The 144,179-nt window shown below is 40.5% G+C and overlaps 3 protein-coding genes across 9 annotated transcripts; 1 reads left to right on the top strand and 2 right to left on the bottom strand.

The window, feature by feature from the left end:
* Positions 1–12,992: 12,992 nt before the first annotated feature.
* Positions 12,993–17,008, bottom strand: gpr85 (G protein-coupled receptor 85). The gene is made up of 2 exons (XM_056747633.1): positions 16,876–17,008; positions 12,993–15,773 (listed from the first exon to the last, which is right to left on the bottom strand). Exon 2 carries the CDS (start codon positions 15,614–15,616, stop codon positions 14,483–14,485), a length of 1,134 nt encoding a protein of 377 aa, XP_056603611.1. The 5' UTR covers positions 15,617–15,773; positions 16,876–17,008; the 3' UTR covers positions 12,993–14,482.
* Positions 17,009–40,766: 23,758 nt separating this feature from the next.
* Positions 40,767–45,402, bottom strand: ppp1r3aa (protein phosphatase 1, regulatory subunit 3Aa). The gene is made up of 4 exons (XM_056747631.1): positions 44,684–45,402; positions 43,917–43,969; positions 43,735–43,835; positions 40,767–42,644 (listed from the first exon to the last, which is right to left on the bottom strand). The coding sequence occupies exons 1-4, from the start codon at positions 45,400–45,402 to the stop codon at positions 41,382–41,384; spliced, it is 2,136 nt and encodes a 711-aa protein (XP_056603609.1). The 3' UTR covers positions 40,767–41,381.
* A 2,808-nt stretch (positions 45,403–48,210) lies between these two features.
* On the top strand, positions 48,211–138,405 carry foxp2 (forkhead box P2). Of its 7 annotated transcripts, none has more exons than XM_056748613.1 (19): positions 48,211–48,680; positions 56,326–56,392; positions 56,795–56,859; positions 86,434–86,611; positions 103,095–103,184; positions 110,947–111,084; positions 112,254–112,343; positions 114,098–114,281; positions 115,000–115,213; positions 116,548–116,652; positions 120,458–120,545; positions 122,884–122,967; positions 125,961–126,171; positions 126,623–126,699; positions 126,792–126,893; positions 129,395–129,516; positions 129,597–129,666; positions 130,268–130,482; positions 134,987–138,405. In XM_056748613.1, exons 4-19 carry the CDS (start codon positions 86,444–86,446, stop codon positions 135,129–135,131), a joined length of 2,103 nt encoding a protein of 700 aa, XP_056604591.1. In that variant the 5' UTR covers positions 48,211–48,680; positions 56,326–56,392; positions 56,795–56,859; positions 86,434–86,443; the 3' UTR covers positions 135,132–138,405. The 7 variants fall into 7 exon arrangements, with proteins under 7 accessions (XP_056604591.1, XP_056604587.1, XP_056604584.1 ...); XM_056748609.1 differs by having other exon boundaries at positions 115,000–115,225; XM_056748610.1 differs by lacking the exons at positions 48,211–48,680; positions 56,326–56,392; positions 56,795–56,859 and adding an exon at positions 79,351–79,440 and having other exon boundaries at positions 115,000–115,225.
* The last annotated feature ends 5,774 nt before the right edge of the window (positions 138,406–144,179 follow it).

Here is a 144,179-nt window from a genome sequence, read left to right as displayed (position 1 = left end):
GGTCTTAACTGATCCAATTATTTAATAATACACATTAGTAAATAAAATGTTTGTTTTCATAAATTCTCATCAAAATATAAAAAAATGAACCCACGTCTGAAACTAAACTTCCATGGAACACTTCGCAATATGTGAACACTGGTTCAGAAGCACTACCATTTTTTTATATTATTATCTTTTTATCTTGCAAATATAATAAAATAATCAAGATATTTATTTGACATTTCTAGTTAGTTATAAATGATATGTTGGTTGTATTTTGTGTATGTTTGTGTACAGTTCAGAAACTGAAACAGGAATTTATTCTTCCAAAATTTACAGTAAATGATAATATAATAAAATGATAAAATCACCAATAATCTGCTTCACAGAGCACACTTTTTATTATCAAATTAAACCAGTCATGTAAAATATTTTGAAATGTCACGTTTCAGAAGCTAAATGCATAGCAAAATAACATTTAGATTGAACTTTGCTCTCCTCACATACTTTTTTATAAAGTTCCACACCACCTGGCTAGAATCTCACAACTTAGAATGAGTTATAGTGCATAGCTCTGTGATCTAACAGCGTGTTGGGCAGCACAGTGTCAATGTTAGAGATGAACCTGAAGAGGATTAGTTTGGCTCAGCTAGTGCTCTGTACATTAACAGATAGGCTACTGAAAGACGCTTTCCTGACGGCTTGGCCTTGTCTACATGATCTAATTCACTAAGATGTGTATTGATTAAGGTTGAGTGGCATCCCCCTGATGCAAACATTCTGTATCCAGATTGTGTTACATTAAAACAGCTCAAACAGACAAAGTAACGGTGAAGCTCCACCCACAGTTACACCTCATTGGTCCAAAATCGTGCACCCCACTTGTTTTTATTTAGAATATTTATGGATACCCTTGGATTTGTGCATCAAAGCTAACTAAAATTAACATTGGAAATGAGAAAAGTCACAGGCTGTTTTTTATACATTTAAACAAACAATTTCATTAGACAAACATCGGCAACACTTTACATTAAGGTAGCCTTTATAAAACATTCATTAATGATTAATAAGTCATTTACAAATGCATTATGAAGCAGTTACAACTGCGTTAATAAAAAGGGATTATAAAAAATACCTGCAAAATAGTGAGCCATTGTTAACTCACATGTTATAAATGCTTAATAAATGCGAATACTTCACAGGCATCCACTTTTCTTTAAAGTGCACTTTCATGGGATGTCAATAGTTCTAAATGTATGATTCATATCTGATATGTAGCCTTTCTGTTTCTACAATAAATAATAAATCAATATTTTCTGGTTACGATTAAATATTTAAAGTAAAGCGTCGTAAACAAACAAGCTCACAACAACCATTTGTGCATTTAGTGTTAAAAAGTGATCTAACGTTTGATGAATTTATTTTGGTAAGCAAGAAAAACTGCGTTGGATAAGCATCATGATCTGAAGGCATTCTGGAGGGCACCGTAAGACATTCAGAATCGGATCAGGTAAGAAACATGGTGTGAAAAGTGACATAATATATGAACTATACAATAAGAAGAAAAACCAACAAAACACCCTACAGTCTCCCGTCGGTTAGCCTGTTTTGCAACAACATTGAGCTAATGATGAATCTGCTTTCTAGTCAAATAAACAATGAATGAATGCATTTATTAAGAATTTATAACATGTGCGTTAAAAATGGCTCTCTATTTGGCAAGAATTTTGAATCTTTTATTTATGAAGTGAACTGCTTCACAATGCATTTGTAAACAATTTATTAATCATTAATGTACACATTTATAAATGCTTTGAGAACCTTACTGTAAAGTGTTAGCCAAACACCCTGTGCAAGATGATTCATCCACAACTTTATTCAGTTTTTCTTGATTCTGTATATCTGCTAAAAGAAATGGTAAACTTTTAAGAGTACACCAGCACAACCTTTAAGCTAAAATAGACTTTCCAACATCTTGAAAATTTGGTTACATCCTTGAATCAGAAGTGTTGGATTCAAACACGCAGCCAAACCGCAATGAGGTTTTGGTCTCCATTAGTTCTTCCCGTTCCCTATTATCCAAACACCCTGCCGGACCTGTGGACACAACCCTATTATCTGAAAGCAAGGGGCTGTCAGCAAGAGGATTCTACATTCAACTTTATCTTGAGCGGGCGCCTGGCAGAAACATTATCTAAGAGCATTTGCCCCACAAGATAGGAGAGACAGAGATGCATGTAGGGTCAGGGGGCTCCAACAGCTGTTTGGACCTGGACCAGGTTTTTCAAATGGACTCGAGTCACCCTTGAATTATGAACTAAAATCTGTGCAAATACAAGCATTCCATACATTAAGGTCATCAAATAGATATGAGCTTGCTGCATCTGTGTTTACCGCTTCTAAGCTCTCTTGAGAATTATGCAGGCTAAAAGCAGAAAAGCACTGACAGCTGTTGAGTGGCCAGAGCAGAACAGTTCAAGTCAAACCAGGCTCTCACGCTACATACTGACACGTTTCACCGTTAGTACATAAGAATGTGTATAAATGTACCTAAAGAGATAGTCCAACCAAAAATATTTTGTTATCAGTTCTTTATCCATGTCCTTGACTTTCTTCTGTGGAACAGAATTGAAGATATTTTGAGAAATGTATATAATCGAAGGTGCCCAATGTTGTTTGGTTCCCGAGGTTCTTCAAAAGAAATTCATAAGGTTTGAAATGACATGAGGACGAGTACAGAATGAATTGTTGCCCCAACTTTCTTTTATACAAAAAATAACACATTAAAACACAGTAGAGAAATCTGCAAACCATTTTACTGCAGTTTTAAACGAACCAACTTCTTGGCTATGAAAACACTTTAATTGCCAAATAAATTTACAAAGCTGCATACATTTTGGCACTGCTGGGAAACGCTGTGCACATGAGAGAAATAAAACCGCAATCAATCACATAAAAAGCCAACAACAGCAGCTCATTTCTTTCGAAAGATGCTTACTTGTGCTTCAATCCTATTTTCTTCTTCCTCTTTGCAAATGCATTCAAAATAAGTATTTTTTATACTTTTATATAAGTCCTCTTCTGCCTCTCACATTCTCTTCTTGACAGCTGAAGATGATGCTGAGGAGACATAACCTAACCTGACATTTCTCTCTACAAATCCCAAAACACAGAGGATGAAGCTAATGATCAGCAAGTTCTTTCAGGGCAACAGAATGAGGCAATGATTTCTACAGACGTCTGGCTTATGGAAAAGTATCATCTGAGTCTCTGCACTGACTTTCTAAAATGTCAGGGAGGTTGAGATTGCTGGAGAAATATCAAGAGCAGATGGCTAGACAGACTATTAGAAATCTGAACTCTGAAGATTCATCTCAGCATCTGACTGATCACTGCAGTATAAACTATTAAAAAAGCAACACCTATCAACCAACAACATTATAAATATATTATTGTAATGAAAATACCTCATGAGTCATGCAGAGCGGCGATAGAAATATCCCCATAGGCATTTCCTGGAACTACATGCGTTATGGTACTTCCTCCGTGGCGAGTTTCACCAAATCGTTTTGCTTTTTTCATGCAGTGACGTAGTGATGACGCTCGGCTTCAACAGTAACACATGTTGTGTTCATTTGTAAAGATGATCTTGATAGACAAAACATGTAAACATCATAAACCTTTGTTGATCACACACAGCCTATTTTTTGTTATCTTCCTAAGTCTATGAGAAATAAGCGAGGTGCTTACTTCCGGGTTAGCCTTCAGAAATACATCATCGCTGAGCCTCTCCGTTGTCATACTATATTATTACCAATTTTAAAATCAAAACTTCAATCATATTCTATTTGTTCTTGAAACTTGTTTTTTTTACATTTCAATATTTTCTTATAAAAACAAATTTGTTAAAGAACTGACAACATACAGTTGTTTAAATTTGATATTTAATTGAATACGAATAATTGACAAATAATCCGCACTTGTCCTAGGTGTGACAGCAAAAATGTCCTTACATCTGCATGGATCAGAACATTTCTGATTTTAATCGGATTTATACTATATGAATATTGATAGTTGTGCATTGCAACGGTACATTTGGCACAACATATGAAATACATCACACGTTTCCTGGTTGCTTGCAAACACTGCATCAACTACATTATGGGCTACACGGTAAACTCCTGATCAATACAGCATCTGACACTGCGGTTTGTCAAAGCAGCAAAAGTCCACCGTTATCATTGATTTCCACGAGGCTACACTCTATAGCAGACCAAGCCATTTCAGGTGAACCAAAACATACCTCCACATCTGTCAACAAACAAATCACACCTTATTCTTCTCCTAACACCATCACAGGGTTTCATTTAAATCTGTGTAAAAGTAAACACGTGAATGAACAGACCATTCTTGCAGACTTTCCTATCAATATATCACTGCTGTAATTATGGAAAGTCCCACTGGTCAACTAATTGGACCACAGAGCGCTCTTGACCCTACGATCCGATGGGGCTCATTTGGTATAAGCGATGTGTCACTTACATGCGTGAAACCAGCAGGCTCACCAAGGTTTTCATGGAGGGTAATTTCCGGACCCTATAGACTAATAGATCTTACCGGGCGATTAGAAGGGCAGCACATTCATACAACACCTACACACATGCTTTTTTATTCTCATTCACATTCTATACATTTTGTGCTCAAGACCATGCTGAAGGACAAGATTTTTTTATTTTCCTCATGTAGTTTTACTACCCTCTTGGCAGTGTGTTGACACTGATTATGCAAACCGCCCCCACTGTAACAGACATTGGTTATTTAAGTACAGAACCTTAGGTACCCTATGTTCACTAAGGTTTCCTGTAATCTCAACGTCTATAATCTGGAAATACAAGAGCCGATGGGAGCATCCCAGCAAAATCCCATCTGAGATTCCTTTTTCACAATCTGCATGATTGAGCGCATTTGTGTGAAAGAAATAGTAAAAGGCATAAATAATACAGCAGCAGTTTCGCTCAAAATCCTCAGCCATGGCCCAAAATAATCATCAATGCAATGCTTGTAAAAATAATCCTTTTTGGACCTCATGAGCATGGACTCAAGCAGTGGCCCACTCAACCAACGTAACGTGTCAGTCCAATGTAACTACTTCTGTGGATCATAAAATAAAAAAATTGGTCCTTGCACATGTTTCAAAAGTGTGTCCATCTACAAAAACTATAAAAATATTGTTTAGTCTAAACTATCCCATAACGGCGCATGGAGATGAACAACACAACAAAGATCAAAAAGCCAACTAAGGAATCGGCTACTTCTTACCCAATGCATACTTGGTCTAAAAGTATAAAAGTGGACACCTAAAGCTAAAACCAGTTTTGCTTTCTGTTGCCTGCTGCTTGTATGATAACACTGTATGAAGTAATAAAATTGCAACATTAGCAACTGTTTCTCAGGTGTGTTACTATACAGTATATAGAGATATTACTGTTAAAAACAGATTCTGTTTTTGGTTGATGAAAAGTAGAAATATTAAAGACATCTGAATGCTAAAGATCATTTTTAACATTGTGGCAATTCTTTACAGTAGAGCAGACATGGCAAATACACTCTAAAAGGAGTAAAATTATCATGTAAGCTGTTATTATTATACAAAGAGACAACAGTGTTTTAAGAGCCTGAAGACCAGCAGATTTTCTGAAGGTAGAATAAACAATGAATAATTCATATAGACTAGGGAAATATGTTGTGCGGCCTGTTTTTATTCGGCTAGCATCTTAACACATAACCAACGAGCCCAACCGGTTTGAGAAAAGTTTCTGGTCTGTTCAGATTTGTGACTTTAATATTCCTCTTTATTTTAACAGAGAATCAACCCTTACGGTTGGACCCAAAACAGTGGTTCATATCGGTCTGTAGTGACAGGTGGGAAAACAATGCTAAATGCAAAAATGCAACTACTCATATCAATGTGCACAGGGCCAAACAAATGGGCGAGTAAGTATTTAAAAGAAGAGAGAAAATGCTTGCAAAATATTTTAAGTTAAGGCTGTCAATGATATTTTGGTGCAAATTCACTTGGCAGAAGCTGGCCAAATAAACCAGATGCCAACATGGACAGGTGGTGTGACATCTTCCTTCTCAGAAACTGTGAACAAAAGGATCTAAAAAGTGTAAGACAACAAGACTCAAAAAACAGATATTCACCACAGGTTCACACGCAATAAACACAAACATAAACATGGTTTGTTCCAATCACAATATGTCTTGTGAGAAATAACTGGCTGCTAGAAGCAAAAAATCATACATTCAGTTTTACATGATAAACTACTTTAGTGTCTAGTACTGTCACTTCATGTTAAATGTAGGTCTGAATCCATCTTTACAATGTTCTTAAGATACGAAAGAGAACATTTTGTTTACTGAAGAACATTTGACATAACTTAGTGAAATACAGTGCATCTGCTCTGTGGACAGCTGACTCATTTGTCTTTAAACACATGCACAACGTGCTGCATGCACAGACGCAGACGCTCATGTGCATTCGTTTCACGACTAGTCACCCTAAAGGGGTTTTGAGGGCATGTTTCAGTAGATGCAATTCAGAGACAAACATTTCGATTTTAATCCGTTTCCTCTGCGATAAAAGGAAACATCTTTGATCTACGGCAGTCAGTCGCTGTTTATGCAGCGCCGACATGAAGGGCAACGACACAGAATGAACGAATAATGTCCCCGGCCAACGTGACGTCTGGAAAATAAGCAGCCGGGCTCTGCGCTATTCATTTCCCAGTGTGGCACGAGCAATCTGACAATGTCAGGGATGGTAATGTGAGCTGGGGGGTTGGCATGGGGAAATGGGGTTGCTGGGTGGGGAGTGTCATTTACCAACATTTCAATTCTTCATTCAGAGAACATTTTCTCTTTAAAGAAACAATCCATTATTTTCTTAATAGCTTGTCATTTTGATATTTTTCTGTGGAATATGAAAGTGATGCAGCTCTTATCCAGGTGTTGTCAAGCTTCAAAATCACCATAAAGGTATAACAAAATGAATCCACTTGATTTGTCCATTGTACCATGTAACAATGAAATATGTCTAGTTTACAATCGTGAGATGCAAGAACTACTGCTATGACTATTGATGCAAGCAAGATGACGGAACTGTTGTCGTGTGGCACAAATTTATGTTGTATTTCATGAACAATCAAAGAAATGTATGGCGAACCGTATCTTTAGATAAGCTACTCTGTAGGAAAACTTTTGATACTTCCGCTATTAATATCCTGATAATTAATCACGTAATGCTTAAAGCTGGAATATTCTTTTTAAAGACAGCAGCAGGTATAAGTTGACAAAAAGCATTCAGACATTTTGTGACAAGAAAGGCTTATTTCCAAGCACAAATACTTCTGATCCTGTCTACCTGATCATTTGTATTCAATAGGCTCAGTGGGCTGCATCAGGAATAAGAATGGCGATAAATACAACACAGCAGGTCCCAAGGGAACAACCATCATCATCTTGTTTTTTTATTGGCCTTTCATTCAAGCACCTCCATCTTGCACTCTGCTGTGCGTTTTTTCTCCTACATGAAGGGCATTCAAAACCCATCCAGACATCTTTGCCAGCTTGTCAACAACAATTTTAACACAGCTGTTTTTGGCCACCGCAACATCTTATGTCTGATAAAGCTTATGGAACATCCTTACCTTCTACTGGTCAAAAACAAATCTTCCTCCTGCAAATCACACCTTTGTTTGAGCTACTATGGCCTTGTCAAATTAATTTGGATATGAATCTTGAGTAGAAAATAGTCATATTAACATTTAAAAACGAAAAAACTTCATCTTTTAAGCCCCTCTGAATTGCCTTTTAGCTCGCACCATTATTGCATGTGTTGACATAATTTGAAGTGAAAAATACGGAGAGCTTGAGACATATGAGTGACACATCAAATCGACCCCACCCACTTTTAAAACAACTAATAGGATTTCGTTTACGGCACACGATCATCCTGACAAAGCTGCATTTAAAGTCCCAGTGAAATTAAAAATGACAATGCTTATTTTTTCATGAAATATTGCAGTGTTTGTAAATAGTTTATCAATGTGGGTCATTCTCTTTTTAAAATTCACGTGACCTCATAATCCGTCTTAAATGACGTACGTTAGACGGCTTGGGCGGAGCACCCGTTAACTCCTCCCCTTTCACTGTCAGTCTGCTGCCAGTTCCATTTCAAAATGCAACAGCTGATTTTATACATCCAATGAAATCGGCGAGAAAGATGAAAGCCGCGCCCACTATTTTTCTCATTAGCAATTCAATTTCAATCAGGAATGCGTCAAAATACGGAAAAAAGAACGATCGCAACTTCCGTTTCACAGGGATTTTAACAGAGCGATATCCACAGTGGTGTAAAAGTATACTGCCGTTTGTCTTCTCCTTTACTCATCAAGGCTGTAATGTCTGATCTCTTCCATAGAGTTTTAACATTCAATATTCTGTGTAGACGTGAAATGAGTCTGCGGATTTGCGCGTTAGATCGACAGATATGATCAGGTCTGGATCATCTATCTCTCATCTAGTGCAATATGCGTTATTCACTATGTAGGATATAATAAATGTGAGAAAAAGTGTCTGATATGAGGAGCTTTCATAGTGAAGGGGGCGGGACTCTTCTGATTCTAAACCCGATTTGATTTGACGAGAACTTTGACGAGAGGCTGAAGTGTAGCGTTATGTCATGGAATTTCTTGATTTGTTCGAGCGCACGTGCCAGACTGTCGGTTTTGAACTGTTATATCTTCTTAATGGGAATTTTGTCAGAGTGTAGGAGCATATCAGTTTATTGACGTCCCCAAGAGTAACTTATATTTAATAAAAGGAAAAAGACTTTCATTTTGATCCGGCTGGGGCTTTAACGCTAAACTGAAATGCGAATAGGTCAGCTTTGATACCGCAGAATCTGGATTGATTGAAAATGCCAAACCATTTTGCTGAAGGTAGCATCGAGTCAATTTTGTTTGTAGGGCACCAATTTAACAATAGTATACAATGACTTTTGCATTATCGTTCACTTTAGGTATTGATCTGGAAACATTAGCGCTTTTCTGTGTCCCCTGGAAAGCTCAAACAAACCCCTGCTGTTCTCTAGCTCTGCCTCGATAGCGCCGGTCCTCTCCTGAAACATTGATAACTGTTAGCCGCTTTCTTTGATATTTCACCAGGGATGCTGAGAGAAGCGGGGACCTTGTGGCCCCAATCGTGCTTTACAGCTCAAGCAAACAGTGCAGTAATGAAGTCCCACCGCCAACCGATCCCCACCCACTCCGCTCCTCCTGCCTTGTGCACACTGGGTAATGCACAGACAGAACACAAATGCATAAAACCAGCACATGCTACAGGAGGGACCCCTGCCCTCTCCATATATTAAAACCACTGGTCAGCCATGTTATGAACTGCTTCCACTCACAGAAGTCTCCTTGAGGTTTACTTGAAGCTGAAGTAAACAAGACAAAAAGCGTAACCTTATTCCATCAGTATAGTATATATAGTATTGTCTCATGGACAATAATTGGCACTTATTTTGCTCTGGTCACATTGTACCAGGAATGTAAAATACCCTCCAGTGTAACTGTATGTCCAGAAGACATCATATCCATGACAACTCATTACATGCAGGCAGAACATTCAGAACATGTAATCTGTGTTCTTAGTGTTTATTCTCATCTACGTCTCATCCTTGAGTAATATAGCGTGAGTAATATAGTCAACATGCTCGCAAACCAGTTGCTGTAGTGCTGCAGTGTGATGATGAGAGTGAAACAGGTTATCCATGAAAAATTATTTTATTAATCACAAATAATTACATTTCTGTGTATGAAAATGCACCTGGAGGAACCGTTCCAAACATTTATCTCTATTCCAAAAGACAAAATTTAATTTATACGAATGACCGTTCAAAAAACCTTAAATGAATCTCTTAAGCCTGTCTAAGCATCAATGTTCTTTTAGATGTGTAAGCAACTTTGAGATCTTTACACTCAATGATGTTTAGTTCAAATGGAGGACTCATACGTCACTATAAGGATGCATCTGTTATTGAAGCTTGGCATGACATTGAGAACCAGGATATGAAGGACCAGTATAGTTTTATGAACTTAAATATAATATTATAAAATACTTAAAATACTTCCTTGCTGACAAAAATATGAAATTCTAATGGTTTCCATTGCAAAACATTACTGTATGAACCATCGGCAAACCATTAAAACCATTAGAAAATACCCTTATCTATTGTGTTTTGGGCCTTATTCCAGTAGATTTTATTGGTGTCTTATTGCTTTCCATCTGTTAGATGAAACACCCCCATAGAACCCAACACATGACCAGAAGACTCACGGATACCATTATAGTTTCCATTAAAACCAATACAATACTTATTATTAACATTAAAGGCAGGATGTCCGATTTCTCTAAGCCATTAAAAACAACTTTATTTTCTAAGTACATATGAGAAACAGTTCCATTATGCTCCCTGGTTTTTTGCGGTGCATGGTGTGATTTATCATGGAACGAACGTCTTAGTGCACTGGAAGGATTTTGCAAATGAGATAGCCCTTAAAATGGCTCACTCCCTGGCCAGTGCCCTGACTACTGAACAAGGGAGCTGATTGAGACACAGCCTATGTGAGTGTCATAACTGTGTATTCCAACGGATCTGATTCGACCAATTGTGTCGTACAGTAAGGCGGGATCTACAAAGAAGCTTAAAAGGATGCATCCGTTCACACTTCGCACATGAGGTTCAGTACATTTTTGTCATTTTTCTGTTCGAAATAAATTAATAACAAAAGGACAAAGAAGAAAGTGTTTACCCACGACTAAAATTATTAAACTTTTAACAAATTTGTAAAATTTGTTCATAACCCTTATGTAAAATAACTTTTTTGTATAGTACAAGTTTTTCATGAATAAAACATTTGGCAAATTTCGTGTCAAAATGATGCCTGGTGTATTCACAAAAAACACTACGTGTGAAAGTCATTTGTAACTGCAGTTGCGCCATTACGCCATGAGGGAGGCGCTGTTTCTTTATCAGCACAGTGAAGAGTTGCTGTGAGTAGGAGCTGTACTTGCTGTATTTCGCGGCAGTTCAGGTGAATACTGTTTGTTTTCAATTTCGTAAAAGTTTTCTTAAATTAACGTGGCAGGCATCATTGTAATGTTTTAGGGATGATTCACATTTTGCGTTTTGTTTCACATCGAGATGAAAATAGCTCACTGCGGGTAATTTGACTAGAAAAAGCGGCTAACGTTTTCCACACAGTTTTAGACGTGAAATGTGAACCCTCCCTTAATCCCTCATTCATACACGACAAAGCGACATGATCCCATTCATTTCAATGGAGAGCTGGTGACTTCCGGCAACACGAGCATTCACAACACTTGCTGACCGGATGGGCGTGTCTAGCGACGCGACAAAATTGAGAAATCTTCAACTTTATGCATATGAAGTGCGACTTTCAGAAGCGTCGGCCAATAGGAAAATGGTAGAGCTAACGTGATCAGTAGATGTTGTTTATTTAGCATGCGATGCGACAAGAGAACATAGAACTCATGAGAAACCATTATATTTTTTTAGCGAGTATAAAAGATCATTGAATCACAAGAGAACGCAGGATGTTAAATAGCTCTGCTCATTTAGTAAGCCTGGTTCATTTAGTTGCCTATTGTGGGCTGAAACGTTAAAAAGCTTTATTTGATTTAAAAACATTTCTGAGTAATGTTTTATATAACTTAATAATTGTAATTTTCATCAAATTTTTATGATTTTTAATACATATGTAAAGGGTTTGGTTAAGCCGCGTAAAGATACGGAAGACCGTGTGTACAAGATCAGGTTGGCTCATCTTGAGGAAGGAAAAACCCATTGTTTTCCTACAGATATCATGAATAACCTAAGTTACTTTAGAAAAAGCATGGTTCATTTGCAGGATGAGATGAAGACTCAATGTAACTACTCAAGTAATGCTTTGTTTTCCGTGGTTTCTCCTTATAATGGGTGGTAACATGGTAAGGACACATGACTTCACCTCTGTAACCAGTTGCAACATGAGGTGGAAGATGTTGTTCAATTTTGCAGATTCAACTAGCACTAAAGCACTAAATACATAGACTGGGGCTTATGCAGAATCCCACACCGGTCCAAAGTTCTACGTATTTTAATTTTGGGGGAAAATAAATATGATACTGGATTTAAATTCAGGCTGTTGAAATATTTGGCAAGATCTAGTCTAAGCAGTGTCCTATTACTTAAGGGCTAATGGACTCAAATTAAATCATCCCGGGTCGCCTACAAAATGTAAATGAATAAAGACGAAGGGTTCAGTTAAATGAAGAACGTCTAGGCAATATTAATGACACTTCTCGCATTATAACAGTGGGTGTGTTTGCCGCAAATGCATGCCCACTCCAAGCTTTTTTTCAGGTCAGCTAGAAATATGCATTGAAGACGTAACATTTAACAGAGAAAAAGACAGTTGTATTGGACTGCAGAATGCGGGGATAATTCATCACTTTGAGCACAGCGTTCCAAAGAGAAAACTGGCATCAAAACAAACGCCACTTCATGACAAAATTACCCTAAACTAAAGCAGAAAGATAAAGAGGTAAAATGACAGAGCAAAAAGCACATAATGGCTAAAGCGAGCCTTGTTTCACTGGGAGATGTCATTGAGGACATTTCTACAGCAACACAAACAGGCCAAAGAAATATATACAGTAAAGCAAATTATAACCATGTTGATACAGAACGATATTTTATAGCAAAGACAGCCGTGTTAAGCTTCCTCTGCCAATGTTTCATTTCAATAATTGAGCTTTTTTGTTTTGTGGCTTCTGCACAACCAGTGAATTTGTGGCACTAGTGCTGTTTAGAGTAAATAGAAAGAACAGATTTTGCAAAATGTAAAATTTTATTTTCAAAAATGTAAGCAACAGATTACACAGTTAACTTTCAGCATTTGCAGTCCTAACTTAAACAGTACTCACATTCGGGACTTCAAAATGAAAGACTCACAAACTTACACACTATCTACCTATAATATACAAAAAGAATACAGAATAAATATTAAAATGGCCACAAGAGAAAAAAGTAAGTTAATCAAAACAATTAGTAGAGAGCAAATGTTGGGAAAGTAGAAACAAGACTGTGTGCCTTAAATACAACGTTTTTTCGTTTTTCTTATTACATTTTTTACAAATTGTGCAAGATTTCAGACTAAGGCTCTGGTCTTGACATGACAGCTCTTTGCCTAAAACACACGCGCACACATTCGGACATCCACGCTCACATGCTCCCCGTGCTCTGCGCACTTAGTGGGATGTAGCAAACGTTACAGGAAAAGAAATGGTCCGTCGTTGAACGGTTAGTCATGATGTGAACGTGAATATTCTTTTTCAAATGAACACGCACTTCTCACCCTGATGTGAAACCCTCCCTGTATGCCTATACGACATTTGAGAGAGAGTAGATAAGAAAACAACCCTCACCTTGCAAATGATAAAATGAACAACACCAGAACTATTAAGGCAAGACCAGTTGGAGTGGTATCAGCAAATTGTAATAAAACGTGAGCGTCGGGTACATGGATATGACACACTGAACTTTAGTGGTTCTCCACTTTCGATTTAAGTACAAGGTTCTCAAGAGCAACTTTTAAAATTCAAACATTTGTTTTTAGACTTAGAAAAATGAGATAGGAAAAAAACATCGGCAGACAACAGACACATACCATATGGATCATAAAACTACAGGAAATAATTGAAGTTGCAATTTCCGGAAACCACACAACAGTACCCCCGTTGAGACCCGCCCCGCCCCACCCAAAACCACCCTAAAAGGAAAAAAGATCTCACTTACATTTAAACCAAATTATCCTCTCGTGAAGGTGTATTCCAACAGAGTTAGTCACCTCACAAGTTTTGTTTACTTACAGTGATAGAGAAGTCTGTTGCAAGTTAAAGCATTCGTATTTCAGTTCGGAAATAAAAACAAGACATCCTTGCAATGCAACTCGGCGAGAAAAAAATCTTCATGTCTTCACTTTAGTGCAACTTTTAAACACGAAACGATTCCATTGGTTCCTTTAAGGTACCTGTTTATTCAACACCCCTCAGTCTTCAAAATATCCAAAGCAAAGGTCAGTCCCTTGTGTATTTATCCATTTTTTTCTTTTCTTTCATTTTTGAATTTTTTTTCTTTTTTTTGCTTATTGGGTTTCAAATGGCCTTTCGCTTTAATGGTTTACTAGAACATAAACGCAGGACCTGTCCTCTGTCCTTGCTTATTCCATTCGAGCTCCGCGGTTCGAGCTGACCGTTCGACTACAGGCCTCGGAAAGGGAGGAGGAGAAAAGGGAGATAGCTGTACAACAGAACACATCCCTGATCGGTCAGGGCATCCAAAAAGAGACCACATCAACGCAACACGGAGCCTTCATATAACACAGTAGGGTTCCCTAGGTAACCTGGATTTTCGGCAATAGAGGAGCGTGGTGCTGAAGCAACGTCTGAGCTCCCGGTTGGAGAAGATGCAGATGAAGGGGTTGACTCCCGCCTGAGCGAAGCTCATCCACACGGCTGCCGTCAGGTAGCCTCCCGGTATCACCGGACCCCTGGCGAACACCCTCCAGTAACAGGCCACCAGGTAGGGTCCCCATAGACTCAGGAAGAAGAAGGTGATGATGTAGAACATCCTGCTTATCCTCTTTTCAGTCTTAAACTCGTCAAGCACCAAGAGACGCCTGCGGCCCGCCGCATTGCTGTTCTGCCGGATTCCCAGCAGGGTGGGAGGCGTGGGTCCCCGGCCAAACCCGGCCAGCCAGTTGGCGGCGGCCTGACCGCTCGCCCCCGGGCCGTGGAAGGTCCAGTTTTGGCTGACGGCAGGCACGAACTGGACGGGCTTCATCTTTCGGCGGTCGTGAACGAAAAATATGAGCTTGAGGTAGACGAGCTGGGTGGCCAGGAGAATAAGTGCAAGGAGCAGCATGAAACCCAACGAGTCATTGGCACGGAAGGACCGGTGCTGGAAGGTGCACTGGTCCTCCTCTCGTATGAAGGAGTACGTGCCCACGTCCAGCACCGGTGGAAACGCCATGGCTACCGACAGGGTCCACACCATGCATATGACGGCCAGGCATGTCCAGAAGGTCAACCGCTTGGTGTAAAAGCGATGGTGGGCGATCGCCAGGTATCGCGTCACGCTGACGCAGAACAGCATGAAGGCAGTGTGGAAACAGGAGAGCACGCCCAAAAAGGCGATCACTTTGCAGGTCAGCGTGCCGTACGTCCAGGCCGAGCCATTTTTCACAGAGGTGAACACGAACGGGAAGCAGATGGCCGAGCGGAGTATGTCAGAGGCGCAGAGGTCCAACAGGAAGTAGTAGGGAGCTCGATGAAGGCTCTTGTCTTTGACCAGCAGGATGGAGATCAGGAGGTTTCCCACCACGCCGACGCCTATGATAAAACCCAAGGAGGTCAGTTTGAGAAAAGTGGCAAGCGGAGAGACATTTTGCAAGATGTTGTGGTCCCCTGCATGGCTATAGTTCGCCATAGATGGAGGAGAGATCATAGAGAATGCTTAAAGCTTTAGCCAAGTATCATGATCTGGGTGGAAAGTGGAGCAATAGATCCATCTGGTGTGCTTTCAAGCAGGTTCCAGCCTTTCGTCACTGCCTCTCTTCTAAGGCATCCTTTGTTCCTTTGTTTCATCACACCTAAAACGATCCCTGAAAAACATGATCCACCCATTAGGATTCGCTCACATAAAACAAACCGGAGGGCTTTCGATGCATCGTGTCAGGTGCGGGGCCGATGCGCGAGAATCATTCTTTTGTCATTGCCTTTTTCTAATTGCATGTCAAATTGCAGCTGCAACGGTATGCAGCCACAGCAGTGCTCATGCAGTTGCTTAATTCAGCACAGGGATTCGTCATTAGACACAAACATAAATCCTGGTTAAAATAATAGACCCCCACCCCCAAGATCTACCCATTACAAAGAAAATCAAAGAAATCATTTCAAACACACTCGACGAGATGCTACACGAGCACTTGTCTAGAAATGCATTAATGCATAGTGTCATTCAAATGTGCATTTATATAGATTACATTTCATTATATTATCTGGTACAGACTCAAAAGGCATTTGTCGAAATGCAGCAGGAAAAGCTGTTGATCACACCCAAAGATCCTGCAGAATCTATTCGTCTTCATTCCGTCAGTTTATGATGTTTCGATTCAAAATAATCACGAATTTCATTATTATACTATCGAGTGTATAAAAGAAATGTTATATTTATATACGGGTTATGTTTGGTTTAAACATAGACGTTCTCTGTGCAACAACAGTCGAGCGATTTAAACAATTAAATGCAATTGACAAAAAGGCAAAAATTCGTTTTAAATCTCCGTTCGTGTTATTTGTCGGCTGACGACTCAAAATGACAGATAAACAAACAATGGATTGCGCCTATAAACCGAATCCATGCAATAGCCTGTGTCGTCTCTTTCATAAAAATACATCAATGCCTTTCCCTATATAATAAAATAATACACCCGTGCGCCTCCACTTGCATATTTACAAAATGGTCTATGACCGAATATGTGTAATGCATTGCATTAAAATAAGAAGCATATCGTGGATGATTGCGTGTTATCTCGGTATACACACGGTCGGTTTTTCCTTGGATTTTGATAACGGAATGATTTCGGATGGCTGTGGCCAAGATGCGCGTCCATTATAGGCAGAGCAATTCCTCCAAATACATGCATGCAAAAAAAAAACGTGTGAAATACAGACAGCGGAATAAAATATCAATTAAAAGCATACCTGTTGATATACCCCCTTTGTTTCCCTGGCGGTTATTTACATGGCAGCAGTCGCTTTGCCGTAAAAAAGCTTTAGTTTTGTTGCCTGCTCTTTTTCCCCACTGTGATTATACAGTAAACGGTGCGGACGGCGCATGCGCAGTGGCGCTATTTGTGATCCCGACCGCGTCTCGTGTCTCTTGTTGCAGCAGCAGCAACATCATCTGCACTGATGGGTGCAGCAGCATCACGGACTCGTTTTACCCTTTGCTCTGTATTCGTGCCATACATGTCATCGTATATGGGATAATAAGTGTATACTATGCAATGTATGTCCGTCTGTATGTGTTTTGTCTTATACTATATATAAATATAAATATGTCTTTACACAGACAAGAACACAATTCTTAATGTTAGATACGTATGTGTATAGACTCGGGATAACTTACTTAACCAAATAATTGACACCAGCTTGTGTTTGATGCCTGTAATAGCTCTGAAGAGGAGCTAGGTGTCCCATTCTGTTATATTTGCCACATTGACACTAGATATATGTGCTTGGAATCAATTAGGTAAGATCAGATAACCTACCATATGCAAACATATAGACATCAACCACCTGGTCCTGAAGTAGTGGATGTATCATCTTGAGTTCACACATGTAATTAATCATATCCACCACATGATCTCATTTGAAAATGATGTGTGCTTAAAACAAAAGTTCATAAAATTGATAACATTGAATAAAGGAAGAGAGAATTGGTTTAAAGCACACCTTGTGTTTAATGCAAATACAAGAAGCATTAGTCATTCAACAAGTTCACCTGTCATTTGACCAAACAATGTTGACTTACGACAGATTGTCAAGCAGCGATTGTAACATCACAAAAAACAACACAAATCACTCAAGTGTCCATCTCTGTGGCAGTCCGTGTACATAGCAATGAGTCAAATAACTTCTGCGCGATCTTGTAGTCGTGAACTCATGCAATATGCTTTTAACTCCATATGGATATGATTGTTGCAGAAAGGGGCAGACAGGAAGAAACTTCCACGTGTCCCACATGACATGGATGAAGTTAAGAGAATATCAATATATTATAAAGGAATCATCCAATATTTCATATAGCCAGGTCCATCCTCTATGTGCACTTCCAATCGAGCCCCCATTTAACCTCTTTTCAGTGCATTTTGCACGGCAGTGCCTCAGCATCATTTCCGGACAGGGCCTCGGTCCTCAAAACTGCCCGTTTCGTCCGCGCGCGTACCAGCCCAGGCACGCGCACATGCCCACGAGCGTGACGGCCGCGCCCAGCAGTAGAGCCGCCGCGTCTCCTCCGTCAAACGCGTCCGCGGTGTGGAAAACGGTCAGGAGGAAAAACGAGAGCATCAGGAGTGCATTTCGTTCAAAGGGAGCCATGTTGTCGGTCGCTTGTTTAAAAGGAAGCGCAACAGCGATGACGACGCGTCAGGTGATCTCGCTGCATTTCCTGGTTGTTCCATTTCTACTATGGCAAAGGTTGACTCATTAATATTCAAGAACCGCGACGAGCTATTTGATAGCTGCGTGCAACGTCAGCGTTGTATAATTAGTTTGAATTAATTGAGTGCTTGTGGTTGGACGGTTACAGGGTAACGTCGCAAGGGGTAATACATATTCAAGATATGCGTGCTTGCCATAGTACGATTTGTAACTTCTCTTCGCAACGCTCCTTTTCGTAGACTTTGCATTTGAATGAAGAAATGTAGTTTTGAGCAAGACAGATTTGCTCAGAGAGAGGTATTAGTGCGACACCAGACGCCTTTTATTTCGTTTTTGTCTCATACTAGGCAAAGGGTACATAAAAAAATACATCATTTGCATTATGTGGAATGTCAAATATTGACAATTCATGCATACTATACATTTATATTACCTTCAATATTCTGAATAGGTAATAGTGTGACACGAGTTCATGTTAAAGACAACACAAAATTTAACAAGGCTTCGGTCTTTTGGATATTTCATTACATAATTGGCAATAAGAGGTGAAGAACAATATTTGCAGTCATTCACTTGGTTGGTTATGAAATGAGGAAATAAAGCTGTCCACCGGATTTTCAATTGTATAATTATATTAGTGACTTTAATAGAGAATGACACCACATTATGATATGATAGTCCACACAAGCCATCTTTGATGATGCAACCCAGGCGACTCAATACATGTATATGGGTCAATGACAAATAAGATTTTCAAGAAGAAAAAAATTTTTTTTAAGCAAAACAGTTTGAAAATGTATTTTTATGTCCAAAAAAATGTATTGTGTTGATTTATATTGGTTTTACAGCATTTTAGGGAGCATTAATTCATTATTAAACAAGATTTCTGATTTTACCACCCAGAAAATGTCAGGTGGTGCGACCATATATTAATTTAAAATAATATACATTTAATGTATTTAGCACTGAGTATTTTTCCCCTCATATATAAGAAATTTAACATAAAATCATGCCAAAATATTTAAGTAAGAATTTTATTGAGAAAATTAACATTTATTTCTCAGTTTTGTTCTCTGTTTGTATGTTCAGACGGTCGCACCACCTGACATTTTTGGTCTTTCAAACACCAAAACTCAAAAAATCTATTGAATTTCAATAAAATGAAAAGGGTTTCTTATAAAGGACATATTGTAGATCCATTTGATATATGACATGTATTTATTCAAATTCTTTTTAGGAAAATAATGAATTTGGACACAAAAAATACATGTCACGTCATTGACCCTAATATACGTGCACGTATCTTTATAAACGTAATATTCTGAACAAAGGTAGAGTTTAATGGGTGATTTGGGTTGAGAAGGGCAGTGACTTTTGGGAGTTTTGAGGTTCCAAATAAAAAGTAACCAAACAACAGAAGTTTTCTGTCTTTACAGAAAGTTTATCCATAATAGCCGGTGATCATTTGATCCTCGAAACATTAACAAGTAGACCTACGTCCATACGCCCACAAGGACATTACTCTTCAACCGACAGGCGACAGCAGGTGAGAGATTAAAGAGTGGTTAAAATAAAAACGTAGATGAATTATCATATTGTCACATGACCTCAGTAATAACTCATTTTGATTGGTAGGCCTCTGTGGTGTCTCCTGTCAACCTGCAGTCTTCATAAAGAGTTTGACTCGATGGAAAAATGTCAATGACAGTCAACTTTTGATGCACTTAATGCAGTGAGTAATGGCTTACTGTCTGCTTCTGTATTCCATGAATCAAACATCACTCCACTAAGCTTTGAAGAAATATTTGTGCTCATCTGGTGTTATTATGGACTGGAATAAAAATCACATGGGTTTATTGCGTAAAAGAGCAAACACAATATCAAGGTTAAAAGTTTTACGCCAAAACATACAAATTGCAACAAACCATTGCTCATGGAAATTAAACGCAGGGATAATGCCAGGTTAGACAAATCTGTTCAAAATCTGGCCGAATATGCCAGTGTTTAACCCGTGCCACAGATTAATTGGCATATGTGATAGCGGGGCTTAGCATCTAACTGTCCGTGAGCCATGCAGGGCTATGTAATTTAATTAGAGCACACCTGCCAAACTAAAATATTGAACTTGTAAGCCTGCTGCGCTACTCGTACGACCTTGTCTCTTTCTTTCCCATCAGTTTACCTTTCCTCCCACACGCTGGCTGTGAGATTATCACCTGGTTGGAAATGTGAGCTCTCTGCTAAAGAGTTCATTTGGATTCCGGGCACACGCCGCGGTAGATGAATGGTACTGTTCTGACCTGCAAGAAAAACACTCTCATTTTTCGATATTTGCCGATTTGAGCGCTGATCGATGGCTTGGGTCAATGCGGGTTGCAGAAGGCAGGGTGGGATGGCAGGATTGTGGAGAACTCAAAGATAAAGACTGGTGGGTGGTTCAAGGAAAGTACACGCGCCCTTTGCTAGATAATATAAGATGCCGTGCTAAGAACGTGCACCAGCATACAATAATTATTTTTTAAACTGCCTTTTAGTATGAGATCATTATAAATTGGTGATAAACCAAATACCAAAAGATTACATAATGATTTAAAACCATGGTCTGTTTGAATACCGGATTCTGATTGGCTGGAAGGTGTGCATTAAAAGCCTGTAACGCACGGGTAGCTCCAGTCAGTATTGTGAAATTTAAAATGAACTGACAAAATAACCCTCTTTTCACCCGTGTGGTCTAAAATGACACTATAAACATCAATAAAAGCTTTAACTTGGCAAAAAAACATGGTATAAACAGGATAATCCATGGCTAGATAATCCTCCGCTTCGCGTCGGGTGGTTCTTCGCATCCACGATGTGCATTAATATCCTTTAATGCACGGCTAGCCATAGATTATCCCTTACATAATGGATAAGTATGACATGAGTGCAAAACCAGATTCATGCTAAATGTTATGTTCATGTTATATTAAGTCATATATGATTTGAGCTTTCCTTTAGCTCAGTGGTAAGAGCAATGCATTATCAACGCAAGGTTGTTTGTTCGATCCCAGGGGATTGCACATACCTATGTATAAATGTATAGGATAATGCAATGTAAGTCGCTTTGGATAAAAGCATCTGCCAAATGCGTGAATGTGAATGTCAATTTACTAGAAGAACCCCCTGAGATTGTTTTAATAACATGTACATTTTATATAACGTGTGCATATTTAACTTTTAAAACATGTTTTCTCTGATCTGTTTTAAAGTTTATATAAAGTGGTATTTTAAATAACATTATTGGCCTGTAACATTTCTTTGCAATTCAACTTTTTTAAACTAGGCGCTTTGAAATAAATTTTACAGAACTCACAAACCCCCTGCAATTCCCTCACAGACCACCAGGAGTTTGCTAACCCCGGTTTGGGAAACCGTGTGTAAGATTAAAAGACTCAAAACCAAAAGTGATAAAAATTGCAGTTCCTTGCTATCAATTCACCTGTATAATAATGATCATTTATGAATATTAATAATGCTCACCAATAGGTGTGAAGGTAAACGGTATAAACGGTACTCCAACCAGTTGATATTTCTGCTTCTGCAGTATTCCAGAACACCCTACTCAATGTCTTGATTACCCATCTGCCGTATTTTGCATTGGCCGTATTTTAAGTTAAACTGAGTTTAACTATCTCATCCACCAGCAGCAATGGGCCAAACCACCTGTGTTGGCCAGAAACAAAACACACTCTCTCTCAAGATTAATTACCCACTGAAATAGGTTTCTTTGAGGAGATGAGAAAGGCAGTCTTGAAAGTGATGGCCGCCTTTGTACAGAGCCTTTGGTACATCCATAATGAATTCCTTTGAGGGGACATGACGAATGGATCGTCCTGTGGCTTCAGTGCTAATGTTCTGGATGTTAAATACTTAACAGAGCTGGGATGCTGGCGGAGATGAATGGCAACTGGTCTCGGTGACTCACCGCCGGACAGCTGAGAAGGGGACACTGGGATCTGAAATGAGCCAGAGGTCGGTTTCTCCCACAAATCATCTCGTATCTGTGAGGGCTCTGCCGTGGTGCATGTAATGATGTGCTTCGACCGTCTGACGTTGAATATTTTAAGCAACTATTATTTGCCCTCATAATCAGAGCATGAATCCAGACATCAGCTCACTTCAGTGCAGTTTGATTGCTTTTAATCACTTTCTCTTCTGTTTTTTCATCTTCAGGAGAAGCTTACTGACCTACTTCCAATCTGTTGCCCTGTCAGATCTTAATGGATTTTATGATCAATGGTTTCGAGACCAAAGCACTTTATTCTCTTGTTTTGTTTGTGTTTTGTCTGGTGTTGTTCTTTTTTCGTTAACAAAGACAAATGACTCAGAAACGGCTGTTCTTCTTTCTCTTCCGTCGTGAAGTCGCCTCTTTGTCGGAGACAAAAAATCTAAAACCATTTCATGGTCCAGCGCTTGAGCATTTAGAGACAGGACCGATATTTGTTTTAAATGCAAAGATGTGCAGCTGCTCAGGCAAAAGATCTCGGTTTTCTATACTTTGTATATACTGTATGTATAGGTGTACGCAGTCATTTGAGAGAATGAGAAGAGTCAGTGGAATGTATGGCGTTTCTTTAGAAATTAGTTTTTTGCCTGATGGGTTTTTCATGTTGGTTGACATGATTGTAGATGATCAGATTTTGGGAACATTTGTTCTGTGACATATGGAGAACGCCGGGGCTCGTGGCAAGTGTTTTAGTCGTGTGAATCCTCAAGCAGGCAATGATTTGGATGTATCAGGCCAATTTCTTAAAAGATGCTAAAAATACAGACATCCATGCATATGACACAACTGGAAGTTGACAAATTCGTTTTCTTTTAATAACAGTGTGGACTTGACCTGGTTTGGACTCCAAAAGGCATCTCGTGTGCTTCAATGGAAAGCGAGAAATGTGACATGTTGTACAGATTTAATATGATCAGTCATCATTTTGCACATTTTTCAATGTTTTATTTCTCAAAATGCAAAAGCCTTTCAGGTCATTTTAACATGCACCCCGCTGTAAATACAAATCACTCCGGCTCATAAAAAAACATAGTGTTAAGCACAAAGGCTTGATAATATGTGGCCGGAAAACAGTCATCAAATTGTTAGCATAAATGCCTTCATCACGCAGCGATTGGATGGAGTGTGCGAAAGAGCTTTTGCAGGGTCTAGAGACAGTAACATTTGAATGCTTTCACTGTTGCCATGGTGAAGCAGACTTCAGCCTCGCTCGTGCTGTTGCTGTCATGAAGCTCTTGCCCTCACATGTGAATGCATCAGGATTCTTTGCTGGTTTGGAGAGAGATGTCGACAAACTAATAATCGAGCCGTTCGAACACATGCTGGTAATGTCCACAAAGTAATGTTCTCTTTGTTGAACGCTTCCAGTGTAAACTGAATGCTTTGTTAGATGTCATGTGCCGTCTCTTTTAAAAGAACCAGGATGCATTTTTATTTTATTTTTGGTTTGGTGCTAACTGGTGGCTTTTTTGATAAGATGTAAGACGTCGCATTCTATCATGCCTCATTTTTTGAAGGTTTAATCCAAGTTTAAGATGACCTTACCTGTTGGCCACTATACTCATGAATGGAAAATAAAGTTCATTTCAGCTCGTTGGTGTCACTGTAGTCTGAATCTTTGGACGCTTTCTTTGGCCACGACCCACCCAATTAAGAGGCCAAATAACTGGCAGGTAAAGCAACCAATCACATCTCGCTTTGTACCGTGTCATGCTTAGAGGCGTGGAAATGTGCATGCAGTAACACACCGGTGTACATCCACGAACGGGTCAAAAGTTAACAGCAACAACGATTTTAAGTTTATGCAATTGTCTTCGCACACTTTTAAGAATTTAGCGTCTAGTCGACTGTGGTTAATTCTTAGTGCAACAGATGTAAACACGAAGCTTACTTCTTCGATCAGACTGCTTTGTGACGTTTCCCGGTTAGACCGTTAAAGAACGCAACACATGCGTATCCCGGAATTCCTGTAAAATTCAACCAATTAGAAGACGACTTTGAACGTTCATGAAGTGTTTCCAGAAAAGTGTGAACGGACTGATGGCTGAGACTAGTCTCTCTCTAACCCTGTGCTGGGAACCAGCATCCAAAACACAACATACGCTGGTTTTTGCGGCCACAGTCGCACGTGCCAGTTTGTTGCTACAACAAATGTGGCGTCCATCACAATCACAACTCTATCCCAGAATTCCCTCTATGGGGCAAGCCACAGGACCCCTTCCGCTTTCCCTTCTATGAATCATGTCCAAATGCGTGGTAAACAACCTATTAAGTGACCTATTTGTCTGTGGCCGGTTCTGCTAGCTCACTCCCAGCAATTACTTTGGCTGAACCTCTGTGGCAGGACACCTCAAAATGCTTCGCTTTCAAATCGATGTCTGCTTCCTCCCGGCTGAGAAAAGCGCAGGCACTCTACTGTAATATGAAGATTACACTAAGTGTGCCTAAGCTGGGAGAAAGTGCTGTATTATAGACCATAAACTGAAAAAGATGCATTAGATCTCTTGACTAAATAATAGTTTGACTGGTTTTGACATCCGCATTGAGACACGACGAAGCGTCTGTAACAGGTGATGTCTTTAAAGGATGCTGACGGTGAGCGGTCAGGTGTCACACAGTAGAAAGATCTTACAGACGCGGCGAGAGATGGCAGATGAGCACGTACGTCAGTTCCATTTAGTTATGAAGCCGTAGCCGTAGATTTTCTGCAATTGAGCCGTCAGCGCTTGTCAATCATGGAAATGAGCGAAACTGCTGATTGCACTGCTGGTAATTGCAGAGTGCAGGGAAAGGCAGTCGTGTCACTGCAGCGGCTTATTTTTAACCGCGCTTTTCTCCTGTATTCCCGCCGACAAACCACTTCATACACACAAGAACAGGTGAAGATGATTCGACGACGTCATCCTACGAAAAAAGTGATCTTAAATCTGTATTAGGAGAAGGCTTTTAAAAGGAATGGTTAATGTACCCTTGCGATTTTTTTCATCATTGTTTTACACATGCAAAATGGGTTTAGAGCTGCAAGGTATCTTGAAATGATTGAAAATCAGCCAAGTGTGCATATCGCAATGGTTTGCAATAACTGAATGGTTTTGATACTTGGAAAAGGTAATGTGTAGTCAAAGTTTTAGGTTCATGTTCTGTGTTTATACTGCTCATGTCAAAGCAAGCAAAGTGGACGTGCTGATTTCTTGCAATCTGTGACAATTCTGATCCTGTCTGTGAAATCTAGACAAGTGTATCATCTCATTTAGAGATTAGGAGCATCAAAGCTTGATTTAAATCTTTTAGTTTTACTATTTTTAATTCTGCATGATGTTGCTTTACAGATATTGAGATTTCTACAGAATGTTCAGGACATTATATGTTATGATTTTGAAAATAGAAAAATATTGTGTCGCAAATATAGAAAATAATACAGTGAGACATGCAAAGAAAGAAAAATAAATATAGTAAGAAACTATGTTCTGTTTCGTTTTTACCAACCTGAATATTCTTGAAGTTGTGAGGGTTAAAATACTATAACAAGATGAGCAGTTATTGAGCGAGTAAGTCTCCTCATACTCCCATTTGCAATGGTCAGTTCGATTTTGCAGAAGATGTCAGTTTGATATAATTTGACTTTGAACCATGTAAAGATAAGTGTGTATCATGACCTGCAATTTTATGTTTCGAACAGAGATGGCGATATAGAGGCAAAAGTTAAGAACGGCAGCTTCAATGCTGCAAAAAATGACATTCTTACTAAGCATTTTTGTCTTGTTTTTAATGAAAATATCTTCATCGTCTTAAATCAATATACAATAACTTGACAAAAATATATTTAGTCTTGCTTTATTAAAGAATTAGGTAAGTTTATGTTAAAAACAAATAAAAAAATCTGTCCATGGGGTGAGAGAAATAAACTTGAATGTTGTTTGACCTTTTATTCAAGTACTTAGATCAAGTTTCTTTTTCTCACCCCATGGACAGATTTTTTTGCTTATTTAATTTTTATATTATACTTTCATTTCTTTTGAGCAAGTGCTTCTCTTACTTAACGTAAATAGCCTGTTGCCATAACTATAAGTGTATTTAAAAACAAGTGCTTACTTCTTGTGTATATTCTTTACATTTTGTATTTCTGTACGTTATGTTATAATGGATAAAAGAGAATTCACGGTTTAAGTCTCTTTCAGTAGGATTTTTGACCCAAACTAGTTTGTTTCTGCACCTGGTATCCATTAAATGTTGGAGTACCAGTGTAAATGTATCTACCCTAACAAGACTCTTTAGTAAATAGTAGAATACAAAACCCACATACGACACAACTTGGAGGTTTGACAGATAGCTGTTTAACAATTATCTCAGTCATCCAGTCATTGGATTAAAAATCCCTCGAGAGACTCTTCAAACATGTTTACCACTACAGCATAGTTGATTTTCTCTTTGAATTTTTGGAATATTTCTCACAGATACGTGTGAAGTTATGAGTCATGTCTCTCGCAGCACATGGAGTTGTGATTAATGGATGACTCAGGCCATTCTCTGGAGAAAATCAGTCCATTTTGTGCTGCTTTCTCCATATAACAGCACGAGATTCATTGTCGTCTTTTAATCACTTTAAAGGAAAAGTTCATCTCAAAATCAAAATTTTATAGTTATTGTGAATCTCCAGAAAAGTACTAAAGACTTCGTTAATTTGGTCCATCCGCTCATCCGGCTCAATTGAATTTTTGGAAGTGACGAGAATGCTTTGTGCGAAAAACAAACCAAAACAACGACTTTAATGCATATATTCTCCTCTGTCTTGTCAGTCTATGGTGCTCGTTCACGAGAGCACTTCCACGCATGCGCATTAGGTTTGTATACGGTTGGGCAAAAAACTGCAAGTTCCTCAATATCGAAATCAACAGACATTTTGCGAAGATCAGTTTACATACAGCGTGCGTCTGCTCGTAAACACAGAGTTGCGCTTCCGGGTTGTCATTCAGAACACCGGCGTCTGCCCCGTGTAACGCACCTGGAAATCTCTTGGGTGTCACCTAAAATATCTTTATTTGTGTTCTGAAGAAATGTGTAACGTAAGTAAAAACACAATTTTAATTTTGAGATGAACCAGTCCTTTAATGACATCCATTGCGTTTTTAATTTGGATTCATCAGAAAATGTGAATATTTCATTTTTTATATAAATTTTCCGATAAGAATCCCATTCTTCAGAACAAGATAAATGTTCTAAAGGAAAACGGTTTTCTTTTTCAAAAGAACACATCTTGAATATAAGTGTATTTTTTTATTTTTGCACTGGCAGATTGGTTTAATTTATGTCCACAAGTGAAAACAATCTTCCAGTGCAAAATAACAAAAAGTACACTTCGAAACACAAAACAAACCATAATAGCGTATAGGCAGTTAAAACTATATGCTACTGATTTTTTTGTCAGGTAAAACAACATGTTGTAGTGGCTGTAAAATCACTATGATATTAAAATGGTCCATTTTTACATTTGATCTCATTACATTTGACCTTTTGTATGTTGACTCTAAAACAGGTAAACATGCCACACACACACACACACACACACATAATGAGAGTTACTGCTGTAAAAGCCTTTGTTTTATCTCCTGAAAGACATTCAGTTTTATTGGACCGGACATTTTAGTGGATAATTAATCTCTTTGCTTTTAAAACTTTTACTTTTAACACCTTTCAGCGTGTTTTTGTTCATGGTGTCTTCCACACAGAACAGAATTGTGGCTTCTACTGATCTTAAAGCAATTAACGCTTCTTTTTGTTGCCCATTCTTTGATGCTTTGGCGCTTTATGACCGCAAATACGCAGACTTGTCATCCTGTGCTTCAATATGTAAACAAACCTGTTTCCATTGGCTTTCTTTTTGTATGTTTTTTTGCACATGTATTGTACACGTTCAACAGACTGAGAAATTGAGAGCCATATGCTATTTGGATAAAAATTCCTATTGGAAAGTATTTCAAGTCTTGTAGTTTTTTTTTAAATGCAACAGCGAGCAACAGTCTAAAAGTCTTGTTGTGAAATGATGATACTCTCTAGAGCTCATTTATATTCCAAAAGTGTTTTGTAGGAAAGTTAGTAAAGAGGTCTTAAAGATTTTTCATGATGATTTCAAAGTTGAGCGTCAGGCCGTACAATAACTCTTATGGATTATGATAGTTTAATGCTTCTGCTGTAACTTTGTCATTTATTTTGCCAGTGCTTTCTTTAAATCTAATTTGTGCAAATAGCAGAAGCTCGAAGAAGAACACAGAGGGTTTACAAACAGAGGGTCTTTTATTCCCCATGAGTCCATTATTGTTTCTTTTAATTTTTGGATTTAAATGCAATATAATACACATATGTCTTTAAAGGTGTATAAAGATCTTACAAAATGAAGTGGTATGTTTTTATTACTTATTTTTTATTATCTATTATTACCTTTATATTGTATTATTGAAATCATCTACATACACCGCGGGTCCACTTGCATGGAATTGACATGTTGTTCCTAAGGACAAGTAGTAGCCCTAAACGGCCAAACTGATCTACAGAGCGCATTTCGTAAATACGTTGACAAAAACGTGACGACATTTTCAAAAGGGAGAGGTGGAGTGAGCCATTGGTTGCCATTCTAAACCTCACCGCTAGATGTCACTAAATTTCATACCCAAAGACGAAAGTCTTCCTTTTTCCAAAAGAACCAAAATAGGTGTATGTACAAATAAAAATGGGCAATAAATATTAAGTTAAATTAAGAGAAAAGGTAGAAATCACCACAGAAAGATGAATTGCCGTGCAGTATAGAAGCGGATTGCATAATGCCTCTAGTTAGATTGCTTTGTGCGGTCAGACAGCTCAATGTTAGATGAAAGGGGTCGAACAGCAGTCAGTGTGTGTGTGCATGTGTGTGTGTGTGTGTGTGTAGATGCCACCGGCTGTCTATGATTCTGTTGTGTCACACAGGGACAGAGACTTTGGAGTAATCCTTCAGATTTAATAATTTAATCCGGGCCACCTCATAAGGAGGGAGATGTCTTCAGCGTCACACAGACGAGGGAAGAAGAAATCCATAATTGATTTTTGCATTGTATGTGTGCCGGGCCAGTGCACTAGCAGAAAAACGTTTTGGAGAGTGTTATGATATGAGTGGGGATGAATTACAGCAGCCGTCTGTTCTTCAGTCCCTGGCTTAATCTGTTATTAAGAGATTTTGTACACAAATCTTACATTTCCTCCCGTGTTGCTGTGGATTTACTAATCTTTCTTGAATAGGCTACTTTTGGGTTGCTGCCCTATGGTCAAACAAAGACAATGAACGAACGTATGCAAATGATGTCCAGTTTCAACATGTGGTTGGGTAAATTTGGACAAACTAAACTGTTGGTCTAGATTAACATAGAAAATATCCATATTTGACCCAACCATAGGATTAAACAACCCAGCATAGGTTTATTTAAACCCGGTGGTTGGGTTGTCCATATTTTACCCAACAATGGGTTGAAACAAACCAGCATTTTTTTTTTATTGTGAATGATGTTAATTTTGTGCAGCTTGGTGATTGGACAACCTGATCTCATGGGATTCTGTAACTATTTTACGAGGTGGCATTTTCTTATGAATTTGTACGCAATACTGAAGCCCCACCCCTAGCCCCGCCCCAAACGTCACTGTAGGGTAAGCATATCATACAAACATTTACAAAAGAGATCGTACGAATAAGCCACATCGTAGAAGAGTTACATTGTTGCTGTAAGATTGTTTTGGATTGGCTCAAAAGCATCCGTGGTCCCAATAGTGAAATTAGTTTTGTCTGTAGCCAAATTTTGGACCTCCATGAGGTCATGTACCACCCTGTGATCTAAATGAGAACGTCAATGGCTGCTTCTCTCCAGGTATTTAAGAGCAACTCAATCCAACCCGAGGTGCACACATGAAATCAGCTGTAATAATGAAGACGGTAGGTAGAAGTCGGGTTCACAAATGCAATCTATAAATGGATGGAGACCGAGCGAGACTGGATGCTGTGTTCTGTAATCAGAAAGCTTACGTCATATGTTGTATAACCTGTGTTCCTGTATATCTGTCTCATGATGAAAGAAAAGGACTATGTAAACGAAGGCTATGAGAAGCAACCTTTGAATTGTTAAGCAGGAGGAGGCTATTGTAGGATCAAGAGATACAGTATATAAATGAACACAAAAATAGTAAAGCGCTATATAAGGAATAAAAGAGTTGAGTTACAGTAAGAAATCAGCTGGTTACTGAAGGACTATCACAAAATAAATTTGCATGCATTTCATTACTCCATAACAGAGCAGCGTCCCACTGGGCCAAAGAATCTGATTAATGAAGCTGGTGCTCTCCAAAACACACACACACACTGAAGTCTCTGACCAAAAGAACTATTAGTCTTACTGAATGAGAATGATTTGTCTGTGTTGTATTTTTAATGTCTGTCATATAAATCCACAGAATTAAATTAGACAGGTGCGTGCCTACGCCAAACCTGTCACCGTAACTATGTAGCGTTTTTATAAACACTTCACTCTCACACTAAAAATAAAAAGCAATTGCATTGAAGATTCATCTTTGGTTATTAAATTTTACCGATGCTTATTTGAAAATGTAACAATGCAGAAAGATTTGTGTGAGGGTCCCGTCTGTAGGGTGATGGTTAGGGGCATACAATATATAGTTTGTGCAATTTTAAAGTCATTACATTTTTGTTACCACTGTGTTAACTATAGTTATATGCTTTGGGGATGAAATTTGTACCCAAAAGTAAGCAAACAAAAAGGCAAGTCTCAGCAAAACCTCCCATTAAAGATGTCCTTATTTTTAAAAACTTTAGTACATAAATTTTTTTCAAAATTGTAAAATGTTTTCTTTTCTCTTGGTTAGAGTTAATTTTAGTAGCCATTAAGTAGAAGTCTGAAGTCTCGGACAGGGATTAGATTAATCCAGGACTAAGCCTTACACCATGTCTAAACACCGCACGCGGCCAACATTACACGACACACAGCTTGTTCTAATAAGATTGTCGCGCCGCATTTAAATCATTTTTTTTAAACACACCTTACAAATAAACATTACTTGTGTGCATTTTGAGACAAAACAATGACACTGTTTATATTTCATCGTATACCATTTTCAGTTTTGACAGCTCTAATATTTATTCACGTTTTTTATAGATTTTTGACGTATTCTTTTTAAATGCAATTTAAAATGTCGTTTTACACAAATAGACTGCAAATTTACTTCTCATGTGTAAAATAACATGAAAGACATAGAAATGTGCGAAACCATGAAAAAGTCGTATTTATTTTTTTGTAGATTTACGTATATAAATATATATGTGACCCTGGACAACAAAACCAGTCTTAAGTAACATGGGGAAATTTTTAGTAATCGCCAAAAATACAGCGTGTGGGTAAAAAAATTTGTCTTTTATGCCAAAAATCATTAGGATATTAAGCAAAGATAATGTTCTATGAAGCTATTTTATAAATTTCCTACCGTAAATGTATAAAAACTTTATTTTTTATGAGTAGATCGCCTGCTACAGTGCCTCAGATTAACAACGTCAAAGGCGATTTTCTCAATATTTTGCTTTTTTTGCACCCTCTGATTCCAGCTTTGTAAACAGTAGTTGTTCTGTCTGATATTGTCCTATTCTTATAAACCACATATCAATAGAAAGCTTATTTCTTCAGTTTTCAGATGATGTCAAAATCTCAATTTCAAAAAATTGACCCATAAGACTGGTTTTGTGGTCCAGGGTCACATATACTTACACCCCCCACAATACACTGTACACTGGTCACCAACAATTCTTGTATATTCATCTATATTTCAAAATAAATCTGGTTAGTAAATTCAAGCCTGTATGAAAGTAGTGAGATATGACTATATTCAGGGTTATGCACTAATGGAGTCGTCACATTTATTAGCTGTTTGACATTCAGGCGGTGGAGAAGCGGGTGGGTGGGGACGATTGGGGTAGCCTTGGAAACCTTTCGCATCGTCACATGTGCAAGCTGCCATTGGTGGACCCGTCCTGATGTGTTTGGGTGTCTCTGAGCAGTTGATAAGTATTCCTTGTGTCTATGCATGGAAAAGGACATCCCTCTCTCTCTCCCTGAAGACACTTTGCGTCTGTTTGAACAGGAAACTGGTTCTCTCTCTCTCCATCTCTTTGTGAAACGAGGCCAGGTCCTTTTCTGGCTGCTCGCAAATGAATGTGGAGCGATAGAAATTTCACGGCTGTTAGACACAAACCAATCCGCCTTAGTGACAAATCTCGCTGTGAGTTTATTTTGGTCATTTTGGTAGGCAGCGTTTTCTCCGATCAGGCCTGCTGGACATGTTGATGTGTAGATTCTCAAAAAACCTAACACACAGCGATCGTCCATGCAACATTCTGCTCAAACGCAAGCAGACTAAACCAAACAAGAATCTGAAGTGTTGTTTATTTGTTAGGATCGAGATTCTTCTCACTTTTAAATCAAGCACAGTTTTCCTCGGCCAGGCTGAAATGTTTTATCTGATGTTCTGGACTACGGCTTGAATTGCATCGCCTTTTCTTTTTAGATATAGCGATTCAATGCAAAGACAGTCGCTATGGCAACCTATCAGATCTGGAAGGGAGCTTTTCCGCCCCCTCGTATGCCAGGCATGGGGCATAGAGATGTGGTGTGTGACGGCTCCTATAGCTCGCTAACAGCTGTGAAACACAGAAAACAGAAATGTGATTGGACAGCTGAAACTTCCGCCATCATTACCTGCCCGTATGCAGTCAAGACAAGGTCTTCATATAGGACGAGAATAAAGCAGCCTGTGAGTTGTGTTTGTGTTGGCCTGGGTGTGTGTGGATATGGATGAAGTGTAGGTAGGGTTTCTATCCAGATAGGCACCATCTGTTAAACCACACACACTAGCCATGTTCCAAAACTCACAGCCTGTTTAGGCAACATTTTTAGTCATTGTGGAGGGCTCTTGATGCGAAGGTGGTCCAAATAGCAGATTATACAGTTTTGTCTCTCTGGAATATTTAAATCTGATTGATAAGATAGTACAGTATAGATATTATAAACAGTAAGCAGTGTAATAGACCAGTATACTTTCCTTATTTCAAAACCTGCTTAGACGGGTATAACCCACCAAAATATTTGTTTATATAAGTATGGGACAAATAGACATTTGGGCTCTTGTAGTACAGAATACTTTTTCGTTTATGTTGTTGTTGTTTGAATGAAATTATAGCATTACCAAAATATCTTATGGTAAGCAGAGCCCAAAATGTTTTTGCATCCTTGTATCATTATATTGAAATATCCCACTTTTAATAAAAAATCCAATTCATTCACATTTTACATTATATTATTTATATAGAGCTTGTCAATCAACGTCAAGCCGTGTCGGATTTTCCGCCATGTAGGGAGGCCGGCTATTGGGATCAATGGAGTGTTTTGTTTTTCTTGTTTGATTAAGTAATATAACTATCGTAGGTCGGTCTTGCTGTATTAAAAACTAAAATACCATTAAGCTGACTCGTTCTGGAAAAGGAGCTGGTAGTTTCTCCATATGTCTCCATATATCAAACAAAACAAGTAACGGAACAGATCAAAACATGAATAACAGCGGAGTATGAGCCTTCCAAGATGGCGGAGCAGCCGGCGGAACTGCAACATAAAACGCAGGGCGTGACGTCAGGTTCACATTCTCTTTAGTTTCCATTTCATATGGTGAGTTGAAGGGTGGGGTATATTGCGATATTGATGAAAATTTTCATAAATTCTAATACTTCGAAAATACCTCATTTTGGCCAATCCCAGAATGCAATGAATGTCATGAATTTACAGCTGTTGTTTTTACACTGCAATCTCCTTTCGCGACGTATAATTGGAGGTTTCTTTACATGAATGGACGGTGTTCGGAAAACATTCTCGGAAAATCGTAACGAGCTCATCTTATACAATTTTATTATTAGCCGTTTTTGAAAACTGCACCTACTTTGTTTTCAACCAAAAGAAAGTTACAGATTGCAGCTTTGAGTCTAAATTCTTCATCTAAAGAGTGCAAATATACATTTTATTTTGGATATAAACTAGCGTGGTCACGGTATCAGATTTGCACTATGCGGTTATAGTGCCCAACAGAATATGTGGCGGCGATATTATCGTGATATCTTTTGAATAAACCCCCATTTCATCGTCAAAATCCTCTTTAATTTTGTTTCTTTAGCATTTTCTCTCTTTTTTCTCAAGGAATATAACTCAAAACATGAGTGAAGTGAGGCAGAGAGAAAGCTTCATAACCATTATTGTTCTTAATGCAACTGAATTATGTACAATATTATAATATGGGTCAAATTAACACAGTATTGTTTTAAATATCACGGTTTATTGTTGATACTGGCATGTTGTGACACCGCTATTTGAATACTTGTAGACATCTCTAGTGATCGACAGGGTTTTCGATCACAACCCCTTCCCACACACACATGCATACACAAGCAGGTGCAGAACATTTACATGAGATGTAGGAAGTAATTCTCCTGAGCTGACAGCTGCATGCCGAGATGCTGTTTGTCCACTCTGGCACTCAAGGTAAAATCAATCACTGTGAAAGCCACGCCAGGAAATCTAGCTTTTTCTTCGCTCATGCATACCAAACATAAAACCTCCATTGGAGCAATAAAAACAAGCCCGATGGTTTTTAGTAACCGAGGGCAGTTTTTTGTGATTGCAGTCGGGACTACAATAGAAACCACTTTCCGAGGTGTGAACCTCTCAGAGAAAGAGAGTTAGCTGAGGTGAAGGTCAGGGTCTCCGTCATCTTGTGGATGCTGCACATCCCGTTTGCCCACCTTTGTGCTACCATTAAACAACAGGTTTTTTGATATGAACGACAGCTTTTTTAAATGCAAATCCCATTTGTCTGTCAGACGAAAAGTGTATGTTTTATGCATTAGTACAGTTATATTACATTAGTCAGACGTTTTTATTCAAACTCCCTGAGAATCAAACTAAACGCAATGCTTTATCAACTAAACTACGGTTTGATCCCCAAGGAAACCTAGCTGGTGAAATGTATGACTTGTTGTAATGCACTGCTTCAGATAAAAGCGTCTGCCAAATGCACAAATGAAAGGTATCGTTTCAATCTGAAGAATTTAAGGGAACATTCTCACATCGTAGCTAAAATGGTGCACTGCGAGTTTAATATTCATGGGTTTGTGTAAATCACGTACGCTTAATAAAAGCAGCAGTGATGTTTGCCATTGCGTAATCGTGGCATCATTACCATTGCTGATGTAATGCTCAGCATTATTTGCACTTTTACAACGCAGTCCTTCAAAATTTGCATGCACAGTTTGTCAACAGTGGAACATTGTCCCAAAGTTGTCTGTGACTTTAAATGAACTCTTCACAGTCAGATCTTTCCATTGCATATCGCAGGAACATACGCAGCATCAGGACCTGTGATGTGACCCAGCGTGAATCATTGCTGATGTTTCTGCGCTATATGGAGCGGGTGATGTACTGTAAGTGTGTGAATGTGTGCATCAAAAGTGCAAAGACGACTCAGTTGAAGCCTTCTGTTCTAACGTTGTGCGACAGTCAGTGTCTGCACTGGAGACTATATGCACAGGAGTAATGTCTCCGCACTCGAAGACGTGTGTGTATGGGTTTCTGCTGTCTGCATGTGCTTAAATATTATTTTTTAGCCTGAATTAACATGAGGACTTGAGGAGTAAACAGGGTAAGAAACCCGTTCAATGACGTGTGTGTGTATGTTTGAGGGTCCGGCTTATTCTACATTATGGGGACCAATTTCCATCAAGGACGATTATTTAAAGTTTTGAAAAAATATACTATACAGAGGAAATATAATGTTGGGATTCTTTTCTTAACAATATATCATTCAGAAATGATTCTTAATGAAAACCATCCTTTAAGGAACAGTTTACCCAAAAATGAAAATTCTGTTTGTTACCAGTTCTTGGCCACCATTGACTACCATAGTAGGAAAACATTTATTTGTGACTGTCTTTATGTTGAACACAACACAAGATATTTTCAAGAATCTAGGAAAGCAAACCGTTCTGGGGAACTATTGACTACCATAGTCATTTGTTTCCAACTATTGTAGTCAATGGTGACCAAACACTGTTCCAGGGTGAATAAATAATGAGAGATTTTTTTATTGTTAGGTGAACTGTCCCCTTAAATGTTCCTTTAAGAAATGTAAAACCTGTTTTAGAGGTTTAAGTCTGCATGTTCAGATAAGGAAAATGTTATCTTGTTGTAAAACAATAGATATAAATGTGAAATCTTGTGGTTTTTTATTCTACTTATTTTAATATAATCCGAACAGCGCCGGCCTCTCTAGACATCTGCACAAAATATACAGTCCTTCTGTTTCAGCCGCCTCTTACCGCCTACACCCTCACGCCAAATATACCCATCGCAAACCAGCCATTATTTTCCAACAGACCACCTCTTCATCTCCACGCTCAAACGTCTCGCTGGTACCTTACTTCAGCACAGCCAAAAAGCATCTCGGACGGAAAGTGTTTTCATTTGTATCTTTAGTCGTGGAGATTATAGCTGCAGATGAATGTCATGTTGGAGCTCACGTGTGGAACGGAGCAGAATAATAAAGTGTTTTTCAACGACTGTTGGGCCGAGTGCTGACATGGTCAAGGCTGCGAGATGCTGAATCTGACCCCGCACCATGTCAGCATGTGAGGCTCCTTTATGTTTTCAAACATGTGTACTGTATGTGCTGTACAGTCATAAGGCACTGTGTGTTTGTGGGAGCATATTGAATAAAATAGATTGCTATTGAGGTAGAAGAAGAATGAGGGAGAGTGACAGAAAGAACGGGAGAAAGAAAGTGCATGACACACTGAGACATACTCATCTGACATTCACAATCACACCGACACGTGTGTGTGTGTGAAAGAGAGAGAGAACACTGAGAGATCCGGAGGAGTCTCTCTCTCTCTCAGAACAGTTGGGATGAATCATCCACTTCACTCCTTTCCAGTCTGAGTCTTGTGGTAAAACGCTTTTACTGTGAACACAAAACTGTAGGTTAACTCAACATAAAGTGATGCATCAAGTTTCCAGCCAATCAAAATGTGATGTTTAATATACATATTTGAAATATGGGAGAAATATTGTTAGTTGTTCATTTTAATTTTATCTAAACACATAGGCTGAAAAAAAGCATAATTTAACATATTTTTAAAAAAGATTTGTCCATGACATTTTAAAAATATGGTCAAAATTTACATGTAATTTTATGGTTTATTTCTGGCTCCCCTGCTGCTGGAAATTTCTGTATTTTTTCGAACATTTTTTGCAATACAGCAAAAACCTTAAAATTTCAGAAAAGCTGCAAACTTGCAAGAAAAACTGTGGAAAACATGCAATTTACATGGAAAATCAGATCTTTTACGGTTTATTTCAGAAAAGTTTTTCACAGGTTTTTTCACAGTGTACCTATAATAATATTCTGTTAAATTTCTTCCGCGGCTGCGTATATATATATTTTTTATTGTCTATTTTATTCATGCACCTTTGCCTGCGTCACGCATTTTGATAAGTGAACACAGTAACTGCATTGTATATATACATCATGCATGGACAGAACACAAAACTAGCATCATATAAACCACATGGAAATACACAGAAGGTGATAATTGAATAACCGGATTGTTTCCTTTTATTTCTGCTGTGTTTGCAGAACGCTGCTCTACATCCTGCTGATAATATACACCACACAGTGTTAATGTGCCTGAGAGAGATGGGGTAACTCAAGCAAGCCCACACGTACCCCAGAGGGCGAGAGAGAGGCAGCTCAAGAGATTAGAGAGGGTTAGTAGGTTCGTGTGATCCGTCCTCTAGAGCTTGGGACGTTTCAATAATGATGTATGAGCACTTGGTCTCCTGGGATATCCGGGATGTAACCCAGATTCTGTGCTCGGGCATGCAAGAAGTGTGTGTGTTTGTACACCCTGCTATCATGTGACAGGAAGCCTTGCTTATTTGCATGCCTAATGAAAACAAACAGTATATTTAATAATTATTTGTGTATTTCTGGTTTTGGATACGTCAGCTTAACAATTCTTTGGCTCTGAATGCTGTCTGGCCTGCAAGGTTCAATCTGTCACAGCTTGTTTCCATCAGACTGCCTTAAACAGCCATCACGAAACGTGCTCTTATGTCTCCATCTGCTGGCTGCAACGCTTATAACATTTAGCAAAGTCTGAAATCAAAAGTCAATATTATTGAAGATTTGACTATAACTCAAACTTTTCTCATCAAATTTACACAAATTTTACCTCTTCAATCTAGATTCATTTTTAAAGGGATACTTCACCCGCAATTGAAAATTCTGTCATCCTTTATTCGCCTTCGAGTGAATAGGCCTACATTTCTTTGTTCTGATGAACACAGAGAAAGATATTTGGAAGATATCCAATCAGATCTTGCACCCCATTGACTCCCATAGTAGGAATAAATACTTTATCTTTTGTTTTTGTTCTGTTGAAGAATGTAGGCCAGCAAACTGTTCTGGGGCACTTCTGAGATTTGTTTTTCATCAGAACAAAGGGAATTAATACAGATTTGGGACAGAGTTGTTATAGTTTTGATTTAAGTTTTATTCATATTTTAAATTAGCTTTTATATTTAGATTTTTAGTTTTTGTGTTAATTTTTGTTAAAGTTTTAGTAATTTTGGTATATGTTTTTATCATTTTGTAATTTATTGGTATATTTTGAGTGTTGCTATATAAGATTAATACATTTTTATTTTATTATTATAATTTTTCTGCTATAAACTTAATTCAGGTTATTTTTGAGGCAACGTTTACATTATTCTGTGAGTTAAGTTTTTACAATAATTTTTAGGTCAATATTTTATTATATTTCATTGAACAAGAACGTTGCGTTTCAAATTTTTAATTTTAGTCAACTAAATTAACCACCGTGGAACAACTCGAAGGTGAGAAGATGTTGACAGAATTTTAACTTTTGGATGAAGTTTCCCTTTAATGGACATCTACAATTTGTTTATGTTTTGATTTCTTCAAAGCAATTCTAGGAGAAACATCAGAGAGACTAAGAAGATACTTAAAAAAGTTGTGCTTACAGTTGTGTTTATCGTTATTTTGATACATCATTTATTTTTTGTCAATTTCTGTGTTAAAATAATTCCTGTAAAGCTCCTATACATCAATGCACATTGTGAAAAGTGCCACATAAATGAAACCGAATTGAAAAGTGTACAGTGGAAGTCTAGGGCAAAGGCTTTATTGATAGAAATCTGAACTATCTTGTATGCCTATCTTTTACTTATCTTTTGCATGCATATTAAATTATCTTTGACTTTTGACTTACATCAGATGTGTATTATTGTAAGTTTTTAGGTCGACTCCCCCCAGCACGTCTCAAACCCGCTCCATCTGTATTGAAACGTTCCTCACTATTCCGTAGTGACATGCAAACAGCATACCAACAGTGTGTATGAATGAGACGTGTTCTCGCCTCTGACACTTTCCATGACACTAGACATATTATACTGAGGCCAATGTCTTTCATCTCTAAACAGGGATGAGAATATCATGTGTCCCCTATAAAGGGATAACATACAATCAGACGTTTTTAATAAACTAAATAAACTCCTACAGAGACATCACTGAATCCTGTATCACCTTTAAGGGATTCTTTTTTTATATTGAACAGTTACTGTATTGAACTCTTTTTATTATGGGAAACCTTTACAAAGATGAACTTAAAGCTCACAGGTGATTATTATGTCTGGATAGTGAATTAACCAATCAAAAGTGTCTTGTAACTTTAAAGATATCGGATGTATAAATGTGTCTGCTTTGCTCATGGCAGGAGTTTAAGAAGACTCTTTCAGCGAGGTGAGCTGCCAGACGCTAAAAGGTCACAGTCACGGGAGAGCGGATCATATGACTGGGGTGACACAGGCAGAACGGCTCTGTTTCAAACAGACACACAATAATGCACGTACACACTGATCCGACATTGGTCCAATCCTAAAAAAAGAAAAGTGCACAACGCTCTCAGACTTATTCACACCTGAATGAACAGGTACGTGCTTTCAAAGTCTGGAGATAGACTGTGTCATCTGTGTCCTGTGTTTGTTTTATATACTGAATCAGAGTTGCCTTCACAAATCAGATCAGTTTCAGCTCTCTATCCAGGGACGTGCATGTGACGGGATTTGCAGGAAATGTCACGTCCATCACAGACGTCCCCAAAGAGACGTGACATGTTCTCTGTGTCCTCTACATACTGTACCACATCCCGTACATCCCTGTCACCGCACACACAGACAAGGTGGGATAGCTACGAATAAAAAATCTTTCACTCTCATGTCATTCACAACCTGTATATGACACAAAAGAAGATATTGTGAGAAATGGTGGTTTTGTGTCCATACAATGGAAGTCAGTGGGGAACGATGTTGTTCGGTTACCAACGTTCTTCAAAATATCTTCTTCTGTGTTCTGTAGATGAAAGCGAGTCTAAACGTTTGCCGTGAGTGTGAGGGAATAATGTTTTTTTTATGTTGGGGTGAATTATCCCTTTATATCATTTATGTCAAACCAACAGCTGTTTTCCACAAGTATTTTCCTTTTTGTCATTTCTTTAATAGCACAAAATTAAAATGTCTCATTTAAAACCAGCGATTACATGAGGCTGAAAACACGACAAAACATTTAGTACTTCTATGACCTATGATTCAACTTTGAATGTACTTTAAGCAAGTTTTATTTGCGCACACTTGAAAAGCGACAGAGTGCTTTTAAAATCTGATCCCTTCACATGACATCATTTGACTAGACTGTCGCATCCGCATCAGTCCACATGGATAACCCCATCCAGACGTTGCTTCACACCCTGACTGTACCACAAGCACAACATTAACAGATAGACGGCCAAACAGGTCGGAAGATCTCACAGATAAGCGGTTACAAAGACCATCAACAGAACAACAGAATACACAAGAGCTCTTGTCACATGACCCAAAGACCAGACGTCCCCCCACCATGACAACATCCTGCTGTCGCCGCCCATCAAAGACAGATGAATTATGGGTAATGTGTGGAGATCGTCTTCAGCTTCCAAGCCCTGATTTTCACGAACGGGCTCGAAACGTCTCTCTTCGTCTTTCTGTTCTGAACTGTGTTTTGTGTTCGATGTGCATGAATCACTCTCATGAAATAACAAGGTCTCGAGCCACGATCTCATACTCTGATCTACTGGTTCGTCTTGTACTTTTCGAATCGTTCTCGTCTCCCCGCTGTCTTTCTTCTCGAGCCCGCTGGCTTTATTTAGATCCTCCTTTTCTGAAGACCCCTCCGTCTGTCTATCAGCAAGCGGCTCGTCTCTGATCCCTGTAAATGTCAGGGTGTCGCCGACCACTCCGTGTGTGTTTTCTTTAACCTTTGAGGTGTCAGGTGAGATTCCATCTCCGCCTTTGGAATTCGGAGTCGTGGTTTCGAGTGCATTTTCCGCCTCCTCCCTCGGGCCTGAGGAAATCTCTTTGCTGTTGCCAGACTCCGACTCCTCTGGCTCCCATCCATGATCTGAACGTGTTGTAAGCTTGACCCTTGGCTCTTCCCAAAGCTGTTTATCTGGATCTTGCCATGTAGAGGGGGCAGAACCGGAGTACTTCGGCGTCTCTGTAGAGTGAAGTGTGGGGCTTGAATCAACCGATCCTTTACGACCGGATTGACACGTCTCTTTTTCAACCCCCATGTGCACGTTTGAAAGCTCTTCTCCATCCGATGGTGTTACGCCGATGTTTGATTCCGATTGGCCAACGTTAGAAATACGCTCTTGGTCCTGCATGTCATCTCGAGCAGTTGTTGTATCAGTGGCGCTCAGAAAATCGTCCCAGGCCTCACAAGCAGATTTGGTTTGATCTTCATCTGCATCATTCGCCACGCTTATTCCATTGCACACATCGTTTGGTTTTGCACGGGTGGATGATGTTGTGTTCCCACCCCAGTCCAGAGAAAGCAAAGGAATTTGATTATGCATTATTATAGGGGGCGTGTCCATACTGTCTCCTTGTTGGTTGTCTTTATTCGGTACACTTGACCAATCTGTTGTACTTTTACCAATATCAACAATCTGAGGTTCCATCTCTTTCTGAGAGAAATAGTGCTGCGCACAAGCCAATAGGGCAGCTCGACGTTTCCTCCGGCGATCCTCCTGTCAATCAAAGAGATGAGGCATACAGAAGAAGTTTAGCTGGTCACGAGATTACAGCTTAAACCCATTGATATTTATTTTATGACCGGCCTCAATGAGAAAGTTCATACACTGTATATAAATAGCGACACATGTGACCGATTGTAGGCACGTGTGGCATGGATGTACTGTACGGCTTGTGACATTAACAGCTGTTTGAACTTCACAGGGTGCACAAAAGTTCACGATTGTCAGCATGTGCCTCTAAGAGTGACGCATCAGATTCTTAACATTTATCTAAAGTAATCGTTTATTGTTAGAGGAATTATGGGCTGTTAAAGTCAAAGATCACCCAAAAATGTATATTATGTCATCATTTAATTCCCGTTATGACATGACAATTAATAATAATAACAATAATAACAACTATTCTACTTATTTATAATAAGGATAACAATATTAATAATAATTATTATTATTATTATGTTATTATTATTGTTATTTTAATGACCGGTAGCATTATTATCATTATTCACTTTACCATAATACTGAGAATATTATAAAATAATTTAGTTTTTAGATTTTCACAAAATTTAATTAATCGCGATTAATTGCATCTACAGTAAAAGTTTGTGTTTACATAATGTATGTATGTGTACTGTGCATATTAATGTCATGTTTATAAACAAATGTACATGCATGCATATATTTAAGAAAAATATAAAATATAAAAATAAATAAACGTTTATATGAGATTTAAGTAATTGGTAAATATAAATAATACATCTCAAAATTGTATTAAATATATATGCATTTATGTGTACTTTTTTGTATTTATAAGTACAAAATTGATATGCACAATACACGGACACATATTATGCAAACACATACTTTTATTCTGGATGCGATTAATCGCGATTAATCGTTTGACACCCCTACTTGCAATATACAGAAAAGGGGTTTCAGTGAACATAGAAGTTATTAAATGATGGCAGAGTTTCATTTTTGGTTGAAACAGGTCATCTGTTGTGTGTGCCTGTGTGTGTTTGTGTGTAAGCGTGTGTGTGTGTGTGTGTGTGTGTGTGAATGACAGAGAGCTTGTTAATCATACCAGAGGTCTGCAACAGTCCAGAAGAGATTTGGGTGATGTCAATTCTGAATCTTTGTCCCCCATGCCCTCCTTATTACTCCCAACCCACTGTGTGATTTGATCTAGAAAAAGAAACATAAACTCAGTTTCTCATCATCAGAATCACATCACCTCGACCCCAGATGTCCACCGACGAAACCCACCTGAGATCTCTCCATTCGTCCCTGTAGGCGACTCCTCCATACAGATCTTTTTACTGTAAATAAAGCAGGATATTTACTTTACTATAATTAAATTTAATCACACATATGATTGCACAAAAATATATTTTTTAATAATTTAACAGTAGCCTATTTTTCTGGCTCCCCAGCCAGCAAATACAATTTCAGTGAACAGTTTGAAATAAACGTAAACTAGAACTTTGGTCCATGCAAACGTCAAAGGGATGATCTCATGTGGTTGCTGTGGAATTGCTGGAACGTTGCTAAAGTATACAACTCTACATGTAAACATAGGTTGGTAAACTGCACGTACGGTTGGCTCATTGACAAAATGTTAATGCTCTAGTTGTAAGACACTTTGCATAAAAGCATCTGCTAAATGAATAAACGTAAATATTGTGGTTGCTTGGTAAGGAAATACTTTCTGGCTCGAGTTTTAAAACTCCAACACATAACTCTCACCCACTATGATATTCTGCTAAAATCTAGATGTGATACCAGAATATCACCACCTCATTCTATCTCTTTGAATGTTTTCTTTTTTTAACCATTGACACATATTGTAAATCCTGTTGCTCAGCATGTTTCTTTTCACCATGTTGCAAAATTTGAACTTTCATTTCAGTGGCACAACCGATGTCAGATTAAATGACCTGACACAGTTTAGTAAGTGTAAGGGTTTGTCATACCTCTAACACGTACGTAAAAGTATATGCTGTATAATATTTGCATTTGGCAACATTTCCGACCTGATTGTCTTAAGGCAGCTCCTGATTCCTCTGTGGTTATTCTCCTCTGACAACTTGTCTTTGTCTCTCTCCTCCTCTTTCCCTTTCTCTTTGGCATCAGTCCTCCGTCTCTGGTGGCAGAAGAGAACATAGTTCATCCCTCTGTTGTTGGCCCAGAAGGTTCCCACGGCGCTCTCGTACCGCAGGCAGAACTCCACCCGTGTCCCTTCGGCCTCCAGAGGAGGCGTCAACATGAGCCAGAAGGAGAATCGGTCCGTCTCTCCGTCGCTGGACCCGGGCACGTACTCCGCCAGCAGGTCGAAGTGGCTCTGCCAACCGTCCAGACTGGTGTGCACATAGACGGCCTTGTGAAAGCAGAGGTTGAGAACACGGATGATTCCCCGGATAGTGGTGGATCCGGGGAGCAGCTCGATGCTCTCCAGCTCCAACGTCTGTTCCTGAAGTCTCGTCTTCAGCTCGTGGTCAGAAGCTGGAGGAGCGAAGAGACACGACAGGTAGAATTCTTCACCTACTTTGCGTTCTGCTCTCACTAATGCCACCAAATCATCCGACACTGATGAATCCCGATGGTCGAACTCCTTCACAGAGACCAGGTCCAGACCGAAGGCATCGGCGAATGATACCTTTCTCCGTACGGCTGCCGGAGGAGGCTCGGGTTCCACCTCCTCGAATTCATCCTCAATACTTTCCATCGTGTCTTTTTCTTGTTTTTGTCTCATCCAGTCTCTGCAGGTGGAGGACTCCAGGTTGGACACCACGGAGGGCTCGAGCCTTTCTGCCTGCGTGGATCAAGTCAAACGCAGTGTGACTAGACACACAGCATCGGGTTGCAGCTAAACATTGTGGCGTTGCCAGGCTTAAAAATAGAGCCGAGAGCTTCCAAACCGGCTTGTGTGGTCGACGTGGGGAACGCTGATGTGACCTCTTTTGAACCTGAAGCGTTATTGAACAAACTAATCCATTATGTAGCCTAGATGAAACGTGTCGTCACGTGGAGAAGTTGTCACTATCCTGTAACGTTTTTAACTTCAAATTGTTCTCCCAACAAAGATAATAAAGTAACTTGAACAAAGTTTTTTAGTAGAATAAGAAGAATGTATTATTTTGAGTATGCTGAACAAAATTATGTTTTGTTTTTGTTGAATGTACTTGATTGTCCAAAGTGCGTCAAAAAATTTGACTAACTTGCCAAACTGTGTATTCTCAAAAAACAATTATAGTGTTTGAAAGTTCCCAGCATGCATTGCAGAAATTTTAATTCGCCGGTTAAAATCATTAAAACGAATGCTATTGAAGTGTTTGCGGGCTATGTTTTTTGTTTTTGTGGTCATTGAAAGTTACCTTTAGTATTTAGAGTTCATTTTTAAACTGTATGATCTTTAATGAAGTTTGATGATTGTTACCATGATGGAGGCTCATGTGCTCTGTGTTGAGGTCTGAAGTAAATCACGTAGTAAGATCGCCACTTAAATGTTTAAAACTCAAAAGGTTTTGAAACACAAACAGTTGAAATTGTTACTTAAGTAAAGAGTGTGTATAATATTTCTAAAAATGGATTTTTTATATAATAATAGAACAATTACAACAATGTCTTTTCAAACACATTTTTTTGAGTTTGGTCAACTAAATCTGTGGTAAATGGATAGTATCCATAGTAAAATCCATAGTAAAAAAGAAATTTGAGTGTTGCGTATTTATTTTAAGTTGGTTCAAATTTTTTTTCAAATGACAGTCATGTGACATTACTCAGTTAATTGAGTGAAATACTTGGCCTGAAGTTGAGTAAACTCAAAAATGCTGTGTAGCGAGAAGTCAACTTTTTACAGTGTGTACCGATTCCACAAATACACATTTAATCATGTGGTTTATTTTAAAAAGGTCCTAAATTAGGATTATATTGTGAATTCTGTCCATTGAAGCATTAGCATGTCATTGTATTTGTATTGGTTGTTGGGTGAGAAACCTTGTGAAAAGAAACTTTAAATAAAACATACTTTAGACATTTTGACATAAAACTACATAATTCATCTTAAACTGAGCCAGAAACTGAATTATAACTCCTAGCAACATTCCCAAACATTCCTAAATCCTGAGAGGATCTACCCAATGAACCTGCAATTCACAGCAGGTTCCCATTGTGACAACTTACCCCATGCAGTGTGCCAACATGTCATAGCAGGGCTTGTTGTGTAACACTACATGGGGTTGTTGTCACAGTAGATCTGCATGTGTTGCAGTTCGCAAGTTTGTGCTGTAATCTTTACCACCTAAGTAAGTGAAAATGAACATATAGTAACTGTTCACAGCTCTGATGACATGTAGATTTTTACATTTGTTTGCTGTTTTTTTAAAAGGTTTGCTTTATTCAGTTCTTAGTGTATTACTCTAGTTCACCACTAGGGTGCACTACCTCATCACAGTTTTGTGAACACTCTGTTTTGGTGAACGACATGCGGGTCAAAAAGATTCCTCTAGGTGGCAGCAAACCCTTATGTTTAGCCAAACGTTAGTTCCCTGCGTTTCCTAAAAAATCTAACATTTTATTATATATACAATTGAATAAAATACATTAAAAATACAAGTGTTGTTTGTCTGTTTATTTTGCAATGCAATATTCATTCTTGATTTAAAGTCTACTCTGGGATTCATGATGAGGGAGACATTTATAATTCTTTCTTATCAATGAATAAAAATCATTAACACCTCTACAGATATCTGACAGATATTTAATATCAGATTTTGCAAGTGTTAAAATTATTCTCACAAAACCAAGTCGAAATCCACCACATCGCCCTCCTTTAAATATTCATTTGATTAACATTTCTGATGTTATGTAAATAATCATTATTTTAATTGTTTAGCTTATTTAAAAAAAACATCTCCCTTTTTAAAACGATGTTTGCAACACAAACACAAATATAGACAGAACGTTAAATCAGGTACACACAATAAACAGAATTCATTCACATAGGGAGTATTTTATCAATATTAGGTCAGACATTTTGTAGTTTTCAGTAACACAAACAGACAAAATGCACAAACATTATTTATTTTATGCTTCATCGTGTGAAATTTCCCAGACAATGATAAACACTTACAGAACACAAGCACACAACTAAAATGCATAACACACAACGACATGTATTGTTCCTTAAAAAGGTTCAGTCCTTCAAACTCTCAAATGTTCATTACATTAAAGGAAAGAAATAAAAATAAAAATCTTCACAACACTGCCATCATTTGCTAGCATCTCTTAGATTTCGAATGATCACACACAATTGCTCAAATGAAGGTTCATTGAATGTATTTGGTGTGTGTGTGTGTGTATGTGTGTGTGTAGGGCAGCTGTTGGCCATGTGCAAATTTCATTTGTAATAAAAGATTAAAAAGCTACCTTATTTTTTATAAAGCCTACCGCAGAACTATTTTCAGCAATAAATAAATACAAATGAAATGATAATTAAAGAGTAAATAAAATAAATGGACACCTTGCACTTGTGTTTAAACACTTTAAACCTCTCCGTGTTTACTCTACTTGAGAGTCTAAAACTCGACGCTTAAAACTTCTGACGACTAGCAGGTGGACGTGACGTCACGTGAGGGTCGCAGCACCTCGACAAACAACAACATCCACCTCCGCCCGAGTGCCTTCCCCGCATTGTGATGAGCTAGTCCCCCCAAAACTCTTCCCGAAACATCTCGATGTGTTGAATCTTGAACAAAAAACAAGCAGCCCCGCGTCGCGCGTCACGCGAGCGCATTCAAACAGGAGCGCGCGTCCCCCCTCGCGTTTCTTTACTGTTGCGTCCATAACAACAGCAGCACGCTGACCCGAAGACAGCACACGCGCGAGCAGAGGACTATCCACAGCGTTTATTTACTCTCAAACTTGTTGTTAAATTGAGCTTTAAGCGCGTGTTTTACTCGTACGCGAGCGAACACGTGTGCGCGCCCGTCTTGTTACTTTGTATCGCCGGAGATAAACGTGTTTATTTTGGTGAGTTTCCACATGTTTACGGGTCTTATACACACATATTTTGTCTTTGACTTGAGTTGTGAGTTAAAGATGTGCTGCTGTGGTGTTTTGTGTGGGCTCGTGAAGTGTTTATCTCTTGTTTTGACAGGATTTGTGTTGTTTGGGAGTTTTGTCAGTGCAGTGATTTTTTTAAACATCATTTTGTGCTTCACCTGTTATTGCATTTTTAATCTGTTGATGATGTTCATTGAGTTAATTTTGTTTCCGTTTTGTATATTGTTGTCCTATTTGCGTTAGTTATGAAATGACATTTGTGGCAAAACAAAAACATGCATTAGTTTTGACGGTGCAAGTGCTTTAAAAAAATTTTTTTAGGGATTTTTGGTGGATTGTTAGTGCTATGAAAGAAATGTGCAGTGAAATAATCGTTTTGAGGATGAACAAGTACTGAAGTGTGTATAAAAAATAACTCTTGACAACAGTTTTACGTCGCATCGTATTATTTCTTAAACGCATGCAAGTCCTTAATATATTTCAAAGCGTATTATAGATCAACATATTTTTTTAATTATTCCTAAAACAGTAAATTACTAATTTTCTTTAGTATTGAGTACGGTGGTAGTCCAGTGTAATATTTTTCAGTGGGATATTTTGTGAAAAAATTGTAAAACCAATTATTCCAAACGTTATTATAGGATTTACATTTATATATATTATACTACTGTTTTATACACGTTTTTTATTCTTATGCATAATTATTTCTATTATTACGTATACATCATTATTTATAACAGCAATACATATGTTTGAACATTAATACATTTATTGACATAATCTTTTTTTATTCATATTTTGTAATAAATAATAATAGTATTATTAATAATGAGATCATAATCTTACCATTGATGTGTCCTATGTTTCCACAGTGAATACTTTTACTTTTTTACCTTGCACGCTAAGTCTGTGTGGTTAAATCATACCAAAGGCTTTTGTATAAGAGTCTTAATGGACACCTGCAAGATACAGTCACACTTAATGCCTCCACTTGGATCAGTGGGTTAAATGGATTTTTGGACTAAATCAATAGGGTAGTTGAATTGTTTTAATGTGTATAGTAGTGTATTATTTCAGCTGTGATTAGGTGGTGTATTGTCGACCCGTGTTGGGTGCAGAAGAACGTGTGCTTCATTCCAGCAGGTGAAGTGCAGGTGTGCATCACTAGATGCTCTGTCGCTTCAAAGAGGTCAAATAGCAGTAGTAAAAAATCAACCAAACACACACACACACACGACTCTAAAGCTCCAAACGTGCTTTGTAATGTGAAGCCCGGCCCTTCATTAGACCCACGCAGTTCTTCCCAGGTGATTTTAATTAGCACTGTTTCAACGAGCAGAGTTTGGAGTGTGATGTTTCACGTATGACACATGTGTATGTGTGTGTGTAAGGGGGGCATGACAGCTGACCTGTGGCGAGGAAGGGGGGCCCAAACTTGAATTATCCTGGTGTTTTTGCATGCATTGCCGTGATTGCAGCATTAATCATTGGCTGGTGTGTTTCCATACCGCGGTGCTTTAATAGGAAAAAAGCATGTCCTTTAAGGATTAATGTGTGTGCATTGAGTAAAATAAAAATCATCCGTCCAAATTAAGCTGCCACGGCGAGTTGACTAGCTATAGAGTATGCGTTTATCCACATCAATTTCGTCTCCAGCGTTTGGAAGGCAAGCCGCACCGGCAGTCATTTCTGGTCTCTTAATGTACGTCATTGTGATATGTGTGGGTGGGACCGTTTTTTCACTTCTCTCCGTTGCATTGTTAAAAATCATTGTTTAATTCATTCTTCCTCTTTTTACGTTGTCGGTATGGCAACTGCCAGTCAGCACGCCCCTCCGTATGTGCCCCCCTGAACTGTGTTCCGTGCGCCAGCCCCTGCACCTCCAGACCTCTTTTTTGAGTTTGGGGAATTGCAAAAGAACAGAAGCAGAAAAGGTGCATGCTCGTTCATGCCACAATGTGAAGCGATGCATTACCCGTCGTGTTTTCTAGTCTATACATCTCTAAACAAGGTCATAAAAGTCTAATGGCAATTAAGCCGAATAGCCTACGTTTTTATCCACGTTAACTTCACAGAAACGTTTCCATGACAACCTTCATGCACATTAAGGCAACCAGAGGTGATCAAGTCATTTTTTTTCTTTTTTTATCCTTTTTTCCCCTCCTCTCGCGGGAGTGGAATTAGTGTTGACAGTTCTGGCCTTTAATGGCACTTTGGTGCCGCGTGAAAGTATTTGTTTACCGGGATCATACGCTTCTGGCTGTCAGCCTCAGAGAGATTGACTTCTTTAGATAAAAGACTGTATTACATGCTTAAGAGGTCTTGTGCACCGTAATTATCCAAATCACACTAATGATGTTTAGTGAGCTTCTGTAACTAAGTGCACTGCAGTTGTTCTGCTGTACTTACTTACTGACAGTGGTTGTTGATTTTTTGCGAAGAAATGTGTTCTTGAAATGTTTTCTTTTGGGTTATGTTGTGGATGTGAATTTTAAATGTGTTGCACTCAAACCACATTGTGTTTTTAATGTATTATCTGAAATGTTTTTCTAGGGATTCGTGCTTTCTATTTTACTTCATGTTTTGGATTTGATGTCTCTCTGGAAACTAACAATTTGCTTTAAACCGAACAGAATTCTCAACACTGAGCTTGAGAATGTGACGGCACAGAAATTGTATCACATGTGCGATGTGTGATAATGACCCAAAAGCATCTTATCTCACAATTTTGGTGGTCAACCAATGTAGATTAGTTTTAATGGCTGATGCAGATTACCATATCTACAATGACGGCTATAATAGCGCCATTTTAAATACATTTTCAGTATAATTATTCGATTTAATAATGTTTTGCATTTATTTTGAGTTACACAAAATAGAATTATTATTAGAACATTTATTAAAACATTGTTGTCATGGTCGTCGTTAGATATTGAAATTGATTCCATTAAAGAATGACTCATTTTTTTGGTAATCTTCTTAAAGTGCGATGTATCAATCTGTCACAAACTAATGCTCTTGGGATTATTTATTCATTTTGAGTTCATCAGTAATGTAATATTGGTGTTTTTTCATTCGTTGTATTGTATAAATGCTCGTTGGCTCCATGTACAGATTCTTGAAACGTATCTTTACGCTGTCCAGCTAGAAGCCCGGAGTAATGTGTCATTTGTTGTAAACGGCAAGGTCAACGCTGCTCAGACCAAAGTTCCCCGCAGCCTGTCTGTACTGTAAACAATGAGCCAGAGAACGAGAGGAGTTACGTCGCTGTGTGATTGACATTCTCACATGATTTAGTTGTTTCTAACGAAATGTAACACTTACATTTTTTTATGTGTTTGATAAAAGACTGCATTTACAGTTTGTCTTCAAAATCTGTTGATTTAAATCGTGTACAAATGACTGAAGGTGTCTTATAAGCGAAATGGGACATTGCAATGATCATAACTATAAAATAATCTAAATGACAAGATTAGAATTATAGTTGAATTCGTGCACGCTGTCCGCTTCGAACTCGAATCTCTGAGGACAGTTCTGTTAGCAAGAAAAAAACCTGTTTATTTGAAACACGTAAAAAACAGAGGAATTGTGACAGTAACGTCTCTTGACAGGCGTATTAGGCTGCAGAAAGAGCATCCGGCCCGAGGCCGTGGGCATATGGTACCGCCTTCTCCTGGTATCCCCGTAGAAGAAGTTGCAACGCTGTGGCAGGGTCACGGCGGGCTCAGGTTTGTTCCTCCTGCCCCCTGTAAATAAAAACAGGGCGAATGAATGCCCCTTTTGTCTCTGACAAGGGCAGAGCGAATATTTTTAGCTTGACTTCCTGACCTGAATTGTTTTCTATGAATTGTTGTACTGAGCGCGAGTTAATGTGCTTGACCTTCGTATGGTGTTGTTTGGTAGCAATGGCAGATTTTGTTTGACATTAATAGTATATTTTTGTAACGTGTGCTGTTATAATGCCATGTTTTTGGAAATGTGTAAAAGTATAACATAATATGCACAATATGGCACAACCACAGTATGTTTTGTTTTAGTGAAATTGCATAATTCAACTTTTGCTATCGATATTTTATTATTCATCAAATAGATTAAACTTCAGAACAATTAAAATCTGTAAAAAAAAATGTAAATGGCTTGATAGCAATTCTTCATATTGAAACCATCTTTGTTGAACCCTCGTTTCGTACAGCTTCACATTGTCTTTCTATAAAGTGAAGGTATGCGTCTAGGGGCCTGAAGGAATGTGTGTGTATGTGTGGATTACACGGGAGCCGATGCTTTGTTTGGTGTTCTGGGACTTCTTTAGATGCGGGCGGTGCGGCGGGTTAATTATACTCTTTAATCTTTCATAGGACCACTCCAAGCATATGGCTACAACAATGCAATAGTTTATTTTCGTGATATCCGATGAGTGCTTTTTAATTTAGATTGTCACTTCTGGCAACCAGCAGGGCAGATGGTGTGGATGCGAATGCCCATCAGAGCCTAAAACAACCTCCAGGCAGCTGTTGCCAATAACTTTTTTCCCTTCTCGTTTTTTTGCCGTTTTCCCCCCACGCAACACGTTTTAGGTCAAGAGGAGTCAAACCTGTTACAACACCTGTTTCTGCATATGTAAATCTGTTGTTTTGTCATTTCATTAAACAAGGAAAAAGGCAACGGTCCCTCGTGGTTGCAAACGCGACTGGCATCGTGCCCACTTGGCAGAGGCGAGATGAGAGGGGGGTGGTAAGATGTGGAAAAGACAACTGCGGTTTGTGTCGTACGACCGCCGGGCCGTTGGATGCTGCCGAGGGTGTTTTGTGAAAGATGCCTCCACTTTGGAGTTAAAGGGGTTTTCCTTCTTTAAAGACCTCTTGGTGTTTTCATTTTTTTGGTATGTCTATTAAAGACATTGTCACGAGTAAGTTCTTTGCACAAGCAAGGCTTTGGATAGGAATGACTTGCATAGGTGCCCATTCAAAAAAATGAATTTTTTTTTTTTTTGATTAGTCAACTCTTTCTAAATGCAAAAATAGTTTTGCATACATAGTTTTCAGCCCCCACGTGCTCTCCGTGCATGCATCTTGACTTAGTCCCCCTCCCACGATTGTATTCCCATCTTCCCTCTTCATCTGCCGTGATGTCACAGTTCTGCTTCAAGCCACATGTGCTGTTGCTGTGTGTGCACCGCCTCCGAGGCTCATGCCCCCCCATCAGCTGTAAACCGCTGGTGCATGTAGAGTCGAACCCCAACCGGAGCCCTACAGCGTCGGGGCTGTCTTCATACCCTTGTCTATTTTCCCTCTCTCACCACTCTCTAGTTGCTGGAGTAAATTGTGGGATTTGAGTTGTAATCCCATCTGTATACCCAGGATGCAACAAATATGGCGTGAAATTAGAGGTTATTCCCCAAATATAACGCCTCGGCTTTGAAGATTACTGTCATCATTGTAGCACCTTCGCAAGGACGCGGCTACGGCTGCTCTCCTCCCACGAACATTTAACTCCGAGACGTGTCAACATGTACACGTCTGTTGCCACGGCAGCCCGTGTTTTATTAGTTACATGCATCCGTCTTACCTTGAGGCCTACTCCGGCGCACGCCGCCACTTTTAATTCGGTTATTAATCTGCAGTTACCCCGGCAGTAACCCGTGCTCAGGTCGAACGGCCTCCTTCGGTGGCTTCACCGTGTTAATCTTCCCGGGGCGCGAAGGTATCCTTCCTCCATTCACCATCGCTGATTTAGCGCCTCGCCAACCCCCTCAGATGTGGAAGTTCATTAGGGACGAGCCTTTGATGGGCCAGCTTTTCATGTGACTGCGCTCTCAAATACCTTGATGTAGAAGCTTAAGAAGCCATTGTGCCGTCGGCGCGTCTTATTTAGATCTGCATAGTAAATCAAGCCGAGTAAATAGCGTCGAAGCAGATGCAAGCAAGGAGATAAGGCCTGGGCGAACAATCGCATTTGTATTTTGTTATGATGTTGACAGCAGCTAAAATTCACTAATCTAGCACCACTGATCTGCATTTCAAAGAAATCTCATTTAGCAGCGGGGAGGATAAAGTTCTTTTCATTGTGGCTGCTTTTTTTCCATTGCATTCTTCGCTAATTTATCTGCGACAGATTTAACGCCGGGCGCGGGCAGCATGCATGTTGCAAAGGCGACGTTAAATACCCTGAAAGCAGTAACGTCTAGACTGTGAACCCGGGGTAATTACACGTCCACTGATGAATGGAAGGAGTCTGAAGATTCATCTTTGTTCGGGGACCCTGAATCGCTCGACCAGCGCAGATAAGGGCAGCGTGGCCCCCGTCAGAAATATTGCGCCCGACGCCCCCCGTAACACGGGGATGGTATTTGCTTGGAAAGGTAAAAAATTATTGTGTACTGTAATCTGACTTGTTAGCATAATGTCGTCTTTCATCTACATACGAGGGGCTGAAGAGGCACCCGTGCCCTTGATTCGAAATAGTTTATCTCGACTTAAACGCGCGGCTTCATGTAAATATCAGACAGTGGCATTAGGGGAGCCGGTGAATGGGAAACGCAGTGTGTATGTATAATTTGATAGTATTTAGAGATCCCTTTGTATGCCGAATTGAAATGGGTCTGGCATTGTGTAAACTCTCTACGGTGAGGTCACGCGGAGTAATGACATTGGTATTGCCTTGCGAGTCGAATTAAATTGTAAGTTTTCGCAGTCCAACGCTATTGGGCTATTCAAATAAACTCAGAGAAGGTTTAAAATGAATGCTACATAAGGGAAAAAAAACATATCTTAGAGCTTGTTATACTGCGTTTCTCCGCACGGTTTGTGTGTACAAAAACCACAGATGGAACATTATCAAAACTGTAATTTTGAGAATAAATCTCTCATTCGAACGTTGACTGAGCTTGTAAGCTTAAACATACTGCGATGTTAAACAGACTGTATATGTTTGTGTAACGGAGCAGGAAGATGTGTATCTTGATACTCCAGCTAATAGACTTTTTGTGCTATTCTGTGCAGAAGTTCGTCAAACACGGGCATGAGATGCGGTGGCACTCGGCAGATTTTGTTTGCAGAAAAACTCTTCCGAGCGAACCCCCCTCTTTTTTTGTGCACTTCACGAAGTACATTCCACAGGATCCAGAAGCTGTTAGTTGCCTACAGGGGTCTTTCTGGGAGTGAATTTTGAGGCCACTCGGTCTGCACGTGTCTGTGCCACACTGTAGCTTCACAACCGTACGCCTGAAAAAGGAAATATGTTACAACTTGCAGTTTATTTGGGGGAAGCAAGGTGAAGCGTGCACACGCTCATTTAGTCCAACTTATCTGCTAGTGTCAGCAAGAAATGGCAGGAACCTCGATGGAAAGCTTGATTTATGCTCGGCTAGTTTTAACCTGGCAGGCATGGCAAGCTTTTTCGAGGGCTTTCGAACAGCGTCCCTCATTTCTTTCTTTGTCTTTTACACATTTGAGCGTTATACGGTACGTGTGTCAATCTGATGTACGGATGAACCAAAGCACTTTTTGTTCAGTTCAATAATTTCACGTTCTTGTCATAGACTGAGCACTAATAAAAATAAATTCGTGTTTGAAACGGCTCTCTGAATATGGCATGTTACGTTTCTCTCTGACAGATTCCCTCATACTTGGACCCGTCTCTACTAAACAAACACGGACATCAACTGAAAGTTTCCCCTCAGGGTAAGATCGCAAAACACAGCTTCACTTGTACTTCTGTCAACACTTTCATCTTTTTGGCAGATGCCCCCTTTGAAAAAGAAGCAGAAAAGAGAACCATCTCACATATACACACACGCATGCCGCGACTAGCTGTCGTGAAACAAGCTCACATCCAGTTATTTGACTGACCCGTTTTATTGTTGACGTGTGACAGACTTTGTCGTAATTACTTCAGCAGGGAGATGAAAAGCTTTCACATGACACAAGTGGTAAACCTCATCCATCACTTAGAATCTCTCCAAATATCGCTGTCTAGAAATCGACTGTTTAGCCACTACATACAATACAAAAGCAAACAATTGCACGGCTAAAAGAACAAAATCTACATATGTTTACACGTGTGTCCTGTTATGTGTTGGATAGGATGAGATCTGGTATGGCCATTGCTCAAAGCGCAGCAGGGATACTCTGAAACCAAGGAGAAATCGGTGAGTAAAAGCAATCCACAAAGTGCTAATTTGCATGTTTGATACATCTGTCTCAACCATAATTGATATGTTCTCACAAAAAATCACTTTCATTACATATTCCATCAACCACATCCTGAGAGTAACGCTAATAAGCGAGTGTCCAGGAACCTCTTAAAGATCTGCGGCACATCACAGAACTCAGCGAGAGAGGTTTTGAAGTTTTACGTTAATTGTATTGTTGCATATAGCAAAGCAAGTAAACGCTTTGAGTTTTGTTTCAACGCCACGGACGCTCCGCTCGAATTCAGCTCTGATGATAGTCTGTCACCAAGTAAGTCTAAAACGTGCATAAGGAATCCCGCGGTCTGTAACTGCTGATTATGTGATGGAGGCGGTGGATATCGTCATTAGCGATATATGACATTGCCAGACGGGTGGATGCAGTTGCGAAGGGTGAACGAGAGAAACCGCAGGCTGAAGGAAAACGTGGCTAGGCAAGGCGCTTTATGCAAATGCTGAAGTTTGGTTATATTTGACGGTCCAGAGATTTGCTGAGAGTCCAAATTATACCGTAGCGTTCAGTTTTTGTAGAAGAAGTCTTAAGGCCAGTTCACACCAAGGATGAAATCTATAAAGCTTTAAAGCTTGTTTTATGTTCAAGAGATTAGCACAGCCCACATCAAAATTTTAACAGCAGAGTAATAAAATGGTTTTGAAGTTATTTTTTAAATGTTTTTTCTCCTGCTAGAGATTAAACATGCAGTCATTCAAAAATGACAAAAAGACAACAGAATGCATTAAAACCACTTATATTTTTTCATTTTAGGCACATGACAAACCCATTGTAATCAAGCCCTTGTAGTGTCGCTTCTTTCCGGTCCCGTCAGATGTAGACCCAGTGTTAGATTAAGCATGTCATTGACTGGTGATGGTAAGATATTAGTAGTTTAAATTTTTGTTGTTAACGAGCCTTTAAACATTGACCAACATTTTGGGTAGATTTAAGATATGCGTGATCATTGAGCGCTTTTCCACTACCGTGCCGATAGGTTCTCATTGCTTACTCTTTCCACTACATGCCGATCCATGCCAGCCGGTGCGTTAATGGTTTATTTCCCACCAAAGGGCTGATAAAGGAATTTTTATTTATTTATACACAAACGCGTAATGTGCGGCCTTGGTAACACAAGAGACTGAATCTACAACACCTCTGAGCGCATGCATTTGCACGATTCAGAACGGTTAGACAACCGTGGCGAAAATTCCGAACTGAGTTTGTAATCGTGTCGTGTCGAACCAGGCACATGTGGAAACACAACTGTTCCAGACTGTGCTTAGAACAGTTCGGCGCGATGTTGGAAAAGCGCTCATTAATTCTGAAGCTCAGCTTTGGGCAAGCATTTTAAAATTCAAAGTTCATGCTTACATTTTTTTTAAACCTTAAGAAAGTTTCTCATACAGTAGTTTAAGCCATAGCAGCAGTGTGCATAAACTCCAGCGACTTTTTCGGTGAAGAAGCATCCATCAGTAAAGGCATTCCAACCCATTACTCTTGCCTTTGAGGTGGAGTGCTGATTAAAGTTTGCATTTGCCGAGAGTTTGGGTGGCTGGACTTCAGCCAGAAGCTGAAAACCCCAGAAGTCACTGCCTCTCAAGACTAGGCGAAAGCCCAGCGCCTCCCTCCACCTTAAAGAGATTTGAATATTAGTTTTTAATTTGAAGAGTATCCACTTAAATCTTCAAAGATGAACTCTTAAAGCATATCTGTTCTGGAACAGAAGTCTTCTGATCAGAGCGTAAAAAAAACTCAGCATAATTGCCCCCCAACTTTATATGGCCGGCGCGCACACGTTATAAAATCTACAGCAATTAAGTATATCTCACCCGAGTTTAAAGTCAAGGGATGGAGTTGCTCTTCGGATGGACGGGTTCTGCTCGTCCTCGCCTTTGAAAATTGATTTCTTGTTCTAGCAGAGCGCCTGTCATTTCCATCTAAAATGGCTCAGCGAGAGCCCTTCCACTCCCTCGAGGGGAGAGCAACCTCCACGGAGCTTTGCTCCGGACACTCGGTGCGCAGAGGACGGGGGGATATCAAAGGAACCGGGCGCCATCTCCAACGGCAGGTCTCATTGTGTGGCTGATTTGGGATTGGAAAGAAGGTACTTGGGGACTAGAGACGAAAAGCACGATTCCTCCTAATCTTTATCCCCCATTAACCCTAGAACCCATGCCGCTCCTGGGATCAGATGGCTGGTCAATCCCCCAATTTCTCAGCCATGGTGAATATTTTAAGTTTTTCATGAGGAAACGTCCAAGCCATCAAAGGTTCACTTCACGGTTCTGGCGTTTCTCTCGAAGTACTCGCTCCATTGTTTTGACTCCGCGTTAGAAAGAAGAGTTTTTTTGGGATCCGGACCAAGTTTCCATATTCCTTTTAAGCTACGTTTGGGAAGGAGCTTGTAAAGCCACGCCAGCAAATTAGAGATTGAGTGACTCCTCGTCTGGGCCGTTCGCACATCTTTCTATAAACTTGTTAATGAGAGGTTTTTAAAGTAATGCTTCTACCCTCCTCCAAACCTATTACTTCACTCTCATGCCTAGTTTTTACATTCAGATGATACTAAAAAACACACGTTTTTTTACTAGTAATGTTCAGATAATGTCTGACATATTTACTCATGCCATCAAAAACAGAAACGGGTAGAAGCTGATTTGAAAACTAGAGCGAGAGAAACGTGCTTTCGCACTGAGAATAGAGTTACAAAGGTAACTCGCCACAATCATTCCTGATACAGGAGACAGACCGAGTCAATGAGCTTATTGATCCAGCCGAGTGCTATGCTAATCACCGGAGTCAGTGTCCTTCGCTAAGACTTCTCCGTGTCGCCAGTCTTTCAATACCTGTAAGTTTATGTCGCGAACCAGGACTGCATAGCGTTCGTCTCTGTAGTTTATTGCAGAATCCTGAGCTGGATGTTTTCCAAAGGACTGGAATGATTGTGAAACAAGAGACTCTTTCAGGCATGACATCAGAGTCGCCTCACACACGTCTGACCCCGTCGCTCCAGGTGGGAGGAATTAGATGCTTTGCTTGCAGGTGATCATGTCCAATGCATTGGTCTCACATCGTATCGTCCGCCCGCGTACGTTGTCCCAGTGGCGAGCTTGGCTGTCATGAAACGGATCACGGTGTGGAACGGACGTGGATGGATTAGGAGAGAGATTTGTTGTGTCTCAATGTTGGGGAATTTGACAATGAGACTTTGATTTCTCAATTAAACAACAAAGTCAGGTTCGAAACGTTCAGACAATTGTCAAATCAACTCCAGTTAGGTTTTAAACGACGATAGAATAAACTTGGATTACCGAAACGCGTTTTAGGAACAGCCGTCGATTAGCTGCTATTGGTTTCCCGGAGCCAATTTATTTAGAAGCTTTGAACCAACTGAGTCTGAAGGATTTTGGCCTCCTGTGGAGTTGTAAGACTCCTAGATTATGTGAATAATTGGCCACAAAAAGGATTCATTTAAATGTAAATTAGATTAAATTATTTTTTGTATGTGTGTTTTATGTAATATAATTTTTCTTGCAAGAACTCACAGATTTTAATGCAAGTGTTTGAGATTTTATGTAAACAGCTAATTGTATTGATGGAGTGAAGAAATGTTAGCTTTTGATATCACTTGTTTTGAAATACTTTCCCCATTTGAACGCTTTGTCGGGCCTCATTCACAGAGAAAGCTTCACTACAAAGATACAAGGCAACGCCTTTGTTCTTCACAATAATTTGATCGCGGTTTGAAAGTGATCTCGCGGAAACAGAGCTACCATAGCCTCAGATTTGGCTTCCTTAACAGAAACCGCAAGCCCGTACAATCAAACCGTGTCACGGTTACCTGCTTTGATAGATGTGAAACTGTTTGTTGTCATGACGAGAGCTGGCCCGATTCGGGTCATGTGGCTTAAACGTTGACACGCATGTTGTTTTCCTCATGAAGAGTTGTGAGCGAGCGTCTTGGTTTGTGCCAAATCCAAGGAGTATTTGGAAAGGGGTCTCTGATTTCTCTCCATGGTGTACGATTCACTTTTGTTACCCGCTTTCATGAAAGCACCGCCTCTGGGCCAATTCTGTGGTCACACCACCTGATTCTGAGGCTTGTAGAGTGATGTTGACTGTTGAAGCCAGAGGGAGCCCATATGAGATTCTGCATAAACATGACCTTATTCTCAGAGAGACCAAACAGACAGGGTGTCCCTCAGCCCAGCTCACCTGTGAAGGCTTTTAAATCTTTTCTTCTCCTCTCTTGTCCTGCCTCTTTCTCTCTCTCACTCTCTTGTCTGCTTCTGTATACTTGAAAGTTTTGTTAGACAAAACTCATGGAGATCAGATTACCTTTGCATCTTTCTGTGTCCACATCAATTTATTTTTCAATGCTTTGGTCGACATGTTTTTGATCTAAGTTGCCACATGCACACTCTGTAAAACCATTTGCATGATATACAGATCAAAACACAGAATTGATGGTTTAGACACTTGACAGCACATTTCCATCCAAGTGCTTCATAAGAAAAATTATGTTTTCCATTTTTCTATTTTTAACCCTTGAATTACATTTTTACCTCTATTGTAAGCGCCTTACTGCAACAGTAATTTTGTAATTTTTAGGGCTGTCAAACGATTATTCGCAATTAATCGCATCTAGAATAAACGTTTGTGTTTATATTGTAATAGAGGGAGGGTGGTCGAATAACAGATGGGAGACTGAGAGAAAAGCTATGAATGAGAGAGAATTAAGTGGCAAAAATTGGTCTAATAAAAGGAAAGATGCATCCGAAGATGACAACGAATGGAGAGGCAGAAAAATATAAAACAAAAGAGTGTTAGTGAATGAAGAACACATTCAATAAGACTAACATTAAACTTAAAAAATAAATGTTCTGCATTTGACACTTCACAGCATTTGTGACCATCTGTCAATTACCGCAAAACATAACTTTGACTTGTCCAGTACTTCAAAGAAAGGCAGTCAATCGATTAATCACGATTAATCGCCTCTAGAATAAAAGTTTGTGTTTACAGAATATATGTCTGTGTACTGTACATCATTATTTTGCATTTATAAACACAAAAACATATACAGTACATAGATGTGTGTTTTTATATATATATATATATATATATATATATATATACATTTAGAAAATATTTAGATGCATTTATTTATAATTACGAATGATTGATAAATGTTATATTGTGCGTGTATGTGTTTATAAATACAAAATGAATATATCCATAGAACACAGACATATATTATGTAAACACACACTTTTTTTCTTGATGCGATTAATCATGATTAATTGATTGACACCCCTTCTTTAAAGTACTGGACATGTCAAAAATGATGTTTTGTGCAGATGGTCACAAATGCTCTGAAGTGTCTGACTTCAAATGCAGAACATTTTTTTAAGTTTAATGTTAGTCTTGTCTTGCTGTATGTGTTCTTCATTCACTAACACTTATTTATTTCAAATTTTTCTGCCTCTCCATTCGTTGTCATCTTTGGCCGCATCTTTCCTTTATTAGACCAATTTTTGCCACTTAATTCTCTCTCGCTCTCATTCATAGCTTTTCTCTCAGTCTCCCATCTGTTATGCGACCACCCTCGCTCTGTCAACCCTGTCTGCACCTCTCGCACACACACATACACGCGCGGGGTTAGATGCAGACTGACAGTGTTGCCACGGGACTGATTGAAACCCATGTCTCAAAGTTGCTAATGCTCACTGAACCATTTTATTGAAGATAAAGTAAATAAAATAGGTGGCCTTATGAGAATTCTCTGAAACGGAGGAGAGCGGTCTAGAAAACGCACACGGCTCTGATTGGATGGTAGATTCCTGGAGAACAGCTCAGATGAGATGTTTTCTGGAGGTATGAGAGACGGGAGCTGTTTGTTATGGCTCAGGAATTTCACAGGTTCAATGTTTTTTGAGAGGCATGGGAGGAAGCGAACGACTCGATTTAAATCCATTTCTGAGGATCGACTTTTAGAAATGCGCTCGAAGTGTACCACAAAGCTCAGTTATTTCTGTCAGCTAATATAACAATACAATCAACCTTCCAGTCCGGTGGTACCGTTCAATGTTTTTTGGTGAGATGCACATGTATATTTGCACTCTTAAAACATTTAAAATAAATTTTTTTTTACTTTTTTTATTTATAAATATGACATGTATTGTGCACCATAATCCAGAAGTCTTTCAAGTTTGCTTGAGTTTTAAAACAACCAGCAAGCTCTGTTCGTGTATGGAATGCCCATTTTTTAGAATCCAAATAATCAAAGATGGATTTATTTTCTCCATGTTGTATAGTCTTTTTTCCTCTTCAATATGTCGCATTATGTTAAGGAAATTCTGTTGTTCTCACGAAACGTTTGTGTAAGATTTAACCAAGTTTAAATAAGTTCTCCACCCCTGAAACAGCTTTTATATTCATGATTGTCAATAGATTGATGATTGTCAGTCATGCACGATTGGAAAAGTTATTAACCACTACAATTATGCCATACTTTTTATGGTCCAAACAAATTCTTCTTGATGGAAAAAAAGCCTGTACTTAATATTCTCACTGATTCACATGTCACGTTATGAAAGTTAAATCGGGTGCGAATGTTGTTCCAGTCGTTTTAACATCTCTAACCGAGACCACAAAGAATTTGTTCATGACCAATCTTGGACCTTAACATGAGTGAACGATTTGACCAGTTTGAGTCTTCATCCGCACAAGCAGCGTTTTTAAACACAGGAGAGGAAACAAAGCAGGTCCTTTTCTTGTTGTAACCTTGTGAAAAGCCATCCACGTTCACTGTACATTTACTTTGTCCAAATTTCTATAGGAGCACCTCTCAGTGCATGAGATAAAGTACAAGGGTAGAATGTGATTCCCTTGGACTTAGGGCAGGTGTAGATATCACCCTAATGCGTTAGCATTGTCCTCTGTCAGAAATATTCAGCCGGCTGTTCTTCACTCGGCTGCCTCTCAATGCTGCCACTCGCCGCCTGTATTGTGGCAAGCGCGGGCCGTTCTGAATTCACTCTGTCTGTCTTTTATCAAACGTCCCATTGCTTTGATAGTTTCCTCATTTATTTAGTGAATAGTTGGGAGGGAAGAAAGAAAGAGAGAGTTTTTACATTATGTAAATGGCGAGGGGGGTGCTACAGTAATCTCTCAGAAGCTCATCATGGCAGGCGTTTGGATTCGGGTGATACTGCCCTCCTGCAAGCTATTGTTGGGATATTCAGCCCTTTGCAGTGCAGCTCAATTCCTTTTAGAGGATTTTAATACACAGTGTTGCCTCATGCCACGTTTACAAGACGTCGTTCAATAAAACCTCAAGTACCTTGATGTTTCCTTTGACTGGTCACAGGCGAAGCGTCGGGTATTATGAATAATACAAGGACATTGCAGTTTTTGTGTCTCTAAGTCTGTGTTCCGTGTATGTAGAACACTAGCACTAATGTGCACAAAATAGAAAATGTCGGGTCGGGGATTCACTTTTTGTGCGTATGTGAATTGAAAGTATTTTTTTTGTTAAATAGTAGTGTTTTATTGCATTAATGTATGCGTGTATGTGACCTTGTTTTATATCCCGGTGGGTACACAGCAACTCATGGGGACTTGTGTCAAAAAAGCTTATAAATCTAAGAACAATATCTTTTTTTAAATCTAAAAATGCAAAAAGTCTTCTTTGATCTTTAGGTTTAGGGGATAAAATATACAGTTTGTACAGTATACAACTCGTTACGCCTATGGACTGTCCCCACGGAGATAATAAACCAGACATGTGTGTGTATGCAAATGTTTTTATAAACGGCATATGGGTAGTTGACAAATATACCGTACATGTGTGTGTGTGTGTATATACAGTATATGTATATATTTATATGTGTATGTATGTATATATATATATATATATATATATATATATATATATATATATACATACAATTTCAATCCTCTATATATATGTACTGTTCATGTGGCAGAATTGACAATAAAGCAGACTTTGACTTTGAGTACTATTTAACAAAAAAAAATTATATATGTATATATATAAGCATATTTGTTTACGTTTTATTTTTGAATCGATCACATCAGTTGTATGAGCGAGGGTGCCTGTTGTTCCTTCACTTTAGTTAAAACGATGCAATATCGCAGGGCCCATTAAAGCTGTGGGACAACTGGCTAGTAAAAGCCAATTTTTACTTTCTTTGGGAGTTTGTCGACTCAACTGTTGTATGTTCGCTGGATTGCCCTTCACGCTTAACACAAACAGACAGCACTAGCGCGGGGTAATTATTACCTTTAAGTAGAGGTAAGAATGGCATTGTTGACAGCAAATTGCCTTTTAGCGCGTGTCGCTCGCACCACAGTATACAAAGATGCTAATTGCCCCTCTTATGCTCGCTCAACATATACACTTTGTATATGTATTTGTTCTCAAAGGTAGCTAAGCATTTTGCTCCCAGTCTAGAAAACCATACGTATGCAGACTAATGAGCTTTCTAAATATATGATTTCTCCACTTCTCCATGAGGATGAGGTGTTTGTCTGCCTTTCTTCCTTTGGATTGTTTCCTTTCATTGACTTGACAGCGGAGAGGATTAGCAGCATTGCTGCTAACAACCATCAACATGTTTTCAGCCTTGTGTCACATTACGTGTCCCTTCATTTTTCTCCCTCGATTCTCGTGGAAACTATAAATGAAAGACAATCATTTCGACCTCCGGTGGCCCCTGTTTGAAGTACAGTGAGTTAAATGCGTTGCAAGACGTTTAATTACCAAATGGTATAATGGTTAATCATCTGATGATTAGCTGTATAATATTCAGTGAATCTCCTCTCTCGAGTGCTGCGTTTCACAGATCAATAGATTTAAGACTGGAATGTGTGGGGGATTGGACATAATATTCCTCTCCCGTCTTTCTAGCAGACCAATCTCTCATTTATGTATGTATTTAGCGTCCGTATAAGTTTATTAAATAGAAATTGGTTTGTAATGCATGTGCAATACACATATAAAAAAACGGAAGTGAAGATACGGTTTTTGGAAACAAATCAGCCACTTAATGTCATCTCGGTATCTCGTATTATTGGAAGTGAACATAAAATGTTGTTCACAACTCATTTTATATTGTAATTTGACATATTTGCGACTGAAGTAAATCAAGATCAATATATGACATCACTTGGCTGGATTGTTGAAAAGATGATGTAAGATGGTTGAAAGGGAGAGCTTGTGATACCGGCTTGTGACTGAAATATTGTGAAGACACTTTTTTACAAACATTTTGCAGTGAGACCAAAAAAAAACATGAAATTATGTCTATTTTATAGTGAAGTTCAGCTCCATAGTGAAGCAAGATCAAAACGCACAAGGTTATAATAAAGATAAATCCCGGCTATCTGACCAAATTAAAGTCAAAATACTTTTTCAGAAATGAAAATCTATGCCCTGATGTTCTTTTTTCTTTGAATTAAGTAGTGTAGAATAGAATAGAAACTCACATCCAATGATACACGACAATCTTGTGCCTCAATTTCGAGGTTTTCCCTGTATATGCACTTTATCAAAAGACTAAAGCCACCTGCTCATTTTCTCCAGCAGAGCCATATAATCAATAAGAATGGGTGAGTTTTCTTCTGCTTAAACTGTTCACTCCGTTTCTTCCAACCCTATTTTTCCACACTTGGGGTCTCACTCTGATGTATTTTGTATTTTAGTAAACAAGAGCACATGATACGTTTAAGGGAGTAAATATCCGTCTGTGGTCTCCCTGAGATCAAGCCTGGGGTCAGGGTAGTTCACTCCCAACAGGAATGCCCAGAAACATCACTGGATGGCACTGTTTCCATTTTTTGCTCTCTTGAACCCTCTTGGCTGATCAACAGGGATTGTTTTATGCTGGATGAGAGGAAAGGAGCTTCAGGAAAGCCTAGGGCTTCTCAAAACAACGGACCGGTGAGAGTGAGATCATGCCGACTGGACTCATGTGCATCATCCAGCCCATTGGAGTGGGTGGTTTGTTTAAAGCCTGAAGGCCTAAAGAGAGCTAGAGGATATCTTTCACTCCTTTCAATGAATCCGGTGTGTTTGTTTAAACAGGATTGCATTGTCTGGTTTCAAGTATGCTTGCTTTATTTTGGTATCTAAATCCATAGTCTTTCAAAAGCAATGATGATTTAAACATCTTAATCACAATAATATTTGTTGCTTTTTTAAATGAGTTTATGGAGAGACTACAGGTAACGTTTTTTAAATATTTATTCATTTAACTAGTAAAGATGATTAAAAATAGGAAATAGCTTAAATGCAAGAATGGACAAGTCGCTGGACATACAATATAACACTTTACAATAGTTGTATTTGTTAACATTAGTTACTGCATTCATTAATATTAATTAATCTTAATTCATGTTAATTTCAGAATTTATTAATACATTTTTTTATCAACATGTTGTATCTGTACAATATCAGTTAATGCACCATGTAAAACATTAATAAAGATATATCATTGCTGAAAAACGATATTGTTCATTGTTAGTTATGTTAATGCATATACTAATGTTGACAAATACAACATTTTTGTGAAATATGACCCTTAAAGCAACAGTGGTTTGGACACCATAATCCTGATTAGAAATAAATGCTGATTTGTCAGTTTTTATCTGCGTTATTTTAAATCACGATATGACTCAGTCTTCCACTTTTTCGATTTCTGGCATTCATCTCGACGCGCACTTTTACAACGGGAATTTCGTGCTTGTTCATCCGTTTAAATTAATTAAATGAGATTCCTCTGATGCTGCCAGGCGTTCACATGATAATTGCATCAACACGCCGAAACATAATAGCGCTCTGAGTGTTTCCAGCGCACTTCATTTCAATCTAAATCCAGAGCTCCTCTGGCGAGACCGTCACAAGACCCCTTCGTCCTCGTCTGGATCATCTCCTCCAACTTACAATTTATCAGGGGCCGACTTGTAAAACTGCGGTCGGAGACGTTTTGCTAATGAAGCGTTTACAGAATCTTCGTAGCCAAATGCTAGGGCCGATATTTGACATGCTCCAGCTGCACGCGCGCTCCGAGGAGGCCGATGCGCAGATCTCGGATCTAACTTTGCTTTTAGCGATTTGGAGACAGACGCGCCTCCGTAAATAAAGGTGGGAGTGTAATTGAGTGATGCGCGCAGGGGGAATGGCGCGAGATTGAAGGCTGTGTACTGGTAAATAGATAATCACACAAAAGTAAATGGGGTTTTCAAAGCTCAATCTACTCTGCCAGCGTGAGCTCGTTTGCATGTTAATCACCGCAGCGATTTCCCTCATCACGAGGAAGTCCGCGCTCTTTCATAACCAGCTTTTAATTGCATTTAAAATGTCACAGAGGTGAAACACATGTAATTTAGCCATAACTGTGTCCAAATTAATGGCCTCGTCTCGAGCGTTCCATTCAAACGAGTCTGACACTTAGCTATTTTGTTTTTTGCCGCCCGCTTGGATTATTTATTTGAATGCATTAGGCGCATTCCGAAAATATCGCCGTTACGCACGCAGCGCGTGGCTGTTCCGAGAGCGCGCTCATTTGCAAAACATTTTTTTATAAAAGGAATGGATGGGATTAAAATAGGGTCAAAAATTCAGCCGGATTTAAACACCCCCCCCCCCTAAAAAGTTTATTTTCCTTCATCACCAGGCCTTCTAGCACATATAAATGACCGAGATGATGTTTCCATAACAGAGCGGAGGGCACTCCAGAGAGCCAAACCTGCAAAACAGACCTATTTAATTTTTCATAGCGCAGGACCATCAGGAGCAATAAGCCAATATTCTCCTTCCCCTTTTCCAGATGCTTTCTCTAGCCTCGCATCTTTCCAAACCCTAGCCTTTACATTTTTCCAGAAAAAAATCCCGGTTCTGCCGAGACCTACATGAAAGAAGAGAACTGTTGAAATGTTAATTTTACCATCTGCTGTCGAGCCTGCTACCTTTGTGTGGGAGCGAGCGTGTACGTGTGCGAATGAGCGCACGGGTGTGCGCGCTCTCTCTCTCTCCCCGTCTTAAATTCCCAGCGGTTCTGTTCTGTTTTATGAATGTGCTGGTGTTTTGGTTGCTTGAAGTTTTAGGATCTGGGAGTTTGAAAGTCCGTCTTAGAAAAGCAGAATGCCACAAGATGCTCTGAGTGACAAACCGATTATCCAGCCCTGGTAGAGCTTGTCCCTCAGGCTAAGGGCTCACCTGCCCTGGTTAACAGGCCTCATGCCCATTCAACTTCTAAGAGTTTCAATCCAAGTGCATTTTGAATGCGACTCGAAAAAATGCGAAGTATACCCAGTGACACGCTTTCACATTCAGTTGGGCTTTGTGCGTTTGCCTTTAACGACAAATTCTGTCATCAATCCGCATATGACTTTCTTGGGATTAACATGAAGTAAATACTGTATATATTATAATATTATATACTGTACATATGTCACACATGAATTGCGGGCAGGTGCGTTGGAAAAATGAATTCAAATGATGTCGAACTGCGCTGAATTTTGCGATGCGGCAAAAAAATAAAGACAACTTAAAAGAGTTTGAATTCCATGGAACCAATTTTCTTTTCATTGCAGCGTGAAGCTGACACTTTTTAAACAACGCTCTATCAGGTCCACTGCCGGGGTTTCTGCCAAATGGACAGATTCCATTGTGAGATTTGATAGTTGGCAATTAAGCCGAGACATCCTGAAATGTGACTGTGTGTAGAGTTGCAGAGCGTTTGTCTTGGCCGAGATGGCTTTGTTTAGTCTGCTCTCATTTTAAAACAGCTCCGTTTCTGAGAAGCAGTTGACGGTTGTTTGCAAAGCGCGGGGGGAAAATGTGAGAGCCCACCGTTCTCTGCCATTTATTTATTTTCCCCTGTCCTTGGGACTGGAATCTGATTTTCGTTGCTCTATTCTTCGGGAATTATTATTTTGTTCCTGTAAATGCTGCCGTTGAAACGTAGACTTTTCATGACCTCACAGCGCGGCCTGGGTTTCATTAATGACCGGCTCTGTGGTTTGGGTAGAGGAATAGTTTTCACATGACACCGTCTTGCATTAGTGCAGCGCGGCAGCTGCGGAGAGCCAGAGAGCAGTCAGTTCTGCGGCTTTGAAAGGTGTTAAAAGTTCAACTCCCCGTTGCGGGAGCCTTGCATTTATAATTCGAGTGTTTTCTTAGTGGCCGCTTGCAAAAGTTACCTGCTAATGAAACATTTGTCTTTGATTTTTTTTTATGGCAATTTATCAGGCGAGTTTGGACGTTGAGCCCTGGCACATGTGGTGGCGTAACGCATTAAATGCACATGTTGTTGTTTTTTTAGAAAAAACATTTTCGCTACAGTAACCAGGCGCATATATCAGTCCACAATGCGTTTTTTAGGAGGAAATCTTTTGAATCAGACTTTAATTGACTGTGCGGTGTTCGACACAACCATTTCGCAACACACACCCATTCTTTTCCTCGTAGTGTGCACACTACACTGCTGTAGTCACTGTTCTCTACTTCTGCACTGTATTAAATGTCCTGAGGGGAAGCCCGGATTTGTCTGGGCCAAACAATAGACCCCTGTTTAGAGCCTGTCTCCTGCTGTTTGACGGCCTCTTTCGTGATAAGAGTGGAAAAATGCACATTGTTATAGTTCTGATATCATGCACGAGTCTGCGCTGCCCTTCACTGCCGTTGAGGGATGTGTTGTAGTCTTGGCGGCGGGGGAGATCGGGGCTGTCCATCGAGCTTGGACAATGGAAGGATTACCTAACGCCTCAGCTATGCATTTGAAGTCGAGTCTGCTGTCTGTTTGGGAAGGTGCGTTCGGATGACCCGACGGCACCAGCTGTTGGGCAACCGTCAGAACATCCTTCCTTGTCTGTTTTCCATTTTGCAGAACGGCGGTTGGTCTTGTACGTGTTGATCCGTTAAGTGCAACGATGACAGAGATTTTGGAGGTTTGCATGTGTAAATTAAAATAGGTTGGTTGTATTTAGCTTGATGATTCAGACACGTATGTTAAGAGAGAGAGTGTGTGTTTTTGTGTTTGGGGTCGTTTCAGATTTACCAAGCACACAAATTTATCAGTTAATCCATCAATTAACGCTCGCTGTAATCACACTATTAGCACGAGAATTAATTAAAACACGTCAGCACGTGTAAACATTTTAATTGCATTTAAACGTGAAAAGTTACATAAATTAATACGCAAACTGAATATCAAAACTTATGGGGGGACATTATAGAGTGTAAATTCTGTAAAACTGACTAATAACATTTGGCTAAGAAATGTTTTTTTAAGCTTTTTTATTTAGAAACCCACATGTCACATTCCATCTGAATAACTGCACTGTTTTAATTCTCTCATTGCCGTTTTATTTTGATCATTTGATTTAGTTGAAAACACTTAGTTTTTATGTTGAAAAGCCCGCATTTCTACGCTTTGGCTCCTGGTACAAATTGTCTAAGCTTTTTACGGCACCGACCAATTTGTGCTTTGAATAGAAGCCACAGTTTAATACGTTTGTTTCAACGTCCGTCTGCTTTTTAAATGGCATCAGTGCTCATTTCATAGGAAATGCTTGCATTTTCAACCGTGTTTTCTTCCTTTTGCATAAACAATTACATTTTTTCCCCCGCCGTTCCGGGAATTAATAGAAACCATTTGCATTTGGAGGAAAATTTGTCTGTCCACTCCTGTTTTCAATGTCATTACAGTCGACTTTTTTGCGGCAGAAGAGAGCTGCTTTTAAGTACCATGCAAGCAAACTGATAAGTGAATCATTTCACTCTCTAAACCCTTTTTATTGGGACTCTAATAAGCACTGTATTATAAATTATAATGTATTCCCCCGTTTTCCTAATGCCCTTCAATATATCAGTCTGATGTTGCTAAAACGTGGCCTGAAAGTTATTGTGGCTACCTTTTCAAAGGCAAGTCAATTACATGTTTTTGGTAATGCGCCGTAATTCCGCCGTCAGATCCTTTATGGATGCCGGATGAATTGAGGCGGTTTAGAGAGGTTGATGTTTTTTGTTTGCGCGCCTTACCGCCTACACCGTCCAATCAGGTGCTTGTATTCAACCCACTATTCCGTTCAGAATGGAAGCGGGTCGTCGATGGGACCTGCGGTAATATCGGCCTAATGGAATACTGAGTTCTCGCTCGCCTTTAACCACCAGAATGTTGTTAAAGCAATTTCGCCCCAAAAGTTTTCCTCCAACTTGACGTTAAAGGAGTTGGCCATTTAAGCCAAATTGCAGAGCGCGAGACTTAAGAAGAATATCGGTAGGGAAATCTTGGGGAAGTAAAAATTGCCACTTGCATACTGTCTTTGACCGGCCGCGCCAAAGCCTAACCACTCCACGGGAACATGTGGCGTTTAGGAAGATATAAAGGAGTGATTTTATTACCCGGTACATCTCTCCTCAGAAGCGATTTCATTTCTTCTTTTCAGTCGCCACGGGAGTCTTTATTTGATCTCATATTCCCGACTTAACTGCCTCAAACTGGCCGGCCTCAGTTTATTTTCATTTGGAAAACACATTTTCTGTTCAAGAGGACATGGGGGTTTGTCGGGATTGAGGTGTTGGGGGGCGGGCGGCTGTCATAGTCTGTATCAAATGTAAATGTCTTTTTTACTCACTTTTCAAAGTAGATTATTACAGTCCAAACTTTTCATTTTCTCCCACCTGGAGCATGCCGCAGATGCGTGCGTCCGCCTGGCCTGCCAGCTCTCAGTCTTTCTCTTCTTTTGTAAGGCCTCGAACTATTCAAGGGTCCCATCTGCTTGTTCGTGGGTTTTAACGTTGGGTTTACGGGTCACGATCGGGGTTGGGAATTGTTGTTTTAGTATTGACATGTTCGGGTGTTCTCAAGCCGTGTGAAGCGGATAACAAGCCCTCCCCCTTTAAGATGTTGTCATGTGTTGACACAGATGTTCAGACATGCGATCCAGCGTGAGATGTTTTAAATATAAGTGCCGAGGTGAGACGCTTTAGAGCAAACAGAGCAGGCAGCTCTATCGGTCATCAGGGAACCCATCCCGCCTCAGAGCGTCAGGGTCCGTCCTGACGAATCCCCCGGCACCTACGGCCGCGCTGATCCTCGCATGATGACAGCACTGTGAAAACATTCTGCAGTTTTCAGAGACCAGAACGCCCCCCCCAAAACCAACGCCACCCCCCTCTTTGTCTCTCTCATATTTTTTATTTGGCTCACCTCCACACACTGAATTACCTCCAGATGTAATTCCTATGCCCAGCCCCCCCAATGAATTAGTGGCTAGTAAAAAATTAGGTTTAAATTAGCTGCGGCGTGGAGAACGGTTAAGTTTGAAATTTCCTCATAATGAGTTTATTATTCTTTGGTGGGATGCCGTTTTCCTGAATTAATTTGGTCTTTTTTTCAGAGTAATTGGTGTCTGATTGAATAGAATCAGAAGCGCTGAATTGGAGGAAGCTCGTGTACTTTTGGGTTTTGGTGTAATGTGAGAGTCTAACTTTCCTTCTGCTCTCTATCACTTTGTTTTTACTCCGTTTCCTTGCCCTCATTCTTTTTCCGTTTTTCGTCTTTTTCTAATTTATAAGGATTTGAAGAATAGAAATAGTTTAAAAGTTTGCAAGTGCAAATCGTTCTGTAGGACTTGAACCAAACTAAAGCTCGGTGTGATGCCCAGTTCCTGCTTGGTATGCAAATTTTACTTCAGCTTTTTTAACTTGTATGTGACCAAACCTAGCAACAGTGTTGGGAAAGTTACTCTGAAAAGGTTATTCATGACTAGTTACTAGTTACATATTCAATAGTTTAATTAGATTACTGAATAAATGACTCTCTCCAAAAAGTATTTAACTACTCGTTACTAATTACTTTCTGTATCCTAAATAAACCCAAATTTTAATGCGTTCAAATAATAATAATAATTTGTTACATTTATATACCGCTTTTCTGAGCACTCAAAGCGATTTACATGTTACTTTTACATAAATAAATAATATAATCAACAATAAGTATTTTTATTAACTGACCAAAGTACTACAAATGTGAGAATTAGACATTAAAGCATGCATTTTAAAGTTACACTTTGAATTTTGATGTCAAGTCCACTATTACACACACTTGTATAACGCAGTAGTTAGTTTGATTACATCATCAAATTACAGACAAAATAAGAGTAATCCCTTACTTTACAAAGTAATTAAATTACAGTAAATAATTACATAGTAACTAGTTACAACCAACACTGCGTAGCAACCACCAAAAAATGCCTCCGAACACCTTAGCAACCGCAAAGCAGCCCCCTGGCAACCGGCATCAACTTTTCTACAGTGCTTCACGCATATTCTTTAAAAATGTTGAAAACAAGTTATCTCTAGCGTCCATACCAATCAGTGTTCTTTTTTCATCTTCTAAATCAATAATTGAAAGACAAGCGCAAAGTATCGCTGTATTTTGAGTTTCGGCATGTTGACAAACGTGTCGAGTGGTCATTGATGAGTCCCGTCGCGTAGTCTTTAATCTCGTTGCAAGTTTGTCATCTCCGCGCGCATCAAATACCCATTACCAGCGTTTCCCCAACAATGAGCCGCTAATACAAATTACAGCCTGTACAGTATTATAATATCTCTCGAGCGACAAAGAAAGCCGGCTGCCATTCAGATGCCTTTCATCTGCCGCATAACAGGTAAACTGCTGCGAGCCGCACTTGCTTGTATAAATTTACCCACACAGTCAAGTCTTTGATTCCATCAACTCATCTAATTCAAATGCGCTTTTGAAGGAGCCACATTTTAAGGGTAGACACAGAAGAGCCAATTTAACCTGGAGAGTGTGTCTCGTTCTGCGGGGCTTTCTGTTTGAAGTGGCCGGTCAGCTTGAACTGTCTGACTTCTGTCATTTCGATCGCTTTTATTTCGCCGGCGAAATATATACTTCAATCCTCCCTGCAGATGCTAGAGTGGAGCAGGTATCATTAAACGGAGAAAACGAGAAAAAGAGGGAGAGAGCGAGCGTCGTCCGCGGCTCCCGGTGGCGTGTGTTGATGTTTCGGCCTTTGCGAGCGCGCGCTGGTTTATTTTCAATAGGAACTGAAGGCAGGGCTCTTTCCTGAGGGCCGCTCGCTGCGCCTGTTGATATTGAGTCCAGCAGACGCTCTCTTTGGGACGTCCTGTCGGGCTTCTGGCCAGGTGGTGAATGGAAGTCACATGTGAGGGGATTCTCTGACCCGACGTTTCATTCCTGGTCCGTAAGTTTACTTGCCTTTTTAATGGAGGTGCCACCAAACCTAGTCTCTGAACTCTTTGAGGTTTGGGGTTGTTTTTCCCCGAGTATTCCTCGCATCTTGTGCCGTTGTGATTGTTGAGCATCGCCCCCCCCCTACATGGCCTCTACTGAAGTATATATGCAAATAAATTTGTACACTATCATTATAGGCTATATAATAGGACTTCATTAAGGCTCCTGCATGCAAGGCAAAGGGAGGTTGCCATGGATACCTGGGCGCTTAAGTACAGTATATTATAATGTTTAGTTGCCTGTTATATAATCATTGTGCTCTAATGGTCCATTTCGGGTCATATTGATCTGTGATGAAGAACGTCGTTAAGATGGAGAGAAGCCGATCTTGAGAGTTGCCATTAATCTGTCATCTTGTTTGTTTTAGCTTTATATATAGAGAACTTCTTTAATGAAAGACCATTGACCATTATTGGACCATGAAGTTATGTGCTTTTGGACCATCATAGTAGCTTAATGATTTGTGATTTGAATAGAAATTAATATTTTAATTAGTGGTCAACATTGGTTCTTTAATGATTGATGCAGATACAAAAAATAAAGCTTGATACCATTGAATTGGATTTGTCCGAGAGTAAGATTCTCTCCAGAGGAAGATGGGCTTTAGAAGGCCTCGGTAACATTGGTGTGCCTTAATCTGCTGTTGTTTTAATAGCAGTTGCCCATATCCATTTTAATGGTCAATATTTAATCTTGAATTCAAAATCTAAATGAACTCTAAATATTGATATTTGACATGTGAAATAAAATGACCAAGAAATATTTTAGAATTTCGTATTTATAAGCGTGCTTTATTTCTGCGAAAGGTCACAAGATGCTCTTCTGGACATTCTCTAATGGGATAACATGAATCGTGAGGTTTTAAGTGCAAGTCTGCATGCCTGTCATAAAAGAAAGCCGGTCATTTACTAAATAATTCAATTGTAAAAAAGAATAATCATTGTAAATAATATTGAATTCAGATTTTTTCCAAAAATACAAATGCTTTTGAGCCTCAATTTATGCACCGTGCAATTAAATTAAAACAAATTAGATGTTTTATTTAAAGTTTTTACACCAAAATTCTCAGTGATTTTTATATTTTGGAAAGGTTTTGGAGTTGACAGGAGGGGGCGCTATTACTATTGGCTGATAATGAGTCTATCAGTATGCATAGGGTTAATTTGGGGATGAATTGTGTCTTTCGTTTTGTAAGTACTCAGTAGTGTGTTTGCAGGATGTAGATCAGGTGTGATTGTGTTACTTTGAACCGGCATGTAAGCATCTTGCTCAAAAGCACAGAGCTCACAGACGGCTCTTGACACATTCTGCTGGCTCGGGGCAGGGCATTTTCTGTGTGCTTTAATTGAAAATAAATAGTTAGAGGGGTTGCCATGGAAATTTTGCCATCGCTTGGAGACACACCGGCGTTCCCTTTGCTTAACCCCCCTAACACACACACAGCCTGACACTTTTTTCTGCGTGCGCTTTAGAGCCGCCGGTGGAATCGTCTGTCCTCATTGACCTTGGCAATCCAAAGCCCTGTGAAATGAGAAAAAAGAGAATTAAGTGAGAAACTGCTCATGTTTGTCTCGAGAAGTAAACGTCCTACGTTTAGGGTGACGTATTATTTGACCGGGGGCCTTCTGTAGCTTCTAGGGTAACCTTTTACACTTCCTCATTCAGCACTCGTCCCAGTCGTCAGGGTTGAGGCCAGAAACGTCGGGTTACATTTCTTGGCATGCGATCAGCGCTTTCTAATGATATCATACAGTTAAAATATGTTCCAGTGGAGCTGGTAGATAATGTGCTATTCAGAGCCTGTTGTATCATGCCAGCGTAGCGCTCTGAGTTCAACCGATCGTACAATGCGTTGGAGGATAGATCTTTAACCAAATAAATCTGTCATGTTTGGCTTGGGTGGATTGTGCACAACATGAAAGTTCTTGTTTAATGTGATCCGAGTATGAGTGTTTGTGTGTGCGTCTTCGTTTTTAGCGTCTACACTTGTAAAACAGGTTAATTGATTGTACAAGTGGGTTGACACTCAATTCGGTTCATATAAAAAGGCTTTAAATCAGTCTGCTGTAATTCTTCTTCATTTGTTTAAAGTGCGCCGCCGTCGCCCGTTAACCAGCAGCTGGTCCCTCGCTCACGTTCCAGCGGCGTCCACGCATCCACACGAGCCTCACTTTTCAATCTCAGCGTGGTGACGGGGAGCCCGTAGCAGATGGACTCGCGTTTGCATCTGCCGCGTGCAGACTGGCCTTTGTACTCGTCTCCTGGGGGAGAGCGTGGCTTTCGTCTCAGCGAGTAGATTCCTGTCTGCCGGAGCTACGAAGGAAAACATCTGTGGCATGCAGGGCGAGAGAAACCAAGTGAGGGAAAAAATACAAAAGGTTTTACAAACACCATTAGTTGAAAGCGCTCCATGCCATGTACTGTTTACAGTGCAACAGATATTATGCAGGTTTTTTTGTGTGTAGATCGGTGCTTTGTGGATTTAATTATGGTTAGTAATTGAATGTGAGATGTGATTCACATCTGTAGTGACAAATGTGTTTGTGATATTTGTCTGATGTGGGAGAAATTGTGAAAAAGCTTTCATTGTTGTTTTGCTTCTCATGAAAAAAATGTTTATAGAGTGTACCTGCAAACTATTGCTTTTACTTGTTATTAGTTTGTATTGTTATATCTAAAAATATTTATTTATTTCACATGAAGTGTCTGTAAACTAACACTCCATCCTCCACTTGCAAGATAGAAAAAAAGTGCCCTTTTTTCCCCACCCACCCTGACAATCAAACCCCTGGTTTTGTGTACGATTAGTCCTCGGGTGCCAAAACAATCAGAGGTCTGGCTGATTTGTTTTAATTACAGGCGTAAAATGCCACGGGTGTGGGACGTGGTCGGGCAGAGATGCCGTTCGTGTAAATACTGCTGTAAATATTTCTTTGATGATGGCTTTGACAGTGAACGTCAGCTAGTTTTTTTTCCCACCGTACCCCCCACCTCTTGCCCCCCTTCTATTTTTTTCTTGCTCTGATGCTGTTGCCTTCCTGTGGCATTTTATTCCTCATTTTGGATGCAAGTTAATGCTTCAAGGCTTCTAAGAATACCTTCAAATGAGTCTACCTTCAGGTACTGGGATTGTCTGTTGTTCTTTAAAAGGTAGGTTACTTTCTCCCTCTGTTCTGCAAGGTTCAGTTTGGCTCTTGTTTGTGATAAAGCTTGCTCATTTTTGTGAGTGTATGGACACATTATTGTGAGAAATCGCGCGCGCGGAGCTGTCCTTGGCTAATCCCATTCAAACAAGAGCAGGGCTAGGATTAAAAAGCATGCATGCACTTACCTTTCCGGGGGTGTTTTAAGGAGTCAGGACGTCCTCCGAACTGCGTGTGTGTGTGTGTGTGTGTTAAATCCCTCTTTGTCGGAGCCGAAATGCAGGCGCATGCGAAAGAGAGAGGAGAATGCGAGAAAGTGTGTGTGTGCGTGTCGCGGTTGCGCGCTCAAATGAGAACTGCGAGGGGCGCCCGACGGAGCGCGATCCCAGCCCCGCTGTACGCGCAGTCTGTGAGGGAGCGCACAGCGCAGAGCGCGGAGTCACACACACACATACACACACTTAGCAACTCACTCACCAAGGACGAAAGACTTCCGTTCACAACGAGAAAAAAAGAGAAAAGAAAGTAGAGGAGAGGGACACATTTTTTGAAGAGCATTTTGAGATCAGAATGTCCAGAAAACACGCGAAGCAATAACAGCCGCGCACCTTAAGTGGTTGATTTTGAAATAATTTGGATACGTCTCGAAGACACTATATCGATCTTATTATTTCCAGTTGGTCACAGAAAGACAGAAAAGGTCCAGGTCAGGGCGATACATTTCCATTTTGGCACTTTTTTCTCCACCTCCCCTCGGCCGGTCGCTCGGCTCTCCAAAGCCCCGCGTCTCCTATTGGGCCCTGTCTGCGCGCTCTCGTAATTGCTCGGTGACAAGTGGAGATGAAGGAATAATTGTCAGGAGATAGGGGTCGTTTTTTTTAATGGGTGCACTGCTGGTTTAAGTATGCATGAGCGACGCGTGAGGGACGGGGCCAAAGAGGCGCTTGTTTATGATGCGAGTCTGTATAAACACAGTTGGAGTGATGACACCGATAAACGCGCATACTTTCCCGTGACGCTCTCCGCTGCCGGCAACTCTCCACGAGACACCCTCTCCAGCCCGCCGCCCCACGCCGCTCACCTGCAGGTAATAAAGCCAACTCTTTATTTATCCATCCGTCCTTCTCTGCTCTCCTCTTTTCTTCCATCCGTCCGCGCGTCTCTTGTTCTTTCACTTTTTTCTGCCATTGCTCAAGGCTCCGGTTGCGTTTGTGGGCTGCTTTCATCAGCGGGTTAATTGCTGGTGATAATGGCAATGACGATAATGAATGTGGTTTTGCGCGGGTGTGTGTGTGCGTGCGCGTGGCTAAGCGCGCGCGGGCGTGCGTTCTTGTGCTGGAGAACATAGCGCTTTGACTTTGTGGATGATTTTATTTCAAGTGTCCTCCGTGTTTAGGAATTTTGAGTCGTTGAGTTTTACGGTGTGCTTTAGGGAAATTGTCAAAATCAAGAGCTGAAAATAATGTTTTTTTTTATTTATACTGGCAATTAAATAACGTGAATATGTATTTTTTTTTTTAATAAGAGTATAATTGTACAATGGCTATAAGACATAAGTGTGTATGTTTTTTAAGATTTGTATTTTAGGTTTTTACATTCATTTAAAACTTCACAGAGCCTGTCCCATTTTGGAGGTGGGGTCAGTACAATGATTAGCCCTCCAGTACTAATTATTCCTATCAAAGGCGGGCAGATAATTTGTTTACTTAAATATTCATAAGGGCGAGTGAAGACTGCTATTGGGCTAGCATGGGCAAAGTTTTTATACTGATTTGTGTTGGAATGTAGACATGGTCTTCTTTATAATTTAATACCCTGATGTATAATGAGCAACATGATTAGTGCACATGGAAAACTGGACCAGTTCCGTTCACAGGATGGATGATTTGCATTGTTCTCCAGAGTCTGAGTGTAATAGCTTATTTAGAGCAATAAAATTAAATGCTACCTATTTTGTTTCATTCTGCAAGTCCCCTCGGTGATATCCAGTTTTTTAATATCTTTTTTATACCCTGTCAAAATAAAGCAATTAAAATAAATACTGTTAAAATTGTTTAACTAAAACTTGTGTTTACCTATTACCAATTAACACCGCTCATTAGCCCAGGCGGATATTTGTTTTGAAAGTTTAACCAATCACTTTGTTATGCTAATTGTGATGTAATTTAATTTGAGTCCCGTAATGATGATGCCGCTATTATCCCTATAAATGATGCATTTAAGCATCGCGGCCTTATTTGCATGCTCTTGAAGGGGGATGCGGTACGAGACGAGTCGGCGTCACTCTCTCCGTTTCCTCTCTCTGTTCTCCGCAACCCTTCGGGATCTCCTGCCCTGCGTCTGCTCATTGATGATCAGCCTTTTTATCTGCTGTTTTAATGCAAAATGAGTCGACCGGCTCCACGCCTGAAAATTAAATAATTGAAATAGCAGACTATTAAAAAATGCAAATGAATTTCTTCTGTGGAGGTGTGAAGTCTTGGAGGAGCGATTGATTTGTAATTTTGTTTTTTTTATGCATTGTGCTAGTTCGCAATCTACCTTCTCGAGTCGATATTTGCATATCAAAGTTCGTCTTTGTTGGAAAGAGGTTAATTTTTAATCTATTGATTTCATGGCCTCTGGTTTGGACATGCAGATGATGGCGTGTGCGCGGCTGGATTTTTAAGAAAAATCAATTTGAAAGTCCTATAAGAGCAGCTTTGAATGCACTTCTGAGAACCCTTCAATCCAAGCACTTGGTCTGTGACTAAGTCTCCTTAAAGACTGCCCATTATCTATTTTGTCGAGGTTTCAGACTTGGGTAATTTTCCTCTGGAAAGATTATTTTTCTCTCGACCAATCTCGCCTGTTACCGCCCTAAATGGTTACATAAATCATGTCTGGTATGAATGAGAAATGTTAGGGTGTTGTCAAGTGTAATCTTCGCCCTTATTTACCAATTCATTAAGATCTATCGATGCAGGACTGAGTCGAAACAATGACAACATAAATCAGAGCAGGGGACATAATGACCCTAATCAGCCTCAGATAACTGGAAACGTCACCATGAGCTATGTCTCCGAGGCGCCGCGTCTGTGTGGCTGCACCGTGCGGGGCCGTCCCGGTCGTTAACGCGGCCGTCACCTCGATAGAACTCGTAAGCACCTCTCCGTGCTGGGCAGGGGCAAGTACACTTGCCCCCTCCACCCCCCAGCTTTTAATCTCGCCACGCAACTGCCCCCCTCCCCGTGCCAAAAACAGCAGCCAGTGTCACAACGGATAATTGCGGCGGAACAATGCAGTGACGAAATGAAATATGCGTTCAGGTAAATAGTCTAAGGAGATGAATAAATTGGGGTATGGCAGCGTGAGAGGGAGACTAAAGAAGACGGGAGAGAGAGACCTTGCCTCTTGCCAAAGATGATTGGAGCAGACAATTGGGCCTCCTACTTTTATAGGTCAATTACTGGTGATTAGCTGGGCTGAGTTAATTAAAGAAATTAGCCGAAATGCGAACGGAGCGAGTGCTCGATGAGATAACGTCACGGGGAGGGAGGTGCTTGCTGGGTAAAAATTTGAATTAAATGGAAATAAGTGGAGAATGAAACCGAGAGCTGATATGCTGCTGTCCTCCTGAATGTGCCGTTTGTCCAAAACCGACATCCGTGTAGTTTGCAGTGTTGCTTTACATTTATGAATTATACAGTTTCGTGCACAGGATTTATTTCACGTCTTGTCAAAGATTTATTGCGTGTTCCTATTAACAGATTTTTTTATGCTTTTTTCTCTGCCTATTCTTGCTTTTTTCCGCCTGTCCCTTTTTTCTCTCTTTTAATGTAAATGGCACAGAATTAAGTTCTGAACATTCTTTGTCGAACGAATTGAATCACAGACCGCCCTGCAGAAAGGAGGAATTGAAATTCAGCTGTGGTTTTTCTGAACGTGTTCTCATTTTACCTCAGATAACAACGCTTGATTCTCTTACTTTGCATACTATTAATCCTGAAAAGCGATGTATTCATACTCCCTTTTCGTTTTTTAACTGCTGCTATAAATACGATTTGCCTTACTTCTTTCTTCCTGTAATCTGGTCCATTGTGAATCACTTTGAAATGCTGAGAAGAAGGGATCTGTAATATTTCATCAAGAGAGTTATTAACTATGTGTACGGTGGCCCTTATAGACTCAACTCAAGAGGTGTTTTGTGGTTTTTTTTTGCTCCTTTTTGATGTTCAGCGGCATTTTTAATGTCTCTTTCTAAAATATATCATTGTTCAGTGCACACGTATAGCAGATATGCACAGAATTAATGAAACTTTACGTCATTATTTTGCACCCCTGCTCCCGTTTTTGAAACGATTGAAATCGGGCGTTTTGATTTATGAAGTATTCCCGACTGTTAAATGTTTGAGAATACCGAGACGCTGCACTGCTTTATTTTCTAGGCATTGTAACGTATGCCAATGATAATTAATTTCAGTGGAGCACAGAATTTGTGATTATTTTAAATGGTAACTGAATCAGGGCGAAACTAGCCGACTGTGAAATGTAATTTTTCGTGTTTTTCCCGTCTTTTTCTCTTCCTTGCAATGCGAGGATCTCTGGCACCTGAGCCTTGCGCCGATAATGACAGGTTTTTTTTGGATCACGGAGTTTGCCTTTCCGATGCCTCCCTGAAATAATCATCAAGCTGTTTTTTCAGGTCTCAACGTTCTATCACCTGATTTCTATGAGAGGGGAAAAATGAGGTGCGCCTCTGAGAATTTTTTCTGTCACGGTCGCAGCTCGCGGAGCCCCTTTTCAGTCACTTTGTTAGTGGTTTCTGTTTGAATTATCCCTACAGAGGGAGCAGAAGCTCATAGATTTGTGTCATCCGAGCGTTTGTGGCGATAGAATCAGATCAGCCTTTGCAAATGAGCGTGAGGAACTTTATTCTTACGTGATGAGAAGAGCGCGTGTATGAGAAACATCTGGTCTGTAAGTCTCCCTCGCACACGCCTTTCTTTACTCACCCACCCGAAATCACAGGCGTACCTCTTAATGCGTCGTCAGGATCCTGTCTGGGATTTTTAACCTGATGAAAAGGACAGATTTGCACAGCCTACGGTTCGAGAGCAAACATTTACACAGACTGAAAGGAATGGCAAGTGCGATACTGTTACAGCGTTTAAAACACACACACACAGACTCTCGCAGAAGAGAAAGACGCTTTAACAACACCAAATCATGTGTTTTATTGCACAAAGAAGATTTTCAGGTAAAAATGTTATTAAATAGAAATGTGATGGCCGTCATTTTTTTGTGCTTTCATTTTTCGTTTATGTGTAATCTGTGCAATCACAATGTCCCCGTAAACTGTCATCTGATGTTATGGGCTATAACAGCTTGCAAGCTTCATGTTTATCACATCGATTCGAAGAATTGGTCACACAGACACAATTTTTCAAGACCTCGTCTTATTTTATCGGGAAACTTGATTTTGGAGTCATACACAGATGAGCACATCTGTCAATATTTTGGCTTGTTTTTAAGACAGTGTGGTTAGCCCCACGGGTCAATGTGCCTGCTTGAAGTGAAAAGGGGTCCAACAAAACATGAACAAAGACAGATTTGGGGTGCATGCTTCTCTCTCTCTCTCTCTCTCTCTCTCTCTCTCTCTCTGTCCATCTCTCTCAAGCGGTACAGTACCACACACTTCCGGCATCACTCAGTGTCATTCACACACATACACCCCCCCTCCCTCTCCACCCACCTCTTGGTCCGATGGACGGTGTGGAAACGAAGGCAAACCAGGAATGTGTTTCTAATTGACATTGTAATTGGCAGATTTGGATGCTGTCTTCAGATGGCTAATTAATTTATCTCACCGCTGTCATTAGGTTAAAGAACCACCTGATCTTCCTGAATACGCTTTGCATATATCTGCATGAGCATTACTTTATCGGTTAGACACCTACACGCCGCTCGTGGATCATGTGGATTTAGAGGATACAGTGTTAATAATGTGTGTTTCTATAATGACAGCATCAGTATTCCGCGTCATTAAACCCGAATTTAAATTGGGAGGAAAAATGTCCATTGTCATTTTTTCTACTTCGAAGCAGAAGTGTTTCATTTTTTTCTGTCTCCTGAAGAAATTCATGCATAATAAAAATTATTTTAATTTCTGGTGTCCAGCATCTTAAACCAGCATCACTTTTTTTTACTATATCTGCAAGTTATACACTTCTCCTTTGGCATTAAAAAACACTCCATTACATTGTTCATAAAATTTGAGGAAAGGCAATCAAGCGCCCCTTCTCTGAATATTTTAAACACGGGGGCATGTAAAATTTATGCCTAATTTGAATACTTATTAGTCCCCTAATCTCTATGGCAGCTTTGTGTTTCTTTCGTAGAGATTCGGCAGGCCTCACACTGTTCTCTCTTTCGGTGTGATGATTTTTGCAGGGTTATTTGCGTCTGTTGACCGTGCCGATGTCTTCCCAGTCCATTCTGGTTAGGTGGTGTACTTTTGGACACCATTCAGAATTTTTTGTTAAGACCGTCATGTAAAATATGATTTACAGACGTAAAAATCAGGCGCAGATTTGAAGAACACTCCTTTGTTGTGTCGGGGGCGTTTGATGAGCGGCGTTTCTTCTCGTCGCTCGGCTGTCGAGTTACTGTACGCTCTCATTCAACGAGGGCTGTTAATTGTCCGTGCGGAGCAGGTGACAAAATTGATGCGTTTAATCTGTGAAAAGAAGGATGGCCGAACTGTCACGGAAATAAATGAAACCGTTACTTAAAAATGAATCCCCTTTAAACATTGCACAGATTAGGGATATTATATCGGACGTCTCCGCCGTTATTGTAATTAATATTGTTTATATTTTAATGCGGTGAAATGTGAGAAATCATGAAACGGACAGTTGTAATTTTCTAAGAGGAATGGAGGGGGGGGGGTTGATGCTTATGTGAATGACAGAACAGATGAGGAAGAGTGCGTGTTAAGGAGACTCTTGTGGGTGAATTAGGTATGCAGAACACACCTTGAAATGCGTTTGTTGGGTCGGACCAGTTCTTTTATTTATCGCGAGGGTCTCTACAGATCTTGGCAGGGCTCCTGTGAACATACAGAGCATTTATGCAGGGAAAATGATAAAACATTTATTACCGGAGAAGAGGTAATATGCATAATTTATGCTGTTTTTAGCACAATCATTAGTGATATTCGCGAAAGAGTTTTTTGCTCCCACTTCTCTCCCCTGTTTTCATATCTAATAGACGGCAGGAAAATGAATTTAATGTCTTTCATTTATTTGCGAGTGTAAAAATGAATGTTTGGTGTTGGAATCTTAATTGAGCTCTCCGGACAGCACTAAACTTATGAAAATGATGAATATTTGAAATGTGATTAAAAGAAAAGGAAAAGAGAGACTACTGTATTTGTGACATAAGCTTTTTCTCATTTAGCTAGCAGGCAAATTTTATTTAGCTCGGAGTAAAAGAAAAGACCATTATATCGTTCATCACCGAAAGGACCCGTGTGATTTGTAATTCCCCCCTCCCTTCACCTCCTGTACCAAATTTTAATTTTGCATGATTAGCTGTGCGTCATTAAGCAACTTCATTCAGTCGAGAGGCGGCGCAAAGCTGGAAGACTGTCAGGATGAGGGATATTTTAGGACGTTTGAACACTGTTAGCTAAGGAAAAGAAAAGCTGGCGGAAAAATCAAAGACGCCTTCATACATGTTACATTTCAAACATGTTCCTTTGAAAATGATTCCCGCATTTTTTTTTACGCATATCAATACGATTCAAAGAAAAGCATTCACAAACAAACAAAATGCATTAGGCGAATTTTGAGAAAAGAAAAGTAAATGGTAGAGAGAACCCTGTGCATCTCTTTGTATCTGTTCATTTACACAGTGAATGCATAATTCCACCCCCTCCCCCCCGTTAAATGCTTTAATTTGCAAAGGGAGCAGGGCTTGATAATGGAAAGCCTTTTTACTCGCACCGTTTTTCCTTTTTCTTTACCCCCCTCCTCTTTTAGGAGGCAAAAAGGGTTTTGTAACAAGAGCCTTAACGGTGCCTCTTAATCACTTCTAGGTATTAAGTCATGATGCAGGAGTCGGCCAATGAGACAATAAGCAACAGTTCAATGAGTCAAAATGGAATGAGCAGCCTAACCAGCCAATTAGATGCTGGCATTAGAGATGGAAGATCAAGTGGGGAGACAAGCAGTGAAGTAAGCGCATTCGAACTGATGCATCTGCAACAACAGCAGGTAAGTTGCGTCTCTCTCCCCCCCGCTCGTTGTCATCCGCCGCGCTCACTCGCTCGCTCTCTCTCTCTCTCACCCCCTCACGCTCTCTCTCTCACTTGCTCGCTCGCTGGCTTTCACACAAGGTTTAGATTCACGTAGACAGCTCTGTGACTGACACCCTTTGTTGTTGTGTATTTAGACTGGATTTGGATTTTTTCATTTTGGTATGATTTTTTCCGGTGTGCATCTTGTGTTTTGTGTATTTAAGGTTAAGTTTGCAAGGATCTTGTGAACTGGTTTTGTGTAGTGGATGTGGCACCGAGTGGTTGTGTGTTTTTGACATCTTTTGGAGAGGTGCCGTTGATGGTTGATGCCGGAGCCTGCGTGAGGGAAGTGTGTGACCGAGGGGTGTGAATTACGGAGCCCGCATGCTGTTTGTGTAAGTGTGGGTAGATGGTGAAGCTTGTGTTTTGAGCATCCACTAGAGGGCGATCTCATTTGATGTGTACGGCACAGGCATTCTCGTCTACTGCCAGCTCAGTCGTGAGCTCAGAACTCAGTCATGTGTGACATACATTTGGTGTAAATTCTGTGACACTTGTGTGCACAGGTGCTGGTAGGTCGGCGGTGGGTTTGTTGGTGTTTAGTAGGACTTTGAAAAAGAAAAACAGAGAAATGTTTTGCGTGTCGATCTGGAGAACGAAGGCTTTGACAGCTCAGCAGAAGAGTGGCATCAGAGGTCATGTCGAGCTCAGGGACAAACTACGGGCGATGCGGTGTGTGTGGTTTGTTGGGAGGTGTGTGTTCACTCATGATCGTGTCGTTTCACTTTAGTGTGTGTTTGTGAACTCAGGATCTTTCACTGTTTTAAGGCAGCATTTGAGTGATTGGGATTATTAAAGCTTTTATTTCTTTACTCATTTTTTTTCATGATTACAAACTTAGGGTTGCCATGTGAATGTTTCTTTCAAAATACAAAAATACTTTGAATGTACTTGTTGAGAATTTTTTAAAATATGCGTTTGTCATTTTTTATATTTGTTTTTTTTTGCAGTTTTGCAGTTTTTTGCAGTCGTCAATAACCACATTTATTTAAATTTTTAACTTTTTTTATATTTGGCTTTTTTGTCTTTATAATTTTTAGTTAGTCTGTTTCATGTATTCGTAAATATCAAATGTTTTTGTGCGTATACTGGTGAATGCAGCCTGTGGGCGTGAGGGTTAGACTGGATCAGTGTTGTTGGGTGAACTATGTCCTGTGGCTCTTTGTGGGCCCCCAAAACACCCCCCGTCCCACAGCCACCCTCTCCAGCTGGTGATTACAACAGCACCCCCATCTCACAGCCTCTCCCCCCCCATTCATCATCACATCGCCCGTTTCTCTCTCTCTCATTCCCTCAAGATTAAAATAACCTTTTTTTGGCATGATAAAACAAAATTTTACATTGCCAAAGCTCAGGAAAATTAAATATAAACATTCAAAAATACAGATTAAGTTAAAAATAAATAAAAGTATATAAGTATCTCTTTTTCTCTCTGTCTCTCTCTCTCTCTCTCTCTCTCTCTCTCTGTCACGCACTCGTCTGATTGAGGTCAAACCCCCCGCTTTCTCATTACTGACTCCTGTTTTAATGTGTGTACACTTCATCTGTGTGTGTGCGAGATGAATGTTTTTGTGTAAAAATATACTCTTGTTTTTGCGTAGACATTTTTATTTAATTGTTTTAAAACGTATTGTTAATTGCTTGTATTTATTTGAAGTGATAGAGAATTAGTATGCAGAGGCTCTATTTTTATTTTAGTTTTGTGTTTTTTTAATTCGTAGTTTTTCAGTAAATATTGAGATACAATTTCTAATAAACAATAGAAATTATAAGTTAATATGATTAATAATGATAATTTGAATTATTAATATACTGCTCTATACAATAACAAAAACAATAATAATCACTTAAATGATTATAAATTATTATTGTTGCTTTTATAGTTATCATGTTTTGTAATACCCTTATATTTTTTTATATTTACTATTTAAAGTTTAATTTCATCAATTATTAATAATTCTTTTTTGACCTCTCATTATTTTTCTGTCGAGCTGCGTAATAGATTTAGTGTTATCTGTCTGTAGATAGTCTACACTTACAGTGAAAGAGAAAGGCTGTGTAAGCAGAAGAGAGCCGAGATAAGTGCCATAGAGACAGAGGAGAGAGTGACAGCATTTCGCTGAGAGAGAGAGAGAGAGAGAGAGACCCTTGAAATGAGTGGACCAGCTAACAGGCCTCTGGAGGCTTTTTAAAAGGAGTCCAGGTGCTGTTAACTTCACACACCTCCTGCACGGTTCTCACACACGCCACACTCACACAATCCTGCACATCCGCTTAATAACGGGCTATTTTTGTGTGCGTTAAATGCAATGAATGGATCCAAAAAAAGTAATCTTTTTTTGCTTTAAACTAATGTGTTGTTCTTCATTTAGCATCAGTGCCCTTAAGTACATATCAGGGTTTAAGAAGAAGAGAACAAGTGGTGATTTTCTTGGTTGATCAAGGTTTTGTGCTTTTGAGCCGAACTATTTAGGGCTTGTTGTGTCTTTTTTCCCCTTCTGATATTATTAGAATGATTGTTTTTTAAATAAAAAATTTGATTGGCGTAAAAACCTTCTAGCTATAGCAGCACTATATGTCCTCCGTGTTTCTGACAGGAAGAGAAAACCACCTTGTGAGTTCTGGGTTCCTGGGGACTTGAACTTCATTGATTTCAGGTCGTTGTTAAATGAGCTTTTAATGTTGTTATATTTATTACGCCGTGTGTATACAGGGAGGTCTTTATTGATCTGTAGATAATGTGACGTGATGTAATGGAGATTCGATGTGATTTAATAATCTGTGGTGGGTTTGACAGATTTATTGTGGTGCTTGTATTCATGCTCTGCTTCTGAACTTCCTGTCTGGAAAGGAAGTCCTCAGTTCTTGGAGCGTCATGTGAAATCCATTTCATTTTAAAGAAACTAAATTCAAAGGGATAGTTCACGCAAAAATTTGTATTTTATTAATATTTACTCACACATGCATAATATTTAAAAAATATTTTTTTCGTTTCAAACCTGTGTGACTTTCAAATGCAAAAAATGTTCTTTATTAATTTTTCAATGAAATTGAATGGGGACTAAGGACAGCACTGGTCACCATTCACTTCCACAATGTCCAAAAATTCACCTTTAACACAAGAATGGGTTATTAAATGACAGAATCTTTATTTTGATGGGTATGATTTTCTACGTGTCACAACATTCAAGGTTTTGATTGGCTGTAGGGATATTTTCCATTTTTTTACTCCACATTGTTTTCAAATCAAGTCAGCACAGGCTGTGCTTATTTGCGAGACCCGCGTATGGATTTATGAATGTCATGTCCAAATGCAAAGGACACCGTTCATTTAAGTGTCCCCGCTCGCAGCGATTGTTACAGGAAGCCTTGTGTAAGTCACTGGCCCGGCGTAAAAATGACAGCAATTAACCCGACGTTTTAGCTTGAGGAGAATTTAAGATGAGAAGCCTGACAGCCAATGTCAGCCATATTTCCCCCCGTTTACTAGGCATACGAGCAAATGAAATCGGAGGTAGTTTCGCTGCTAAAGGGGCCATTTGGGAAGACTCGCATGAAGATGGCGAATAATCTAAATATGACTTGTGATATTCGTTTTCCTCATTCCTTCTAACCTGTTTTTCACATACAAAATAAATCCACATCCACAAATGTGCAATAAACAAAAGCATAGAAAAACTACGGCGTTAATTGATATTCAATGAGTCTGCCTCCCATCATCACCCCACCAACACGTTAGCACACTGCGTTCAGAAGAGAAAGGCGGGGGGCGGTGGGGGTCTCAGAGGGTCCATTGGCTGTCATTCACAAGAGGACGGTAACAAAGTAACGCAAAGATGCCACACAAACAGCATGTCTCGCTTCCGCCTCCCCCCGCCGCTGTCCACCGGGAGCTGCGGGCGCAACATTTCAGGCAGGGTGATGACGGCTGCGGCCGCTCATCAGCCAAATAAAAGCCCCTCTGATGCAAATGGCGCTTTGCCCTTGAGCATAATTTAAAGCAGTAATCACCCCTGGAGTCTCCACCGTGCAGATAGCGAAAGCGAGGTGACGGTCTCATTTACACTCCAGCACAAAGAACCTCATTAGCTTTATCACACCGTGCCGACACTACAGTGTGTAAATAACACACACGTCCAGCCCACTTATACACCAGTCTGAAAAATCACGACACAAGAGGTAGAAAAACAGGTCAACAAAATCATTTAAGGAATGGTTTATAAATGCAATTTTGCGCTTAACATCTAACTGTCCGCACACGTTGAGCTTTGACATGTACAGGCGTGACGTTTCCCCCGATGACACGCCAAGATACAGGGTTCACGGTGCGAGCCGCTCCGAGTCTCCAGACAACGGTGAACGTTATCGCCACGCAGAGCTCGTATACAGCGGTGGTCATCTGTGTTTAGGCCTCGTGCCATGTAGCTGCATGAAATTTACAGTGTGCCTGTTGTAGTAACTCCATTTCCCATCAGCCTCTCCAGAGACCGGCGAAATGTCAAGCCGCGGCTTTGAAAGAGAGAGAGAGAGGGACAGGACGGTTAGATAGAGTGAGAGAGGGAATCAAGAGTGAAATCTCCTGGAAACAAACACTCTTGTCCATTGCTTATGCCTTATGGCAGGTTTGGTTGCCTCTGGGGTGATGGAGACAGGTGAAAGCATTCAAAGGTGTGAACATCTACACACACACACACACACACACACATGTAGCCTTAGATTTATATAGTCATGGAAAAAATTGAGAGACCACCCCATTTGAGTTCAGCATTTCTGCATGTGCCAATTCCAGTCCATGGTTGGGTGAATTTTAACAGAAGCAAACATTTACATTTAGTCATTTAGCAGACGCTTTAATCCAAAGTGATTTACAGATGAGAGAAACAATGGAAGAAATTGGAACAACATAAAGACAACAAAAAATATATAAGTAAAATAAAAGAAAACGGGTCTCATAAAGCCTACCACAGTATACAATTTTTAGAAAAGGGGAAAGTAGAAAAGAGATAGAAGTCAGAACTTCATTCCTTTCAACAGCAATGTAAAATAATAGTTATGCTGAACTGAAAACCATCAGTATTGTTTTGTTTATACACGAATATCAACTTATTTTCTTTACATACTCGAGATCTGCCATCTTGCATCTTTTGTCAAAAATTAAGATTGAAATTATCTGCAACTAAAAGTAAATCGAACAATATTTTCACTTGGAATTTGAAACACATCACTAGTTCGCAGAATTAAACATAATTTTACTTAAACACGTACATATAAAAAGTAAATCCAGAAAAACTGAAAATAATTTTTGAGCGTCATTTTTATTTAGCGTTTGGTTGTGTTATGGCCTGTTTTTGTATTGACACAATAGTAGAAAGGAGAAGACAAATCGATGGGCCGCCACGGCTCCAGGCGTCGAGCGGATTAACCACTAGGCCACAGCTCTGACTAGCCGCTTTGGTTCGGCAATTACGTTTAACCTCCGTGTAAATAAAACTCCAGTAGTGGCCCGGTCGAAATCAATGAGCACTTCAGTCCTCTCATTTCCCGCAGTTTTGATGTTTCCTAACTGCCCTTTCAGAGGAAATTAATGGTGCTGAAATCTATAAACGGCCCTCAAGGCACAAGCCTTGAAGTCGTGTACTTTCGCTCCGGATTACTTCATCAAACTGCACTGCAGGTGTTTTTGGGTAACGCAGTTCACCGGCCGACCTTTGTGTGGTGCGGAGGAGCGAACGGAAGGTTTCGGTCGAAGCAGGTGATTGGAAAAAAGAGTTTATTAGAGTTCCAGTAAAACCACGCTGTGGCTGAAAGCCGAGCGTTCTAGACTTCATACTTTCAGTCTCTGACAGCCTGTGACACCACAAACCATTTAACAGAGCTTAAAAAGCTCACATATGCAGATGCCCGGGATCTTAAGCTGACAACCAAGAGGCAGGATTTTCTAGGAGGAAGCTTTGGAGCCTTGTGAATTTAACAAGCATGTCTAGTATTACAGTTTCTCTCTGCTTTATCCATGAATAGTAACAAATCAGCCCGTGAAACGCTTGCCCGGGGATGTTTGTATGTAAAGGTTTTCCGGAACAAATATTAAAATGATGTAAATCTGGTTAAGGAGTTGGAGGTCTGCGGTTGCCAACGCTCTCTCTCCATCGCTCTCTGTTTACTATGCACGATGTAGTCAGGTGTTGCCACTCTCCCACTTGAATATTTCAATTCCATAATGTGAGAGAGAGAGATCATACGAGTGGCGTCTGGCCTGCTCATAGCTCACTGCCCCCAGACACCCAATACATATGTAAGAGTCCCTCTCAGCTCGCGGCTCTTCAGGGCTTTCCAACAAATGCTGTAAATAAGCCCGTCCTCGGCTCGCAAATACACAAGAGGCTTTTGAAACGCGCGCATGTCACTTATCCAGTCCGTGTCCGCGGGTGATATTTCTTGGATGTAGGATGCACGATATCCCCTTTCTCCATCGCTGTCATTTTGGCCTAAATGTCTTCATCACTAGCCGAGAGTTACATCGAGCGCAGAGAGAGAACTTACTCCCTTAACACATGACGTGAGGCAGCGCAGCGATAAGGCAACGCCGTCTTCGTATGCAAAACACGAATTAACGTTGCACGCCAGGCTCCATGCTTGATTTGACGCTAAGCTGATATTGCTTTCACGCTTAAATCCTCCAATGCGACTCCGTTTCAATTGAAATGTGATTGTTATTGCTCAAGGTATTTACCAGAAGTTATTTGATGCATGAATTTGCCCGCGAGGTATTTTCGTTCGTACCCTCCGTCGCAATTCGGATACAGTCGCTTTAGAGAAATCTGAAGATTAGAGAAGTTTAAGTAGAAATCGGACCTTTAGTTTTTACAGCGTTTAAGGAGTATGGTGCTAAGGGCCGGGAAGATTGATTTATATTCTCATATATATTTATATAAATATAGGTTTATTAGGCAAATTATATGATATATTTCATGTTTGTTTTGTGCATTTATGTTGCTCTGTTCTTTTGGATGTGGACTGTTTTTTTTAAAACCCGATGTAATTGTCGACTTATATCGAAGCATAAAAAGAGACCGAAGGAGAGTGAGAAAGCGTGGGGGTTTGCTCACGGTGGTATTAAGCGAACGACATTGTGATGAATTTTCTTGTTAGGAGAAATTACGTCCGGCAAGTTAAGCTAGCTCAGCATGAAATTGAAAAAGAAGCATTTCTTCAGAATTTCCATTCTTGATTCAATGAGAGATGTAGATGAGCTGTTTGGGGGGCGGCGAGGTATAGAGCTCCGAAAGTATGACTCCGTTCACGCTTTGTTCGTCCCGTAAAGGCGCACGGGCCCGTCTCGAGGTTTGTTTACGGGAGTGAGAGTAGTCAGGCAGTCAGCCCGGCTGATTACGGCGCTGATACATGACATATGAATACACAGAGTGGACGTGTTTGAGTGAACACATATGTTTATCTCCGCGATTATACGCGCTTGGGCACGGCCCGCATTGAACGCATCTTAATCACTGCGTGTCTCACATCTCTCTTGCTGTAACAATCCATAGCTCTTTGTAATCAGTCTGAAACCCTTCTAGAGCATATCTGTCTCTCTCTCTCTCTCTCTCTCTCTCTCTCTCGCTGAAACCTTGACTGATAGCCGCTGCGTGTCGGGAGGGAAGATAACTCTACCCCAGCCCGGCTCACTCAAAAGGTCAGGCACGCAGCGTAATTGGAATATTCACAAGACAAACGCCGCATATCGCTGGCACACACAGCCAGGAGGGCCCGGGGCCCCAGTGCTCCATCAGCGGACGGGATTGACTGAGTTGCATTGGCCCTCCACCAGCGAGATGTAATGCTATTAACTCTACTGATCTGAGGAGCGACCCGATGCTCATTGAGATGAGCCGGGGAGATCCATCAAACGGGCGCACGGTAAAAGGGCCCAAAACAATAGTTTGTCTTCACCTGGAGTGGTTCTGGCTCTTTTTTGGAGAAGTTGGATTGCAGCTTCTGCCCGTGCAGAGCTCATATTCCTCCGGTGAAGGAATGCAGGCAGAAACCACACCACCGGACCACAACAGGCCGTCTGAGGTTAACCGCACTATAATAAAGGGTGTGAGCTTTACATCGAAGGTCACAGAGCGGCTTGTCGACCTCGTAGGTATAAAGAAAGAGCTTAGCTTGGACCACACAATCACACGCTATCACAATCTAAATGGAGGCAAACATCCATAGATTTGGCTTGTTTTAATACAAAACAATGTTTTATTATATAGCTTTTTGTTTTATGTTAATTATATTATGTTTTGATGTATAACAATATATTTAAAATACAATAATAATGTTTTTATTCATTGTAGATTTAATTATAAATGAAATTATTATAAAAAATGATATTTATAATACTATATTTAAAATAAAATAATAATGTTTTTTATCAATTGTAGATTTAATTTTAAGTGTAATTTTTAGAGAAAATATATATAAAAAATAATTATGTTTTTAGATTTATTATTGTTATTTAAAATGTGACCTGACATTTTATGGTCCAATTCTCGGTATAACTAAACCATGAAATATGACTTTTCGCTCAGTAAACTACTAATTTGTTGCTAATAATGTTAATAGTTAATAAGGTAGTTGTTAGGTTTAGATATACGGTAGGATTAGGGAATATGTGCTTTATAAGTACTAATAAACAGCAAATATGCTAAAAATAAGCATCTAATAAACAACTAGTTAATAGTGAGAATGTGTCCCTTTACTAAAGTGTTACTCATTTTTTTAGGTAACATTTCTCATTTTTTTGTACTTTAAACACAAAACATTCATTGATTTGTTTATGGTTTGCTTTTATTGAGCAGTGCTTTCCTCAACTCATGGCCTGTTCAGTATAAATATGGATAACATGAATGGAGGCCTGTGATCTTCCCTGACTCGATTCCTACTTTTTTGTGAGCGTCTTTTCTGTCCTTTTTTGTTTATCGCACTAAAATGCAACCAATAGACACCATCAGCACACCTGCACCTGCCTCACTCATATTATTACAGTTCATCACCTGTATCAGTCACCTGCACCTCTGTCCCCCACAGAGCGTCTGCACGAGATGCTTAGAGTTTATTTACCGCCGCGGTCGCATGTATTGCTGTTGACACTTGCACTCACGCTCCTTTTGTTGACGGGACTCTAGCTGTGGACTGTGGATTGAGCTCCTTAATAAGTTCTTGTCAACAAACACCTCACCGTGAGCGATTTCTTTTTTTCCGACAAAAGCTTCAGCTTTCTCTGGACCGCTCCTTTTTTCCTACGGCATTGCTGTAAATGAAGCGCGGCTCGCTTTTTCTCACTGCAACATTTATAAAGAGGCATTCCTCCGGCCGCGTGACGCTCGGTGGCGCGGAACTGCGAAAAACTCACGGATCATAATCACTCGAAACGGAAACCAAGCGCACGCTAGGAATCCCATGCTTCTTTACTTTCTTGCCATTCCTCTCTCTTCCTCGTTCGTTGGTTGACCTAGCACGTGTTGACGGCGTAAGTGAATACCGCCGCCTTTCTTTTCCGCAAGCTTGAGAAACGCAGTGTGAAGCAAGATAAAAGCAAGTGGAAAAAAAGCAAGTATCTAAACCCGGATGATATACAGCGGTTGAAAGGGGGAGCTTTACTAAAGCCGGCCGCCGAGAAGCAAGGAGAGATCGAATTTAAGTACAGGAGCCGGTGGGATGTGTAGAAACAATGTCTGTCCTACATGTGAGAGGAGGAGGGAATCGCGCTTCGTAACGGTTAAGCATCTTTATGAAGGTTGAGATGGGGTTAGGAGGTGATGGTTACTAGGATCTTAGGAGGAAAGTGATCAAGCATATTTGTTATTTGTTGGATTGCTGTGTAGTAGCTTAAGTGTGTGAAGGTTAAGTATGTAGTTGAAGTTTAGTACACTTAAGCAATTGTAATAAAAAATGCATTCTTAAGTTAGTCTCTCTCTCTTATTTGTCTCTCCATTTCTATGGGATACAGATGTTGTTTTGAGTTCAGGGCCCCTACAGTCTAATTCCCTCCACAGGTTGCTGGCAGTACTGTAAACTATTATACGTGCCCCAGTGCAAAGCTGTGGCGTGGATTTGCGAGAACCATCCATAACGTGTCTGCAGGAGGTGGGAAGTGTATGAATGTTTGTGGTTGCAGCGACCGATGGAAGCCAGCTCTGTTTGGCCTGTTATTGTTGGCACCGTTTCCCAAAATGAGAGCTTGCGTTTCCACACACAGTCAAATGCACACATGGCCACGCACATACCCCGATGGGCCGGACAGACGGGTGTTTTGTCTCTTGAAATAATAAGTGCGAGGTTACACAACGAAGTCGATCTGTCTGTCCCCGCCACCCCTGCGTAAACGCCTGGCTTTCCGTGGCTAGAAACGACAGAATTCATCTGGAACTCACGAGGGAGGGCTGAGCGGTGCCTCCGTGTTTACAGTGGCAGAAAGTTAATATAAATTTTCATCAGAAGGGGAAGTTTACACATAGGATTCTATTTGTCCTTCATTATTAGCACCTGAGACCGGGCTGGGGAGGCATAATTGTCTACAGACACAGGCCAAATAGATGCAAGGGAAAGGCAAATAAGCACACCCCAAAATAATTTTATGGCCGTGTGTTAAAATCCCTCTCCACGGGATTCTTAATCTAGAGAATCAATAAACAAGAGCCGAGCGAGACACACGGCGAGCCAGAAAAAAAGAGAAGGAGCCAGAGATTGAGAGGGAAAAGGTAGAAAAAGAATGAAAGGCGTAGCGAAAGAAAAGAGAGATAGAGAGTAGCTTACAGAAGCCCATTGTTCTGCTGGTTAGCTCGCGCTCGGCCCTGCAGCTGAGAAGCGTCTCGGCGGACCGACCCGTGAGCTCCACACAACGCTGATTTATTGAGTCATACATGAAAACGCTCATTATTCCCACATCCTTTTTCTCTTGTCTAAGACGTATCGCGTTCAGAGGAAAAACACAGCGTGTCTGACTCCACAATAACTCTCTCACCCCTTCTCATGTTTTATTTGTCTGTTGAAACGCATGGATCATGGACGTGTGGTGTCTTATTGTCGTCGTTTAGATCTCCTGAGTTATTTTATCCGTCGCGTGCACAGCTGCCGAATGGATGGACCTTTTCATATTTAGCCAATTCTTACACTTACAATTCTTGTTTGCAGTTAAATAATGAAGAATAGCAAAGAAATATGTGTATGTATTTACAGATGGGAAATTCTGTGAAAATTCCAACCTTACCACAAAAAAAATCACCAGAGGTTTTTACTATGGTAACAGCACAGATTTTAACATTTGGTGGTTCAGACACTCATGTGAGATCTCTCTTTAAATTTGTAAAGCATTTGTTATATTTATAGTGCATTATTTTTCATAGTCAGGTAAGAGCCATTTTCCGGATTGTCATGTCAATGGACACATGAAATGGACACATGAAAATGAATATAAAGTAACTATTTTTTGTTCTATAAAGAGGCATCACTTCTCCATACATTGGGTATTATTGCTTCAGGATTGTGCATTTTATTTTACAGAAATCCTACAAAGTTTATCGTCTCCCAAAAAACGCTTCCTTTTTTCGTCACTTCCATACACAGTTTATTTCCATTTTTTAAATATACATATTTTTCATAGACTGACATTTTTTGACGTTCAGACTATAACAAGGGTTCAGTAAATAAACAGATGCTTAAATATAATCGAAACAAATTCATTCTCTGAGCATTTTCATGTCATGTCCCTAACGCTGGAATTGCCCTGATGTATAAATACATCTTAAAAAAGTGCATGTAAAATTAAATTACTGCAAATGTACAGAGAAACAGATTTCTTTAGATTTTTTACAGAATCTCAGTCTATTCTATTTGTTTTTTTTGAATATTCAGATCTTGTGTTTTATTGCAATTCTTATTTTATTTTATTGTAAAAGCGTAATGGCCGCTAATAGAAACTCTTTCTATAAAGAGACGTGGTCTCAGCGTTCAGAGATAAGACCGATTCACGGCCGACTGGTGCGCAAACACATATCACAGCCTGGATGACCTTTGATAAAAGGCGGCTGTTCTGCTCTCGTGTCAGTCAACCTCCTCACAACAGAGGTTGGGACACTTTCCATAGACCGACCCGTCGTCGTCGTGTTCAAACGGACCTTTAACGCCGTGCAGCTGTCAGTCAAGACGGGGTGCTGTGTCCTCAGCACACATCTTGTTTGTGAAATCCCTGCCTGAAGCCACGCTTTCTATTCATGAGTGTCTTGGACCCTCATCAGACCTCTGTGTCCTAAACACACTTACATAACAGATATGGTGTCAATATTTTGCCGTGGAAAGCGGGGCCCTATCTTTGCACAGGACTCGCCGTCCAGCGGCCAATCAGTTGTGTTTGTTTGTTCAGCTTAAACTGTTTGTCCTTTGTTTTTTGTCGGCTTGATAAGGGTTGTGCTCTCGCGTCTATCTCTCGCTCTCTCTGTCTTTGTCTTGTTGCGCTTGTTGGCGTGTCATACTCGACCCAGAGATCTTCTAACCGTGTAGTGCACACGCTTTTATTTGCAATCTAGAAACATTAATCCAAATGAATTAGCCACATAATGTGTCTCGGTTTAATTTACAAAAGTACAAAGTTCACGACACGCATATGATATCAGTCACGACATTCGCAAACATTGACGTCATTTCCCCGTTTCTGTTCCAAACAAATCCACCTCCGGGAGGTTGATTCGCGCCATGATTTGTAATGTTTGTGTTTTCTTTGAATACATTCGGTCACAGTTGAGGACGCAACATTGCAATTCATCCATTGAGCAAAGATGAATTCTTAACAACCTCGTAATGCTAAGCTGTGGCTAGGTGCTAACGTATTTCATGCTTGTTGCATTGGAGATAATCATACAAAGGTGCATTGTGTTGATTTCCCCAATACATCTGTAATACGTCTAAACACAAACTGCGCGGCGAAGGGAAAACGGACATATGTTTCTTACGTCTATCAGCCATTAATTCTTGTATAAACATTCACGTTTCTTTCCTCCGTTGTGTATATTAGTGACGCGTATCGTGTTTCCACCAGAAAGCAATTACGGCTGATCAAATTGGGCGGAATCGCATTTTCATACGAATTCTTACAAGCTTGTGTTTGTGTCTTTGGAGCTCTCATCATAGAGCAGACTGTTCAACTTTCTTTCTTTTCTCTCGGCCCTTAGAGATAGATATCAAAATCAAATATGTTCCTGAGTGCCTTGTTATTTACGCTCCAGCATGGGTTCTTGTTGAGATCCTAGCTCTGAAGAATGCCACGCTTTGTGCTGTTTATACAATGTGTGCATTAATGGATGAGAGACCGCATTTCTTCAGCACGGCAACAACATTTATAGAAAAGCTAAGCAAAGCATGAGGAAGAGGATGGTGTCTGCTGCTCTCAGTCGTCCGGCGGAACTTCATTGGATGTTTTGCGCTTTGTTGTAATAGAAAGCATCTAATGTGTCTTTGTGTTGCATTGTGGGTATTTTTGCACGAGGTTGAATATCAGTAACTTGCTGTCACTAATAAGGATTTTTTTTGGCACAGAAAATTGTATTTATTCACCCTCAATTCTTTAAAATCCTGTGAATGAACTCTCAGTAGTTTTGCGCCAATACAATGGAAGTCAATGGGGTCTAATGTTATTTGGTTATCAACATTCTTCAAAATATCTTCTTTTATGTTCTGCGGATGAAAGAAACTCATGGAATACCATGAAGCCAAGTAAGTTTCAGGTGCTTGAAATGCTTCAGCGTGTGTTTCTCTAATAAGCAAATAGGTCGATTGGTTTTCTTCCGGGTTGGTATTGGAAAAGCCATTTAACGTGTCTGACTATGAGCTTTAGCAAGCGTCACTCTCTTGACCTCTACTACGTATCGAATGACTTCTTTGACTTTGCCCTTTATTCATGAGAGGACAGTGAATCTGTATCGATCGGGCGCAGATAAACATTTCCTTCTGCTAATTGTTGTGCTAAAGCCATTAGCTGTCCCCTAAAGCCACACAATCACAGTCACCGCTTGGATGGGCGTGAAATCTCCCGCAATTTACAATCTCATCCACTCTGCTTCTCTGATAATGACTTGAAATCCAAAGCATGGCGATGCTACTTATAACTCACTCATGCATCAGAACGTACCGCATGCACCATAACTAATCAATAAATACATCATTTACATCTGCAAATAACTAGGCACATGAAGCTTGGAAACTTGTTTTGTTGAAGTCTGTTGCATAAACTTTAGAAGATGAGGTTTTGTGATGCTTGAACGCTTGGTCCTGTTCTGCGATGAATGTGGTTTGATGGTTTAGTGGGCTACTAAAAGTAGTTGTAGACCAGTTCACCAGATGTAAACACTGGTCCAGAAGCACTTCTGGTTTCATTTTTATTTATTTTATTTTCAAATCTTACATTTATATATAGATTGTAATGTTCGTTTAACATTTTGATTTTGTTATAAATGTCCTTTTGGTTGTGTTTTGTTCAAACGATTTTGAAACAGGAAGTTCTTCTAGACCAGTGTTGGATCCATAATTAGCCTGACATTTGCATCAGTTTCTTTTCTTTTTGTGGGTTCAAGTTCAATGACGTCATATTGACATTTCCTGCGAAATCGTACCCAACAGCTCGATTATTAAATTATTGTAATAAGTTTACAATTTCTAACAGATTTTTTGAACTATGTACTTTTATTTTTTCATTTTATTTACTTATTTAAAATTTTAATCTTTTTTCTTGCATATTATACATTTTTGCAATAAATCCATTTTGATTGTATGTTTACCCAAGATGCTAAAAAACATTAAACTTTCTATGAAAATACCTTTTATCAAGCCATAATGTATGAGAAAAGCATCTTTAATAGAACATACTTTTATTCTTTTTCTTTACATTTAGTTTGGTATAAGGTATTCAAAGATGGAACAGGGAGGTGATCAGAAGTCGACTGAGCTCTTGACACCCCGGTATCTCCTAAATTGCAAGGTCTAGGTCTAGGTTTATGCGTGTGTGTGTGCGTCTGAGGAGACGGATCGATGCTGTTAGGATCCAGCGCCACAGTGTTGTGTTTGTTTACCGTGAGCTTGGAGAGCCTGGCTCCTTACCCCACAGACAGACAGACAGTGGCAGCTCCTCGCCCCTGTCTCTTCATAATTGATCAGGGGTGGCTGTCTTCCCAAAGGGTTAAGACGTGGCAACTTTCCCCCCATCTCTCTCTCTCCCTCGCTCTCTCTCTCCTCCTGTTTGCTCAGCATCTCAATGCATTAGTTCAAACATTGTTCTCACCAGCTGGCAGAGCAGTGCCATATGCACACGCTGTCAAGGCAGCTGTTGTCATGGATACCGGCAAGCGGCAGAAAATAAAGCAAGCCCTTGATTCTACTGGAGAAGTGTCATTCTCCGTCTACCATAGGTTTTCTTCCCAACCTCTCGACCTTCACGCTCCTCTCCCAGACAGACGAGACACCTGTGAAGTTATTGTGTTGTTAATGTTGCTTTATTTATTTTGTTGCGTTCGTCTTGTTTCGTGCACCTCTGTCTCCGGTCTACATGAAACTTCAGTGGTGCTTTGAACACATGTATCAGTATTCATGTAGAACGCTGTGTTTTCGACACATAGGAATTGTACTAGCCTTACACGTGCATACAGTAAAACTAGACTTTTGATATTGTGATGCTAGGATGCTGTGAGTGGTTGCCATGGCGTCTGAGTGATGCCATGGGTTGTTAGGGTGTTGTGGGTGGACTTAAGAAATAAATTGGTTTGTTCAGTTCTTCGACCCTAAATGCAAGACTAAATATAAAAATCTGTATAGTCTATAACTGCTTTGTTATGTGACATTAGAGAAGAAGGTATGTGGAGTGATGTGTCAGAGGAGGGCCACCGTCACCCCTGTGCTCAGGGGCCCGGCTAATGCTCGGCTCCTTGTTAATTCACTCCTGAGGTAATCTGGTGTTGATTTTGTCAACTTTAATTACTGCTTCTAGGAACACTTCACATCGCCTGCCTCTACTTCAAATTGATATTATGAATATGCAAATGGGCCGGTAATTTGCAGAGAAGTGGGTATTTCAGCTGAGCACACACTAGACAGGTCAATACCACTCACACTGTGTGTGTGTGTGTGTTTCTATTCCTGCTCTTCAGAGGTGCTAGACAAACTGTATTTATCTTTCATCACGGCTTCGTGGATTATCATGAAAAATATATATAAGAGACGCTTCATGGCTCATCAACAACAATGAATAGTGTAGTGGATGTAATTGCGGGTTGATGTCACCTTTCGCCGCGTTTGATATTTGAGTGCATCGCGGTGGGCGGAGGGGAAAAAAACTCATTTTGTGTCTCTTTTTCTCTGTCTGTTCGCAGGCCCTACAAGTAGCAAGGCAATTACTCCTTCAGCATCCAGGAAGTGGCTTGAAGTCTCCAAAGAACAACGATAAACAGCGTCCGTTGCAGGTGAGCAGTTCTCTTAATCTCTTAAATCCATCCATAATACATGGCGCCCCGGAAAAGATTTCCTCTGTTCCGGCTGTGCTGTTTGATTTGGCAATGTAATTCTGGAGCTGTCTGTGAAAATTCTCGAGCTGTCCGGCCTTGCCCTTCTCCAGACTAAACCAAACCTCCATCTCTCTGCTCTGTAAGACTACTTCAGGATAATTTCTCTAGCATAAAAGTATAAATATTGAACGCCATGATTAACCAATAAAAAACAAGCAGTAACTAACCTCCAGCTCTCTAAGAAATCGCCTCAGTAACGTCAATTATCCTAACTAGCCGTCATTTGTACCCCTCCAAGATAATTTGCCATTATTGATTCCTGCTGCGGCGCATCGCTATTGTCAGTGATTCGGTAAAGGTCACAGCGGCGTCGCGCACGTCGCATCCCTATTACCAGACCTGTTTACCAACCCGCCGACTGTCGACGTGCTATTTCTCTCACATCCCCACAATACAAACGCGCATCAAATTATATAAGTACTTGACATCTGCCAGGCTCCGTATTTTTAGGTTTAAATTAAGTGCGAGGAGAGCGTGCCCTCCTCCCTGCTAATAAGCGCTATCAGCTAGGGCCGGTTTACCTCATTAGTACCCCGCGCATTTAATTAAAGAAAAGCGGCGCTAACCCTCGTCGTTAATGTTTTCACAGAGGATAACAATGGCGACACCTTCTGAAAGAGTCGCACACCCGTGTGTGTAATTATGCGAAAAAAAAATCGGCGTCTATGATTGGTCCGGATAGGACTTTTTGTAGCATTACTATTTTGAGCGAATGCGAATGCTAAATTTTCATTTCTTCTGCGTGCAAAGATATTAGTTGTTAAACAATCTCCGGGCGGATACGGTTTCATGTATTTGTTGTAGTTTCACAGCCGCCTGTATACTTAGAGAATGGATTCCCTGCACACTGCGTGACTGCAAATTGCAATGCGACGCTTTGGAGAAAACCTAGTGATATTGCATGAGGAAGGTCTGCGATAACTGGTGGCCCGTGACCGAGTTCCTGACTCTAATAACACCAGAGGATTGTAAATATTGAATATTTACATTTGCTTATGCCATCCTTGCCTCATGTTAGCTATATGAATCAATATGAATCAGGTCTTGTTGAGCGGCGTCCTCGGGCTGTAGTTAATCAATGCTGTCGAGCCTTTACTTTATTAACTTATTCCGTGCTGTTTTAATAGTCTAGTAATCTTGCTAGAACAAGATAATTTTCTCATCTTAATCCGTCTTTTCTTTCGACCTTTACAGTTTAAACACTCGTTTGATCGTCAATTCAGAACATGTTGTGTGTGCTTAGACATGCCAAGTAACAAGCGCTTTGAAAAATGACTTATTTACATAAATAAGTAAACGCCCGTGCGTTCTCCGACACTGATAAATCCGCCCCTTTACCCGTCCAGAAAAGCGATCCATACATCACGGCGTATCAATTATTTACCGCACAAGCATCCAAGCGCTGCAGCTCGCATTTTTAATTACTTGTATTAATGTCTAAATCCTGTCGGCTGACTAATTCTATCCACTGTCTCATCTCGCGCCTCCGACGTGCTGGAAAGCCGCTTTTCCACATTTGCTTAATGTGACGGGTCTATTATTATCCAGTAAGCCCAGAGGAGAAGTCAATAAACACCTATTTCTTCTCGTAAATCCTCATGCCTTCACCACGCTGCTTACAAGGATTTCCCAAGGCACACAACAGTCCTCTGGCATCGTGGCGCCTTCCCCTCAGAGTGGCAATATAGCCTCCGCATTTTATACACTGACATTTAAAACACAAATAAAAGCGGAGAGGACGCAAGGCAGAGGGGATTACGGAGAGCTTGCGCGAATCGCAATTGTTTCTCCCGCCCTCATGATCAGCCCCGCGCGCCATTCTTCTATTGTAAGATACGTGCCAGTTTGTTTGTTTGGCAACGGGCTCAGCGTGTGCCGCCCAGGTGTCTCGTCCCGATGGCGGAATGGACATTTAACAGAGTGAAAACAGTTGCAGGAGCACGGTGCTTACACATGTAGGCGACACACTGAATACCAATCGTACATCGGTGAGAAGCGGGCGAGGGTGGGTGAAGAACAAACGCAGGCGATGTCTTGCCGTGTCAACTGATGGCGTAGTGATATAATGCGGTGGTTCGTAAAAAAGGGAGAGTTGACCTCTGACCTGTAGGAAGGGTGGGCTGGGTAATGTGATGTCGCACGGTTAACAAGGTGAAAGCTCACAATGCAGTTTCGGCTTCAGCGTGCAAGCCACACCACCTCGAAACCGAGTTTCTATTCGCCAGGCAGCCGATTCATTGACCTTTTCTTCACCGCAAACCCAACACGCGCCGCTAATGTAACTTTTTCGGAAGAAAGCGTCCGCTCGCGTCTCCCGGTTTGGCTCCAAATGTACCCCCCGCATTCGGAGGACGGCTGATCGGCTCGTTGCTCTCGCGCTCCTAGACGAGATAACTCAACCCAATCACTTCCTGAGCACTGAGCCATCCTCACAGCGTCGCCGATTTAAAGGTCACCGACGCCCAGCTCATCTGAGCGTCAGACTTCTGCCCCATGTTCCTTAAAATTCATCTACTCAGACCACCGACTGGAACCGTGGGCAAAGCCAGTGGAATTTAGAAGAGACTTGTAGCCACAATATTAACATTTATTATTAACAGTCGTCTGGAAAAAAGGGCGAACGGAGACAAAGAAATGGATAAAGTTGCAAAAGCCGTTCTGATGTCACGAATGTATTTACAGAATTCTAAAGGGCAGCCAAACTATTCCAATTTGTTTCATGGAAAAAGTTTTTGTTCAGATGCTTTGTGATATCACTCAATTATTAGTGTAAAACTTTCTTTTTCTCAAATTTTTCTTGGAGACGATTTGATGAAATACAGGAGTATGGAGTCGAAAGTGTCATGTCGGTTTTATGGCTAGTTTAAAAGATGTGGATTTGGATAGAATTTGATCATTTTGATGAAAAATGGCTCCTATTGAAATGTTCATTAACGTTGACTAGAGACTTCAGAATTGGTGTATATTCTTTATTTTTGTCAAGGGAGAAACAACTGTGATGCAGGAGACCAAAACTTTTCATTTGGTCTCCACGCTCTCCAGTTTTATCTCGGCGAAACCACTGCGATATTAAAGATACCTCAGATTTTTTCATGTTTTTCAGAGCAGAATGAGTAAATTGCTTAGGAAGCGCTTTCGCGGGGATTGGTAATGTGATGCAGAAGAAGCTGAAGCACAACCCTTAGGCAAGAGAAGGAATGGAGGGAGTAGAAAAAATTGTGGCATGGCACCGCTTTGATGTAGAAGCAACAAATGTACCTTCTGACAGAAGATGCATGAGAGTAATAAACTGGTTCCAGCAGCCCTTACACATGCAGTCTGATTACTCTGGCCAGGGTGTTAATTGGATCCTAACTGGCAGATCTGATACGTGTCGCACGGTGGTGAGAAGTCTTTCCAAGTGATGAACCATAATTCAGCGAGCAGCTTGAAGTTTGTGTAATTTACTGTGTGTCACTTGACGAGGAGAGCGATCCAACAGACTCCCTATTACCTGCGACATCGCAAAGCTTTCACCAGAGAGAGAGAGGAGGGGGATTGATGTGGAGAGAGAGACTATGCAATGGCCAAGCCTTGTGCAAATATACTCTAGTGCATTAAGTGTTTGTACTTTACATTGCACAGATTCTTGGCAAAATAAATGTACAGTTTATCTCATGCCGATACGGCACACTTAAATTGAAAATTGACTGAGAGAGAGAGAGAACAGATTTATTTTTTTATAAATGGTGCAGATATACAGTAGTTGGACATATTAATCTTCCAAACTCTTGTAGAAACATTCGTCATCTAGCTTCCCGCATAATACATTTCCAATTAGCTCTCTTTAGCTCCTGAGGGTCCACACTGCAGACATCCAGGGTCTGTTCATGTTTGTCTTTAGTCCGTAGTCTCATAGTTCCTTGGAAAGCTCACCCATCTGATCCTCCCCTACATTGATAGAAATGAAAGCTCGGTTATCTTCACAGTGATGCGTCTTTGCAGAAGGCCGGTTGCATCCCTGCTCGCCTTCCAGCTTTTCCAACGGAGGCCAAATCCACTCCATTATCATCTGAAGTCACTGTTTTGTTGAACGGTAAAATAAATTGATTTGGGAAAACCTCCTGTAAACTACTTAACTCCGGTAGCGAGGAGTGTCCACATTGATCCCTTAATCCGCACGATGCCGTATGTGTGTGTTAGAGACTACAAAGGATGGAGAAGTTGTTTTGTGTGTTTGTGGGTCAACATCCCTGTAAGTGTGTATATTGGTGATCCCCACATAATCGATGAACCCTTGAATGAAGAGCCATTCAGTGCTGAGTGAATTAACACGGGAGGTTTTACAGATGTGAAAGGGTCATCATTTGCCAAGTCCAGCGTCGGGGGTCTTCATCCGGGGGGGGATAGAGACAAATTAGTAAGACATAGAGTCCCACAGAATACTTGCTTTGTATATAAACTCGAAGTAAAATACGCTTCGCCAAAGTAATTAACACACTGTCGTTTTCTGGCAAGCCGCTGAAGTAATTACCATCGCTCAGCCTCCCATTTCTCATTTTATTTATCTAAACAGTATCTGTGGCAAGTGGCACCTCCGGCGCTCCTCTGAAGTGGCCACATTATTCAGCTATTCAGAAGCCCGACCGGACATCTTATCCGGAAACGTCTCCCTTAGAGTCGATGAATTGTTCAGGAATAAAGAACTTAATCACTTCTCTCTAATTGTTTGGGCTTGAAGTTTGTCCTCGTATCAGCTCTAGTCATTTAACACTTTCCTCAAAACTGTTTCTGTTGGGAATGCACCAATAATGATAGTGGACCTTGTCTTTGTATGGATGGGAAACAGGACCATTGGTGTTGGTATGGAGATGAATGGCCTTTATGTGTTAACACGAGGCTCGGTACTTGAGTTCAACATGTGGCTTGTGTTGAGTTGACCTTTCTTAAGATGAGACTGGTTTATGGCGTTGAGCGTGAATGTAATGATGTGCTTATTTTTCAGGAGGACCAATGATGTATTCTCATCAATGGTCAAGCTATTTGTTCTACTCTCTCTCTATCAGGCGTAGAGACCCTCATTTTTAATAACAGGTCAGTGGAGATCAGCTTGTATTTTCATCAGTTTTCCAATAGAAATCAAGCTCCATAGACATTTATAGTGATTTTTGGGAAAGCTTGTTGGTTTAGAAAAAAAAAAGATAGATGTTAGTCTGCGAGTAAATTTCTGTTCAGTTTTCTCATCAAAAGCATTAAAGAGAAAACCTTCTCAAGCTGGAGGGGATTGAAGGGGATTCTGGATGAATGATGTTATGAGAATCGTGTCATACAACGTGCATCGAGTTGCATCTCTGGTCATATTTTTCATCCGACGAAGGCCTATTATGTGCGAATGTTTACGGCCGGACCTATCGGCGAATGCTCATTAATTATGGCCCTTCTTTGCAAAATCATTTCGGGGAGAAGCAATTCAGCCTCTGTTCCTTTCAATTCACCGGGCTTGTCAATCATCGCCCCCCGCAGCATCCGGCGCAATGGAGGTGTTATATTCCGCCAATTATCATGTCATATACTCGAAAATGTAAATGAACGTGTGTGTAAAATTAAATTTATGGGTTGTCAGTGAAGAATAAGAACCAGGAGAGCAATTACTTATCTGCTTACATCTCTCAGCCTCTTATATATCATGCAGAAAACGGCGGCGTTAAATGCAGGAATTAGCGGCGTGCGCGGCTGGGGAGCGTGTGGGCCAGACCTCGATTTTGTCTTTCTCGTTTCTCCTTTTTTTGAAACATCCGAGTCGGTTTTCATGACTTTTCTTTTGGTTTGAAAGTCTCTATATCGGTAAATTCAAATAATTTACATTTTGTGGTCGATACATAAACTCCTAGTCGATTGTTCTGAAATTTACATGTTTATTGTATTCGGTGCGCTGCGGAGCAAACAAGGTGATGGTTGGTTTTTCAGCGCGTAGCTCATTTAAATAGACAAATAATGGGCGTGATGAGAACATCTTCTCTTGTATTTTCATACTTTGGGTTTCGTATTGTCATTTAGGCCGGCGTAGAACCCTGGCTGAACCCGAGGGTAATTACACATCACAAATGTGTCTTAAGGTTTAATAACATTGAAGGTGTAAGCATACATTTGCATAATTACATGCAGCTGTTTAATTTGTGACTTTGTTGCTTTGTTCCTTTTGTTGTTTTCTGCCCTGTTACGTTTCCCTGTCTTGGCACCTTTTTCCCCAAAGACCGACGCAGAGAGAGAGAGAAAGAAAAGTGTATTTGTGTATCGAGTTCCTCTGCGAGTTTTGGGGCCGTCTAATGAAGAATGGTGCTTGGATTTGTTTGAATATGAATATGAGTGAGGATGGAGTGTGACCTTCAGCTCCGCCACTCAGTTCATCAGGATTAGTCAAGCTCGGCGCTCAGGAGCGCTAATGCATAATGACTTCTAAAATGAAAAATGTGTAGTGACCATGCAAATGTCTCTGCTAATCAAAGAGGGGAACCTGAGCTGGGCCGAGCCAAGAGACTAAAACAAGGACGTGTCAAGGCCCTGAGAGCTCAGATGTACGGAAAGCAATCAAGCGGTCTTGATTAGCCGGCGCGAGGAGGCCCGTGCGTCACGCCGGGTTCCTGACACGACGCTCGCACCCCACACGACGTTCTAATGGATGCGCGCCCCGCCTCGCAACACAAGCGTGTTATCTGTTTTCTCAAGCATAAAAAGACAGAAATAGAAATGTTTACCTGTCCAGACATTGGACACTTGAGTGTCTTTGTGACGGACAGCAATTGCCCAAGTTGATGCGATGAAAGATGCACCAGGCATCAAAAAGTATAAAGGCGACCCAGAGGAGTCAGCCGTCAGTCGAAATGTCCAGAAACGTCACAAAAAAAGTCTCTTTTCACCCACTGTGAGAAGAAAAACATCATTTGCACTCCTGATATGGTTTAATCTCAGACTTGAATCAAGATTGGATGCAAACTTTGCACATGTTAACATGCATGCTGGCAAGCGAAGAGCGATGCACAGAAAACTTGCTTTATTGATCTGCGTGTTTCTGTGCTCTTTTATAAGAACTGGGCTGTGAAAATATTTTCTTTTTGGGGTTTTTTGCCGAAAATAACTCACCCAGTTTGACAGCTGGTATTTTAATGATTCTTATCATTTATAAAATGACATGAATTTTTAAAAATGACATCTCGTGGAAGACTTGTGCCTCTGGCTGCGTTCTTCCAACTTGGAAACTTCAATGCGCAGCGAGAGGCAACTGGTAATTCCCCCTCACCTCTGTAAGACAGAATACTTCACAGCGGCTCAGCTTCAATCAGAACTTTCTCAGAGAGTTTTCAAAGCCAAATCCACGCTACTTAGTCTAGCCGGTCTTCGACGGGCCATGCGTCCTCCGTCCGCTGCGGAGATGCTCATCTTCTACCGTTTCCTTGCGTGTTAAAGTCTCTGGAGGCAGTTCACAGGTTCAGCTAATTAAGGTCCTCTATATTAAGCGCCGTGCTTTTCCCATCGGGAGCAGGTGACAGAAAATATATAAAGTACACATGCGGCGGCGTTTACACACATGCGTGATTGCATGCGCCACACGTGTGCAAGAGTTGCTTTATAAAAGGGTGTGGTTGATGTTGTAACGTTCTGGATGTCTCTTGTATCTACGCAGGTGCCAGTGTCTGTGGCAATGATGAGTCCACAGGTGATCACACCGCAGCAGATGCAGCAGATACTTCAACAGCAGGTTCTTTCTCCGCAGCAGCTTCAAGCGCTCCTTCAACAACAACAGGCCGTCATGCTTCAGCAGGTAGACTCGCATTCATGTCCTCGCTCATGTTTCGCGAAGGTAACGGCAGCATGTAGATCCTCTCTTGTTCTCATGTGCCCTTGACACAGAAACCAATATAGACAGGCTTGTAATGTGTTGTTTTCAATGAGGGGGCAGAGATGTACACTTCACTTGCATACTAAGAGCTGAACATTACTGTGAGGTTACAAGTATAACTACACAAGAACTATTTCCGCCATGATTTAGTTTCAGTGTCGTCCGTCTATTTCCTTAAAAACGTCTGAATGTCAATTGTCACAGAAATAGTTGTAGTTGGGGGAATCAATGTTGTTTTTAAGGGGCGACAAGATCAGAAAATGAGTCAAACTTGCGTTACCCGCATGAGCACCAGCGTTTACTGACCGCAATGCATTTTTTATCTTTTAAAATATCCGTGAACTGACGTTTTGCGATCGTTTTTACTTCTGTATTTTGGATAGTCAAGCAGGATGTTAGATTTTAACTAAAGATTACGAGGGCACGCAAATTTAAAAAAGAGAACGACCCACATTGATAAACTATTTACAATAAACCCTGCAGTATTTCGTGTAAAATTCAGTGTAATTTTTAATTTCACTGGGACTTTAATCATTTTCAAAAGCTCATCATAAAAAAGATATCCATTAACTCACTTGATTATAATTAGCTCTCTACAATCGACGTCAAAAGGCACGTACCCAAGACGTCTCCCGCCGAACGTTCGGCCCCTGTATTCAAGCGATGAGCTCCCGAGGACAGCACTCAGCCGGGGAGCGCACAAGTGTGCTAAATGCATTAATTCACAATGATGAATTCTCTCCTCTGAGTGCCTCGCATTTATTTCAGAATTTCACTGCCTGTCAAGGCATCAGAAAGGAAAAAATATATAGGCAATAAGATTAATTGTTCCTCCAGCGGTAATGTGCAGCCGCATAAAATTCCATATGGAGATGCACGACGTGGGGAAGTGCCGGTCTCTTTGTCTCGACCGGAGAGAGATGTTATTTATGACGTGACACGCAGAAGTACATCCAGGCGTATCGCGCGGCCTCGGGAGCCCGGCTTGCGACTCTGTTTGTTCAGCTCCGAAACTTTGAAAGGGAGGTTCTATTAATGGCACGGCTGAACGGAAAAAAATGATGTTTTTGTTTTCGTTTGTCTGTCCACAGCAACACCTGCAGGAGTTCTATAAGAAACAGCAGGAGCAACTTCATCTACAGCTTTTGCAGCAGCAACATCCAAACAAACAAGCAAAAGAGGTACGACACGTATGCGAGACAAAAGTGATGCTTTAATTCATGTGAGCCACAACCAGCTACTTGTAAATCAGTCTCTGCTGTCTTTTCTCGAGGGAACTTTGTGGTCAGGTTGGTGTAATGTTGCCTAAAATTAGACGGTTGTCAAGTGTCTCAAGTCCTTGTCCTCACCGTTACGTTGACGCTAAAAGGCCCGTTTTAGAGTACAGCTCAGGGTGCGTTCATTAATGAACCGCCGCAGCGGGTTTGGTCCGACTAGCAGAAAAGTTCGACCGTAGCGAGCTCATAAATCAAACTGACAGTCCAACCGCAGATCCATCTGACAGACAGAACGCCGCGTCGCAGACACAGAGGCAGGCATCAAAAAGCGAAGCGCTGCGGAGAGGGAGGGCAATCCAAACAAAACGCGTGGAAGGTGTTAAATTGATCAGCTAGGTATCCCAGACGAGAAACACCCCCCCAGCTGTCTTTTCAACTAGCACCTTTAACCATTGTCTCTCTTCAAGCAAGCCATTATGCAGGGCCTACAGAAACGCAGCCCTGACCTCCCGGAGGCTTTTCTGTTTGGATTTGCGAATAGATTTTTTTCAGTCTCCCGCCATCAAATATGGAATAGAAATTGCTCCCTTATTTCTCACGAGACGGCGGGGCGGATCCGCAGCGCTCGCTCTATTATGCAGTCTGTTTTCCAGTGAGCGCATCACAAGTTTTGCTGCTTTTTTCCTCACGCTCCTTCATCCCTAAAGTAAGAGAGTGAGGTCTTTCTCACGGTCTCGACTGAAGGTCTTCCCGTGGTTTTGGTATAATTCCGAGTTATAATCTGTAGTTCAACTTTTCTCCTGTAATGGGGGGTCTTCGCTTTCTTGTCACTAAGTAGTTTGTAATGTATTCTGACAGGAGAGAAGGATAAAGAGGGTTGAAGCTAAAGGGGTCTCTGCAGAAACTAGCTCTCAGTTTGCTAATGGACCTCAGGAGAGTTTGGCCACAGAAGCAAACTTCAGTCAGGTTTAACCAGACCTGCTAATAAATGAGTCTGTGCATCATGCAAATGCAACTAGAACATAACTTTGCATTTCCATAGACGAGACAGAAGATCAAATGCTTTTTTTACGACACATGAAAAATAGTCCGGTCGTGAATCAAAAGCAGAATTCATTTCTTTGTAAATCAGATTTAGGTCACTTGTCTCCTTTAGTCCAAGTAAACCAAAATAAATGCAAATACATATATTTTAAATAAACTTCCGTTGTCTTTTAGTTGAGCCACTGTCAATTATTTTATGCAACAAATGCAACAATTGATGTAAGATGGTTTTGAATTGCTCATATTAAAAAAATAAGGCTGATTGTTTTTCTTTTAGCTAAAAAAAAGTTTGTTTTTCATCCTGGCCGTGACATTTCATGCATAGCTGCATTTAATCACGGCCACGTTTTTCTATGGTCTGCAGCCATTACTGCAGTTGTTGTTGTTTTTGTTGATGTATTATGCAAGACTGATAAACAGGGTCGAGAGGGGGTGTGCTGTAAATCTCTCCCTCGCTCAATCCTCCCCGTGGCCCCATAAGCTTTAATGGACCATTAGAAATGCCAAACAATTAACTATCACTGGTGAAAGGAGGGGTCTTCCCATCCAAGATGCAGATTTGGACGAGTGGTCTGCACTTGGGCCGCATGCACCCTACGCACTTACCCGTGTGTGCCACCAGTGTTCGTGTGTGTGTGTGCTCGCTCACTCGGTGTCTCTTTTTCTCACTATAGCAACAGCAGCAACAACAGCAGCAGCAGCAGTTGGCGGCGCAGCAGCTGGTTTTTCAGCAGCAGCTCCTGCAAATGCAGCAACTGCAACAGCAGCAGCACCTGCTCAACATGCAGCGGCAGGGCCTCCTTTCTCTGCCCCCCGGCCCGGGACAGCCCACCCTCCCCGGACAAAACCTCCCACCAGGTAAACCCGTCTCACGTGACCGCCGACAACAACCTGAGGATGCATGCACGTGTGTGAGCGTGTCATCTCCTGCGAGTATCTCCGTAATGCTGCAGTTTCCCTCTTTCTGTTTTTTTCTTATCTCTCTCATGCCTGTGTGCGTGAGGTTGTTGTTTTCCTCTCTCTCCCTCTCTCTTTATCTCACCCCACCCCCTCGACTGTTGTTGTTGTTGTTTACTGACTCAGTGCGAAGCGAGAGCTCAGAGGAAGACGAGCTGTTGCCATTTGCTTTTCTTGGAACAAACACCTGGCGCAACCGTTTATCGAAATGCCGCTGGATGACAATAGTTCGAAAATGCCTCTTAATTGGAGTATTACAGCGGCGGCGTGGAGAGGAATAGTCATTTTGTCGTTGAAGGGATTATATCATGATACGTTCCTGCAGACAAAGGCTTGTTTATGAATGCATAATCATGTGCAGATGAGTTCCTGCCCTCCCGGTGAAGTCTGCTCGGTTTGCACCACTGGATCCCACTGAGATGAGCGTCCGACTCGATCTCACACCGGTCTATCTCCAGATGCTCGAATTTAAAACGCAGAAGAGCAGCACAGGTTTACCGCCCTCATTCTTGGGTCACCTGATATGGGAAGGAATATGACCCCATAACGGGCGGTCCTAACTGCTGGTGTTTATAGATTATTACTGTATGTTTCTAAAGGTTTTGTGACTCTGTTACAGCTGGATTGAGCCCCGCCGAACTCCAGCAACTTTGGAAAGACGTGACCAGCGGTCACACCATGGAGGACAACGGACTTAAACACAGCGGCCTGGACCTCAGCACCACCAACTCCTCCTCCACTACCTCCACCAATAACCCCAAAGCTTCTCCGCCCATCACTCACCACAGCATCTCCAACGGCCAATCCCCAGCCCTCAACAACCGGAGAGAGAGGTACATCATACTGTACGTATATATAGTGTAGCGTTGTCAGCGACGCTAATGGTACAGTGATCACGTTAAAGTACTGGTTTGAGTCCCGTAAGGAGAAATAATGCGTGTTTTACTGTAAACGTACTGTAGTCACTTTGAATAAAAGCTCAGTGTGCTAAATGTGCTCATTTGCACTCAACACAGACGTGTTTTTTTCATAAACCCAAACAACCGTTTAAACTTCTTTTCATGTGAGACATCAGCAACGCGTGTTTAAAAAGCACTGACATCCTTGTTTGTGAAACGAAAACGGGGAACTGTGTTGTTGTTTGCTTGTTCTTCAATAGTTTATTAAGATTTGAATAACACTCACAATAAGACGAAACGTCCCTGGAGACCGCGCGCTATTACACGCTGCAATCCGGTATATCAAATGCAGGAACACACAGCTCACCTCACTGTACATTAAGTATTTAGTACCTCGCTTTTCTTGTGAAATGGCTTTGCCGTCACGTACGTACATAGAATGCATTTTCTGAGCGTTTATCCACGCAACGGACCTTTTATACGCTACACGCCTGCTGTAAAACATACACTGACATATTTCTCCATCCTCTGGCATCTATTATTAAGCATTTGTATGTTAGCACGTAGCAACAGCCGTCAACTTCTGACTGGGGGTGGATGCGCTGCATAATTGGTTTCAACTACTGAAAACCTTTTTGTGAGAGAGATACCTTAACGGAGAGAGAGAGAGACGACAAAATGGTGTAAAAATAGGTTACACTTCATATTTTCAAATTGGTGTCGTGTCACAGGGTGTGCTGCATTGTCAGAGCGGATGCACTGGAAATAGCCAATAAGATTTAATGCACACACTTTTGGAAGTTCTCTTCCACACATTAGACCCTCGGCACCATCGCAACCTACAATGGCGACCAAGGTCGTAACTTTCACAACAGATTGTGTCCTTAAAACACCACGTTTACCTCGAACGAATCTCCGGGTGGAAATTAAACTACAGGGGCTGTTTTCTTTTCACTGTTGACACAAGTTGGCCTTAATGGCTTTACAAGGTGAAAGTCGGATGGAAAAATGTAGACGGGTAGTTTTACTTGGCCGGGTGTGTTTTAAATGCTTGTGTCTCCCGAGGAATTGTGTAGGATCAATAATCAGAACGTGGCGTAATGTCAAATTTTACAGATTTCCTGATTATCAGCTCTTTATCCATCTTTTGCTTCTCAGGTTAAGCATTTCAGAAAAAATAACTATGATGTTATGACCCCATCGTCCTCTCCAATGGATTTGTCATCATGTTTCTTGGTTTTAATTCTTTCTTATTCCTTTTCTTTAAGTTCACTGCACGAAGAGACTGGAGCGTCACACTCCCTCTATGGTCACGGAGTATGCAAGTGGCCAGGATGCGAAAGTATCTGTGATGACTTTGGACAGTTTTTGAAGTAAGTCAAGATCGTGTTTATTTGATTCTTCTTATAGGTCGGAATTGCGTGTTTCCTTGCGGTTAATGTTTTCGTTCTCACATTTAACTATAAATTCGCTAAAGCACGAACAGCACATCTCTGGAGGTGTCTAGACCGTCAGAGGCGGCGCTCAGAAATGACCGCAGATCGAGTTCGGATCTCCACGACGACATGAGCGGATGACGGGTTGGCGACAAGCGTCAAAAAGCTAATGGCAAGCGGCGTAGCACAATAGCACGTATTCAGTGTTGTCATGGCGCGGCTAACCGAGTGAAATGATCCCTTCATGCTCCATCAACAATTTAGTTAATTAGCTCATTTGTAATTGGTTGGCTTTGTTGCCGGGATGTGAGCGGGGGACATCAAAGGAGAAGGTGTTTGTGGCACGGGCGATTGCAGGTTATCACGTTGCCACTCTGAGGAAAGAGCTTCGTTGTCGAAGAGCGGAGAAACCGTTCATTTGAATATTCTAATTAGGTCCATAATTAACTGCGAAATAATAATCTGGCGCGCGTTAGGCGGGTGTAAATGTCCACGTCAATTCATTTAAACGCCATTTGAGAGGGGGGACATTGTTTCTCTTGTGATGGAGAAGTGGGGGGTGGAGAACATCACAACAGCTTGAGACGTAATCTAGACTTCACCGCTAATAAATTGCCAAACACGTGAACCGTTCTTAAAAACGTCCTAGTTTGGTTGGTTATGAGAATTATGCCGTAAAAAAATTGAAGTCTTACAGCCTGTGTAGTAGGACACTGTTACGACAATCACCCTCCGCATCTCCTCCGCCCGCCGTCAAAAAACGCGAGTCAAAGACGCCCGTACTGTAACCCGTACATGAAAACATTCCAACAAGCGTCAGCATGATCAGAGGCGGCGAGATGACGGGTGGCGCCGTGCCTTGGAGGAGCGTTTGCCGGTGTCAGGAAGACGCTTTTAATGTCTTTTGGAGATGCTAGTCGCTGCTGCGTATCATCCAGGTACACACGCTTAAAATGGTTTACATAAAATAGGTGTCAGACTCAAATGCCATCTTTGATGGGAAGCGGGGGGCGGATTCTCCCAGCCCGTAGCTCGGAGGAAAGAAAGCATCCTCAGTTTTGTAATCTTTGTTGTGTTGCTGAGAAAGTTGTCAAGATCAGCGTTTATGCGCAGCTCGGCGTCTCTTTCATGCCGTGCGCACCTGGAGAGGGTAGCCGAGAGGTGCCTGGCACGTTATATTAGCTCTGAAGTTCAAATGGAATATTACCCTACTCTACACGTGTGTGTGTGCGTTCATTTGTGTGTGTTTCACCTCGAGATGCGCTTATTTATGCAACAACGCGCATCTTGCCGGGTCTGATTCAGGGCTTATTTGGGGGGTTACGTGGAACTATAAGAAGGGGCTAATGAATTCACTGTTCTGCCACGCTGGCAATTTTGTCATTGTTTAAGCTGCAGATTGCTGCCAGAGTTCTCCTATTGATTTGCTCTCACGTGTTTGAGATACCACAGGAAGAAGTGCAGGGAGAAAAACAGAAACATAGCTACAGTCTTGTAATACATTTTTGGCATTCAGTCATGGCAGACGCTCTTGCATTTATTGTAGCGTCTTTCTGATGTGACCACAATATACGCTTGTGTATCATAGTAAACTTTTTCTCAAGGAAATAAATATTGTGTCTTGCATCATAACTTAAAACAACAACCTGCCAATGAATAGCTGGAACTGCGCTGGTTGTGAAATAAATCCGATGAGGAAGTAGGAGGTAAAAGGGATCGTTCACCTATAATGAAAATTCAGTCATCGTTTGTTCACCTCATGGCGTTCAAAACCTGTATGTGATTCATTTTTCTGCTGAACACGAAAGAAGATATTTTGAGAAATGTTTTGCGTCCATACAATGGAAGTCAATGGGGTCCAGTGTTGTTCGCTTACATTCTTCAAAATATCATCTTTTGTGTGACGCAGAAGAAAGAAAGTCATACAGGTTGGGAATGGCATGAGGATGAGTACATGATATGAGAATTTTCATTTTTTTGTTGTGCTATCCCTTTGTCTAAATCATCGTCCTTGGTGTGAAGAGGTTATAAAGATGCCAACTTGAGATCGAGTGTAAGGGTTAACCAAAGCACCAGCGTTTCTCAGACCATCACTGCGTTACGTCCCCGTCAGTCAGTTTCTCAGTCCCATCAGAGCCCTCATTCCCCGTTTCAAAACAAAAATCAATATGCTTATAAGATGACCCATAAATTACAGGCAGCTCTAGAGATGTTTGCTCAACGCTAACCGTGAGCGGGTGGCCTCCTCTCATTCTCTTCTCACCTCTCTGTTTGATCTAAACCCGCCGCCTCTAACTCATTAAGAGATATCGGTGACCGCATCCAACCCCCGCGCTTTTACCATCACGTTGCCAAACACCTACCATCTGAATATTTCATAGCCTAACTATAATATGCATGTAATCAGCATCTCTAACTAGCACGATGAACCTCACGACAAGGTACTAAGATTCGGCACCTCCTCCTACCTGTCCGGCTAGCGCGAGTTGGGAAGCAGCTGTAATTTATGACATCCACCATACATCAAACGCGTCCGATAGCATTATGAGCATTGAAATGAAAAGGGTATTTGCAGCATTAGTTCCCTGCGAGGGACCTGATTACATGATTAATGAAATGGCCCTTCGCGCGCGCATTCTGAAACAGCAATTAGGCACGGGGCCGAAGGACTCTCCAGTCATCCTCGCAGTGCTTTTCTCAATGCTATCTCACTCTTGATTTATAACGGAGAATATCGGAGCATTAGACCTGAAATGGTTACAATAGCAGAAAGGGTGCGCGGCGGAATGAAATAATTTTAAACGGGCACGGGCGTAATTGAAAGGTAGCGGGGTCCATTGTGCTTTCAGATGTCCTTCGCTTTGATTGGCGTGTTCGAGGAGGATTATGAATACGTTGTTATTTTGCATATTGCACATAAACAATAGCCGGGGCTATGAATAGAGAATGAAAAGAGAAAATGCTTAGTAGTGTTAAAACTGGAGCTCGGCGCATGTGTGTGCGCTGGCGCTAATGCACCGCAGGCTGTACTGTAAATGATCATGGAAGGGGTCTGCAAGCTAACCTATAATTACAGGAAAGAGAGTGGCAGCTTTGGCATTTTACAAGCATGTGTTCTGAAAGAGTGCTTTGTGGGTTTGTCACCAATGATAATTTAGATAGAGGCTCATTACCGAACATCACAACACTTTTAAAAACCTTTTCGCCTCTGCGCGTTCGCCGGGAATAAAGGTCTATTTTAATGGCGGGCTTCTTTTGTGTCCTCCAGACAAAATCCAATCAAGGAGAACCGCCATTGACTGCTCCAGCAGTCTGAAGTGTTTTTTTATAATATCCTAATGAAAGGATGAGTAGATGCATTTAATATGTCGGGGGGAATAATGCACTCTTCGTAGGAGGCGCTTTTTAAATGTTACTCGAGTTAAATTGCATTTATTGTATTTATTTCTCGATAAATGGCGGCGACAAAACCGCCACGCGAGGCCTTTTGTACGCCATCATCTCTCTGTTAGTCTACATGACACGTCTCGCTATTGTGATGATAAAGACCGGCTTTCAACCAGCCTGTCCGATGGGATATGGTTTGTTAAAAGCTAATGGGCTGGACGTCATATAATCCTTAAATCATATTCATCAACGGTTATTTTAGTTACGCTCTTAATTTGCCTGCAAATCTTTATTATAAAGAAACAGGGATGCTGTTGGTTTTATTGTCTGATCTGTTTTTACTTTTTGCCTACAGGCACCTTAACAATGAACACGCTTTGGACGACAGGAGCACCGCCCAGTGCCGAGTACAGATGCAAGTGGTACAGCAGCTAGAGATACAGGTATCATGATGCGTGTAAAGTGTTTTGATGTTGTAATCTGTAGATTTATTCAAAATCTGTCATTGAGCTGGTCAGTGAAATATCAGTGTCCTAAACTTTAACCCAGTTCACAGCGGTAAACGAATAATGATTTTTAAGTTGAGCTGACAGATTAGAAGTATGTAAAGTAACCTGGAGTTTTATGTTTTTAACAGAGATGGCGATCTAGAGACAAGCTAAGGATTGCAGCTTTAGGAAATGCAATCTGTAATTTATATCGCCATCTCTGTTTCAAATGTAAAGTTACAGGTTACTTCTTTATGCCCGGGTTGAAGTCAAAAGACGTTTTTTGCACAATCGTACTCCACAGCTGGACTTACAAATCGTTATTATAAGATGAATAGACGGTTCTCAAATCTAATATCTGTTTGTTTCCAACCCAACAATGTCACGGATTGTAGCTTTAACTAGCTCACCGACACCAAAAGATTGCATCACGTGAAATAGACAAATGCGCTAGAACAACTTGAGCAAACTCATCCCAACAAAGGTGAAAAGCATCACAGGCCTTTATAATTCAATCATGGTTTGTGCTTATTTTCTATCCCGTCCAATTAATATGCGCGCAACCGGGCCGGTCCGTGTTAATTAAATACACTTTGCACCTGAAGGAAGCTCTAAAGAGACGCACTATTTTCAGGAGCTGGTGCATGACCTTATTAAGGTGTCACGCTGGCAAGATAATGAGAGGAGTGATTGAGGGTTGATATTACTCATCGCTGCGGCCATCACTCCGCTTGCCCCCGGTGCATCATGGGATGCGGCGCACGGGTCAACCTCCAAGCGCACAGGGTTAAACCCTAATTTCAAATAAATCAGTTATGGTTCGATTGCGTGCAACCTTCTTATGTAGATTCTACAGTTCAAAAACAATCCCCGTTGTTTGCAGTCGCATCTCGCCTTTGTAGTGTGGATTCTGACCGTGGCCCCTAAGCCTCTGTGATGCCCATCTGAATGCAAGCCAAGCGTTCTCCCCAACCTTTAAAGGTTTTTACGCTCGGCGAAACCCTTCCTATTTATTTGTTAGGCTGTCGAATGAGAACGAATGAATAATTCTTGTTTATATGTAAAGCAAAGAAAAGACATCACGATTTCTCCCTCGACTCGCTGTCTTGTTCGCTGATACTACAAAGCCTTACACTGTGACCAATTACAGCAGCGCTGCTGTTTTCCGTCCTTCTGGGGTTTTTTCCCCGTTTTCCTCCCCTTCGTCCTGGTAATGAGGCCCAGTTCAGATCTCGGACGGCGGCTCAGTTCAAGGCGGTCCGCCACGCGGGCTGGTCCCTGTCACTCTGCGTGAGTTAGATTGATGATGGCGGATCGCCGGGGCACTAACTGGACCTCGGAGGACCCGCCAGGAGGCACGGAGGCGGGTCCAACTGGCACTGTTTGCGGGACCCCTTCACCTCTCGGCAGCTGCTAGATACAGTCCGGTCCTAACAGTGTCCACAGGACTTTGAATCGACGAGCAGGACCCTGTAATTTATGACCTGAGTAGCTTGTTACTGTCAGAGCTCTGCTGACCTAAATTCTGCTATTGACAAAGAGATGAAGTGCTATTTGTTGTCTCTGACCTCCGAGCAGCACCTTCAGCTCTCCATCACCGCACCATGAGCAATGTTCTGTCTTATCTCCTCGCTCTCTCTCTTTTCTCTTGGAAGTCAGTAGTATTGCTTTTTTGCTTCAGGTCTTCACATTGAACATCAAATAGCAACATGATACAGCTTACCATTATCGTCTTCGGAGAAAAGGTCAATAAGACACTTAACTGTCACATACTGTAATCAAATGAACAATACTTTTTTCATTTATTAAACTTGCTAAATCTACTATGTATTTTAACATTACAAGCTGTGTACAGTACGTCAATGTGAATTCAATTTGAGTCAATATGTAATGATAAAAATAATAGTTATATAGAATTGTACATATACGTACTAACCTAGATGCTGTAAAAACTTTGCAGTTTATGATACATAACTAATGTATTTCTATTTGTTTTAAATGACACTTATTGATGTTATTATTGTTAGATAAGCAAAATTATGAACTGAATAGGAACAAAATCTTAAATATAAGTATCGTTTACCCATCTGACATGACTTTTGATGCCACAACCAAACGTTAAAACAGATCTCTGGAAATTTCAGAGCCACTTATTATTGTTTATTTTTTATATGCTCACCCAGACGGAGGATTTATTACAAGCAGACGTCTCGACAACAAGACCTATTACTGTTGAAAGTGGTTCATTTCTAAAACTGCTGTTTTCTTTGTGTCTCCCTTTGTCTCTTAACAGCTTTCTAAAGAGCGCGAGCGTCTACAGGCCATGATGGCACACTTACACATGAGACCCTCAGAGCCAAAACCATCACCAAAACCGGTGAGTGCATATTGCAACGTGTACAGTAAACAGCCCAAATCAGCTCTCTAAACGCCTCTGTTAACATCACATGAGAAAGATAAAGAGAGCGAGAGAGACAAAGAGATATAGGGGATGAGAGGAGAATGGGATTTGTAATGTCTGGTTTCATGGGACCCTATCAGAAAGGAGAGTATTAAATCATAGCAGCCGATCTCGGCCCAAAACGCCAGACCATTATCGTCTGATGGCTTTATAGCCGCAAACAACCTGTTGTCCTGTAAAAAGCTGTTTAGCACCATGACCTCAGGCACACTTGAAGTGGGGGGAAGACGTGTCAGTCAGAAAACAAACAGTTTGAGATGATAAATGGGATGGGTGAGATGATGATGTGCGGAGAGATAACCCGCAATCTGTAAACAGTCGGAGATATAGATGTGTGTGTTTGAGGAAAGATGAAGAAAGGCCCATCTGTCAAAATACAGCAGAGAAAATATTGAATTTTTCTTCTTAATCGCATGTTGAAAATGAAGACTATGCTGCAATAGATATTATTTATTATTATCAAAATTATTTATTAAGCATTCAGGATTACGTGAGGGAAAACATTGTTAGCGTGTTGCCGCCGCCTTGCAGGTAGCTAATTTCCCGGGCATAATTTTCCTCATCGCCTCCCACCGTATAAAACGGATCATCACAAGACTGAATAATTATCCTGTAACTCCATCAGGAATCGACTGCTCACCTCTGTTGATTTATTATTCACTTTCCATCTTCAGAACTCCAGGATCAGGGTTAAAACGCTTCTAATAAAGAGCATTCAGAGCGTAATACAGCACATACCAGTGAATAATATTAATGAAGTATTACATTACACAAACGGAACATGAAAGAACTGCTAATTGCGTTTGATGATGAGCAATTAATGGCGACTTCTTAAGTACTCAGCGAGGGTCTCCGGTTTGTCATTTCTCGGTGCGTGTGCCGCTACTTCAGCAGTATCGAAAAAAGAGAAACACGTGCATCCTCCACAAAAGGGGAGAGCCGAACGATAACATGGCGGCACTGTCACGGCCCATGTGCGCTGGACCCAGGGACAACCGTCCCACACATTTAATAAATATTAATAATGTGAATTTATTACGAAAGCCTCAACAGCTATCAGTAGCCCAACACGAGGTGCTACTACACTGTTATACGACCCCATTTAAACTCTGAATAGCAATTCATTAAATGTTACCTTTTGGCCATTGCTATGGATGGCTGAAATCAAAGTTACCAACGCTGCTCGTCCTGAATAATGAGATATCCCCCCCCCGAACCCTTCTCTTCCTCTTAGCCAACCTTGAATATATATTCAGATGAGCCGCAGAGGTAAAGGGCTGATCCCCACGTCTCATTCATTCCAGGCGTTAAGCTTTAATAAATTCCATTTTGCAAACACCGGATTGTATGCCGGCAAACATGTTACGCTTGTTGTCGTAACCAGGTGAGGATGGGAATGGAAAATCTTGTCTTAACATTTTAAATATACATGCAACACGCTCTCGCCCTCTCGCTCTTGATAGGGTCTATAATGGAGTGGCTTTTTGTGCGCTCTTTGACAGTGTATCAAAAGCTTTTGTTGGTGCCGGTGTCGGCCGAGTGGTGTGTAATTACCGGCTGATGTGCCGGTTTGGCCGCAAAAGAGAAAAGCATTAGACACTTCAAATCTGGTGCCATGACCCGACCTCCAGTCAATTATATGCATGTGAAATATACACAGCAAACAAAGCGTTCTGTGGAAAAAGATTTTTTTTGGAAAATAATTAAATAGGAAATAAACTTGTAATCCATTTACGCAACAAAAAATTCAAACATGGTCCGAAGAAGGGGGTGATGTCATCGGAAAAGTGGGTAGCACTCCTGTTTCCCATCTCCATACTGTGTGCTTATTATAGTTAATATTATAACTGGGTAATAACCACGTACTAAACCTTAACCAAAGCTTATCCCATTTATTTACTTTACCTAAGAATGTACTGGATAATTTAAAGAAAACACTATAGGTATGTGTACTGTAAAATAAAGTGTGACAAACTTGTGAAGTTTCAAAGCAAAACCAATTACACATTTTTCAGATAGTTGCTAACATTTTATTTCCAATAATGTGCACTTGATCATGCACAATATGACCGGGAACATGCGCTAACCGGATTTCCTGTTAGCTTTAAGCCCGTTGATGAAAAAACATGAACGGTTACCCCATCGCCAAGTCGTTCCTCTGATGCGTGTCATTAATTGTCTCTCAGGGTGTTCATTTCAGGCGTTTAGGCAGCGGAGAAGATCCCTAGAGGAGTCATTGATATCCTCTGAAGCCGTTGAGTGGTATAGCACGTGCCACTCTCCATGTTGGCATTATCTCATTATCGTTAAGTGGAGCTATAATTGTCTATAGAGTAGCGTGCAGTCACCAGAGAATAGACAGCTTGACATTCATTGTATTTATCAACACGTGCCGCCGACGATTGTTGGTGCCCGGCCGGCTCGACGCTCGCTTTCAATTCCGACAGCTCCGGAATGCCGCCTGCCAATTCGCAATTAAGGCAATTTGGTTGGAATATGTAACGATGTCATTACCATTCGAGAGAATTAGCAGCGAGAGCGAAAGGTCAGGGTGGAATTTTCCGGTCGGCTGAAGCTTCTCAGATGAGATGGTGAGACCAGAAAGAGAAATGCGGAGATTGTGTATTGATGTGATTGGGAGGCGCAGGGTTATGGCAGAACGCCAGGTGACTATCCGTCTCTTGACTCGAGTGTGTTTTGTACACAAGCGCTCGCGCCCGGGGAGCTCTTATGGGATAGAGATGGGCTGAGATAACTCGTAGGCTGATCATTAGATAATCTTTAACAGCGTGCTCTAATTACAATTCTTATGATACAATTTCATCCCGTAATTAGTCAAGATTTGCTTATTAGGGGAAACACAGATGTAGGACCGAGCCTTCTCAAACTCTCTCTCTCTCTCTCTACAGCTGAATCTCGTCTCCAGCGTCACCATGTCAAAGAACCTTCCGTCTGTCTCGCCCCCCAATTTACCTCAGACGCCCACCACGCCCACCGCTCCCATTACGCCCATGTCCCAGATGTCCCAGGTGCCCTCCGTCCTCAGTCCCGCCAACATCCCCAGCATGGGCGCCATGCGCAGACGTCACACCGACAAATACTCCATGGCCTTATCTTCAGGTATGAACAGCTGTTTTGTTTAATTTTGCTCACATCAATACTGTGTGGTTTTTAATTACAGTCGAATGGAAAACGATACAATATTTATCACATTTCAAAAGTGATCTGCATGTAAAAATATGTTCTGTTTGATGTTTGTATTTACTGCTTATCCGCAACTCTTCGCAGACGGACGGACGGGCATGAATTATTCAAACCCATACAAAATATCGACACAGGCTCTAATTTCATGCGCGTGTTAATGTTTAAGATTTCTCCGGAGAGAGATGAATTAAAAATGCATTTAGTCGGACATGTAAAGTGCTGATTTGGAGCCCCCCCTCCCCTCGCGTTTTAATTTGATAAAGTCCTGAGCGAATTCCTGGCGGAGAGGCGTTTAGCAATTATCCCAGGTGGCAACATTGCATTTTATGTATTTATTTGCTTCCCCTTCTTTATTTGTTCTTCGCAGAGATAGCCCCTAACTACGAGTTCTACAAGAACGCCGACGTCAGGCCTCCATTTACTTATGCAACCCTCATCAGGCAGGTGAGTGGGAAAGAAACGAGCTTTAGCCTGATTACATTGTAATTAATTGCGCTTGAGTGTCTAACGTGCTGTTTAACGCCGTCTCATCGCAGGCCATCTTGGAGTCAGGGGATATGCAGCTAACGCTCAACGAAATCTACAGCTGGTTCACGCGCACCTTCGCATACTTCAGACGCAACGCTGCCACCTGGAAGGTAACGTTTTTTCTTCGTCTGCGTGCTGGGTTGACTATAAACCACTCAAACTACTAGCCACGCCCACTTTTGTTCGATAATAAATATTTTGTTTACATCTTTTATTTACATCCGTCATGTTTTTGTTTAAATATGTTTTTGTTTACATTTTTCCTGAAAGTTGCACTAGTAGGCGCCCGAGCTATTACAGTTTAGATTTTAGCTTTATTTATATTTTCGATTTGCTTTTATTTTTAGATTTTATGTTAATTTTAGTTCAAGTTAAGCAATTTTGTTATGTGCTTTTGTAATTTTATAATTAATTTGTTTGTTTTATGTTGCTATAAATGATTAATTATTTGACTTATATTTTAGTTTTTGTTTCTTATGATAATTTTAGTGCTTTAAACTTATTTTTGAGGCAATATTTAAATTTTTCATTTAGTTAAAGTTTCTCCAATAATTTGCATATCAATATTTGATTTGATTTTAATGAACAGATGCATTTTCAAAGTTTTAATTTTAGTAGACTAAAATAAGCTTGGAGGCGGAGCTTACAGTGGAAGTGGTTTGTAGTTTTTGGTCAGCCTATGCCGATTAGCATCCCTCTCTCTTCTATTAAACCTGAAAAAGTGGGCGAGTTCTCTCTTTTTCTCACTTTCTCCCTCTCTGTCTTTGACAAGTGAAGGAATAATTCAGCCTGTGATATCGTTTTCTAATTTGGTGCAATTAATAGGCGAGTCTTGACGGGGAGGTGTTCGCTCTGACGCGCTAATAACCCACCGGCCACTCAATCATCAGCACCTTTTGTTAGACGTGGCGTATAGCTGCTTTTCAAGCACTCTCCTTTTCTTCTCTCCGCCCCACCCTGCACATTATTGGTTAATTAGTTTGAAAGATGGCTGTTTGCCTTGTGGACTGGCGCTACACGCGTCCCCGTCGTCGATGGCGGACGGGTCTTGGTACACACCATAGCTCACGCGCCGGCGAGACAAAAACGGAGAAAAGAAGACGGATGTGCCGTGGGGTGAAGACCCGAGCGGCTCGACAGCACTAATGCGCCTGTCATCCGCCAAACACTTTATTTCCCCGGACAAAAGGTCTCATTTGTATCTCTGTCCCAACAAATACATTGTCAGAGGAGAATGAAAAGAAAGAGAAGACACAATAAAAACCATCTCTATTCTCAGAGAGGAGGAGAAGGGCGCGTGTCGATAAGGTGGCCGGAGATACACTCCATTTATTTCTCGTTCTTTTTTAACTCCAGACGTCTGGAAAGCAGCGAGGTTTCATTCCCCAGCACTAGATTAAGGAAAGTGAATTAATATGGATTTGGCTTTCTGGCATATGATTACAGCTCCACAAGGGTGTGCAATAGCTCTCCGCACAGATGCACGCTGGGCCACAACTGGAGAGTTTCTTGTAGTTTTATGGCCACAAAACCTTGCGTACATTCTTATTTCTACCAGCCGCTCTCCCTCTCTCTAAGACCGTCTCTTATCAGGGAAATATTTTAATCTGGTCCCGAGTGGAACAAAGAGGCAGGCTTTCGGGAAATTTGGGTCCCTCCTTGTACAAAAGCGGAGCAGGAATTTCCATTCGGAGGCTCCCCGCTTCTTCTTTTGTGAGGGTCGGCCGGCGATGGGCTCGTCATTTGATTAACAGAGAGAATTTTAAAAACGGAATGAAAGGTGATTTAATATCTGCACTTGGTCTCATCAGCTCAGCTCGGGGATCGAGATCTCAACCCGCCAGCTTATTAGTTATAACTATATAGCATGCATAATAAAAGTGCTCATTTGCTCATTAATATTAAAATTATCATATTCAGAGCCATGGGCATTAAGATCAATCAAATCCTGGGATTTTCAGGTCAGATGCGAGATCTGCTTATGAGGGGGTTTTATATTCCCCTCTCTCTCCTTTTCTCGCAGCACAAACAACACAGACGCCCCTCAAATAAAACATGAAAAAAATGTAATATGAGCAAAGGTTATTATTTGGCTTCTTTGCTACATGTCTTAATTAGATTCTTTCACGCCGATGTACGAGGACTAGTCACGTGCTGGTATTTCTTTATTTTTATGTGCTTCTCCATTATGAATGTTTATGGGTCACTTTTCGTCGGTCACACTTTTAATTTATGTTCTTTTAATAATTGCAGACTTTAAGCTGCGTGAAAAACTCATGACTTGAGGCTGTATTACTTGAGCGCAAATTGAACTAGTTTCTAACGAAATTCCTTGTTATTGTTGCATTCAAATGTATGAAAAACATTCTCATGATTTTGTATTTATCTGTGAAGTGTTTTTTTTGCAAAAGGCTAAAATGGTTCAGATTTTGCATGTGCTTAACTAGATATAGTGGGTGGTAGTAGTTTCTTATTTTTTCTCAAGAAAAGTTGTTCGGAAAGCAAAAATATGAAAACAATATTTTTGTATAAAATGTGCAATTTTGGACTATAAAACACTGTTTAAAATGAAAAGGGGTCTGTTTTAAATGGATGTTTGTGTGTTTCACAGAACGCAGTGCGACACAATCTCAGTCTGCACAAGTGTTTCGTACGGGTGGAGAATGTCAAGGGTGCCGTGTGGACCGTGGATGAAATGGAGTATCAGAAGCGTAGATCTCAGAAGATCACTGGGTACGCACACACACACAGAGAGTCTTATCTATATCTGAATTGATGTAAGTGTTGTTCATAATTTGGGTTTTTGTGTTCAGGAGCCCGACGCTGGTGAAAAATCTCCCATCCAGTCTGGGTTACGGGGCGGCTCTGAACGCCAGCTTACAGGTAAACGGCCGGCTGTGAGTCTGTGTGAGAGAGGCAGGTTGGCACAGGCTGTTAGAGCCTAGAAGGACACCGTGTGGTGGAGTCGGGTACATTCTCTGCCAGCCCGGCTTCAGATTGAAAGCAGCCCGCACAAACGCGAGGGCACGATCATTAATATTTATCCAGACTGTCATAAATGATTTGGCTTCGCCGTGTCGGCCAGCGAGGTGCTCGTGGCAAAAACTTAAAAATTTAATCACTGTATATAACTTTAATGTGCGAGCGGCAAAAAAATGTCAAGAGTCTTTTTTCCTTCAAGTGTTTTGAGGTGAAGTTTTCGGAGGGGTTCATTATCGTTTGGATGCTTGAGTTTTTTTCACCCCGCTGTTCACGGGAGGCGAAAAGAGGGTTGGAAACTTTTCCAGTGGGTTTTTTCTGCCACCTCGTGCACTTTTCATCTGTTTTTATCTGCGCGGCGCGTGAAGAAATGTGGCACAGATTGATTCTTCAGCAATAATTTAGAAGTTACTTAATTTAAGAAAAGGAAATCGGTTTGGAATGAGGTGTAAAAAAATGAATTTTCAGCTGAAAGTATTCTATTCTCACACCTGTAATCTCATAGGCTGCGTTGGCGGAGACATCTTTGCCTCTGTTGGGTAACCCAGGATTGATGAACAGCAGCGCGTCAGGTCTGATGGGCTCCAGCCCTCAAGGATTTATGGGTGGAAGTCCAACCAGCCTCTTACAGGGCACAATGCACGAGGATCTCAACGGCTCATTAGATCACCTGGACACCAACGGACACAGCAGCCCCGGTTACTCCCCACACACCCACCTGTGAGTTCACACACGACCTCACTTACTTTAAAATTGAATATAAGATTACTTTTAAATTAAAGGGATTGTCCCCCAAAAAAGAGTTTTTACTCCCTATCATGTCATTTCAAATGTGTATGATTTGAAAATCTTTTTTTCTGCACAACACAAAAGAAGATATTTTGAAGAATGTGTATAAACATTAGCCCTCATTGACTTCCATTGTAGGACACAAAATCACAAAGACATTTCCCAAAATAACTTCTTTTGTGTTTCACAAGAACAATACAGGTTTTGATTGACATGAGGTTGAAATAAATGATGACAGATTTTTTATGTCTTTAAAGACATGAAACACCATTAACAGCACATGCAACTTCATTATGTGACATATTTCCAAATTAAGGAATATTCAGAATGAATTATGTTCAATTTTAGGATTAGATCTTTTTATATTGAAGTGTAAAATATTAGGCAGTTTAATATTATTATATATAGTTTTTTCTAAGACTAGTGAGTTTTGTTAAAGGAAACAGACCAGTATTGATTTTTAATATATGTATATTTATTTATTAAGTCAGTATTGTTATCAGTGAAACTGGCAGTGGTGTGAATATCCATAACACTCTTTGTGTATAAACTACTGTGTGTACTCGTACTCGCGCTCAACGGCTCAAAAAACAAATCTATCTCGCCCTGAGGTTAAGTGTACATTTGGTTCTTGGATTACAGCTCTTACCTATAAATAGGTAAAGCTGCCATAATTATAGATTCTCTTGTAATTACCCCACCGTCTGCGTCACAGAGGTTTAGACGTTATATTTTATGCAAGACCGTTCCTATTAATATTTAGCAGCTAACTATATCATTAATTACTTTAAAATCTTTGCCTTTCCATCTTTTTTAATGGCTCACAGAGAGAAAAGAGAGAGAGCTCGGGCTGATAAAAGATTAATGCGGCGTGGGCCGGAGGAATCGAGATATAGAACATGTGCTCGGCCTAATCACTGATGTCACTCATGTTGTGTTTACCAAACCAAAGATCCCAGTTAAGAGCAGCGGACACACACTCGCACGCGTTACCTGCGCCCGGTGTCCCCGCATTTTCTTATTCCAGACGGAGCCAAAGACGGCACACAATTGCTGATACTAACCCAAAGACCCAATTAGCTTAAAAACACAGCAGACGTTCAAGAGCGATCCTAGAAATGTGTGTTAAACGGACTGAAGTGGGACAGTTGGGTGAATTGGGCCAAATCTGAGATCCAGACAGAATCCCTGTATATTCACTCCCTCAGGTTATTTAACTTTTAATACCGGATCCAATGCGTTTTTTAGCCTCTCTCTCTTGAACTCCGACTGCATGTCTCTCGGTCATGTTCTCTCTTCGTCTCTCTTTTGTGGTTGAAGCGTTAGGACATAAATGCTCAGTAGAAGCTGAATCTCTCTTACATGGCCTCTACATGCTGAAAATGGAAGAAATGTGTTTTGTGAGTGGCTTTTCATTTAATAATGAAGTGGCTAAAGAGAACAACACATCCACATTTGGTCTCCGGAGAAAAACGCGTGGAACGATCAGACTAACCTTTTTTCTGAACATGTTAAGGTTAATGCTTTCTGTGTGTGTGTGTTTGCTTATTTGATTCTTGCTAGCATGCAAAACCCAAGAAATGTAGATATATTTTATATACAGTGTTGGGAAAGTTACTTTGAAAAAGTGAATAATTACAAGTTAATAATGACATTCAATAGTGTAATTAGATGATTGTACAAATGACTCTCTCCAAAAATTATTTAATGACTTATTACTAATTATTTTCTATATTCTACATCAATCTTGATTAGGTAATTGATTCAAGGATAGACATGAAACGGCTCATGTAGTTCATTCAAATAATTCACAAATAACTGAATAAATTATTCTTATTAACTGACCAAAGTATACAAATGTGAGAAGGATACATTAAAGCATATATTTTAAATTAGACTTATAATTTTGACGTCATTTCCACTTTTCAATATATTAGAAAGTATTTTGTTCAATAACATCAGAAGTACCTGTAATTAAATTACACACAAAATAAAAGTAATCCCTTACTTTACTTTTCAAGGCAAAAGTAATTAAAATACAGTAACTAATTATTTAGTAACTAGTTCCACCCAACACTGTTTATATATTATATACATATAAATGTTTGCTAACATGATATCTTCGATTTATTATGAAACCAAATTCTTCAGCAGCTGCTAAATCCCATAAAAAAAGAAGACAAATGACCCAAAATTGTAGTGTACAGCAATGGTCTCATCACGATCATCAGCGAAACCTTCGAGTAAATGTATCGTCTCGACTCGGGCACTCCGCCACCCAGACTGGCACAGGCACCAGATTCTCATGCCAGCCTTTCATTAAACACTAAATGAGTCATCCTGACATCTTAATACAGTGAAGACGGGACAAGCGAGGACTAATCATTTCTCTCTTCCTCCTCGACCACACAAGCATGCGGCTGATTTATAATTAATGCAAATGAGCACTGTAAGCCATGCTTCTTGGCATTAGGAGTAAAGGCCTGTGTCGGGCTTAATGGCCGGTGGAACGGTGGACTGACCGGGATCATTTGTCTCTGCGTAATACCCTTAAGCATATTTCTGTTTGTTATTGTACGATAAGCGCGGCTGACAGAACGTTAGGTGAGCGTTGGCGGTCAACGATGTCTGTAATAGCCTTATAAAACATCACGATGAATAAATAGATGTTTACTAACAGTGGTTTTATTGTTATGGCTGTGATGAAGATAAAATTACATTTCAAATAGAGAACATTACAAAAGAGAGAATTGCGAATGGAAAGTATTGAAAGTATAGAGAGCAAAGCATGATGGGACATCCACAACCACACTGTTTGACAACCGCACTTGAATTAATTGCTTTACCTCCTCCGCACCGGGGCCAACCCAATTCCTCCTCTCTCACCACTTCACCAAGTACAGAAACAACCAGTTCCGTCTCCACATCTGAATATTAATCTATTTGGCTATAAATATTAAAGTAATCTGTACCTTTTAAAATTCTTTTCATATTCAAAGTTGCCTGTGTCATTGATGAGTGCAGCCCAGGAGAGAGCAGCCAGACATGGCTAATACAGAGACTGGTTGATAAGGAGGTCTCTCTCTCTCTCTCTCTCCAGTCCAGAGGGATTTTCTGATGCGTCGGACGTGTCAGAAATAATTAGGTTTTGTCAGATTTATCACGGTAGCACAAACCTCTCCCCCTGCCAAGGGCCGAGATCATGTTAAGCCTTGTTTGTGAATGACAGAGTTATTATTCTTGTTAGTAACCTCACTTCCGCTCTTCGGCATTTTCGAGCAGCGTGTTTTTTTCACGCTATTTTCCCCCCTCCATACGTTTATTGACAGTGGGTAAAGATATTCATCCATTTGGAGTTAAAAACATGGATCATGGTGTCCGAGGGAACTGGCAGGCTGAAGTTGATTAATGGTGGAGTCTAGCTGCAGGTTGTCTTCCACTTGAAAAGTGCCACCACGGCCTCTGCATATTAACGAAGGGCTGCACTTTCTATTAACAAGATAAAAAAAGCGCAAGATCCACCCCGGCCCCACCACCCAAGAACCCCCCTTTGCTTGAGGGGCAAGAGGATGAGAAATTCTCCATTATTTATAATGGGGCTGCAGCCAGTTATTTTTTCCTCTTTAAATAGCCGGTGCCGTCAGTAAAGTTTTTTAGCGGTGAATGTATTTTACGATCAGTGGTTTCGCATCGCTAATCGAAGTTCAATCGCTTTTGTGACTTTGAAAACTTTATGGTTAAAAATAAGCTTGCAGTGTCATGTTGAATGTTGATTTTTTATTATTTTATGGCTCTCTAAAATACTTGATTCTGATAGGGCTGAGCGAAATTGAAGAAATATTCTCTGTAAAAATAACTTGCTATGTAAATAATACGATATACAAAATGCTTTAAGTTTGTTAAATCAATTCAAATTATATTTTAAAACTTTTGTATTCATTCATTAAAGTATACAATCAACATACATGTTTCATGTTCTTTCTACAAATTCTGAAAGTTACAGCCATGTTAATAATGTTGCAGTTAGGCCTGTCAAACGGTTAACTGCTATTAATCACATCCAGAATAATTTGTGTTTACATAATATATCTCTGAGTACTGACAATATTAATTGTGTATTTACAAACACATACACAGGCACATACATGTATTTAATTATATTTACCAATCATTAAAGTGTTTTATATTTTTCTTTAATATATGCATGTACGTGTTTGTATTTATATACAAAATGAATATGCACAGTACAGACATATGTTATGTTAACTGGATGTGATTCATTGTTAATAATCATTGACAGTACATAACCATAGACCTACATAAAATCCAAAATCGGATCATTATTAAAAAAGTCATAGCTGTGTGCATAGACTTTGCGTTGTTTTTTTTAAGTAGACCTCGCTCTAAATGTTTCACATTTCTTGCATCGTTACAGGCCTCCAATTCACGTTAAGGAGGAGCCACTAAACATGGACGACGACGACTGTCCGATGTCATTGGTGACTACAGCCAATCACAGTCCTGAGCTGGATGAGGACAGGGAGCTTGAGGAGGGCAACCTATCGGAGGACCTGGAGTGACTATTTTGCCCCATCCCTCCGCTGGGGCTCCACCCCTTTCAGGCCCCGCCCTTCAACTAATCCACAACCACAGAAAAGCAAAGACTTGGAATCAGAGGGGGAGTATTTATTTAGCATGCATCTGGAGACTGGCCCGAAGAATATCTATACCGCAGATCTTTAGGGACCACAGATGGACAGACATGAAACGTCTGCTTTTTAAAAGAAAATAAAGGAACACAACAAAGGACGAGATTTCATTGGAATCAGCTCGGCCACCTCACACCACGAACACGAGGCTCACGGACCGAAAAGACACGAGTACAGGAGCGGGGTCCTTTCTGTAGAAAGCTAACGGCCACATATACTGCCAAAAAATCCGTTTTAAGTTTGTGAATATCCAAGCCACAGTAGTCGTCAATGTTAGATGCAATTGCTGGTTCAATTCAAGTTGTTGCTCTGTTATTTTTTGCACATGAGTAGTATTATTAGCGTCACTGCCTGTATGTCAACACAAGTCTAAAAAGGAAAAAAGCAGTATTTGTTTTTCATCGTTTTTATTTGCGTTGTTGTTTTGTTTACCTCCTGCAACACAGCCCATGTTCACTTTACGTCACCTCTACACCACCAACTGTAAATGGCATTTCTAAAGGCACGTCAATAACACAACCATGGTACAAAGACTGTTGCAGCCGTCCAAAAAAGTAGAAAAGAAGTAGGTGTCCAGTCTCACTAGCTCTGTTACTGCTGAAAGCTTAGTTGCGATCTTAACTGTTTGTGCCAGCACCGTTCTGAGAAGGCAAAAAAAGTAAAAAAAAAATGGGAGTCTTTTAGTCTCTTAACCTACTTGTTCAAAAGCTTTGTCTACCTGCAAAGAGTCACAGGCAACAGCTAGAAACCAAAGCCAACACTAACGGCCAATAGCTTAGACAGAAGCCCCGAGACTCTTTGGTCAGGCCTCTGTGACTAGTACAAAGAGATGCTTTCTTTCCGCTAACTACCTTCGAATAACCTCTGGGATCGTCTCCTTTAGCCCTGCACACAGATCAAAGTGATTTGGATGTAATTTGGTCTTGACCGATGGAGAGCTCCGACCTCATGATGCTGGTCAACCCCGTTACCGTCATGTGGTAGAGCAAATGAGCAGCTATAAAGGGATCATGACCAAAATAAACATATGCGTATCGATGGAAATGCAGAAGAAAATCCTGAGTTTATTTTTTCCTTTTTTTGTACTACTATGTTGTTATTATTTGCGCAACTCACCTTGTCATTGTTTTACTTGTGAAATGTACTGTTCATTGTGACTGTCCGATGTGTCATGTCTTATATCCGTAACTTCTTCAGAGCCGAAACCGAAAATATCGTAACCAAACTTTTAAAGATATCTAGTGAAGCCAAAAAGGTCATAATTTCAAGTCGATACGAAACGATGTGGCTTGGTTCTATTGTCAAAGCAAATGAGGAGAAGTCCTTGACTAGCTCATGTTTGCTTTGCTCCATTGATTCAGACTCATTGTGGACTTTTGTGGCTGTATAGACACAGCCACAGTAGTGTTGGATCATGGGAAGGGTTGTGGTTAAACCGTGTCCGGTGGAGCCACCAGTTATTTGAGGTTAACTTAGAAAAATCGGTCGCTTTTATTTGAACGTTGCTGATGTCATCGACAAAGCGGTTGTTGCTTTAATAGTCCTTTCTCTTTTCAGTCAAACCAAAGTTACACAGATTTCTGCCTCTTGTATCAGATGGAGTTGAAATGACACAAAGTCTCGTTTTGCATCTCTCTCTCTCTCTCTCTCTCTCTCTCTCTGATCTGCTATCTTTCCTCTTATTTATTTCTGGTAAAATCCTACCACAGAAAGCCCATCTGAAACTGGTAACTGCTTTGTATTGTAACTTATGTCAAAGTTTTTCTTGAAACATACTGTGCAGTTGTTCCAGTTTTGTGCCAAACTAAGAGGTTGGCTGCTAGCTTAGCACACACAAACACAAATAAGTAATACGCTCCTCTCCAAAAGAAAACAAATGGAGCTGGACACAGGAACAAAGCTTATTCCTTTGCTGGAGTCAGCAAGTCGACTTGAAGATAATTGTATCGCACCAAATATAAGGACGCAGAAAAAGATACAAAAAAAAGGGTTCTCCTACTTATCCAAAAAGGCTTTTTTAAAGGTTCTACCTCTTCACAACTCTTTCTGAACAAAAAAGAATATGCCACAAACGTCGACGCATTTCCCGCTTGATTCATACGAGGCATCGCCAACAGCCAGTGTACATTCCCAAAGGCAGATAATGGAAGGTTTGCATTGAAATAGTTTGTCCTCAAACATTTGTAGAATGAATATGTAAAAATACCTGTAAGGGAATATTGTGTTATTAAAAGTGCATGTCTAAATTCATTTGGTGGACTGGAAATAAGAATTAATAAACGCATATAATACAAACACACGGGATGATGGACTATACAGTGTGCATACCTCAGCTATACTGTTTTTGTTTTGTTTTTCGTTTTGTTTTTTGTGGGGGCGGGGGGGGATGACGGACAAAAGAAACTCTCAGCCACAGAATGCATATTACCTGTAGAGTTTGCATGGGTTTTGTAAAAACATGAAAAAATTGTCTAAAATAGTTGCTTGCACATAACACCAGAAAAACCTCCAGATGGGCAATCTCCTCCGATAGATTTTAGAAGGATTGTCTGGATTTTTTCTGGAATAATTTTGTCTGTATTTTGATAACTGTGCATATTATGTAAAAAGATCAGAAAAAATGTTGGTGGACCCATGAATTTACCAGGCATTTTTTTTTCTAAGCTGAAAAGATCAGTGTTTTTATTTCCTGAATTTCATGAATTTTTACTGTTCTCTCATTGCTTGCTAAGAATAGCAAACCTGCTTTTTCCTGCATCTGCGTTGCGTAGCTGTAAGGCTTTTCCTAATGTGTGTATTTATTGCTTGTACCTCTGTGCATACGTTCTAAAGCATTACGTCTAGCGGTTGAGTCATGTATCCTTTCTACTACTATCATTCTCTGGGAATATGATCCCTTATGTATACAGTAAATTGGGACTGTAGCAAAAATATGTTTATGTAATTGGTGAAAACCTTTTCGTTGTTTTTGCTTTCGGTTTGGTTTCCTTTCTTCGAATCGAGACTCGTTTTTTGATACTTTTCATTACCGTGTACTGTGTCCGTATGTTAATGATTTCTGCGAGAGTAGAGGTCACGATTCAGAACTGTAACGGGCGTTATTTTCTGTATCCATGGCTTTTCACTGCTGAATAAAATAAAGGACCAAAACTAGGATTTGAAAAGCAACTGTCTACCTCCAACATCAGGGAGTTCTTACTTTTTTGTACACATATATCTTTTATCTCGCCAAGACGCAGTCTGTGGAAATAGGGCTGCGTTATGCTTTTATGCAACGTGGAGGAACTCGTCGCAGGAACTGGAAAACACTTCGATAAAGAAAGCGGGGAAAAAACAATAAAACTTTAATGGCTAAGTTACACGTCTTTGTTCCCGCTCCCAGCACCAAGAGTGTTGTTTAGATGAGGGGAAAGGCGGCGCTCGTGTGGGCCGAGGTGGGCGTAATGGACGGGGCCTGTGTTCTCCATCCTCGGCTTTGATCTGAGGAGGACGTTGCCCACCGCATCTTACTTAAAAAGACTGCTTGGGAATGCAGCCTGACCTCTGTGGGGAAATCGCGCATCTCTCATGCATTTTCATTTCATTCTTTTGGTCTTCGGCCCCCAGTCGAGTTGCAGTGTGTTTTGTGTTTACTAGTACGTTGAAAGCGTGGCTTTCAGGGGACCGCTGGAATTTATTCTCTAAAAATAATGCATAGCGTGGGGCGTACAGAGCAGCCGTCATGCCTTGCTTTGGTAAGATCATCAAAAATCTTTGTTATTGAGTGATCCCAAATGACACACGTTATGTTTGTTAAAATATTAATTGTGTCGCCAAATAGAACTGCAAAAATAATGAATGTGCTCACTTAGATGATATGTATAGTGTGCAGCTCGACCATTTCTTACAAATATGAGGGTGTGTGGTATAAACTCGTGACCTTCAGTGACCTGATCATGAGGTCTACCTTATTAAATACACTTTGTCTGTAAATGACATATTTAACCTGAGCAAAAGGTCATTTTTATGAGGTGACAAATTTGTATAAAAATTAGTCACTGCACAAAAATGTGAAAGAAAAAAAAATGAAAAAGTAAGAATGAAGATCCACCCCTAAAAAAAACACTTTTATGCAAAACAATAAAGCAATTTATTTTAGAGAGAGAATAATACAAAGTTTTTAGAGACATTACGCGTTAAAGAAGGCAGAGAAAAAGAAGAATTTAACCATCAATTTGCTCAAATATATAATAGTTATGAATTGCTGTAAGATTGTGTTGTATCAAATAAAAATAATCCACGGAAGAATTTTAAACAATCTTTCTTGCATATTTCATGGCCTTCTTTTGTTCAGATAAAAAGCTTGACCCTTTTCCCAGAGAAACTGTACTTTTTACTCTGGGTCAACGCAGACAGATGTGATTTAACCTCATTTCTGCCTTTGAAATTAAGGAGCGTTGACCACAAATTTGCAGGAGATTGTAAAAGGCATGAAATAGTAAAAGCAAAGTACTTGTCAAAGTCACGTGCAGAGCTCAGGGCGGGCCGTCATTGAACTCGAGTCCCCAGTGTGACCCGCCGCTCATTTTCATTCAGAGCAGTTTTATCTTGACTGATGGGCCGCCCCAGCGCTGGCCTTCCGCTCCGAAGGGATTCGGCTTTACCACAAAGACGTCTCTAAAGGACCTCTGAGAATCCATCTTTAAGCAGCTCCTCGTCTGGTCACTGAGAGAAATTTGGAGTTTTTCTTTCGACCAATCAGAAGTGCCCCGCGCCTACGATTGCAGTGTGCTATTCAAAGCTGTTCATGTTGACAACTCCAGTCACAAAAATGTGTGCACACCGTCACCCGAAATGAGCTCGCGCTGACCCAAAGCGAACTTCTGCTAACACTGCGATGACGTCATAATTGACGCGCGCATCCAAGCGTACTAGCGGATGCGTCGAGTATAACCCAGCCTTTACGGGCCCTCACTAAATCCTTGTGTTTCGAGTCAGATCAGTGGGCGTGACTTATTTCTTTTGACTAAATTATTGGTGTTTAAGTCTTACCCACACCCTCACTTTACTCTAACCATCTTAACTACCTATGATGGTTAAAATGGTCAAAAGCACGGTTGCGTGATGACATCAGACTCGAAACACCAAGGATTTAGTGAAGTTACGGCGGCTGTTTTTTTAGTTTCCCAAGCTCCCCTCAGGACCCCGCGCTGTGCGTGCGCGTGGAAATGTTTGTGAATTCAAGTGAGGGATTGCGTACGACACGCAACAAAGGCCGCTGTGTACCACACAACATCAGAGCGAGCGCACACATTAAAGCGCGAGGCGCGTTACAGACCCCTCTTTCAAAGGCCATGAAATAATAATGGCTTGTGGTTAGAGGTATGTGTGAGTCACACTGACTGCTTTTCATAAAGTGGAGTTATTTACAGAGCAATGAATAAAAGAATGGGATAGCGGTGCACGGCTTTAAGCATGAACCGAGAGAGCTGAAATAGGTCAGCATACATTTTGTCGGTGAGGTAACGGAGATACTTGTCACGTTTCAAATAAGCGCGTCTTATAAACGATATAAAAACATACAAAAATCACATTTACGGGAATGCACTTCTATGAAGCAGAAACGTGAAGTTTGCCTTTTTATTATTTATTTTTTTAGAGCTTTAAAGTTGCCTAAATCCACGTGGTTTCGATTTATTTAGAAATTTTGAATATAAAGGCCCTTGCACTTGCATTAATATAGCTTGTATATTTCTTTAAAAGTCTGTTTGTGTGCCCGTATATTGTGTGATATACAGCTTTCCTGTAGCTCAGTGGTAAGAGCAAGGTTGTGGGTTCGAACCCAGGGGATTGCAAATACCTATGTAAAATGTATAGGATAAAGCAATGTATGTCGCTTTGGATAAAAGCGTCTGCCAAATGCCTAAAAAAGTCAAATGTTAAAAATGTGATCGTTTCAATACCGCAAGATTTGAAAATATCAAAACACCTCTCGGGTTTACAAATTCTCAGCCCAAAAACGTTCGTGTCCGCTTAGGCCTGACTGCGCATGCTCTCCATTTGGGACTCGCCTGCGGCTGCAGCATCGCCTGCTAAATAGTCCGAGGCGATGGCGACGCTAATTGAGATCATCATTATTATAATTGCGGCTCCTAAAAAAATGCGTCTTAAATAATTTGCATTGCTCTCGACTTGATATTGGAACACACTGCAAAAAATAATTGCATAGCTGCAAGGCACGTTTGGGTTGGACAGCTTGCTCTCCTTCTCTCTTTCTCACTGTCTGTCTATCTGTCTCTCTCTCTCAGACCCCCCTCATCTGTCCTCAGGGTTGCTGGTGCACACTCGCCTGTCTCCTGCTCTCAGCTCAGTGTGGCCCTATTACTGATTGGCTTTTCAGCACAGCCACCAAACCCCTGACACATTATATCACAGATCACTAAACCACTTATTTCATGTTTAAATGCATGAATTATTGTGCATGGTAACAGACGTGTAAAATAGCAAATTTGTTTGGCATTGGCACAACTAGGTAAATCAATAGTAAAATGTAAATTAAATGTAAACATAGTCACTGTTCTTTTTTAAAAGAGTGACTAATAATGATTTAAGGCAAAAACAAAACTTCCACGAGCATTTAAAACCTAAGAAGAATTGATTTATTCAAGTTTCCTAAATTGCATATTTTTTATGTAAAAAAAGGATTTTTAGGTGCACATGTTTAAAACACATAGCCTACATAAAATTAAACAACACATAATACATGCACATAAAAAACACTCCTTTTTAAATGTGGTTAAGTTTGGCATAACAGAGCTGTCACATATAATTGACAATAAAATTTAGATATATGATTATTAAATATACCTGATCAAATTCACCTATATAATTCTATTTACAGGATTATCATATACTCCTTATTCTATCAATTGTATTTAATTGTAAATACAATTAGTGTGTATAAAAAAATGTCATGTATTTATATACTATTTATAAATATTATTTATAAAGTATTCATTTTTGATATGTTATTCCCTAGTACAAAGAAGTCAAATCAGTCTTAATAATCTCATAAATGACCTTGTAATAGACACATCTGTAATCAAAATCAAACATTTGATATTTTAAAAGGGTCTGAGTTATATAACGGAGCAGCACTATCAGTTTCAGACGGACCCCTGGAATCAGCCCTCGACCTAATTGCCAATTCATCAGAATTTATTAAAGAATGATTTCAATTACATATACCACCAGTACAGAGCACCGCCACAGCGAATTAAAATTAAATTAGGACACTCGATTGTATCACTCTATAAATCCACGCTGTTTTTTTTCTCCTCCACAACTTCTGAAGATGAACTTTCTGGAGAGGAAGGAAAAATAAGAAAGAGAGGAGAGAAAAAACAGGCTGGCATTAGTAAGGAATGGCGGGTTAAATCACTTACTGAAGATTTTTAATGACATTTCAGTGTTCCCCGCGTAATTACTCTTCATCTAAGATATCCCATAATGATGTTGGACAGTCTTGGTTCAGGCTCGCTGGCTCGCTTCATTAGTGTGTCATTCCTATTTCACATCAGAAGATTTAATTGTAATGCTGAATATGCACAGCTCGCCGCGCCGGCCTAATCAAAGTGGATCCACTTGTATTATTAATATCCAGATATCGGACCGGCTTGCTATTTTTTATAAATAAAAGAATACAGATGCATAAATCAGCTGTCATTTATTAGGGTGATGCTGGCAGACGTGCTAAACCAGCCTCTCCTGTGCTCTTCTCGTGCGTTCATCAAGATGGAGGAGAGAGGGATGAAAAAGAAAAGTAGATTCTGCATTAAATATACATACTAATTCTTGCATGAAGTAACCAGATTATGGGGCAGGTGACAGTGGGCACTGGCATTCAAATGATTGGCAATAATGAGGCGTATAAAGGTGCGCGCACAGATCTGGAGGAGAAAAAAAGGCTGGATTAAAGGATTAAATTCTGCAGAGGAACTTCTTTATGGTCTGGCAGCCGGAGGTGTGAATGAATGCCAATGAAGCCCAATTTTCAATAGTTCTGCTGACCAATGTTAAAAAAGACAGGAATGTGTTTGGATGGCTTTCCATTTACCAGACACTTTGATCCAAAGCGACGTACATCGCATGATTCTATACATTCCTATTTGAGTAGGTGCAATCCCTGGGTTCAAACCCATGACCTTGGTGTTGCTTGCGCCACATTCTAGCCACTGAGCTACAAGAAAGCTTTGTTGCTGTGATCGGCTCTGATTCTGCTCAGGATGGCTGGCACTCATGCTCCATGACAGGAGGATTTAAATGTCACGACTCCTTAGAGATTAAAGCAAATATCTTTTCTGAAGCAAAATTAACCCCCTTTCTCGGCTATGCCCTTAAACATGACATTAATACCATTTCAGATGTATACTTTATTAAATTATCCATGCATAAATAATAGAGCATAATTAATCACATGATTTCAAACACTTATATCTTGTCTGCGATATGTTTGTAGATTGTATTTAAAAGTAGTTATTTTACAAATAATCATTTCTTAATATTAGAAACTCTTGGCCAGAGCAAGACATCTTTAAAGTCCCAGTGAAATGAATAATGAATATGCCTTTATTTTCAATAAATATCGCAGCGTTCTTTGGAAATAGATTATCAATGTGGGTCATTCTCTTTTTAAAATTCGATTGCCCTCATAATCTTTAGTTAAAATCTGAAAATGCATTCTCTTCCTGTAATGACTATCCATGTATGTTAGACGGCGTGGGCGGAGCATCCTTTAACCCCTCCCCTTCAACTGTCAGTCCGCTGTTTGTACACATCCAACCAAATCGCAGAGAAGGACGAAAGCCACACCCTCTGTCTTTCTCATTAGACATTCCATTTCACTAGGAAACGCCTCAAAATACAGAAATAAAAATGATC

The sequence above is a fragment of the Triplophysa dalaica genome, chromosome 5 (assembly GCF_015846415.1).
Source record: "Triplophysa dalaica isolate WHDGS20190420 chromosome 5, ASM1584641v1, whole genome shotgun sequence".
NCBI lineage: Eukaryota > Metazoa > Chordata > Actinopteri > Cypriniformes > Nemacheilidae > Triplophysa > Triplophysa dalaica.
Note: the sequence above shows the minus strand (reverse complement) of the source record. Positions and strands in the feature narration are given on the sequence as shown.

Excerpts from the sequence above, each read along its gene's own strand:
- foxp2 (XM_056748606.1), top strand. The coding sequence starts at position 79,258 with ATGCATGAGCGACGCGTGAGGGACGGGGCCAAAGAGGCGCTTGTTTAT. Across the intron at positions 111,085-112,253 it reads AGGCCGTCATGCTTCAGCAG|CAACACCTGCAGGAGTTCTA; the intron begins GTAGACTCGCAT and ends GTCTGTCCACAG. Across the intron at positions 126,700-126,791 it reads ATGCAACCCTCATCAGGCAG|GCCATCTTGGAGTCAGGGGA; the intron begins GTGAGTGGGAAA and ends GTCTCATCGCAG.
- ppp1r3aa (XM_056747631.1), bottom strand. The coding sequence starts at position 45,402 with ATGAGACAAAAACAAGAAAAAGACACGATGGAAAGTATTGAGGATGAA. Across the intron at positions 43,970-44,683 it reads AGCTGCCTTAAGACAATCAG|TAAAAAGATCTGTATGGAGG; the intron begins GTCGGAAATGTT and ends CTTTATTTACAG. Across the intron at positions 42,645-43,734 it reads TGGACTGTTGCAGACCTCTG|GAGGATCGCCGGAGGAAACG; the intron begins GTATGATTAACA and ends TTTGATTGACAG.
- gpr85 (XM_056747633.1), bottom strand. The coding sequence starts at position 15,616 with ATGATCTCTCCTCCATCTATGGCGAACTATAGCCATGCAGGGGACCAC.